This window comes from Musca vetustissima, unplaced genomic scaffold (genome assembly GCF_032173495.1).
Source record: "Musca vetustissima isolate MV318-11 ecotype Yass unplaced genomic scaffold, APGP_CSIRO_Mvet_v1 utg15496, whole genome shotgun sequence".
Lineage (NCBI taxonomy): Eukaryota > Metazoa > Arthropoda > Insecta > Diptera > Muscidae > Musca > Musca vetustissima.
In genome coordinates this window covers 1-143,609 of record NW_026873374.1, presented here as the reverse complement: position 1 = coordinate 143,609, position 143,609 = coordinate 1, and the positions used below count along the sequence as shown (strand labels likewise).

The 143,609-nt window shown below is 34.2% G+C and overlaps 1 protein-coding gene and 2 non-coding genes across 3 annotated transcripts; 1 reads left to right on the top strand and 2 right to left on the bottom strand.

Moving 5' to 3' along the window:
- Positions 1-3,297: 3,297 nt before the first annotated feature.
- On the bottom strand, positions 3,298-3,511 carry LOC133324885 (small nucleolar RNA U3). Its single transcript, XR_009754140.1, has one exon. It is a non-coding gene; the product is annotated as a small nucleolar RNA U3 (small nucleolar RNA).
- A 2,252-nt stretch (positions 3,512-5,763) lies between these two features.
- LOC133324893 (small nucleolar RNA U3) lies at positions 5,764-5,980 on the top strand. Its single transcript, XR_009754141.1, has one exon. It is a non-coding gene; the product is annotated as a small nucleolar RNA U3 (small nucleolar RNA).
- A 26,988-nt stretch (positions 5,981-32,968) lies between these two features.
- LOC133324874 (uncharacterized) lies at positions 32,969-99,838 on the bottom strand. Its single transcript, XM_061533704.1, has 9 exons — positions 99,823-99,838; positions 99,243-99,592; positions 89,968-90,844; positions 86,321-86,461; positions 73,584-73,708; positions 50,786-50,914; positions 40,626-41,344; positions 39,257-39,422; positions 32,969-35,375 (listed from the first exon to the last, which is right to left on the bottom strand). Exons 1-9 carry the CDS (start codon positions 99,836-99,838, stop codon positions 33,042-33,044), a joined length of 4,857 nt encoding a protein of 1,618 aa, XP_061389688.1. The 3' UTR covers positions 32,969-33,041.
- Between the last annotated feature and the right edge of the window lie 43,771 nt (positions 99,839-143,609).

Sequence of the window (143,609 nt, the reverse complement as noted above, 5' to 3'; positions counted from 1 at the left end):
CATTGAAAAAATCTATTTAAAAATCCACGCCTTATGGGCCAGATCGACATTGAAAAAATCTATTTAAAAAATCCACGCCTTATGGGCCAGATCGACATTGAAAAAATCTATTTAAAAAATCCACGCCTTATGGGCCAGATCGACATTGAAAAAATCTATTTAAAAAATCCACGCCTTATGGGCCAGATCGACATTGAAAAAATCTATTTAAAAAATCCACGCCTTATGGGCCATGATCGACATTGAAAAAATCTATTTAAAAAATCCACGCCTTATGGGCCAGATCGACATTGAAAAAATCTATTTAAAAAATCCACGCCTTATGGGCCAGATCGACATTGAAAAAATCTATTTAAAAAATCCACGCCTATTGCCCTAAGGGGTCATTGAAAAAATCTATTTAAAAAATCCACGCCTTATGGGCCAGATCGACATTGAAAAAATCTATTTAAAAAATCCACGCCTTATGGGCCAGATCGACATTGAAAAAATCTATTTAAAAAATCCACGCCTTATGGGCCAGATCGACATTGAAAAAATCTATTTAAAAAATCCACGCCTTATGGGCCAGATCGACATTGAAAAAATCTATTTAAAAAATCCACGCCTATGGGCCAGTTCTAAAAAAAATCTATTTAAAAAATCCACGCCTTATGGGCCAGATCGACATTGAAAAAATCTATTTAAAAAATCCACGCCTTATGGGCCAGATCGACATTGAAAAAATCTATTAAAAAAATCCACGCCTTATGGGCCAGATCGACATTGAAAAAATCTATTTAAAAAATCCACGCCTTATGGGCCAGATCGACATTGAAAAAATCTATTTAAAAAATCCACGCCTTATGGGCCAGATCGACATTGAAAAAATCTATTTAAAAAATCCACGCCTTATGGGCCAGATCGACATTGAAAAAATCTATTTAAAAAATCCACGCCTTATGGGCCAGATCGACATTGAAAAAATCTATTTAAAAAATCCACGCCTTATGGGCCAGATCGACATTGAAAAAATCTATTTAAAAAATCCACGCCTTATGGGCCAGATCGACATTGAAAAAATCTATTTAAAAAATCCACGCCTTATGGGCCAGATCGATATTGAAAAAATCTATTTAAAAAATCCACGCCTTATGGGCCAGATCGACATTGAAAAAATCTATTTAAAAAATCCACGCCTTATGGGCCAGATCGACATTGAAAAAAATCTATTTAAAAAATCCAAGCCTTATGGGCCAGATCGACATTGAAAAAATCTATTTAAAAAATCCACGCCTTATGGGCCAGATCGACATTGAAAAAATCTATTTAAAAAATCCACGCCTTATGGGCCAGATCGACATTGAAATAATCTATTTAAAAAATCCACGCCTTATGGGCCAGATCGACATTGAAAAAATCTATTTAAAAAATCCACGCCTTATGGGCCAGATCGACATTGAAAAAATCTATTTAAAAAATCCACGCCTTATGGGCCAGATCGACATTGAAAAAATCTATTTAAAAAATCCACGCCTTATGGGCCAGATCGACATTGAAAAAATCTATTTAAAAAATCCACGCCTTATGGGCCAGATCGACATTGAAAAAAACTATTTTCTATTGTGATATATGGACATGGTAAATTTACTCTGATTGGACAATTGGAAAATTACCGATACTTTCATAAACAAATCTCATGTTAGGCATTTTGCCTTAAAATTATGTTTGATATCGTCAACATTGGTAGTAGTGATCCATTATGAACTACTTTGTCCAATTTTCTCTACATTTATATCCATAGTCCATATCATCGATGCACAAAATACACCCGCAAAGCGAAATCAATAAATAGCTCACAACATTATTAACAGAAACAAACTATTGCGTAAAATTGTTTCCATTACACAGCAGTTGGTTGATGTGTGGAACTCGGAACTTTGGTTATTCAAACGATTTTGTAAAGCAAACTCTGGCATAGAATTTGAGCTCAGTGCAAAATGTTGCCGTTGATGATATTTCATTTCGACTATTTGCCAACCAACGAGTCAGGCCGCCTTGCCTGACTGCCACTTTGTCTGGTTGGGATACCAATTTAAGCTTATCAACTCAATTGTGGTTTTAGCACATGAAAGCTCATCTGTTCGACTATTGAAGAGAGGGTGGGGGTGAAGTATAACACCAACATACATAACATAAATAGCCACGTGGGCAGAAGCATTTCCGTTTTTATATTGAATACCAATACCGAGTGGATATATATTTCCACAAGCCATGTAAATGAGGAAGTAGTAAAAAAACAACAACATTGAAAACATCAGCAGCAACAACACCATGTTGGAAACTGCAATCTCAGCCATATGTTGTGTGTCCATATTTTATATTGGGGTCATTGGGTTCCGAACATATGTGGGCAATTTTAATGAAATTTAATTTCCCTACCACATTTTGATAAATTGTCAGATTTATTATTATTAAAATTGGATAGGTCTGGACTGAAATGAAATCAACTCAACACATCTGCTGCTGGTTGGCTGTCTGTCTGTCTCCCTCTCGTATAACCAACCGAGAATGCACCATAATTGTGCGTGTGTGTGTGTATGTATGTGGTACATACATATTATATACTTGCACCTGTGTTCCGAATGTGGTAATTGTAATTATCCACAATTGCTGTATTAAATTTTTATTAACTGTGTGTTTTTGTTGATGTTGTTGCTGTTGTGTTATTGCTCCATAATCGTATAAAATAAATAGGATATAGTCGTATCTCTTCCTAGAGCAGGAAATATGATTAATATTTAATTATTAATCTACCATTAATAAATGCAAAGTATAATGACTTTAATTGTTATTAATTTTTAGGGCAAACAAACAGCTCGTCATCACTTGGATTAAAGTTTTACTCTGATGAAAGATAAATAAAATTTTAATTTAATATCTTTTTCGAAACAGAGAAAATGAATTTCGAAGTTTTGATTTCTAGAAAAAGAAGTTATTTTTTTTTCAAGTCTAGTTTAAAGCGTGGATTTTTTAAAAATAATTTCTTGAAGTCTAATTTTAGGACCGGAGTTTTATAAAATAATTTTTAAAATTCAGGTCTCATATCAGGTTTTGATTTTTTCAGCTTCAGGTCTCTTATCAGGCGTGGATTTTTTTTAATATTTTTTTCAGCTTATGATGTCTCACATCAGGCGTGGATTTTTTTTTTTAAATAAGGTCGACTTTTTAGTCAAAGGCAAAAATCGAAAAGTCGACTACGTGTTCCCTCCAATCTGTTTTTTTTTTATTTCAAATTTATTAATTCAAATAAGTAACACCACTCAGAAGTCGTTCTATCCGTTTAATCGAGCGATCATCGAAGAAACAATGCCACCAATGGAATCCGAAAATCCCAAAAGAATGGCAAAGTTCAAAACCTCACGCTACAGATAGAACGATGTACCTCCTCATCGCGGGTGTGTGATTTTTCATTTTGCAATGAAAGTAATTGAAGACTGACTACAGAAATGATCCTGTGAAGTATAGTCTTAACTTTTCAACACCAATGGTGAATGTTATTAGTATACAGCGATATAAAGTGAATGAGAATTCTAAACAATGTGTTGAAAACGAGATTTCAGTTTTGAACAATGAATATTGAAATGTTTTTTTTGTGAAATATTTTCAGACGACTACCTGAGGGCTCTCAAACACAATGTATGTTGTTGTTGCTATTTTTGTTGGTCCCTAACACACAATATTTAGGTAGCCATGTGTATGTCGTAGATAAGTGTAAACGAACTAAACAATGTGATGAAGAAACAAGTTTTTTTGATACAGTGAGTGTAGAATGTAAGTAAATAGTTTTAATGGTAAACTTCTTAGTATTATTACATACAAATAGACAAAAATAACTAAATCGCCTATTACCATAAAAATATATCGTAGCCGAATGGTATATAGTGTTTGTTTCGATCAGTTACAAATGGACGGTAAATGTACTTTTTTTACAATGGAGAGTATAAAATGTCTTATTAATCTGGACACTCTCTTCTGACACTCATAGTATACATAGTTTAGTGTCTAGTATTTTTTTCACTTTGATATACGATCAATTCCGTATAATTGCAACAAGGTTTATTAAAAAATATCAGATAATTGGTATAAATAAGGAATAAGATTTTGTAAGAATATATACAAAGCGTTCTAAGGAGTAACTACCAGTAAATACTAGTAACTACTTTACTACCACTGAACTTTGAATTACTGATTCTAGTGAAATTTCGCGATATAGTACAGTGAGGGCGTGTTTGCATCACTTGTGGACAATTATACAACATCCATTCTCGAACGATCTGGTACATGTGTTTCGGCTCATTATCTTGATAAAATTGACATTTCAAATTTTCTTTTAAAATGTCTCAATAATTAATCTTATATCAATAATTAATCTTGTAGCCCTCATACAGGTCCATACCATTACAGAGTCTCCTCCATGCTTTACGGTCGGAATTGTGTGCTTAGGGCCCAAGGATTTATTCGCCCTGCGCCATAACATACTTGGTCCATCCGACCCAAACAAGTTGAAGGAATAATAAAAGATTTCCAATCTTTTTTCGTGTTCCTGAACGAACTCCAATCGTATTTTCCGGTTTTTGGAGTTTATGAATGGCTTTTTCAGTGCAACTCAATCATGAAAACCATGATTACGCAAAATTCTTCGAATTGTTTCTGGGTTACATTTCGTGGCAACCACTTTTCGTTTCATATATTGAATATTTTTTTCTCGCTGATTTTCGGCTTGTTGCAAATTCGATTCTAGATTTTGTGCATCGATATAATTGTTGGTCAGCAGATCTAGTTATATTGAGTATTTCTGTTATTTCCCGTCGATATTTTCCTAGTTAAGCATGGCGAAGAACTAATTTTCTCTTGGCAATCGTTGTGTGGCGTCCCAGGGTCTCAAATTCTCTTCCAAATAAGCAAACTCACGCGTAAAGTATAAACAATTTGTGAGGCAATATTTAACTTGATATCACATGAGAAGATTGACTTTTATCGGTTATTAAGTTGTAAATAATACCGGTGGTTACTTTTCACTGTGAGGTTGCAATTGCTTTTGTTTGAGAATAATTATTTTTTTATTATGTCATTTATAAATATTTTGACTATTTTATTAATTTTAAGATAGGGTGTTCATGTTCACATATAAAAAAGAAAAATATTTTATTCATAAATTAATACGCATTTTTATAATGAAAGAATCAAGTGGATACTTTTTACTGTGACGCATCTCTTTATAAGTGAGAAAGTGTATTAGGAAACTAAACATAAATCCTTCGCCCTAAAAAGGCATAAAAACAAAACTCATAAATGATTCTGCTTCTATTTTCTATAACGAAGAACCGACTGTTTAATGGTTTTCATTTCAAGAGTCTTTCAATATCTGAATTCACCGTGCTGAATGGTTTTTTGTTTTGCTTTGAAGACATCACACAGCACTTAAAATACTCATAGCCCATAATTAATGATATCGCTGAACGAACAACAACAACTAAACGGAGGTAGTTTATTTTTGAGGGTAGCGGCAAATGATCTCACTAATCTATAGAAATACCAATGACAACAACAACATAACCCAAACAATAGAGAATTTGTATTTATGTGATCATAATGCGTTACCTTGTATTTTGTGTATTCAATGTTTTGCTTCTATATACACTTTTGTATATTTTCTATAGAATTCTCATTCACTTTATATCACTGTATACTAATAAGATTCACGCTTGGCGTTGAAAAGTTAAGACTATACTTCACAGGATCATTTCTGTAGTCAGTCTTCAATTACTTTCATTGCAAAATGAAAAATCACACACCCGCGATGAGGAGGTACATCGTTCTATCTGTAGCGTGAGGTTTTGAACTTTGCCATTCTTTTGGGATTTCTTTGGAATTCCATTGGTGGCATTGTTTCTTCGATGATCGCTCGATTAAACGGATAGAACGACTTCTGAGTGGTGTTACTTATTTGAGTTAATCAATTTGAAAATCTTATATTAGATTGAAAGGGGAATTGTTTATGAATCCCCACAATCGTTTATGTGTGATTGTAATGCAATGGGGGGTAAAATTTCTCTTAAAAATGTTTAAGGGAAAATAAAAACATTAATTATTCTTCGGAATTTATTAAATTCAATATTTTTAAAGCATAAATAATATCCAAAGGAAGTTCAAAAAATAAATTCATTAAAAAAATTTCGGAAAAAATTCTATTAATGTTTATTTTTGTTTTAACATCAAAAATAACATTTTGCAAGTATATGTTGTAATGGGTACAATTAAATTTTTATTGTAAATATTTTTTTTATATTGTAAAATAAATTGTTAATATTTCGTATACCATTATTTTTCATATACAAACAATAAATATAAATTCCAACACAAACCGTTGTCTAAAACTTTTATTTGCATTTTCGCAAAAGTTTTACAGCTATAAACACGCAGCAATAAAATGTTGGTTAAAAACAGTCATTCATTAGTTGAAAAGATTGCAAATTGCAGCTAATATTTGTTCATTTGGTTGCTATTTAATATTCTCGAATGACTAATAGCCGCAGAAAATTTCTTTAATGTTTAGCTTCAAGTTTTTGTGGTGCGTAAATATAGCATATGTGTGTAGTTTTAACTAAGATAAATCGTTGCACAGTATATCGTAAACGTTTCAAAATATTTTATTTTAATAATAGATACATGTTTTGAAGTTTTGTTAAAACAGCCTGCGTTTGCAAAACCTCTGCGCCTATGGTTATTTCTAACAATTCCACACCTGACTTGAGAGCTAAAAAAATATTTTTAAAAAATCCACTCTTGATATGAGACCTGAAAAAAAAATTTTTAAACCAGTGAGCGGAGCAGTATAGTCGGAAGGGGCCGACCATACGATACCCTACACAAATACCACGGAATTATAACTTTCTGCGTATCTATATTCCGAGCCTGGACAATGTTTCGTGATATTTGCACCTTCTTGCCCGATTTGAGGTCAATAGCACCTCTTCTTTATATTGACATATTTTCCGAATGGTACTAATTTTCAGTACAGTCCTTCTACTTAATTGTCCAGATTCCTTTACCGTGGATTGTGTTTTGATGTTCGGTTTATAATTTTGACCTATAGGCCGACTCAAAACAACACAAAAAAAAAAAAATAAAGTTTCGGTCCACTTCATCCTAAAATTATTATCTAATCATCACCAAAAATTATAGGCGTTGTCCTTGGCCATAACTGGAACCTCATGGGAAATTTAAGGGCTATATGTCCGCTCTATAGTGTGGTAATGAGTTACTAAATAATATCTGAGTACGTAAGCATCTGAAAATATATTTAAATATTATAATTGGTATTAATTTAAAGATTAACAACTCCTCTTGGAAATGCTATCAACTTCTCGGGAGTGAATATATACTCCATAGGATACAATTTTGACCCGCTAAATATTGGCCGATCTTTATCAAACAGGCATGCTTATTATTTGGCCCGATCTCCTTCTCCATGTAAAAATTCGCAATGTATGGACCATAATTGCTGCTTCTGTAGCGACCAGAAAATCAGACAAAAATAAAGTTTTTGGTCCATTTCATCCCCTAAATATCAAAAATATCTTTTCCAAAAGCAATAGGGGTCTTCATTGGCCAGAACTCAACCTACATGGAAAATTTCCGGAAGATAGATCCATAACTGTGGCCTTATTGAGTTTACAATTTATAATGGACAGACGGACACACATGTCTAGATCGATTCAGCTAGTCGAGATATGACGATCGGTATACATAAAGGTGGGTCTAGGACCAATATTTCGCGGCGTTACAAACTCTTGGGGCTGCACAAAGCTATAATACCCTGACAACATAGTGAGACCTAAAAAATATATATTGTTATAAAATCCACGCCAGACCTGAGACCTGTAAAAACGATCTGTGAAATAAATTCTGAATGTTCTTCTATAATTTCTATTCACTGTGGATTGTGAACATATCAACACAAAGAAATCATTTATGTGGCTTTGGTGTATATATGTGTTTTAATATAACTACTTGACTTGATTTCTCGATTTTCAACATCGTTGGGTGGCGGTGGGTGGAATGGTATTCCATTGGAGAGGCATAAATCAAGGCAAACGGCGGCGGCGGGTATGAGTTTTGTTGTTAACAAATAAATAAAAATTTCTCTTTGGTTTTTGTTCGAATTGTTGGATTTGCGTATACAAGTATCTCCACACACATATAGACAGACCCACATACATATATGAGAAATGTGGCGATGTGCTGCTGGTTTATGCGTTAGCGTGTAATGAGGCAACAACTTCTTATGAGCCAAGCCATTGAATGAACGAATGAAGAGGAACTGTTGCCGCTACTCTGTATGGTGGTGGCTTCATTTCACAATATCAAAGGGACCACAATTGCAAATATGCAAATAAATTCGAGCTTATAAACAAAACTATGTGCACGCACACAAACACACACACATCTACATATATATGCATGCAAATCTTTATTTGTTCATGAGTTAGTAGGGAGATTTCTGTGGCATTGCAACAGAAAAAAAGAAGTTGCATGTTACTGAACTTATATTTTTTTAATATAAATAAATGAAGTTCTGTGGTCATGAAGTTCCAGTTCTTTTTGTTGTTGTTTTGAATATTGTAAATATTTAAAATTCTCACAGCTTTTGTATAAATATGTTTCAAAGAAGATTTTATTATAAAAAATGTAAATTTTGCAAAAACTGTGGGGAATGCATCCCCGGATATAGTCCCTAGAACCTGAAGACACATTATGGGGGAGATAACAGAAGGATATGACTAATGGGACACATCTTCGGACATAATTTTAGTTTCCATTAAATCTTACATTCCATTACAAAGTTTTATAATTTTCATTGGCATTTTGGATAATATTTGATTTTGTAACAAATTAGGTGTCCAAACCTTTACGTCATGATTATTTACTATTTTGGCAGGATAGCTACTGCATTCTTGTTAACATAAACAACCCTTTTTCGCCTTTAAATTATCATAAATTATTTTCCGTAGGTGTTACAAACAAATTACCCTTTTTAATATAAGTGCAAATATTTGCTGGACATTTCATCGAACACAACTATCGAGGTTGAATTGCATTAACATTCGGCGCGTCGCCGTTTCCGGCTTTGTTAATCGGATGATGTTGTGGTTAGCCATCACAGACAGAATGGCGACGACTACCGACCTTTATTTGAAGTGATACTTTAAAGTGGGTGTGTGGAGTCCAGTGTCTCTGAGGTACTACTATAACATGTTGTTCATCAGACAGTAGAGTGTTATGTTGCGAACATGTACGCATCAGAATTTACTACTATGATATACCAATGAAATTTTTTATGTTATTTTGTGTATTTCAGATGCAATATGGTGTTTTTACGCCAAATTGGAGGTTTCGGTGATACTCAAGAACCAGTAGTAAAAACAAAAAACCAAAATCCATCGTACAAGCCAGCTATGACAATGGTAAGTTTGATGTATTCCCAAACATGCTTTAAGAAACTTTAAGACGATGGTATTCAAATTTCGAGTCACTTGTATAATCTTAGCATCGTAATCAGTAAATTAGAAAGTAAGAAGCTAAACACAAGATAATCTTTTGGAGGACATATTAATATAAGCAGCATAACGAGCTCAAATTACAGGCAAATTCATGGCCTCATATATTCAGAACTCTCACCAGTACAGGAGAGAGTTCCCTTCGTAGCCTCGTTGATGTTGTAACTACTGACTTACAACACGATTTTAATATTGAAATAGTGACCTAAAATATAATGAGAATTATATTTGACTGTTTGTGGTACAAAATTATTAACACAAAAATAAAAGAGTATATCGCTGTCCTAATATATAAAGGCAATAAGTCCATGTGATTAATTGGACTTAGCGCCTTTACCCATCACTGCAAAACAAAAGCAAATATAAGTTTACGAAGGTATTTTTTACTTATTGAACACGTCCTCAATTTGCACCATACAAGGGAGCCAGCAACGTACACAGGATTTCATTTCGGGGGCCCCGGTAGTACAAAATGGAAAAATTCGTTGTTGCAAACATAAATTTACTGTACTTCCCTGAAGGGAGCTATATCTACATCTGTACCGATTTCAACAACAAAATATCGTGCAAATAGAACAGGATCTATGGTTCACCAATTACATAAAATGTGAATAAAGTATATATGTGAGCGATATTTATATCTGAACCGATTTCAAACATAACCAAGCATTCTAGACCAAATTCCATACCCGTTGCAAAATTTGGTGAATGTAGAACAAAAATAGACTCCTCGGTGCGCCATTTACATAAAATCATACGAAAATATATATGGGAGCTATATCTAAATCTGAACCGATTCCAACAAACCTTCGCATACATCAATCTGGGCCTAATGCAGTAAGCTGTGCAAAATTTTGTCTTAATCGAACAAATATTGGAAGTATAGTGCTCCATTTGCTTAAAATCGGACGAAAATATATATCGGAGCTATATCCAAACCGATTTTCTCTAATTTCAATAGGATTGGTCCTTGGGCCAAATAAGTGACATGTGCCAAATTTCACCCAAATCTTATCATAAATGCGACCTTTACTTTGTTCACAAAAATACATGGACGGACGGAGGGACAGACGGGCATGCGTCGACTCAGAAAGTGATTTTATGCATATTCTTAAAAGGAACCATGGCTTTATCTCTATTCCTTTTGCCTGTTACAAGTATATGCACAAAGACCCGAAATGACGCAGCACTTCTAGGGTAGAATGCGACGAAACCCTTCAATATTAAATGAGGCAGTACTTTTATATGGAGTCCAAACCTTGACCTAAATTGAAAATTTCCTAAATGTATGTTTGTCAGACTCTAAAACCCCGCAATGAGAAATTACAATTATTTGGTGAGGTACACCAAATGTGGACCGGAATTCATATATTTTGTGAGAATATTTGAGAACCCAAAATATTTAATCACAGTCAAGTCTACGCCGAAAATTGACGAATATTTATAATTTAGTATCGCTGGAGATTATCTACCTAATGCGAATCCACAATATCAAATTGGAGTCAGTTCTACAATTCGGGTAGAAAACGTGCCTAAACTCACCAAAATGCTGAATAATTGGGGGAACTGTTATGTTATACAAGGTCATCCTAAAAAGTGAACCAATATTGAAATATTCCAGTAGCCAATATTAATAATAAATTTGAACTCAAAATACCAAATTAAAGCTAATTCGCAACGTTCGCCATCAACTTTTTGGTTGGTGCGCCCAAAAGATATGGAGAATTTAAAATTAATTTTATAATATCATGCGAACTATTCGATTTGAACCAAATTTAGTACAACTTATCTTTACCAAAATGGGACATATTGGTCCACTCTTTCTGGTACCTCCTCCACAATGAGTCAATATTTCATATACTTGAATACCAGATTTGATAAATTCCAAAGACCTCCGCAAACCATAAGATGAGGGTATATATCTGTCTGCAATACCTACTGACACTTTTCATAAAAAGTTTATAGATCAATTAATCCAAAACTATTGTCTCATATATTTTAATAATTCCCTATGTCAAAAAATTGGCAATATTGCCCAACAACAAAATGAAAAAATTCGCTGTGACAAACAAAAATTTACTATGAAAAAACTTTATTTCGGGCCGGGGCCGCCCCCCTTCGTACGTCCCTGATATTGCTCGTGTACTTAATTGGGTGTCCAACTAATGTTTCGATCTTCCTCCAAAATATGGTAAATGATCAATCTTTATTTTTTTGGAAAGTCGCTTTTTCAATTGCAAATTATGTTTAAAACCCATAATCGAAACAGTATAGTGGGATGGTGGCGATCATAAAGCTTCTGGGGAACTAAATAGATTTTTGCTGACTATAGTTTGGAAAGAGTAATATTAAACAATATTAGAATATATAACGCATTTATATATATTAGTATATCTCCCATACCCAATGTTGCCAATTTAGCACTTTTAGTGCTAGATTTAGCAGTTTTGAAACTCGTTTAGCACCAAAAATTGAATTGATCTAGCATCTAACATCTTTTTAGCATTTTTATTTTTTTTTTCTGGAATTAGTTAAAATTTTGGGTATTATTTCCATTTTACATTGACTCATTAAAATGTCCCTATATTTCACGTTGTGATTTGAATTTTCCAATGTTAAAAAAGTGCCAGTACATTCGTAAATAAGTATTAAAGTTCGGACGGTCAGAACTGTTTGTACCCTGCACCTTGTGGAGTGTATTAAAATTTTCTCAAAAAATGTCCACAAAATGGTAGCATCGCCTGCTAGGTAAAATGAAAACCAAATAAGGACCGATCTAAAAATCATGAAACTAAATCGGAAAGGAGTTCTTTATTCATCGGGAATCCCGAATGCCAAATTGTAGCCATTTCAGAGTACCGAAAATGGGTCGCGTCCCATTTTATAATGGGGTTATGTCAAAAGATGGACCTATACTTCGTCGGGAAAAGGTTCTAATCCTTTAATTACACAAATAGGATAGAACCTTTATTTGGGGGATATGTCCAAACTTAGATCTATGTAGAAAATTGTCCGCATAAATATATCCTACACTATGAGAACACAGATAATGCGTCTAAAACTTTCCAAATAAAGAAGTTAGAGCAGTACTTTAATGTGAGTACTATGTGCCTTGACAATTTTCTGCATATATGCCATTGTCCGAAACCCCACAAAAAGCGATATTAATACTTTTTAGTGGGAAAATTTGACACACCATTAAAATCAAAAGTTTCAAATTATAGTCAGTTTGATGAAAAACTTGCTCGAAGACCCCAAAATGCCGTTCTCTAGGGCCTACCTCGAAACATAATGAGAATGCAAAATAACAAATTAAGGGGACCCCCTATTCTCGATTTCAAAAATTTTAAATTTGTAATTCGATTTAATTCGAATCTACACAAATTCAAGAATATCCCTATGAAATTTCAAGTGAAAATATCAACAACTCTTGAAGATATAGCCGATTTATTGTGCTAGCATCAAGTGACGGCAAGAGGGCTTCTCAAACTTTTAACGCATTTTTCACCAAACAGCGTTTTTGTGAATGGCGGGCATGATAACTCAAAAACTAATAATTCGATCGATTCCAAATTTTGAGACGTTTCTCTGTGAGTGCATAGTTATTGTGTAAACAGGGTTAAATCCAATCTGTCAAGATTTTCCTTATTTTTATACCATACACACCTATGTTGTGTGGGTATTATAGCTTTGTGCAGCCCCAAGAGTTTGTAACGCAGCGAAATATTGGTTCTGACCAATGAAGACCCCTATTGTTTTTGATAAAGATCGGTTAATATTTAGGGGATGAAATGGACCAAATACTTAATTTTTGTCCGTTTTTCCGGTCGCTCCAGAGGCCACAAACATGGCCTGAACATCGCGAAATTTTACATGGAGAAGGGGATCGGGCCAAAGAATAAACATGCCTGCTTTGATAAGGATTGTTCGATATTTAGCGGGTCAAATGGACCCTGACTTTTGTGTGAAAAATTAAAAAAAAAATATTCTATGGCGTATATATTTGCCCCTGAAGGACTTAGACCCAAGAGGTTGAACGTATGTTGAAGAGGAGTGGTTGACCGTATGTATTCAGATGTGGGAGTTGCACGTAAATTTTTACAGGTACTTACGTATTCAGATATTATTTAGTAACCCATTACCACACTAGAGCGCTGATCGCTTAGATTCCAATCCAAGAGTGGAGTGATATTTTTGTACAATTAAATATTGCTCAATCGATTTGACTGTAGACAAATCAAAATATGTTTTAAAGTTGTGTCTTTCTTTTATAAAAGAAACAAAGGCGTACAAATATTTCTCCATGAACCATAAGACCAAAAGCAAAACACTTGAAATATGGCTAATTTGCACTTCTGGATTTTTAATGTACTTCTAGGCCTTGCATAGAGATATTTATTTCAAGTTAGCAAATATATTGTCAGTGGTAATGTTTAATGTAATGTTTACTGGGTTATGCCGCATACTAGTATGTGTAAATATCTAGGTGATGTTGTCTCTATTGTTAGTCAGTCACCCAATCAGTTCGTCAGGGCAATGGTGTTGTTTTGTGGTTTATGTCTACATTTAACATTGATAATGAAAACGATGGTGTTGTCGGGCGGTTGGTTTGTTGGCCGATTGCGTTGGTGGTGTTGCAGATGATGGCGGTGATCTTTCGTTCTATCGCCATTATTGTAGGCATCCTGAAATAAAAATTCCAACAGCAATGCTATTGTATATGTTGGTTGTATTCTTCCTTCATTCGCCCGTCCCTTGGTTGGTTCACACTCTCTTTTATGATATCCTTCCTTGTGTTGCGTTTGTTGCTGTTCAATGGTTTAATGTGGCTGCGTAAGTGGAAGTTTCCCTTTGTCAATCTGGCGGCAGGCTATGGCTGTGTACGTGTACGCAATGGTGCAACGGTAAATATGCTAATGAAACTGTAGTATCCTTTTGATGGAATTAGGTACGCAATTGTACCGACATGTGTATAAGAATATGTCTGTGTGTGCCTTTGGATTCTCTGTTTTAAAGAGAATTCAGAGTGTTATGCGTGCAATAACATCCATAGGTAGCCGTCATTCCAACCTAACGACAACACTTGCAAATAATGTGAAAACTTACGCGAAGTGGAATTGTAGTTTAGTTCCTTGTATTTGGGAATATTTGCAAGTTTTTAATTTGAAAACTTTAAAATCTGTTGCAATTATTTGTTTTTATTAAAAAAAGTTCAGTTTATTTTCGGTGTTTCTAATATTTTTAATTTAAAACAACATTGACCATTACCATCTGTTTTTTTTGGTCTCCGCCACATACATTTTAATATAATTTTAGTTAATTAAAGTTGCATTCGGGGAAAAACAAGTGTTGGGTTTTAGGTCATTTATCATTTGGAAATCTAATAAATATTGAACAATAATTAAAAATAATCGATTCTAAAGCCTATTAATGACAATATTCATATAATTATTTATCGCAATCGAATTTGCATAAATAAGTTATTTCCCAATGGTTATTAGAGGGGGTAATTCGATTTATTTATAAAGTTGGAGGTTTGCAAAAATGAGAAATAAGAGAAGTTTGCTACAAGAATCGGTTTTGACTTTTCAGCTTTTTTCCTATGCAAAACAATAAACCCGTGAGAGGAGAAGTATAGGCCTACAACAAAGACTGAGCGGGTCTTCGTTATGCCTCATGACAATGCGAGCTGTTATACAACGGGTCAAACCAGCACCCATACTTGGCACCCAATTACTTTTTTCAATTCTCGCTCATAAAGAATGTATTGTCAAAGATTTCCGTTGCCAGAACAATAATATTTTGGACGTGTCTCAATCGAAGAGAAAAAAAGTTCTTTGAAAAATGGTTTTGTTTCTGTTGCTCAACATTTTGAAAAAAAACAGATTTGTCCTTTTCATTTTCGTTCATTGGAAATGGGCTAAAGGGAGCCTTTATAGATGAGCTGAAGGAAGTCTTAGTAGACGCGCTGAAATGAGTCTTTATAGATGAACTGAAGCAGTGAATCTTTGCTGAAGCGGGAGGACTTTATGGATGATATGAAGGGCGTCGTAGCGAGGATATATAATGCATTCAGACCGCAAATCACAGCTATGCGATAACACGAATAGCCGAGTTCAAAAAATTAGTAATTTGTGCGTAGCAAAAATGTACAACTGTAATGTAAAAACGTCACGGCTTACTCCTTGAGAATACTGAAAATATTCCTGATGTTGCTGAAAGTGTGCAGGAAAACTTACCATTGTCTATTCTTTGTTGTTGTTCGGAATTGGGTACTCCACATCGTTGTAATATATTTTACATAAAGACGTGGGCCTTTAGGTTCAGAAATCCAGAATCCCAACAAAAGAACATTTTGACTGATGAAATGCATTTCCTCCACCGTGCGTACGTCAAGGAGCAAAGTCGCATATGAGGCTCGGAAAGCTCTAGAGCTATTGTTGAAAATTTCAGTTCCAGAACATATGTAGACGATTTACAAGTATCCACCTAATTTGTACCAAATTTTGCATGGCCTATTATCCTTACCAATGATCCATTGGTCCACTTCTTCTGGTACCTCAACAACATTGCGCAAACAAATTAATTTTATAATAACATGCGAACGGACTATCCGATTTGAACCAAGCCTAGATCTAGTTCAAAGATGAGACTCGTTGTTTCACTTCTTCTGGTGGGACCCGTCAGCCCTTTATATAGTCGGCAATACCGACTGACACTTTTTTACTTGTCACATCTTCTGTGCCTACGACAATCTGAGGCTGGGAAAGCCCAAGAGCTATTGTTAACAATTTCTTTATCCTATATATGTTTGAATGTTTGATGAGCGGGGAATTGGACCTTGATTTAAAAAGAGGTCGCATTAACACTGTAACTGGATTCCGCTATTGAGAGATGATTGATATGTTTTTATGGTCGGAGCTGAGTAGTTGTGATCTGGGGAAAAATTGAATTTTGTTTATTGATTTAACTCGAACCTACACTAATTTGGGAATGTCCCTGTAAAATTTTAAGTGAAAATCTCAACAATTCTTGTAGATATAGCCGATTTATTGTGTTAGTATCAAGTGAAGGCAAGAGTGATTCTCAAACTTTAAATGTATTTTTTTTTTTAAAACAGTGTTTTACAACTGGCAGACTCGATTACTCAAAAACTACTAATATAATCCTATCCCAATTTTGACACGTTTCTCAGTGAGTATACGATAGTTATGTATGAACCAATCGGTGAAGATCTTCATTATTTTTTAACTTCGATTTTGATCAAAAATAAATGATTTTCGAAACGAATAAAGGGACGGCCATTTTGTTAATTTTTGTGGAAACCCCTCTTATTGGAAACCCCTGCTAATGTGCCGCTAATTTATATCGTCCAATGGAAGAGAAAATGTTTGTATATGGATTTTATCGTGGACATATTTGGTACTAGCATATACACACTACTTCGTTAGCGAATGTGGGAAGTATTTAAAGCCCAATACCGACCATTATTAAAATCAGTGAGCAGAGCAGTATAGTCGGACGGGGCCGACCATATGATACCCTACACAACTACCACGGAACTCTAACTTTCTGCTGATGTTTATTTCGAGCCTGGACAACATTCTGTGATCTCTAATCGGCCAAGAGTTGCACCCTCTTCAACAGCACCTTTTCCTTACACTGACATATTTTCCGAATATTACTAATATTCAGTACAGTCCTTCTAATTACTTGTCCATATTCCCTTCTCCGCGGGTTGTGTTGTGACGTTCGGCTTATATTTGTGGCCTATAGATCGACTAAAAAAAAAAAAAACAACAAAACAACACATACGACAACATAATTGGTATCAATTTTAAGGCCAACCACTCCTCTTGGATATACTATCAACTAATCGGGTCTATGTCCTTCAGGGGTAAATTTATACGCCATAGAATACAAATTTTGTCATTTTCCACACAAAAGTCAGGGTCCATTTGACCCGCTAAATATTAACCGATCTTTTTCAAAACGGGCATGATTATTATTTGACCCGATCCCCTTCTCCATGCAAAAAATCGCGATGTTCGGACCATAATAGCGGCCTCTGGAGCTACAAAAAAAAAAAAAACCGACAAAAATAAAGTATTTGGTCCATTTCATCCCCTAAATATTAACCGATCTTTTCCAATAACAATAGGGGTCTTCATTGGCCAAAACCCATCCCATCCTACATGCAAAATTTCGGGAAGATTGGTCCATAACTGTGGTCTATATCGTGTTTACAAATTATAATGGACAGACGGACGGACACGCATGTTTAGATCGACTCAGATAGTCAAAATATGACACTTAAAGGTGGGTCTAGGACCAATATTTCGCGGCGTTACAAACTCTTGGGGCTGCACAAAGCTATAATACCCTGACAACATATTTGTGTAGGGTATAATTATCAAATTTCAGGATTCAATCGGTTCACCTAAATACAATTTGTATCACATTTAGTACCATTACTACTAAGTACAAAGTACAAAAGTACAAATTTCTATTACTACATACATCCAGCAATCTAATGGAAATCTTTTTACTCAATTTCAAAATTTCAGCTCTCTCGGTTCACTTTTAATCCAAATTATGCCAAATTTGTTCCTAACCACAATCTGGTATCATTTAGTACACATTAGTACGAATTTTCCAACACTTCCTATATACCCAAATTCTACAAAATCAGTAGGATCTATCAGTTCGGCGGTAAAGTTGTCCTTAAGCTGATTTTCGACTATTGTCTTATGGTAAAACTTTATGACGAATGACGTATATTTTTAGATAGTCGACCCACCTTAGTGTACATTATATCAATTATTCATTTATTATTGTAATAAGCATAAACTCATACAAACACTGGTGTTTATCGATTTTTAGCCTACATTTGGGAAAATTATGTACTTGATCCACTCATTTCTATAAAGAGGATAAAAAAATACTGTTTTTTTCAGTTATAAAGTTGGAGTAAAAAAAATACGACGACAAGAGCTATAGAAGTCTTTTTTAAATATTATTTTTCAATTGCTATTAAAGCTACAGGCCTGGATTTTTTTATAAATATTTGTTTTCAAGGACCATCAGAGCTGTTGTCGTGAATTTTTAAAAAATAGATTTTAAGGACTATCTCAGATATAAGTGTGGATATTTTAAAGAATATTTGTATGGCTTTTTAAAAAAATATTTTTCAAGACTCGGAGATTTGTTTATGAACATTTTTAAAATTTATTTTATTATATTTTAATTTCCGACTTCAGAATTCCACATCCCAAATTGCATCTTCAGTAATATCCGCTTTAATTGGCCATTGAAAATAATATGTTATTTACTTCTGCATTGTTGTTATTAATGTTAACTGCGTTGTACTTCCTAGAATAATTTATTTTCATTTTTCTGTTCTTAATTCATTATAAATGATTTTTACAGAAAAATCGGAATTGGGATTAAGGCTCCGCAGTAATTGGATGTATTGCTTTTTTTTGCTGAAATACGCCAATATATTTTAAATCCATTCGGTTGGTATTTCCATGTTCACACACACACTCGCTTTTACACACATACTACAACACAATAAAATCCATAAATGATTAATGTGTTTTTTATTGTTAATTACGAAAACGGACACAACACACACAAACCGAGTAGTAAAAACAAAAACAATGGACAGAATGGATTTATTTCATTCGCTCCGAAAAACGAAATGCAAAAGGGGACTTCTGTCAAAAAATACCCAGTAAATATTTTTAGGTTAAGATGGGTTGAAAATAGAAGGTTAATAAATAAAAAAAAGTATGTAGGGTTTGTCAAATTGAAAATGGACGAGTTATTTATATGGGACCTCCATCGAATATTTTCTGCAAAGAATTGTACCCTCCCGGAATGCAAAATCACAGCCACTTTGGTTGAAAATTTGAGTTAAGACCTTAAAAATTCCGAACATTTGACTGGTCCATTATATGGGGGCTACTTAGAAACATGGACTAATATTTAAAATTAAGGCCATATCGAGTATGCCCACAGGACCATAGCCTTTTAATAAACAAAATGCAAAGTGATTCTCAAGAGTCCTATCTTAAGGATATTGTTGAAAGTTAACATTTTTAGACTCCAACCATCATTGAAGCATCAATGTAAAATTGTTCACTTGGCAATACAACTCCCCCATTGAACAATGCATTATCCAACATAAACCCTTTTGTATATTTAAATACAGTACTTGTTGTTGTCATTGTTGTTTTGTTTATGTTTTTGTTATGAATCCATAAAGTAGAGCTGACCATCCTCACTTTGTGTGTGTGTGTGCGGAATGCAATGCAACAACAACAATTAAATACAAATAATGGCCAATCCCCAAAAAAACAGCTTGAAACAACTGTTGAATATTCGTTATTGAATAAAAATAAAAACAAAAAGAGACACACCATAATGTTATTGAAACATTTATCCATTCCGCCATTTGTCCATCCATACATTAATTATAACAATTGTAAATGAATGGTTGGCCAATATTTAGTTGGGATTAAAAGGATACAAAGGACTAACAGTTTTATTGATTATAAAATCCTAATAATAAATTATCCAAAGTTGTTGCAATTGTTTAAAAATTACAAACACAATTATTAGAAAAAGTTATTTTTATTTAATTTTTAAAACTTTTTGGTATTGTTAGAGAGTCATTGAATTTCGGTAAATTAATAATAAATATTAGAGTAAATAAAAGGTAGATTTAGTTTTTTGCCTACTTTGACCTTTTGAGGGTAACTCTTATTTTTAAAGCTATATTTTTTCCGCATTCCACGTTTAACTATCCAGTATGTTTCTGAAGTAAAAAGTGACTGGCTTTATCGACATATTGGTAAGACTCGAAAATAGCTACGTAGAAGGATAAAGTCCGGTGTTAGTTGTATAAGGTGTCAACTTGATATGTGTATGAAATTGTATCTCAAAGATACTTCACTTTTCTAGAAAATTAGTAATTCCAGCTTATACAAGAGTAAGATGTTGTTCAGATGTTGAAATCGGGAGTGGTGTCTATTCTACATACTGATACAACACGTGAAGTATATTTGTATTTTAATGAAAATATAAATTAAATAATTAATTAGAGACAATATTAAAAATTAAAGGAGTAAAGTGATTGATTGCCTTACTGACTGACGATTCATAAACGCCCAGACGGAACAGCTGAAGCTAGAATCATTAAATTTGGGGTGAGGGTCAGTCTTGGTCCAAAGGTGGCACATAACGCTGGGTTTTTGGAAATTCATACTAAAACGGAACAAAAATACTAAATGTGGTAACATTTGTATTTGGCGAACCGTTAAAGGTAGAACTCTTAAATTTGGAATGAGGGTTATTGATTGAATGTAGAATAGATGCACCAAATGCTTTTTAGAAATTCGAATTAGAAGTATCCGAAAAGTACTTACGTACTTAGCTGGCTTATGACAGAACCGTTGTCCCATAAGCCGAGCTTAAAAAGATTTTCAAGCGCGTCGGTCTTGTGTGCATCTCATCCAATTTCAAATACCATTTTCCGATATGTTGCCTTCTACTTGATCTTTCCATCGGATTCGTGGCCTTTCCCTTCTACGTGAACCATCATCTGGCTCGCTTTTATATTCCTTTTGAGTTGGGACATCTTCGCTGGCGATATCCACAGTCGACGCAGATCGGCCCATAGATCTTTCGGAGAAATTTTCTCTCAAACACTCTAAGAGAAGTCTCATCTGCTTAGCAAGTACCCATTCTTCTGATCTATACAACAGCCCGGGTAATATCAGCGTCTTGTGAGTTTGGTCTGGCGTGAGGTGGCCTTGTTTTTGATTTGTTTACTGAGACCTTAGTAGCATGTGTTGGCCAACACTATTCTCCTCCGTATTTCAAAGCTAATGTCATTAGTTTTATTTATGGCGGTACCGAGGTATATAAAATCATATCAGTTGACCCGAGTCTATTGCACGTCCTTGCGCGTTCATACCATCAGCTTGGTATTATCGCCTTTTACTTCCAGATCCACTTTGGTAGACTCCTTCTCAATTCGTTCAAAGATGGCTTTTAACGCTCGCAATTTTCGAGCCATTATAACGATGTCGTTGGCGTAGGCGAATAACATTTCTGTTCACATTTGCATATCGTCTGACTTTTTCCACCAGGATGTTAAAAAGATCACACGACAAACTGTCACCTTGTCTGAATCCTCGTTTGGTATTAAAGACCTACGATGGGTCTTTAACGGCTGACCTAGTTCCAGTTAAAGTTATTTTTGTGCACGGAACACAGGATGCTAAGGTTCCAATCATTGGGCATGCATTCCTCTAGCCAAATTGTACCAATCAGTTGGTGCAATCAACTGATCAGCATTTGACGACCGAAAAGTACTAAAATGACTGAATTTGGTACAATTTCGTAGCATGTAACTCAAGGCTGAAAGTAGGATCTATATAATATATATTTGGTACAATTTCAATATTACTTTAAGGGAACCCCACCCATTCTCGATTTTAATTTTTCAAGATTTTCAATGGGCTGGTAAATCAATACCAATGCTTGTTAAGGTTTGTAACTTTGCACATATATAATTGACGAATTAAAAGAGAAGAAAAATAATTAAAAAAAAAATTGTTATTGTTTTGTTGTTGTTTTTTGTAATTAAAGAAAAGTGCTTATTTTTGATGGCGGGCATGATAACTCCTCACTGGAACATCGGAATCCGAAAATTCCAACTGTGTAAGAAAGAGTACATGTCTGGCTCTCGTATGAACTAGGATTATTGACTTCGCTCTAAAATCAACAAAATGGTGGACCTTTGAAAAAATATTTTTGGAAAATCGCCGATTTTTTTCAAGTTAAAAAATAAGGAAGATCTTCACCGATTGGCTTTATCCTAGTTCATACGAGAGCTATGCACTCCCAGAGAAGCGTTGCAAAATTTGGAACCGATTGGATTATTAGTTTTTGAGTTATAGTGCGTTTAGAGAAAAACGCGTTTAAAGTTTGAGAAGCCCTTCAGCCGTCACTTGATGCTGATACAATAAATCGGCTATATCTTCAAGAGTTCTTGAGATTTTCACTTGAAATTTTGTAGAGACATTCTTTAATCAGTGCAGATTCGAATTATATCAAAAAAAATTTTGACCCCGAGAATGGGGGGGGGGTCCCCTTAACTTAACCTTAACGTCGGAGGGTATGATTCGGATATGTAGTTACTTTTGGACTGTACTTATGTGTACGAAAATTATTAAATGGTAACTATAGTGCTGGAATTCTGAAGTTTGGAATTAGGTTCACTGTTGGATCTTTGATTGGCTACATATGCCAACTTTGGAAAATCATACTTATGTGTAATAATTTGTACTAAATTTGGTAAAATTTGGGTTTGGGAGAATCGATCGGGTTGGAATCCTGGAATTGGAAAATAAGATTTCTATTGGATTGTTGAGGTGGACACCTATGGAAATTTATATCAATGTGTGCTAAATGGTACTAAAAATTTTGGTAAAATTTTGGTTTTATGTGAACCTATAGAATTGGAATCATGACATTTGGATTTAGGTAAACCGGTTGGGCTGGTATTAAAGGGAAATTGGGAAACATGATTTCTATTGGTTTGTTGTGGTGGGTAATGAAGTAAAGGGTATATTCTAGTATGTAAATATTGATACCTCGTTATATAAAAATCATTTTAGATATTTCTTTAGATTTAATTCTTGAGTCAGCTACATCTTATAAGGATGTAAATTGAAATCTTTATACAAATTTCGCCATAAAGTGGTATGGACAATGCTGAGCTCTTGACAACCACGAGTTGACTGATAGTTAGGTTCGAAAAAATCCGGATTTTAGAGTCAATAGTGTACAGGATTATAGGATATGCAATGTATGTTGAAATGCAGTCTGGATTATCGCATAATCCGAATTAGCCAGATTTTCGAGATTTTACCTTTATATTAATAAAAACGTTTTGGCATCGATTTTGTTGTATACACAGAAAAAATTGCATTCCATTCTGCCTGTAAATGTATAATCTCCGCACATTTTGAGTCTAGAAGTGTACATACATTTTCCATCATGTTTTGATCGAGGGACTGTGGCAATTATTTAACAGTCATTCTGGTACATCTCGAGATTTGTGTTTGGGATTAATGACCTGATAAAACTCCCTTTAAATGTCTTAGATTTTCGTAAAAAATTAAACTTAAAATTTCGTTCTCCTATGCAACCTGAATTTGCTTAAAATCGGACAATTTTTTGGCAAAAATTAGAATAGTGGATTTATGAAATAAATAAATTTTGAAATAATACAATTATTTTTTGGTACATTTTTAGAGCTATGATCACTGATTATAAATGTAAAATCAGATTTTGAAAATTAAATTGGATCCAAAATGGCGGATCGAACATAAGAAAAAAATTAAATATTTAATTTCTTTTATAGCACGAAATAGTTGGTTTATGTATTATGACCATAGAATTATGACACACCTTCATTAAATTTGAAATATATCCGATTGGATAAATAAATTGCTCAAAAGACCGAAAAATGCCAGTCCGTTTATATGAGGCCTAAATCTGAAACATAAATGGGAACAATATCTAAATCTGAAACGATATATTCCAATTTAAATTGGGTTCGTCATTCCTTCCTTTCTACGCTACATAAAAATGCACAAATATATAATACTGTGTAAAAATTGGCAATACACAAGAACTGATGGCTATTGTCCATATTAATCTTAGTCGTTGGGTGGTATAAAGCCACAATGTCGAAAATTGTCATTATCGGTATGAACAGCTTTCTGAAAATTCTAGTCACTCTGAATATTAATCCAGTGGTATCGAACATATAGCGAACACAAACGTAAGAGTTTCCAGTGTTCATATATGGGCAAAATTGCCAATTTTTTAATATTCCATTTTCAAAAAATCAGTCTTTTGTTTTTGTGGCACATCAATGATTTTTGGTACACATATAGAGAAAAATGTTCTGACTCCGGAACCGTTCGCAATCAAATTTTTGGTTGATGCGCGCAAAAGTTATCGAGGTTTTAATTTTGGGCATAAGAAAAAATCTTAAAATTACGCCGTTTATTATATTGACCAAAAACGTTGATATATATTTTAAGAATATGAATATAATATAATAATCACGATAAAGTTGCACATATTCGCGAAATATGAGAAAAATAAAAAATATATAGCAGATTACATCACTATTTATATTAATGACATACACACACCTAAAAATTAATTTAAAAATATGTACATAATCTAAACACCATGATGAATCAAATGATATCAAAATCACACAAGTCCGTGTAGCGGTTTCTAAATCAAAGCGACAACAAAACAAGATATTGAGGAAAAATATTTATTTTTGCTTCGAAAAAATAATGTCATCATATTTATTTTTTTAATTGTATACAAGAAATTTCAGAAAAAAATGTTGGGGTTATTCTGCTATTTTACCCGAATTTCGCCGAAAAATTGACATATATAATAATCACTTTTTATGTATAAGTATACGCTTTGCGGATTATATCAAGACCCTTCCGATAAATCTTAGAATTCTATAAATAGGAATAAATCTTAAAATAAAATAATATTATGGAATATACATTTTAAATTGCGTGTAAATCGCGTAATTCTCAAAATCATTTGATGCGCATGCGGTTTCCAGGAAGTACTGAAGTTTATCTTCCAATTCATATATATTTTGCGAAATTTCATTTGACGGCTAAGATGTGCCGCACGTTACATTGAAGTACCCAAAAAATCGTAAAACGCGAATAATTTCCGAAAACGCTAAATGCCATTAACGCGCATACGATTTCGGTGTGCACCCTAACCACCGTCGATCTATACCATTTCAATGTGGTCCATTAAGAACCATGGATGTGCCAGCACAATCTATTTTTGAGATAAATTGCGTACATCTCTCTTTCGGCTGAAGTTTTTAAAGTTCTCTTTTCGAAAAAGATCAAAATCCGTATGAGGTCATTTATTGAAGCGGAAATGATACACAGAAAACGCAAGTAAATCAGCGATATTTTCAAAAACATTTTTTGCCAAATTTCGTGTTTGTGGATGGCCGGTTCCCGCCGTTCTAGTAGATGAATTTTCACGAAGAAGATTTTATACCATCCGAAACGTAAAAAACCTTATTGATCGCGGGTACCCATATCATTCAGTTGACAGATCTAAAAATTTGGCCCGAAAAATAGGTTTTCTAGAAATTTGATCGCACAAAATTCGCACCTTCGGATGAGTATTACTCTGAAGCTGTGCATACTACATACACAAAATACATATCAAATTACGCAGATTCGCGACTACAATAATCTTATAATCGATTTTTATAAATTCCTGTTTGCGTATTAATGCTAGAAGTAAAATTAAAAAAAAACACTCAAAATCGAGCTTCAAAATGTCAGCATCATTTAAAGGTAGATGCAGTTAAAATGTTGAAAAATGATACATAAGGGGCGTAGTCCCCATTTTGTTGGCTTCTAGTTTTATTTTGACACGAAGACCGTGCAATGAGTGGCTTAGTCACAAATCGATAGGGAACATAAAAAAACTGGTTCGCCTCAACCTGTTTTTACACATTTTTTTACATTAAAGTAGACACAGCTTCCACCAAAATAAAGTTTGGAGGCCAATATCATGAGCAGTTTGCAACGACAGACCAATTAACCCAAAACTATTCACTTTTTTTCATATACTTAAGTAATTTCCGAGTTATAAAGGGGTGAACCTCCGCTTCAGCTTTGTTAAAAAATTGGCAATATTGCCCATATATATTTTTTTTTTTTTGGTGTAAATGGTTTAAATCAGTTTTATGGTATATTTTTAGCTCCTGGGCTATGTTACGACTGCTAACATGCCGGTCATCTTTAACATCAACAATTCATGAACAAAATTGCACATAATTGGCTGTTACAGTATCGGAACCTTAAACACCATTAACAATTTAAGCCGCATGGCTTGCATTTTTGCCTTTGTCAAAGAAAAACTTTAACATCTGCCGAAAAAATAGTGAATTTCTTTTCCCCAGCCTAATATTAATGCACTGACACTGAATGTCCCAAATAATAATTACACATACATATAAAAGTTAATTTAATTAACTAAATACCTTATTTGCCCTTTGAAACATTTTCTGACATATTGACACCACCACTTAGAATATTAAACCCCCTCTTGAAATGAAACCACAATTAATTATCAGATTTTTTGTGTTTTATTTATTCATTCATGTTTTTTTATTATTATTTATTTATATGATTATCATTTACTGTTTTTGTTTTGTTGTTGTTATCATTATTTTACTTTACACAATTTATACATTAATTGACACATAAGACATTTTAAAACGATTTATTTTCATATTTCATTATTCATAGTGTTGTTGTTGTAGTTTTTATTATTCATTTATTTTTGCATTTATTTCATTATTCTGTTTTTAGGGGTGTTATTAAATTTAAGCTTACATTTGATAGTTTATTAGTTAATTACTTAACTATTTATTATTGGTATTAATACAATTAAAAAAAAATATTTAAAAAAAAAATATTAAAAAAAATTAAGAAATTAAAAAAAAGCAAAAGTGAGGAAAAACATACTTTACACATAATTATTCGAGATGGGGTTGTTTTTTTTTTTATTTAACTACCAATATTTATGCTGACAAAGTTATTTCGTTTTTTTTTTGTTATTTTGCACATTCTTCATCAATTGCCTTTGCTTTGCTTTATGTTTGTTTTTTTTCTGTTTCGGTTGTCGTTTATTTATATAGTATAGTATAAGTACTTTATGGTTAGTTTATACACAATTATTAGTTAGTATTATATAGTTGTTGTTTTTTTATTTTCTATCATAAAATTATATCATTTGTTTTGTTTTTTTTATTACAATTGCATTTTATATATTTATAACATAAAAATGTACACAGTTTTTTACAATAGTTTTTTTTGCTTGTTTTTATTGGTTTCCAAATTTATTTTGTTGTTGTTTGCTTAAAGTTTTTTTATTATATATAAGACTTTTTTAATATATTTATTGTTCCATTTGTTTTTTGTTTATTTGCTTGCTTTAAAAAATAATTTATTTATAAATAAACTACGATCACAAAATAGTTATGAAGACTTTTTTTAATTTGTATTTTGTTGTTCGAAATGTTTAGGAGTTTGGTGCTGAGTTTCAGGATATATAATTTAATTTTGTTGGTTTGTTACTGTTGTATTGACATTTTCAGCAATTGTTGAAATACAATTATGTTCCTTAAATTATAGAAATAATCCAAAATAACCGAAAATTGTGTATTTTCTCTTACAAATTTAAGGCAAGATTTGTTTTTAAATTTTTGAATTGCCGTGGAAGATGATGGTGTAACTGCATCGTTGGGTATAATCATATTTTAAAGCATACTTTTAGGCGTTAAAATCTAAGATGAAATGAAAACATCTTTATTAAAATTGTTACTTAAAGTTCATTATGAAGATAAATACAATATTAAGAATTAAAATAGGTCCCAATCGCGGATATTCCCAATACTCTCCCGCTCTCAACTTGGGTCGTTCCTGAACGAATATGCTCAAAGGAGCTATTCTGTCAAAGGAACGATCGGTAATAGCGCCATCTATTTGTTTTATCTAGTTCCTTTGGCTCCAGTATTTCATGTTTTCTTCCATTAGAGGTGAGCTATTTAGACCTCCTATTCTAATACATGAAAAATATATATATATTATATATAGAAAAAAGGTCCAAATTATGCCTATACACTGCAGCACTCCACTTATGGGGTAAGACTTGGGTCATTCGGGAACAAATTAGATCAAAAGAGCTATTCCGTGAAAGGAACAGTCGGTAATAGCTTCGGTTATTTCGTTCATCTAGGTCCTTTGGTTCCAGTCTTTCACATTTGCTCCCACCCGGTTCCTTTGGATACAATCGTTTGCAGTGAGAGTACCGACTATAATCGAAACGAACCTAGTTTACACCTCAACTATTAATCTTATATCGCCTATTACGAATACACTCCACACCCCACTTATGTGGTTAAACATGGGTCGTTCATGAACGAATTACTTCAAGGTGGAGGTATTCCGTAAAAGAAACGATCTGTGCTTCGATTATTTCGTTTATTTACTTCCTTTGGCTCTCATTCATCCAGTTCCTTTGGATACAATCGTCCATACACATCTCCCCTTGCATTGGCCGAACGCTTGAACTAAGTAAAATTAAATGAAATGAATGAACTAGTTCGTTTTCGCGGAGGGATTCGAAAAAGATGAACTATTGATGTTGTGCTATCAGGATTAAAATTTTGCCTGAATACTATAAGGCGCGTCCACAGGTTTCGAATCTTTGGACTGATCACTGATATTTGCGCTCCATAAATTACGCAGTAATTCCAAGATTACTGCGTAATTCATAGTCTCATAGTCTTCTTAAGTGTTTAATCGTTCGGCAGTGAGAGTACCGACTATAATCGAAACGAACCTAGTTTACACCTGGGCACCTCAACTATTATTAGGGTTATTTACAAAGACCTTGTATTTTTGACTATACCTCTGTCGACATTATATCCTCCACTTCTGAATATTTTAAACAAAAAGTCCAAAAAACAAAGAAACATGTTGTCTTGGTACCCGAAACCGATGCAAAAACTTTTCCATTTGTGCCAAAATTTTAAACTCACGTTCAACACAAAGGACCGATTTCATATAAATGGTACACCAATGGCCCAAAAACAGCCACGAAATTTTACATAGATTGCTGAGTCCACATGATTGATGGATTGATTGAATTTGGTTCATATATAAATATAGATCGCTTAGTTGATACTACTGATGTCCGTTTGAGTGGATATTGCACACATGCAATAAAAATGATTAAATGGGAACATTTATGAAGCATGGTTTACAAACATAATCTTACTAGTATCTCTTCTACATACCCAATGTGGTTGAGGATATTATATAGTCCGCGCCATCCGAATTTTTATTTTTTGGCATACTGGTTTTTAGTTCAATTTGGCGTTGGAAATCAATGCAATGCTTAAACTGTTGAAACTATACTAATTCGCTTTTTAGTTCACGGATGAACCAGTTTCATTTAACGATTCACTGAAATGAGCATGTGAACTAGTTCAGCCAGTACAGTTTATTTAAGTTCAGTTATTCAACTGATCGTCAAAATTCTCATGAACAACACGAAGGGAAGCAAACGATTATTTGTCTGTGAATTACTTTCTTACACTGAAATGTTATTGATTGTTAACTAAATGTTGCACTAGATGAATGAACTAGTTCAACCAAAAACTAGCTAAAGTGTAAGGAGTGCTCTTATAAATGAAGTAAACTGCACAACTTAATAAAGTTAGGCGGTCCGAAACGTAGTTCATATAGTTTCTTTATTTCATCTAGTTCCTTTATTTTATGTCATTTCATAATCTTCTTAAATAACACTGTGATACAAAACAAAACTAAAATTTTTTTCAGGAGTTCTAATGTACCAATACTGTTTAGTTGGAGTCCCTGGACCACGAATATACCTTTGGTTTTTCTGGGTCACTTCGAAAATTTGTTTTATAACGGTAAATGTAGGAAAAAACGTGGTTCCATAGATTTTCACTTTGAAACTCGTATAACTTCTTTTCTTTCTAACGGATTTATATTATTCTTTTTTTTTCTTTCGAAGAGTAGAATTTTATCTTTCAAACAAGATATATGGGTCGATTATGGAAAGCAACCAAACTCCAGTTGCGAGTTCAACTGACAACGCAATTGAAATAAAACTTAACATTATGAATATCAACTTTTCTCAGTTGCTGTCGATAATACTGTTTTGACATTTCTACAACAAATATTGTCAACAAACAAAAAATGAATAAAATATTTCAGAAAAACTAATTATATGTGATGATAAGCTCAGTGGAACTATTTTTTGATGATGAAAATTATGTTCAAGGTGTGTCATTTATTAGAAGGCATTTAAGAGATAAATCTATTAGAACTACCATCAGTTCTGTGAGTAGATGCTGACGTTTAGAGAAATGTTCAATCAACTGCTCATATTAGCTTGAAGGCGTATTTTCGACTACCAAAATATGCCGTTGTGTACATAGATGAAGCCTTAAACCCTGATTTCCGAAAAGCCTGGAGGCCAACAGCAATTCCTCCACTCTTAAAAATGTGTGCAGCTCTGATGTTTTTTTGTGGAGGGAAGTTTTCAAAAGTCCAATAGCAATGACTTCAACCTTGGCATGGCTCAACCGACAATGTCAGTGGTTTTCGCCGAAGTTATCTGGCAAATAGAGGAAAAACTGTGTAAAATTTTGTTTGTATCCAAATTTACGGAGGAGGAAAAAGGGGAGAATAAAATTTTTTTATTCGAAAAATAAGTTCCAGGGTGTTGTCGGATGTATTGATTATACACACGTACATATCATGGACCCAAAAGAAGATGTTCGCCACTTTCTGCCATTCATTTGGAATGCGTGTTGGTGGGCCATAGCAGTTAAGGTCTTCTGAAATGGCCTTCCACACATCATCGATAGTGGTTTTGGTTTGACCAAAATTCCGCACGCCGCGTGCTACATTTGGGTGAGCTTCCATCCGGGCAATAAGGATCTCAAATTGTTCTTTTGTAGTAATATTAACCATTATGGGAAGCCTACAAAGTTCAGTTATTATAAACAGCAACCAGAAATAAATGGTTGCCGAAAAATTCTATTTGAAGCAACTGAAGTTGACAATAGTTCCCATCCATAATGCAAATTTGGCAACTGGCAACGCAACTAAACTATGGTTGCCGTCCGTAATCGACCAAATATATTTGGTAAATCGGTTGAGGATTGGCTGAGTTACAGCGGTTGAGATGTGAAAAATACGCATAAAATGGCAAAATTTATTTTTCTTCGGACTGTACGATGAAATTATGATATCAAACCATATAAGTTTTATTATATTATGGGGAAGAAAATTAAATTAGCTTTCGAAAATGATAAAAATCAAAAAAATCGGTTAAAAAATGGATGACTTATACACATTTTTGTATTGATTCTATGCATATTCTCTAAAGGAAATATGGGTCTGTATCGTTTCCTTTTACAAACCGTTATGTTTGTAACAGGCAAAAGGAAATGAGATAGACCCGTATTTCCTTTAGAGAATATGCATAGAATAAATACAAAAATGTGTATAAGTCATCCATTTTTTAACCGATTTTTTTGATTTTTATCATTTTCGAAAGCTAATTTAATTTTCTTCCCCATAATATAATAAAACTTATATGGTTTGATATCATAATTTCATCGTACAGTCCGAAGAAAAATAAATTTTGCCATTTTATGCGTATTTTTCACATCTCAACCGCTGTAACTCAGTCAATACTCAACCGATTTACCAAATATATATCTTGTTTGAAAGGAAAAATTGTACTCTTCGAAAGAAAAAAAGAATAATATAAATCCGTTATAAAGAAAATAAGTTATTCAAGTTTCAAATGGAAAGTCCATGAAACCACGATTTTCTCTATATTTACCGTTATAAAATTAATTTTCGAAGTGACCCAGAAAAACCAAAGGTATTTTCGTGATCCAGGGACTCCAACTAAACAGAATTGGTACATTAGAACCCCTGAAAAATTTTCTTGTCGCACAGTGTAATTAGAACTATTCCAAGAAAGGAATGATCGGAACCAGTTCCAGCTCATTAGTTCATATCGCTACTTTATTTCATCTAGTTCCTTTATTTGATGGCGTTTCTTAATCTCCTGATATTCAAAATTCCGTAACATTCACAACACCATATTGCTGATTGTGAAAATTGCGGAATATTAAATTTTGTAGGACTTTTTGGATTTTCCCGTTAATTTTTTGGAAATTTATGATTTTCTTTACACGAACCTACACCATCTTTCCACGGCAAGACATTTAAAATTTCCGAAATTAATACAATAATTGAACAGATATGTATGTTAATGGATGGATTGTGGGAGGGGAAGTCTTCCATATGTTATTTTTTTTATTCATTTTTTTAAAAAAGATCCACAGATATTCAAAACGTAACTGTAGATTGTTATGTATTACCTTTTTGTTGTTTTTTTTTTTTTAATTTTAATATCATTTTTAATTAATACCATTTGATTTTCAGTTGACGGCCTTAAAAAATTAAAAAAACAGCTGTTCCCAATGTAAAATATTAAAGAAACAGAAGAAATGTGTAAAACAAAAAGAGGGCAGTGAGGCGGCATTTTGTTTTCTTCTGAGTTTCTTCTTAAGAGAAAAATATCGAAAAGAAGACCGTATCAATGTTAGGCATTACACCTCGTATTCCTCAAATATAAACTCGTTTAGTGTCCGTCTTGTATGTAGGCATTCATGCGTTCCTTTAACGAACGCATCTTTTGACGAACTCCATACATTTTTGACTAACTAACCAAATTCTCGATGTCGGAGACCATAACCTCCAAATCTGAAGTCAATTCTGTGGCATGCGTTTTCGCATTATGGTGGCTGGTTATATTCGCAGAACTTGAATTGGATGAGGAGGACGCAGAGTTGGAAGCGGACGTCAAGGCCGCAGCAGGCAGTGGCGGTGGATGATAGTTGTGGGTGTGTTGTCTCACAGAATTGGAACGTTGATGCCCGGGCGGTAGCGGGGCATTGACTACCGGTGGTGGTGGCAAGCTTGTGCGGCTGCGCCTATGTTCGGCTTGTGTTATTATGGCTGGATTAAAATTAAAACTATTGTTTAGATTGGCCGGAGAATGACTGCTGCCCGCACTCGCGGAGGAGCAGGTCGAGGAGGAGGCTATTGAGGCCGTATTGCCACCAGCTGCTGCTGCCGCCGACGTATTAAGCAAACTAAGACTAGCTCTTGGTATATTACTAAAACTAGCTCGCGACGAACGTTGAGCATTATATGATGGCAGTTGCTGGGATGTGGTGGTGGCGGTGCCAGCTATGCAGGCAGCTGGAGTCGACGAGGAGGAAGATGATTTGGCCAAGACATTGCCCGGTGGCTGCAGCATTTGATTAGTGTGGGCAGGTGTGGAGCTTATGCTGCGCCTCAGTGGCACTGGACCAGCGCCGTGACTCTGCTGTTGTTGGACACTCACTACACTCTTACTGCCGACCTGTGTCAGCTTGGGGTTGTCCATGGACTCTCTTCTCAGATTCATATTTGAATTGCTACGTTTGGCCGGCTGTAGGCCAGCAGGTGGATCTTTGCCATTCTTGGCCACACTAGACTTGAGGTTAAGACTACTGCGTTTCTTGGTTTTGCTTAAATTATTTTGACTATTATTTATAAGATTTTGAGTGCTGCCGAAGTTGCGACTCAAATTATCAGCATTGCTATCACTGAGTTTGCGCGATGAACGCTGGTTGTCCACAGCAAAGGGATTACTGGAGCTGGATGATCTCTGAAAATGTTGTTGTTGCTGTTGATTGTGTGAAGAAGTGGAGGGTTGGCTATCTAAGTTGGATTTGCTAGTCGAACGCTTGACCATGCTGGAGGAGGCGCTGTTGCTGTTGGATGAACGTTCCGCCGAATTTACGGCCGGGTCACTGAGACGTTTCTCGTTGGTTTGTATGAATTTCAGATTCTCATAGAAGGGATTCTCTACACGGGAGGGGGCTGTTTTGGGGTTAAGGGTTTCATAGTTGGGTTCATTCAGGGTTAAAATTTGATTGTCCTCATCATTGTTGGAGCGTAGCAACAAAGCGGCCCGCTTAGTTTTCTCTCCCAAAGATCTAGCAGCACCACCACCGCTGCCTCCACTACCTCCAGCCGTTGTGCCACCATCCATTTGATGGGTACCACTGGCTCTCTTATTATCCGTACGAGAGTGGCGCTTGAATTTCGTATTTGCCGGATTACCAATGACATGGGTCTTAACCTTGGTGTTCTTCGAAAGACGCAAAGCAAATTTGAACGGAGGCTTGTAGACCACCTGCAATTTAACCTTTTCATTGGACAGGTTACCCATACTCTTACTCTTGGTGGGGGTTTTCTGGACCAATCTCTCGGGTGTACTTTGAGATTTGCTCATGACATTCTTGACCTTGGATGAGTGTTCAATGTGAGAGAGGGGCTGGGCCACAATCGGTGATTCAAGTAGCCATTTTTGTACCTTACCAAAGGTGTTTGTGTGATTATTTACCGAACCCAGACCACTTGTGGTGCGTGTGGAATAATCTATGATCTCCTTGCTGTGCTTCTTCTTTTTCGATTTCTTTAGATTTTCAGCAGCAGTGGCTGCCTTCTCGGCGCTGACCACAGCATTGATGACATTTTGTGCAGTTTTACTTTGACTACTACCAGAAATACGATTCTTTTTGCCACGCGGTGGTTTCTTGGCATCAGCCGTTGTAGCCACCGTTGTTGTTACCCCTGCAGCAGCCGCAGAGCTGGTAGTTGCTGCTGCCGCCGCCACTTTTGTAATCCGTCCATGACCATGTGATATTTTTGTAATTGCCTTACTTGCCTTTGTAACACCTCCTCCGCCGCCTGCTGCCGCCGCTCCTGTTGTTGCTGCGGCCGCTGATGTTTTGTTCGTCTTACCCCCACTACCATTGGCTGCTGTTCGCTCGCCTCTGACTTTCTTTTTGAATGGAACTTTTGTTCGTACGGCCGTGTGAACGATTACGCCGTTGTTGTCGTCCGGCAGCCGTACGGTTTCGGTGGTGGCGCTGTGTATTATTGTTACCGATTTTAGTTTTAGATTTGATCGTTTCGTTAGCAGTTTCGTGCTCAGGATCTGGAAAGTAGTTAAAAATGGGAGAAAAGGAATAAATAAATATGGATTAGTATTGGTTTGAAGCAACTATAAAAATTGGATATGAAAAACTGGCAATAAATATGAGATTTAAAGAACTTTTGTTGAGATAAAATATCGCTAAATACCTTCTATAGAATTTGAATATTTCGAATGGTAAGCTAGATGACCATTAGTTCAAAAAATACTTTCTTCGAAAGACCTTTATGTCTTCTATAAAAATAGAAGTCCTCTTGAAGTCTTCTACAGGAAGATTCCTTAATCGTATGTGTGATAGTGAAAGTCGAGGCTGGTTTCCGGTCACACATACGATCAATGTACTCATAGGCATATTTTATTTCCGTCCAATTTATTGGATATAATTTTGTGGCAATTCAATGAATTTTTCGTGTAATATATAGGTTTGAATTCCCACAACCAATGAATTAGTTTCAAATATTGTTGAATTTTCGTAGATTTGTAAACAATTAGCAACACCACGCACGTCAAGGGTCTCGTGCTTCGTTGGTGATAAACAATAAGCAACAACGCGCGTCCCTATGGTATTGTAATGCATCGGTTAAACTACGGATAGGTTCTTGCGATTACAATGCATTGCTGGGGTTTAAGAAAGATATAATCCGTAGACCGAACGACCATCGCAAGATCCAAAGGGAATTTCATCGCTGAATTACCACTAAAACCTCACCAGGTGAGTAAATTAACCTTATCAACACCGACGTCTACATTCTGAATACGCGAAGTGAAGGAGGACGGATTTTTTAGTGAGCTTCCCGTGACAACTGAGAACACCGACCCTCACCCGAAACAATAGGTGAGTTTCGATTGCCACCTTGCACGACCGCACAGAAGGGAGTTGGAAAAAGCTCCTTTTAGTAATGAATTTTCTCAAGCCACTGCAGTTTCCCCTGGCGAGATCTCTACCTCCACCCTTACGTGAACCGTTTCCTTTTTTGGCCCTAGTACCAACGGCGCCGATACACATTTCCCTGTGTCCGTTCATCGAAAACCGTTGCTGACAGAAATAAGATGTCCTCTTTGCTTATAGGAACCCATTAGAGTTCTGCTATTTGTTCACATGTTTTGTATAGGTGACATGTTCTGTATAGGTGTAGAAGATATTTAAAGGTCTATACATACGTATATTTTCATTTCTATACAAACCTCCATTTTCTATAAAATATCCTTAATATGATTTTTATATCCTATCTCTATTTCTACAGTTAGAGGACTTAAATTTCCATCGAAGAGCTTCAGAGGTTTCCTACTTTTGTAAAATATCTGTAGAGGCCTTCATTCTCTGTAGAAGAATTCTTTATCTTTTTCTTTAAACGACCTATGAAGACTTTAAGAGGTCTTGTATTTTCATCGATGATCTTCAGAGGTCTTTTAGAGACGTGTAGAGTTATTCTATATATATTGGTCCTGTATGTCTATAGAAGACTTGAAGAGATCTTATGGTTCTTTAAAAGACCGGTAGAGATATTTGATCTATATAGAATAACTGTAGAGGTTTTCTTTATATAAAAATCTGTTAGAGGTTTTGTATTTCTAAAGAAGGTCTGCAGAGGTCTTATATTTCTATTGAAGAAGATCAGATGTATTTTAGAGACCTATTGTTCAAAAAGCTTCGAATAGAGATTTAAATTGTCAGCTCTTTTTGCCAGTCGTCAGCATGCTCAAAATACTTTGAACAGAATTTCGTATTTCACGAGCTGCAACTGCCTGGTAAAGTTTAATTATAGATGCTGAAGGCATATTTTCCTATATTTTATACCTGTAGAGATTGTTCGTATAGAAGGTTTGTAGAAATCCTACATTTCTATAGAACATCTGTAGAAGTCTTTGATCTCAATAGAGGACATGTAGAGGTCTTCTATATTTATTGTTTTAGAAGACATGTGAAGGCTTTCTATTCCCTTAGAAGACCTATAGTGGTGTTATATGGAGGAGATCCAGAGATCTCTTTTTTCTTTGGAGGTATTTTAATTTATTTATTTAGAGACCTTGTGGAGAACTTTAAATGTCTATATGAGACCTTTAGAGGTGTTCCAAGTCTGCAAAAGACATATATCTATAGAAGACTTTTAGGCGTACTTTGTATATATAGAAGACCTTCGTATATGTCTATAGTCATGCTATGTCTATAAGATAATTTGAGGGGACTGCTATGACTATAGGAGACCTTATATAGATTTATAGATATATATGTTTTAAGAACATATGTTCGATCATCTATAAAATATTTTTTTTACATCCGAATGTAAGCTTATTAGCAGTTTTGTTTTATGGACTATCAGTCTAAATTCCAAGCCGTTTTACTTCTAGCCTTGAATAAAATGAAAATGAATGAATGTTCTCTAGCAAATTTAAGTGAACTGAGATATGTGAAATATTGAAAGCCCAACAAATACAATTTAGCAAAAATACTATTGTTGTTGTTAATTGTCATGTCATGACAACTTACTACCTCCATTTGCGCCTGCAGGATTCTTTTTAGCTAATTGTTTTTCATATTCTTCCTGTAGCAAGATTGTGGCAAGTTTCATAAACTTTTTGGCGGCAACATTTTTTTTTGAGTTAGAAATTAAAATTTTTCGAATTAGAAATTAATAGCTTATACAAAGTGTAGTAATAGGTAATATGCAATCTACATAATCCGTATCGGCAAATGTAAGAAACTCTTCCTTAGGTTCTAATTTTCAAAATCAAATTAATGTGAAATAATTAAAAGTACTATAAATGACAGATTTTCAATGTAATAATTTTCAAACTTCTTATACATGCCCCTATCTTCTAGGTAATCCACCAAAATCTTTAATTTTTTACCATGAAATAAATATCGGTTTCCCTTAAAATCACTTCTCTACTAGACACCCATTATCAGCATTAAATTCACAATCGAAATCTACTCCATAAAAATTATAACAAAAATATTTTTCTTTTATCCAACTTAGATCCTTCATTGCAATTTTTCATTGCATTCTCTATATCTCCGAAACAAAAAAACATTTCCATACCATGTACTTGTCCTTCATCTTCAACTTGTTTGAGTGATAACGTTCGCTGATGGTGCTCTTGTGATGGCATTGCATTAAAGTGATGACCACTTGAACTTTTTGGCTATCCGCCGCCTGGCTACATCTATCTATGTTAGTAACCATGACAGGAGGACAAAAAAAATATTATCCGGCTACTAGGAAAATCGATATATACCAAAATCGTTCTTGTTGCATACTTTTTTTGTAAACAGAGATGGTTTGGTAAAAAATGTGCCACAATGTACACAACGTTTAGATTTTTACATCAACGGCGTATAATTTGTGTACTCCTATTTCCTTGGTTTTTGCTGGAATGCAGGAAGAGTAGTGGTCCCTTAAAATAAAATATGTTTTTAATAACCCATATGGAGAGGTCTATAGAGTGTAATTAATAAATTCTGACTGCCTTTTTTGACTTAAAAAGTACCTTTATTAAACGTAACCCTTAGCACTAAATCGAATATCTAGCATACCATTTCGATTTCATCCCCTGAGAGGATGATTTTGGTTTTTAGTTGGTTGTGAGAAAAATTGCTAAAAACTCGAAATAAGATCGGTGTTAACCCTAAAATGAGTTTTCATATTTTAAGATTTTCTTGACGTTTAGGCTGATATGCTACCAGCTTCTTTCATACAAACCATCCCTGTTTGCAATCCCATAACAAGAAAAAAGTCGTCGTATTGTGTTTTCATTGCTCCATTCACAATCGTACAAATAAATCAGTTTGCCAACAGATTTGCTTGGCTTAAGATTTTAGATTTGTTCAAGTTTTTCATCTCCTCTCGTTCTCCATCTTTCTCTCTCTTATAGTCTGTACTTACCAGCAGCACAAATACACCGACAACGGCCAGGGCCACGGTATACCAATTTTGTTGTATCCATTTTTTGAATGTGGCAATGCTTTCCTCGGACAGCAACAATTTTCGTAATGTTGCCAAAGGACCAGATGGATCAACTTCACGACATTTTTGGAAGACATCACAGTAACTGTTGACACGAAGACAATGATGATGATATTGTTGTTGATGTGGGCGTTGTTGTTGCATGATGAGTGGCATATACAAACGAGAACATGGAATTATAGAAAAGGAATAGAACAAAATATTTTTTAGATTATTTTTATAATTTAAATTATTTTTTTATTATTAAAATTAATTTCCAAACTTAAATGGGGTACCAAAAACCTAAGTTTGTCCGAATGTCACAAGTTTTTCAATAATGTTCCGAGTAGGGTATATAATGATGCCTGTGAAGTATTATTAAAATCGATATTTAGGAATACGATATAGTAAAATGATTTGATAATTAGTTAGGAAAATTTGACCGCCCATTAGAATATAAAATAGCAAACTAGAGCTAATTCGTTTCAAAAAAGATTTGATAATTTAGTAAGGACATTTTATATATGGAGCCAATTCGGTTGAAAAAAATTGTCCAAAGTCGCTAAATATCGGTCTATCCCGAAACGTAGGCCAATATTGATAGTTTTTGTGGGGAGATTTTCTACCCAATGAGAGATATAGCTGCTGACTAATTATTTGTTATTGATCTGACGTGAAGTTCACACATCTTACAACCCATCTAGTAAATATGTATGGAGGTGTAGTTTAGGACCCGTCTGACTTTGGTTCTCTTCTTTATGGTATATTTTTTTCCTAGACTCCATTTTTTTCTCTTTATTAATTTCTGTAGACAGACTATTTTCATTACATATCCAACCATAATTGTCTTGGTTGGCTAGCCTCTACAATTCATTGTATCTCTCACTCATTTGAAGGACATTTTTCATTTCGTCATCCTTTCAAGTTGTTCCGTCCATTGTTCTACTTTCAGCAAATTTCAGAGATGCACTACAAAGAAGTGCACATGTGTGTATGTGCGAATTAGGCTGGTGTGAGGGGTAAGAGAGAGGAAGTATACATCTCACTATTGTTTGGTGAACAATTTGGTAATGGATGTGGTCATTTTAAAAGATTTGACACTTGACATAGACACACAGTGGTCAAGTTGATGTGTGTGAATACACATACCTATATACATATAGCACACATACATCCTTGTGCATTATATTGAAACCACTATCATGAAACACAAAAACCGCAAACTGTGACATTTTTACCATTACACCATCCCAATACCCTCCCGTTTTCTCTCCTTCTCTCTCGTATTCAGCTAGACCGTAAAACTTACCCATTATAATCATTACAGGGTGTTCCAGGTTTGGCATACATATCTGGTACATCAAATGGTGGTTCATTCCATTCAAACGAACTGCGACATGGATTATCTTCCCCGGGAAGCTTACAGCACAGCTCACACGATTTAATTTTATCATCTTTCGGACCAGGTATACATTGACACGATTCCAAGCCGTAGGCCAAACAAATACTACCCGTACATTCACCCATATAGCAAACGAATTCCTTATTACAAATAGTCTTATTCGGCTTATTAACCGACGGCGGACACTGTGGCATATGACCATCACAGAAACTGGGATCCCGACAACCATTATCATCGCGACACTTATCACCATATTTCAGTTTACAATCACCCGTACAGCAGGGACCTTGTGAGGGGCTGCACATTGCCTTCGGTGTCAGCGTGCAGGGTTTCTCATCGTTACGCGGATGGCGTGACATGGGAAAGCAACAAGAATCTTTACAATCCTCTTCCCAACCACAGTCGCATTGTTCACCTGGTTCTACAACGCCATTGCCACAAATCGACGACTGCGGTTCGGTAAAGCAGCCTTTGGTACTACGAGCTTTGGCATTTAGAACCGGTTCAATGGACTTCAGTGAGCAGGGAGAGAATTTGTTGTTATTCTTCTTGTCTCCCGATGTGGCACGGGCGAACATAATAAAATTGCCATCCTCACCGCCCGGGGTGCACTGTTCGGGATCGTGCTGAAAGGAAATAAAAAGGATTACGATTAAAAATGTTGATATAGTTTTAACTCTGAAATAGAAAGGTATAATTTGAATATAACGTCTTCAATATAAAATTTAATTAGGGAAATTAAAAAAAAAGTAAATAATTCTGGATGACGTAGGGGATGATACGGCTCAAGTAACGGCTCTGATTGACTTTAACATGGCAAAGCCCGGGCTTGTCTTGGTCTCTCTTTCATCTCATTTGTGGACGGAACCCTAGTGACAGATATATATATATGGGCAATATTGCCAATTTTTTAATATTCCATTTTCAAAAAATCAGCTTTTTTGTTTTTGTGGCACATCAATGAATTTTGGTACACATATAGAGAAAAATGTTCTGACTCCGAAACCGTTCGCGATCAAATTTTTGGTTGATGCGCGCAAAAGTTATCGAGGTTTTAATTTTGGGCATAAGAAAAAAATCTTAAAATGACGCCGTTTATTATATTGACCAGAAACGTTGATATATATCTTCCTCCGTAAAATAAGAATTTGAATATATTAAAATAATCGCGAAAAAGTTGAACATATTCGCGAAATATGAGAAAAATAAAAAATATATAGCAGATTACATCAATATTTTCAATATATTAATGACATACACACACCTAAAAAATAATTTAAAAATATCTACATAATCTAAACACCATGATGAATCAAATGATATCAAAATCACACAAGTCCGTGTAGCGGTTTCTAAATCACAGCGGCAACAAAACAAGATATTGAAGAAAAATATTTGTTTTTGGTTCGAAAAAATAATGCCATCATATTTATTTTTTTAATTGTATACAAGAAATTTCAGAAAAAAATGTTGGGGATATTCTGCTATTTTACCCGAATTTCGCCGAAAAATTGACATATATAATAATAATCACTTTTTGTGTATAAGTATACGCCTTGCGGATTATAGCAAGACCCTTCCGATAAATCTTAGAATACTATAAATAGGAATAAATCTTAAAATAAAATAATATTATGAAATATACATTTTAAATTGCGTCTAAATCGCGTAATTCTCAAAATCATTTGATGCGCATGCGATTTCCAGGAAGTACTGAAGTTTATCTTCCAATCCATATATACTTTGCGAAATTTCATTTGACGGCTAAGATGTGCCACACGTTACATTGAAGTACCCAAAAAATCGTAAAACGCGAATAATTTCCGAAAACTCCATATGCCATTAACGCGCATCCGATTTCGGTGTGCACCCTAAAAAAATACATCGATCTATACCGATTTCAATGTGGTCCATTAAGAACCATGGATGTGCCAGCTCACACTATTTTTGAGATAAATTGCGTCTAAAGCGCGTAATTCTGAAAATCATTTGATGCGCATGCGGTTTCCAGAAAGTACTGAAGTTTATCTTCCAATCCATATATATTTTGCGAAATTTCATTTGACGGCTAAGATGTGCCGCACGTTACATTGAAGTACCCAAAAAATCGTAAAACGCGAATAATTTCCGAAAACTCCATATGCCATTAACGCGCATCCGATTTCGGTGTGCAACCTAAAAAAATACATCGATGTATACCGATTTCAATGTGGTCCATTAAGAACCATGGATGTGCCAGCACAATCTATTTTTGAGATAAATTGCGTACATCTCTCTTTCGGCTGAAGTTTTTAAAGTTCTCTTTTCGAAAAAGATCAAAATCCGTATGAGGTCTTTTATTGAAGCGGAAATGATACACAGAAAACGCAAGTAAATCCGCGATATTTTCAAAAATATTGTTTGCCAAATTTCGTGTTTTTGGAAGGCCAGTTCCCGCCGTTCTAGTAGATGGATTTTCACGAAGGAGATTTTATATCATCCGAAACGTAAAAAACCTTATTGATCGCGGGTACCCATATCATTCAGTTGACAGATCTAAAAATTTGGCCCGAAAAATAGGTTTTTTAGAAATTTGATCGCACAAAATTCGCACCTTCGGATGAGTATTACTCTGAAGCTGTGCATACAACGTACACAAAATACATATCAAATTACGCAGATTCGCGATTACAATAATCTTATAATCGATTTTTATAAATTCCTGTTTGAGTATTAAAGCTAGAAGTAAAATTAAAAAAACACTCAAAATCGAGCTTCAAAATGTCAGCATCAGTTAAAGGTAGATGGAGTTAAAATTTTGAAAAATGATACATAAGGGGCGTAGTCCCCATTTTGTTGGCTTTTAGTTTTACTTTGACACGAAGACCGTGAAATGAGTGGCTTAGTCACAAATCGATAGAGAACATAAAAAAACTGGTTCGCCTCAACCTGTTTTTACACATTTTTTTACATTAAAGTAGACACAGCTTCCACCAAAATAAAGTTTGGAGATCAATATCACGAACTGTTTGCAACGACAGATCAATTAACCCAAAACTATTCACTTTCTTTCATATACTTAAGTAGTTCCCGAGTTATAAAGGGGTGAACCTCCGCTTCAGCTATGTTAAAAAATTGGCAATATTGCCCATATATATATATATATCATGTTGAGGATATGGAAGGAGCATTTGGCCAAGATGATGTCAGAATAGCAATTAATCGGCTGAAGAATAATAAAGCAGCATGTGCTGAAGGGTTACCAGCCGAACTATTCAAGACCGGAGGTCAGGTGCTGATCATGAGCATGTACCAGCTGATTCGTACAATTTGGCTTGAGGATTGGATGTCCAATGCAAGGAAACAAGACGATATAGAGAAATTGGTTTCCTTCCATCGCATATAAAGTGCTATTCAGCGTGCTGTGTGAACAACTGAAGCCAATGATCAATGATATTATTGGATCTTATTAATGCGGCTTCAGACCTGGCAAATCTACCATATACCAGATTTTTACCCTGCACCAAATCCTGAAAATGACACACGAAAAACACATCGACACATTTCATCTATTATAAAGCCGCATTCGACAGACCTTTCCTTTCAGAGGTGTTTATGCTGCGTTCGTCATAATCAGTAGGCCTATTCTGTAATTTTTCGACATTGTTTATTTTACAACAATTTCATATGTTTGTTTTGTTGTTTTTACAATAACAAAAGGAAATTAAACACTATTTAACTGGAACTCTGAGCCATTCAATATCGAAAGAGGGTTCAGACAACGTGAAAGTCTATCCTGTGACGTTGAAAAGGTCATACGAGAGCAAAGGCGAACAGAAATGACATGTCGATGAAATCGTAACAGCTACCTTAAACGGAGTGTGCCAAAGTGGGACTGGTAGTAAATGGCGAAAATACCAACGTACAAGATGTTCAGTAGACTCGGGCCAACTGTGGAACTTGAAAGCTGCAGCTGTGAGGCAGTGAAAGATTTTATATACCTTGGTGCCGCCATAAACAAAACTAATAACATCAGCTTTTAAATACCGAGAATAATAGTCTTAGCCAACAGAGTAAGCAACTTCAGAGCAAGACTACTGATACTACCCGTGCTGTTGTATGGATCTGAAGCATGGGAGGCATGTTGGAGTGTGTGAGAGAAAAATCTCCGAAATATCTACGTTTGATCTGCGTCGATGGTAAATATCGCCGGCGAATGAACCACGAGTTGTACCATATATTCTCAAACATTGACATTGTGAGAAGTATCGAGCTGCAGCGACTACAGTGGATAGGTTGTGTTGTGCGAATGGATGAGGATGCCCCAGCTCAAAAGGCATATAAAAGCGAGCTAACAGATGGTTCACGCAGAAGGAGAAGACTATGAATTCAATTGAAAGACCATAAGGTCATTCGTAGAGATCTTAGTTCAAAATTTGTCTCTATATATTTTTTTTAGAATCGTTCCATATATGTGTATTCACTTGCTGTAACGTATTTATCCTTTCTTAATGAACTCATTTCATGTGCAATATTTCCGAATCCCATACTTTCGTCCTCTTTAAGCTATCGTGCTGTAAAACGATGTCGTATCTTTGCTTAAGTACTTATGAAGATATCCTAGCCCTTAGCATGAAGTAGGGGAAATCTTTTTAGGAAGCGCAAATCATTATTCCTACATACTTTGTAATTAAACGGAGATTATAATTGTTTCGGGTTTTGAGAAAGACCACAGTTATGGACCAATCACACGAAATTTTGCATGTAGCACGGATTCTGACCAAAGAAGACCACTATTGTGTTTGGTAATGATCGGTTAATATTTGAGGGTTGAAATGGACCAACAACTTTATTTTTGCCTGCTTTTCTGGACGCTCTAGAAGCCATAATTATGACCCGAACACCACAAAATTTTACACCAGGAAGTGAATCTGACCCAAGAATAGGCATTTGTCTTGAAGAAGATCGCTCAATATTTAGCGGGTCAAATGAAAAATTACAAAATTTGTATTCTGGGGCGTATATATTTGACCAAACAGTAGGCATGTCTGTCTTGAAGAAGATCGGTCAATATTTAGCGGGTCAAATTACAAAATTTGTATTCTGGGGCGTATATATTTATTCCTCAGGGAAATGGGCCCGATATGTTGATATTATATCAAAGAGGAATTGTTGACCTTTAAATTGATATATTGATATATTTTCCTGGTGTAGGGAAATTGTAATACTCAGCCTTTGTGCAACTAAATATTGCTCATACGTCCTCTTGCCAAATTATTAAAATGAATCATACGCATCAGTGGTCGTCGCATTTACAAATAATACAGTAAAAAAAAATAAAATGTGGTTTTAAACTTAAAAACGACAAATTTAACCACGTTCTAATTCAATCTAAAATCCATTTAAAATATCATTCAAGTATAAATATTCCAATCAATATCTCTCATTTACAAGTCAGGCGTGTAATTAAATCAGCAAACATTAATTTGATAATTACCAAAAATTGTTTGTGTAGTTAAAAATCTCACGAAATCTACACTACACATTAAGACACATTAAGAACTATCAGTTTTATTTTTAACTATAAACATGTCTGTTTGTGTGTGTGTGTGTGCATGTGCACTGGAAATGCAATAACTTGAAAATGTAATTTGTCCTTGTTACAGTTTAATCGATGATTAAAAGGAAATTTCAAGTACCGCAGCCATACGCAGCAGCGTAATGATGATTATATCATTGAAACGTTGTGGAATGGAATGGTATACCCTGCTTAAGAAACTAAAGTTCTTGATATGCTCTATGAAAATAACAACAATCTCTTAAGATGTGAAAGCACACCGCACGCACACCAGCAACGACGACGTATCTACTTTGCGAAATGAAGTTTATAACGAATAGATTTCTTGATAAAAACAAGCAGAAGCAATCGATATTAATAGGGTGTATGATTTTGAAACAAATTGAGGGTAGATTTACAAAAAAGAAGCATATAACGATTTAAAGCTATTTTAAAACTCAATTAAGCACATTTAATCACCGTTGCCTTATCGAAAATCTTGTTCTTAATTGAGACGCCCTAATATTAATTTAGTATCCTTCAAAACAAAAACAAAAAAACCAACAGAAAGCGTTGCGGTATCTTTTAGAGTCTATTGTTATAAACGAGTGCATGAAAGTGTATCCGACTGTATAATCTGTGTATATGAGTATGGCTTCCTTTCTTATTTTTTTTTTACTTTTTCCCCCTACGAGCTAGAGAATGAGAGTGAAAAAACAGCAACAACAACAACACATGCCAGCAGTATGTGTATTGGTGTCATGAGTATACTAAACACCCTCACTTTAACAGACTTTCACACAACGTGTGGGAAAACTATGAAAAACGTATGCTAGCGCTAACTTACTACACTTTTGTGCACAGACACAAACACATGCACACACTCCCTCGTTTGCTCATTCGCTTTTAAAAGGAATACATATATCATATACACAGGAAAATCAAGTTCCTCTCGACGCCATAGTTATAAAGTTCAACGGCAAAAAAAGAAGAACAAGAAGAAGCGAATTTCATGCTAACGCGACGAACTGTAACTAATTGCATTAAGTGCATTCCATTCATTGTACCGAAATTGCAGACACTCGTACACACATACACATGCAAACACAGACTCGTATACATATAACGAATAGAGGAAAACCTTATTTCCAGACACCTATACAAACGTTATCGCGGCGCATTGGATCGCAACGTTCGTTGTCTGCTTGTAATTTCCCACTTCCCCTCTGCCAGCATTACAAATGCATTGTTGCCACTTAAATACGATGTGTTGCATTGTTACATTTGTAGACTTTGGGTTTTTGGGTCCATTTGTGTACGAGGTTATAATATTGAAAGTGCATCGTTTTTTTTTGGTTAGAATTTAAAGAATGTCTGAAATTTTGGCACTAAACATTGATAGGGAAGTATTTAAAGAGTGTTAATCGGTGTTGCCGATAGGTATATTCCCTCAGCCTATAGTCTGCGAAGGTCTTCGGAATTACACCCAATTTTTATTTATTCGCTTGTAAAAGGTATATGATTTTATCAAAGAGTTTTCGGCATTAATGTTGATCGAATAGGTTATTAAATTAAATTTACAAGTTTATAAAATGTTGAACCATGGTACCAGAAGGTTTTGATCAATGGGTCCCACATTCGGACTTAATCTACACATGGAAAAGATAATAGCTTGCTTAAAATTTGGTTCGAATTATATTGAAAACTTTGACCATCTTTGGGGAGGTTCCAGGTTCCAGTGGTTGATTGACTTCGCGACTGCAAAAAACATGGTAGTTAGCAGCACCAGATTCAAGCATCTCGATATACACAAGGCCATCTGGATTTTTCCTGATCAAGCAAGGCATTCATTCAGTGTTTTAGGTGTTCAATCGATCTGAGGAGCGAATATCAATTCGGACCATTACCTTGTAGCAGGCAAGGTTCGCACCCGTCTTAATTTAGCAGCAAAGGTGCGATCTTAAATAACACGGAAACACGACGTCGAAAAGCTGCAAACTCAGCAGGTAACATAGACCTACTCCGCTCAAATTACCCAGCTGATTGACGAACACACTTTTTGTCCCGATAATATTATAGAGGCACAATGGCAAAGAATTGTCCACTCCCTACAAACTGCTTCAAAAGCAACACTTGTGTACCAAAAACCACCATCAAGAAACCCATGGTATGACCAGGAGTGTTGTAATGGTACTGATGTGAAAAACGCAGCGCATACTTGTAGGGCAGCCCTGCACACAGTAGTAACATGTAATGCGGTGGAGAATTTTCGGGAGAAAGGGAGTGAGGAAAATCGGAGAGAGGAGAAACGTATTTTCAGAAAAAATTAATAAAAACAGGAAAAACGTGAGCGTGACAAATCGAGATGTACAGGAGCCAGATGTACAAGAGTCCGGAAATTTTACCAAGGAGAAAAATGTCAAACAGAAGGCTTTGGCGCAGGCACATCCTCCTGTAGAGATGAAGAAGGAAACGTGGTGACAGATACAGACAGCATGTTGAGGATCTGGAAGGAGTATTTTTAAGAGCTTCTGGTATCAAATAGAGGCGATGAAGAAGATACCCCAGACCCAATGAGAGATGACGGTATAGAGGGTATACCACCTAATCAAGATGAGTTCAGAATATCAATTAATCGGCTGAAGAACAATGAAGCAGTAGGTGCTGATGGATTATCAGCCGAACTATTCAAGACCGGTGGTCAGTTGCTGATCATGAGCATGCACCAACTGATAAGAACAATTTGGCTAGATGAATTCATGCCCAAATGAATGGAACCACGTACGATATGTGCCAATAATGATTGCATGTAAAGTGCTATACATCGTGCACTGTGAACGACTGAAGCCAATGATCAATAATATTATTGGATATTATTAATGCAGCTTCAGACCTGGCAAATCCACAATATACCAGATTTTCACATTGTCACAAATCCTGGAAATACCCACGAAAAACACATCGACACATTCCAACTATTCGTCGACTATAGAGACGCTTTGGAAAGCCCAATCCGCTTAGAGGTGTTAATTGTTATGTCTGTATTCGGCAGTACTGCAAAACTAATACGACTATGACGGATAACTTTAAATGGCACAAGGTCAGCAGTTAAAGTCGGAAAGGAGCTCTCGGAGCCGTTCATTATCAAAGTAGGGTTCAGACAAGGTGACAGTTTGTCGTGAGGCCTTTTAAATATCCTGGTATCAACGCGCAAGCCGTCCAGTACACTCGGAACAACTGTGGGACTTCAAAACTACAGCCTCGAGGTAGTGTACGATTGTATATACCTCAGTACCGCCATAAACATAACAAATGACATCCGGAGAACAGATGCTACTATGGTCTGAGTAAGCAATTCATAAGCAAGGCAACCTGGGGTCTACTTCGAAAAAATATATGGGAGCTATATCTGAACCAATTTTCACGAAACTTAACACACATCGTTCTAAACTTAATTCAGTACGCTATGCCAAATTTCGTGCAAATCGAAAGATATATAGGGTGCAGCAAACACCATATACATTAAATCGGACATTAATATATATATATGGGAGCTATATCTAAATCTGAACCAATTTTCACGAAACTTAGCGCACATCATTCTAGACTCAATTTAGGGGCTTTGGGAGCTATTTAAATCTGAACCGATTTCAACAAAACTTTGCGTACATATTTCAATACTCTGTGCAAAACGTTATCTCAATCAGACAAATATTGAGTGTTTGTGCCTCATTTACATAAAATATGACGAAACTATAAATGGGAACCGATCTAACTCTGAATCAATTTTCTCCAATTTCTATTGGGTTCGTGCAAATTAGTGACATATGCGAAATTTCTTTCAAATCGGATCATAAATGCTTTGTTCACAAAAATACATGGACGGACAGACGGACATGAATAAATCGACTCAGAACGATATTCTATGCATATTCTCAAAGTAAACTATGGTATATCTCGATGTCTTTTGCCTGTTACAAACATATTTACAAATACATAATACCCTGTACCACAGTGTGGTGAAGGGTATAAAAACGTAAAAGCTTACTGTTTTCTTTGTCTACAATGACATGAATTCTTGCCACGATGTGGTGCAGGCAATGCAGAATAATGTCCTGACTATAACCCAAACAAAGAGTATGCGCTGAATGGGTAATAATTTATAGATACAGGGGTAAGATGAGTCGAGCCATCGAAAATTAAAGTATTTTTTTATCCTATTAAAAATTGGACCTTTGTGTCCTCAAAAGATTGGACCAAATCTGTTCGGTAATTTGTTTTTTACTTACATGAAGCGATAACATCCACAAATTGTGCTACCACACAATTTAGGTTACTTTCGAAGGTTTTTGATTTAACCATTTCAAAGAATATGCCCTAATGGGATATTTTCATAATGTTGGAGTTTTTAATAATAATGCTTTTAAATTCTCCGAATATTTGTTGTATATAATGTTTTATTTTAATTTTATATCCCTTTATTTATATTTTTAAAGAATAAATTAAATCACATAATTGTCCTTTTACTTACCGGTGAACCAAAATTATGACCAATTTCATGGGCCAGTGTTACGTGGGAAACGGCAGGTGGAACATGTTTACCATAATTCAGTAGAGTAACAATACCCGTATTCAGAGATTTTAAGGAACCACGATAATGCTGAAAAAAAAAACAAATAAAAAACAATTAGAAAGGAAATATTAAAAATTGCAACCTAAGATATGGAGGCGTATAATTATTGTTGACTACAAATGATGATCATACGCAACAATGAACAACTAATTAAAAACAATCATACGCCTACGGTGTCTATTTGATATAACTTAAAATGAAGCATTTCGTTAGAATAAGCCTGAGGAACTTGTTATTAAAAATTTTTCTGCCCATCAATGAATGAAAAATCTATAATTTCTTCCAATATTATTTCAAATATTTCTCATAACGAAATTTAATAAAACAAACTTTCTTTCGTTACAAGTACAAGTTAAACACCATTAACATCTCTTTATGACATGCTCCAGAAAATTTTCTCAACCAGACTCCTTGAATTTTCTAAAAAAACAAAAATGATTTTTTAATGTATTTGATTTTTGAAATGGACGCTGGTGAAAAACTTTTGAACTTTCCACGAAATTAGCAAAATTTCAATTAATGAATCTGTTTGAAATTAAAAAATATGAAAAACCAACAAAAAGTTCGACAGAACAACCACCATACACACATTTAACAATGCCGAACCGGAAAGAAATTGTTTTTTGTTTTTGTAATTACAACTTTTGTTGTTTTGGAAAAGCAAAAAAAAAAAAAAAAAAAAAACAAACGGAAAAATACAAAAACCAATCCCACCAACAACAAGTGGGCAAGGAAACCATCAACGAACAATTTTTGTTTTTCCTTGGCAATGAACACTACAACAAAAGTTTTCAATTATAAATTTTGTGGTTAATTGGAAATTGTTGTAGCTAAGTGGGTGGAACAGCATTTTCTTTTTGGAAAATTGTTCGTTTCTGTGTATGTGTGTGCTTAGAACTGGCAACAACTTGTTCACAGTTTATAAACTCTGAGAATTGTAGCGAGAAAAAAAACAAGAACACAATTTCAATATCCTTCCATTTTAGAGTTTGGTTCACTATATATCCGTGGGTCAAATTTCACTGTTTTACATTGTTGTCGTCGTACATTTCGAAGGGCGAATGCCAAGCCAAGCCGTTTGTAATTTTTTTTCCAAATGATGCCATTGTCCCTATATTAGGCCTGATGTTGGCTAAATAAATGCCATGCCGAGCCGATCCAACCGCCGAGTGAGCCAACCATCCAACATGTTACCCACTCCGTTTTTCCGCATTCCACCAGCCAGCTGCAACTTTCACAGGCTACCATTAATTGAATGAAGCTAATAATGATGGTGACCGAACGTGATTAGCGGTTACGCTTAAGGCTAAACATATTTGCCTTCGGGGGTAAATCATTAAGCAATAAGAAAATTAAAATGTTCATAATGGTTATGAGTTATTATTCAATTATAGGCTTTAATGACTGTATGTGTGTGTGTATGTATATATGTATATGTGTGTGCGTGAGGTTGGGTAAGTGGTTTGAATTTAAAATGGGGAATTCTAATGAAATTGAATTTTAATTTAAAGAATTTTATGAAAAAACATAAGACATAGACATAAAAAACTGCACATGCTTCGGGGGTATTAGAAGAAGCATTTCTGAAATACTTTTCAATGACAATGACGTTGTGGATGTAATAAAATTGGGGAAGAAGGGTTTTTTGTTTAGTGGAGTGATACCTGACTCCCTGGGACAATATCCCAAGCAAGAAACTAAGAGAATTGATGAGGATTTGTGGCGAAATCCGAAACTATATCGAGCCATATTCGCCAAAAAAACGTAACCCCCAATTTGAAATTTTACAAGACAAGGTTTTGTTTTAATAAATTCAGATTTAATAAAGCTATTATTTTGAAATATAGAACTATCGTTTTGTTTTAAACTATAATTCTAAATTCGATAGCTTTATTAAATCTGAATTTATTAAAACAAAACCTTCCCCTGTAAAATTTCAAATTGAGGGTTACGTTTTTTTGACGAATATGGCTCGATATAGTCTTCTCGGCCTTTCCCGAAAGCAATCACTTTAAAAATAAACATCTTGTTGTTTTTATTTTTAAAACAACCAGAAAGGGATCAAGCTGACTTACCTAAAAAAGTATTCAAGAATACATATTTTTAATGACTATCTAAACTAAAATCATGGCTATTTTAAGAAGATTTTGTCCACAGCTATCGAATCAGATCCACAGTTGTGGATTTTTAAAAACTTGACATCTTTATGTATATCTCTTTTAAGAACGTTCGGAGCTATAAGCTTGGATTTCTAAATAATATCAGAGTTAATTTTTTACGAATATTTTTTCAAGGACTATCGGAGCTTTCAGTGTGAATGTTTTAAGAACACTTTTTATATCCTTTACCACACTGTGGTACAGGGTATTATGTCTTTGTGCATATATTTATAACATGCATAAGGAAATGATATAGACCAATGGTCCCTTTTGAGCATATGCATATATTCACTCTCTGAATCGATTTATGCACGTCCGTCCGTCTGTTGATGTTAAATTGTAAACAAAGGAGGTCACATTTATGGTCCGATTTGGATGAAATTTGCTACAGCTCATATATATGGTCCAAGGACAAACCCTATTGGAATAGGTGAAAATCGGTTCAGATTCCGATTTTATGTAAATGATGCACCAAAGACCCTATATTACTTTCGATTTCCACGAAATTTTGCATGGCCCACTAAATAGAGTCTGGAACGATGTATGTTAAGATTCGTGAAAATCGGTTCAGATTTAGATGTAGCTCCCATATATATTTTCGTCCGATCTTATAAAAGTGGTGTACCAGAGTCCCTATATATATTTCAATTTGCACGAAATTTGGCATAGCGTACTGAATTAGGTCTAGAATGATATATGCAAATTTTCGTGAATATCGATTCAGACTTAGCTCCCATATATGTATATATATATATATATATATATATAAATGGTATATATATTTAGATATAGCTCCCATATATTTTCTTCCGATTTTATATAAATGGTGTCCCTTATATATTTTCGTCCGATTTTATACAAATGGTGTACCAAACCCCCTAAATTTCTTTCGATTTGCACGAAATTTTGCATAGCGTACTGAATTACGTCTAGACTGATGTGTACTAAGTTTCGTAAAAATCGGTTGAGATTTAGATATAGCGCCAAATATATATTTTCGTCCGATATTCTGTAAATGGTACACGAAACCCCCTAAATGTCTTTTGATTAAGTCTAAGTCTGTGTGCTAAGATTTGTGAGAATAGGTTCAGATTTAGATATAGCTCCCATATATATTTTCGTCCGATTTTATGTAAATGATGCACCAAACCCACGAAATTTAGCATAGCGTACTGAATTGAGACTGGAATGATGTATGCTAAGATTCGTGAAAATCGGTGCAGATTTAGATATAGCTCCCAAATATATTTTCATCGGTGCACCAACGACCCTATATTACTTTCGATTTGCACGAAATTTAGCATGGTGAATATCAGTCTATATTTAGATATAGCTCCCATATATTTTCGATCGATTGGTTGAAAATGGTGTACCAAAGCCTCTAAATTTCTTTCGATTGTAACAAAATTTTGCATAGCGTTCTGAATTAAGTCTAGAATGATGTGTGCTAAGATTCGTGAAATTCGGTTCAAATTTAGATATAGCTCCCATATATATTTGCGAACGATTTTATGTAAATGGCCCGACATTTCTTTCAATTTGCACGAAATTTGGCATAGCGAACTAAATTGAGTCTGGAATGATGTATGCTAAGATTCGTGAAAATCGCTTAAAATTTAGATATAGCTCCCATATATATTTTTGTCCCATTTTATGTAAATGGTACACAAAAGCCCCTAAATTTTTTTTTGCACGAAATTTTGAATAGCGTACTGAATTAAGTCTAGAATAATGTGTGCTAAGTTTCGTGAAAATCGGATCAGATTTAGATATAGCTCTCATAAATATTTTCGTCCGAATTTATGTAAGTCGTGCACAAAAGCCCCTATATTTCTTTCGATTGTCAGTATTGTGTACTGAATTGTGTCTCTAATAATGTGTGTTAAATTTCGTAAAAATCGGTTCAGATTTAGATATAGGTCCCATATATATTTTCGTCCGATTTTAGGTAAATGGTTAATCATGTTAATTGTGCACCAAATTATCAACGGGTGTCCGATTGAGATTTTGCAGACAGATCTGTCTGAATGACCTGAAATTTAGCAAAGGTTGCAGAATGCCATGTGTGTTGCTTGATGTTAATCGGTTCGCATATAAATAAAAATTACTATTTAAGTTCGTCCAATTTCATGTTAATGTTCCTTCGAAAGGCGGCATCTGTTGAATATACCCAAAGTGGTTTCACTTGTCATAGGACCCATAAGTGTGGATTATTTAAACGATATTTTTCTAGGCAATCCAGAGCCATAACTTCTTAATTGGCCTAATAATGTTAGGTCTCCTCGACTTTGCCCAATTGTACTTCAACTTTCAATAATGTCAAATGTTTCCCTTACATTTATTTAAATATTTAATAATCCTAAATCTATTAAGCAATTATAATTTTGTTGTACAATCCATGCAGTATCCCCCTGTCCGATACATTAACAAATATTCACTAATAGCTATCCTTGTTACCTGGACACACAAGCTAATAGCATTATCCTCATTATTTGTTTTGTTTGTAAAATGGAAATCCTGCAAAATCAAACATTTTCTTAATTTCCTGGTTAGAAGCTTTTAGTTAATCAGCACATTTAATGGTAATGGTTTACAAAAGAGGTAATAGGAAAATTGTTGTTATGGGAGGTCAATGACATGGCAACAGAACTTATATACTCCTCACATGGCACATACATATGTCTGAAACACTTACACAAACTATTCTTTAAGTAGTTTCCCATTTCCTCTTTATTCAATTGTAGATCATCACCTATGCATATCCTGGCCTGCTACTAAATTGAAAGTTTAGTTCATATATCATTACCATCACCATTGTATGGTGGTTAGAATGATGCATGTGTGTTTGTATGAGTAAATCTATATTTAAGTATGTACTCGGGGTTATTTTCTATAACCACTTAGTCCTTTGTCATTATTGTTAATGGCTTGGATAAATAAACTATTGGCTGGCTAACTGTACACATATGTGTATGTGAGTGTAGTCTAGAAGTATTTGTGGGAGAAAAGGAATTTTTCGTATATCTATGTTATGTTGTGGTTTGAATTTAATTGTTGAAAGAAACGAAAATTTAAAGAATGCTGATTCTGATTAAATCGAAAAATAAACCCATTAGAATTTGGACTTTAATGGACAGGTGAATAGGGAGTTTGTTATTCTTCTTGTAGGATATATGTATGTGCTATTGATGTGTAAATGAAATGTATTTATGTAAATGCAACATGTTTCATTTCTAAAATTTCTTCCTGTTACTAATTTCTTAGTGAAAATTAACAATGAAATTTGAAAAATTTAAAGATTTTCAATGCAAATAAATTTTGAATTGAATTTAAATACTTTAAAAATGTTAGTAAAATATTTTGTGTAAATTATAAGTTATTGTGTTAGTTGGCAGAATATCGCAATTGAGATTCCCAAAGGAGGCATAATTTGTTAGCTATAGCATTACAAAAACGTAGATATTATTTTGAGTGAGTGTGCGATGGATTGTATTCTTATTTTGCATCTCGTATTTTAAGGAAAATACTTTATGTTGAAATTATTATACATTATATACATTGTAAATGGGAAAAATAAGGGTTTATTTTCACAGCTTCGTGGGATGTAAAACGCCCATAAAAATTAGAGAAATGTAAAATTAATAATAAGGCATTTCGGAGAAAAATAAAGCATTACTGGTTTGTAAATACTACTTAAGTATATGAAAAAAAGTGAATAGTTTTGGCTTAATTGATCTGTCGTTGCAAACTGTTCATGATATTGATTTCGAAACTTTATTTTGGTGGAAGCTGTGTCTACTTTAATGTAAAAAAATGTGTAAAAACAGGTTGAGGCGAACCAGTTTTTTATGTTCTCTATCGATTTGTGACTAAGCCACTCATTGCACGGTCTTCGTGTCAAAATAAAACTAGAAGCCAACAAAATGGGGATTACGCCCCTTATGTATCATTTTTCAAAATTTTAACTGCATCTACCTTTAAATGATGCTAACATTTTGAAGCTAGATTTTGAGTGTTTTTTGAATTTTACTTCTAGCTTTAATACGCAAACAGGAATATCCAAAAATCGATTATAAGATTATTGTAGTCGCGAATCTGCGTAATTTGGTATGTATTTTGAGTATGTAGTATGTACAGCTTCAGAGTAATACTCATCCGAAGGTGCGAATTTTGTGCGATCAAATTTCTAAAAAACCTATTTTTCGGGCCAAATTTTTAGATCTGTCAACTGAATGATATGGGTACCCGCGATCAATAAGGTTTTTTACGTTTCGGATGATATAAAATCTTTTTCGTGAAAATCCATCTACTAGAACGGCGGGAACTGGCCTTCCAAAAACACGAAATTTGGCAAAAAATGGTTTTGAAAATATCGCGGATTTATTTGCGTTTTCTGTGTATCATTTCCGCTTCAATAAAACACATCATACGGATTTTGATCTTTTTCGAAAAGAGAACTTTAAAAACTTCAGCCGAAAGAGAGATGTACGCAATTTATCTCAAAAATAGATTGTGCTGGCACATCCATGGTTTTTAATGGAGCGCATTGAAATGGTATAAATCGATGTATTTTTTTAGGGTGCACACCGAAATCGGATGCGCGTTAATAGCATATGGAGTTTTCGGAAATTATTCGCGTTTTACGATTTTTTGGGTACTTCAGTGTTACGTGCGGCACATCTTAGCCGACAAATGAAATTTCGCAAAATATATATGGATTGGAAGATAAACTTCAGTACTTCCTGAAAACCGCATGCGCATCAAATGATTTTGAGAATTACGCGATATAGACGCAATTTAAAATGTATATTTCATAATATTATTTTATTTTAAGATTTATTCCTATTTATAAAACCCTAAGATTTATCGGAAGGGCCTTGCTATAATGCGCTAGGTGTATACTTGTACAAAAAAATGGGATTATTTTTATATATGTCAATTTTTCGGCGAAATTCGGGTAAAATAGCAGAATAACCCCAACATTTTTTTCTGAAATTTCATGTATACAATTAAAAAAATAAATATGATGACATTATTTTTTCGAACCAAAAACAAATATTTTCCCTCAATATCTTGTTTTATTGTCGCTGTGATTTACAAAACGCTACACGGACTTGTGTGATTTTGATATCATTTGATTCATCGTGGTGTTTAGATTATGTAGATATTTTTAAATTATTTTTTAGGTGTGTGTATGTCATTAATATAATGAAAATATTGACGTAATCCCCTGCATTTTTATTATTTTTCTCATATTTCGCGACTTTATCGCGATTATTATAATGTATTCATATTCTTATTTTACGGAGGAAGATATATATCAACGTTTTTGGTCAATATAATAAACGGCGTAATTTTAAGATTTTTTTCTTATGCCCAAAATTAAAACCTCGATAAGTTTTGCGCGCATCAACCAAAAATTTGATCGCGAACGGTTTCGGAGTCAGAACATTTTTCTCTATATGTGTACCAAAAATCACTGATGTGCCACAAAAACAAAAAAGCTGATTTTTTGAAAACGGAATATTAAAAAATTGGCAATATTGCCCATATATATTTTTTTAATTTTCTACAAAAATTACACTTTTTACAAAAACTAAATTTTGTAAACTTTCTGAAAATTTGGTTCCATTATTCTTGACTAATTAAAAATAGGAAATAATGTTTAAGTATTTCGGAATGAATATTATACATCATAAAGGAGTCACGTTATTCAGCACTAACTTCGGTCAACTCTGCACATTTTTTCGTAGATCACACATATACAATAAAATACATATTAGATTTAAAAATCTCCTTTCCAAAAGAACAGAACGAATCAAAAGAAAACATTACATAAATGTTCTTCATTAAGTACCGCTTATGGGTACAAACAGAATGATATCGAAAAATTCTTATAACTACTGTGGAACTTGAAATCTACAACTTAAAGGTAGTCAAAGATTTTATATACCTAGGTACCGTCATAAATAAAAGTATTGAGATCAATTTTGATTGTGATGGTCAACCGATGCTACTATGGTCTGAGTAAGCAATTCAAAAACAAGGCAACCTCTCGTCAGACAGAACTCAGACTCTACAAGAAGCTGATACTACCCCTGATGTTATATGGAACTGAAGCGCAAACAGCTTTTGGAGTGTTCGAAAGAATAATTCTACGAAAGATCTATGAACCGATCTGCGTTGACGGCGAATATCGCCTGCGAATGAACCATAAGTTGTACCATCTATTCTTGGACATCGACATAGACGTATCGAGTTGTAGAGTGATTACGGTGAGTAGGTCATGGTGTGGGAATGGATGAGGATGCCCAGCACAAAAGGCATATAAAGCCTACTGATGGTACATGCAGAAGGAAAAGGCCTCGAATTCGATGAAAAGATTAAGTGGAAGGCAACATTGCCGAACAGGATCTTTCAAATTGGAAGAACTGCACAAAAGACCGACGCTCCTGGAAATCTATTTTATGCTCGGTTTATGGACCAAATGTTCTGTCACAAGTCTGCGAAGTAAGATATGATACCCAATTTGGTTAAAAAGGTGTGTAAAAAATGGTCAAGATGAGAACTAATATACCCCATTTTCAATACTAAACATTATATGTGCCAAATTTCAAAGGTTTGTCTCAAATATTGCGAGCTCTATCGTGGTTTCAACCCCCTGTCGCTCGAAATACGACAGGTATTTATATCGTCGGCATTTTAAAATATTTTCTGTCAAGATTTATTTCATCCTCTTAAACACCGAAATGGGACCGGGTCTATATACAGACAATTTTAGGTATTCCATATTCCGTAATCTGAGTAATATAGAAAATAATTACAATGATTTGTTTTATCTTTATATGAGACCTATATCAATAAAGGGACCTATATTGAACAGTTTCCGCAAATAGGTTTTACATTCTTCTCGAACCTCGTTTGGAAATGGGCGGTACGGCAATGTATATGCAAAATTTCAAAGTTCTATTTTAAATAATTTTTATTTTCAAAAATTTGATTTCGATAGAGAGACTTGGCAAAAATGTTTAAATCGATATAGTATTTTAATCAAAACATATGTACTTTATGAGGTCTTCAGCAAACATTTGGGTGGTGGGTAAAAAACATATCAATTCAGGCTTCGGAGAGAGTATGGAAAATTTGACTCAAAGGAAAGGTCATCTGATATGCAGCTACGGTTGACATTTTATAAATATAACCTTCGATGTATGTTCTTTAATAATTAACATTCCCCATTTAGTTTGAATTTTCTGCATTTTTCTCTTAAGAGGACAGTCGAAAATAAGGTATTTTCTTTAATTACTAAAAACAACAATAACATTTTGTCAATTGATTTTCTTCTTCTTTAAGTCCTCCAATACATGTATGCCAAATTACAAGTCTATAAGTATGTTCATTCGCCAGGCGGTTGAAACTCGTCCAAAGTTGAAATCGAGAATGCGTTGGGTACCTTTAAATAAGCAAGGAATTGTGAAATAACTCTTGTTTTACTTTATATGGAGTTTTGAATATTAGCATTTTTTAAACTGTGTGTTATTTAAAATTATCATATTGCTGAATTTTCCATCGCAGTGCCTTATCCATTACTCACAACATATAGACAACACCAACAACTACCACATACCCTTTTTGTTTATCGTATTTAACTCTCTTGTTTATCGTATCGTAACTGTCTACATTTTGTATGACATTACTCGACTATCAATATCGTGTATGCACGTAGCATGCATTCTATGTATGTCCATGTATGTTTGTGTTTGTGTACCATTATTTGTGTCTGATGTCAGTTTTGTATGCCATTTATGTCACTGAATTGGAAAATTACATTGAAACATTTGTTGACAAAACTCCAGTAGTTTACCCCCAAACATTTGCGCTTTCATTAACAACACATACACTCACACATGTGGATTGACAATGTACTCTAGTAGTGGACATTTGGGTGACATGACCTCCATCCCCCTCTTCCTTCTATGCCACATACAAATATGTATGTTTGTTTTAAGAGTGTGCCGGTATGTGTGTGTGTAAGTTAGAGTGTGTGACAGGGGCAGTGTTGCCAAAACTTTGTCATTAAAAAATGCTAGATTTTGTTTAAAAAAATGCTAGAAAGTGCTAAAAAATTTAAAAAAGTGCTGAATAAAAGTGCTAAAAAGTTTATAGAAGGAATTTCGCTTAAAGCTAATAATGAAACCTGGAAATATTCATCTGATATCCTACTTATTCATAGTCAGAATAAATTTCTAAGTCGATATAGCCATGTATATATAGCTCGCAATATTGATGACAGATCTTTGAAATTCTGAAAATGGAAAATGAAAATGGGATTTATCTGTTCTTTTTAGGGTAGCCCCAACCGAATTAGCTATAATTTGATAGTTTCGATTTTCATTGGAAACAAGTAAAAGAGTGTCAGTCGGTGTTACCGACAGAGATATACCCCCAGCTTATGGTTTGCGGAGGTCTTCGGAATTAAACACAGATGTTATTATTAGCTGTATATAAGAAATATGTTTTTATCAATGAGGTTTCGGATTTAATATTGATAAAATTGTATAAACTATTGGGTCCAATCTTCGGAATTGGTATAGATAATATACCAATGCAATAATCGCCTGATATTGCATTTATAAATATTTTGACCCTCTGTGGGTAAAGATAATAGGTTGTACAAAGTTTCGTTAAAATCGAATGTTCCGTTTGCATGTTATTATGAAATTAGTTTTTAGCATAATTTTGACCATTTTGTGGGGGAGGTACCAGAAGGAGTGCCGATATTCAGCATCTTCGAACTTAAACTATGTTTGGAAGAACTATTAAATGCAAATGGATGAAATTGATTATTCCCTTCGAGAGTTATCGTGCGCACCAGCCAGCCAGCCAGACGGACGGACATGTGTAAATCGACCCTATATTTTCTGAAACGGATTTGGTCCAAAGAAACATGTAATCTAAAACCAATATCTCGATGAGGCACATTTTCACCGGATCAAAGTGTATATACCCTCATTAGCCATAAGGCTGAGGGTATAAAAAATCTGCCTAACAAACATTATCAATATGGGTTTTAGTATATAGCGGTACCTTCATAATTCGGTGGCTTGGTGACTTTAGGCACATTATTCAACCGAAGTGGTTCCAATTTTATATTTTGGATTCCCATTAGGCAGAAAATCTCCATACCAACAATTATCAATATTGGGCCCTCTCAGGGTAGCCTCAGAGAGCGGTCGGGGACGTTTTTTAATAGAATTGATTGTAATATCACATTGCGCGTATGGTTCGGAGGCCTATTTTCGGCATTTTGAGGGATTTAGCGGTATTCTATGGGTTTTGTTAGGGTAGAAAATATTTATGTGGACAATTTCTAGATTTGTTCATATACTCCATATAAAATGTCCGTCCTATTCGCATCATTTTAAAGTTTTAAAACCCTTTTCCCACCGAAGTGGTTGTATAAAATTGGCGAAATTTTTCGATGTATGTCCATTTTTGACATAACTTCCATATAAGGTGGGACGTGACCCTATAAGTGGCTATAATTTGACATTCCAGATAGTTTATAATATAAAATATAATCAGCATTGTTTTTTCCAAATAAACAACCTAATACCAGCCAATGTTTTAAGAAAATTTTAATAAACACCACGTGGTGCAGGTGTTTAACATGGTGTTTATAACAAGTTCGGCCGGGTCGGGTTTTTTTACTTGTTCACAGATATACTGACACTTCTTTAACATTAAAAATAAATAAAGATCATAGCGTGAAACATAAAAAAATTCTATGTGGAATCGAAAAACGGCAATTTTTTTGGTATAAAATCAAATAGACGGAATATTTTGAAAATATCCAGAAAAAAAATAAAAAGTGCTAAAAAAGATGATAGGTGCTAGATCAATTTTTTTGGTGCTAAACGATTTTGAAAAGTGCTAAATCTAGCACTAAAAGTGCTAAATTGGCAACACTGGACAGGGGCGGTGTGGACTTGAATGGAATTAACATGGTATTGATATACAATGTCAGTCAATGGATGTTGCATACATGTCAGGACAATCTAAAGTGAAATGCATGTGGATGGAGGAAAAAAAAACAGAAAGTCAACGGTGTCTCAAAATAAAAATTCAGCAAAAAATAAAATAGAAATATTAGATTGTAAAAAACCAACACTGTTCTCCTAGCATAGAAAATAAATTCAAACAATACTCCAGTACAATTAGTGTGTTATACTTTTTCGTTTTCTTCTGGTTTTTTGATATGCATATGAATGTATAGTTTTTTTTTCTTCTACTGTCCATTGTTGTAACTGATATATTCAGTTACCTCTTTTCCTAAGGGAAATTAACTATTGTTAACAACAAAGTTGTTATATTTATTGTTTTGTGTAGTCGTATGTAGGAGACATTCATGTTTGTTATATATTTTTGTACTGAAATTGTACAATTTCGAAATACTATGGCAACTGAGTGGCAAAAGTGTTATAAATATTCAAAAATATATAGGTTTATAGTCCAATTGGATATTATGCTTTAGTATATGGTATTAGACTCCGGAGACCTATTATTTGTAGAAAAAAGGAAAATATTTGGGGAAGAGTTATTGATTTCTTTAAAGTGGATAACATTTGGAAACATTTTAAAATTTGATATTTTCAATTGAATAATAACATTTATCATATTAAAAACCAGTGAGCGGAGCAGTATAGTCGGACGGGGCCGACCATATGATACCCTATGATACTTACACGAAAATCTAACTTTCTGTGGTACTACATTTTGAGCTTGGGCAATATTTCATGATATTTGCACACTCATGACCGACTAAAGGTCAACAAATATTATTAATATTCAGTACAGCCCTTCTAAGTACTTGTCCAGATTCCCTTCGCCGTGGGTCGTGTTGTGATGTTCGGCTTTCAATTGTGGCCTATAGGTCGACTCCAAAAAATACAAAAAAATAAGTTTTCGGTCCACTTTATCCCAAAATTTGTATCTGATTATCACCGAAAATTATAGGCGTTGTCCTTGACCATACCTGGATCCTCATGGAAAATTTCAAAGCGATCAGCGCTATATTTCCGCCCTCTAGTGTGGTAATGGGTTACTAAATAATATATTAATACGTAGGCACCTGAAAGTATTTAAGTGTAATTCCCACATCCGAGTCATACTACAATGTAATTGGTATCAATTTAAAGGTCAACAACTCCTCTTGGATGTACTATGAACTTCTCGGATGTATGTCCTTCAGGGGCAAATATATAAAAATATATAAAATTTGTAATTTTTCACACAAAAGTCAGGGTACATTTAACCAGCTAAATAATGGCCGATCTTTATCAAAACAGGCATGCTTATTCTTTGGCCCGAATAGGGGTCTTCATTGGCCAAAACCCATCCTACATGCAAAATTTCATGAAGATTGGTCCATAACTGTGGCCTGTATCGTGTTTACAAATTATAATGGACAGAAGGACGGACACACATGTCTATATCTATATCAGCTAGTCGAGATATGACGACCGGTATACTTAAAAATCGGTCTGGGACCAATAACGTCTTAAAAAAACAAATTTAAATAAATCCACATTTGTTGGAAAATATGTTTTGAAAAATCCACGTCTTAAAATTTCTAAGAACAAAATTAAAAAAAAAAACCCTCTCCTTATTATTTCTTAGAAACATATTTCTTTTAAAAAATCCACGTCTTAAAATTTCTTAGAACAATATTTCTTTTAAAAATCCACTCCTTATTATTTCTTAGAAAAATATTTCTTTTAAAAAATCCGCGCCTTACACTTATTTCCATTTATCTCTTGGCGGACCACAGTGCGTATGATTATTGAATATTCAATTAAATATTACCCATACGCTACCATGTTCATAACAATGATGAAGTTGATGGTGTTCCACACACAAAAAGCTATTATCCCACAATACATATACAATGTTTACAATTTACCTGTTTTGGGTAAAGGTGGAGAGGTGCATCCTCCTCATCCTATCTACAGGCTTGTTAAAAATTTCATTTTAATTGTGTTCTCCAGCCAAGCTACTCTCGGTGTATTTATTTGCCCATTTTTTCTATATCAATCTGTTTATGGTATTTCATTTACATCACCAGAGAGGTCTGATGCCTGAGCGTGTATGAAAAGAGACTAAAGAAGGCGGAGAAGGAGGGGGCTAGAATACATTGCCCAAATGCATATGAATGGACTGACTGACTGACTAGCTGCTGCTCCTGCTTGAATGAATAAAAATGCATTTGGGATGAAAAATGCCAGCAGAGTTCTCTTCAATCCTTTGAATACATGTGTGTGGATTGTAGTTATTATATGTTGGTCCATTCGTCGTTGTAGTCGTCGGTCGTTTGGTTATTATTGTGTAAACAAAAACGTAAAGTCAACAATATGAAAATGTAATTAAGCCCTGATATCAATGAGGTAAGCTAACGTTATGGAGATTGTATTCGGATACTGTGTGTATTTGTGTATATATAAAACAAATACACACACGTACACACACAGAGATATACACCTATGTGTACTGATGGTTGAGTGCATTATATTTATGCAAAAATTGTATATGAATGTGTGTGTGTGTGTTTGTGCACATGTAACTGTGCTGCACTGATGTCATTGTCGTTGTTGATATTGACGCTGATTATGGTCATCGTTAAAGATACTGATGGCATATATAGGTATATGTGTATGTAAATATATATGTTTCATATTTACATACCCAACTTGCCCATCACCAGCCAACAAAAAGATCAATTTCAATTTTATGAAAATTTATACACAAAATAATAAAACCCCAGAAATTCCCAATCTGCATCCTTGTACATAATTGCAAATAAAACCACATCCCACATAAGCTACTACGCATATGAATTGAAGAATTATTTCCAAATAGAAAAATAACAAAATAAATATCTTAAATCAAGTATTGCTTTCATAAGAGAAAGTGCACTGTAGCAGTGGTAGTAGTACTTGCCCTGCAAACCGAAGACATATAAATCCAATTTATTTTTTATAAAATCAAAATATTGTGTGAATATTTAATTGGAAAATCAGATTTCTTTGCAAAAAGTTATTTTCCAATATAAAATATAACATTCTCTTCTTGTTGTGGGGTAGATAGAAATAGATGAAGAATATCAAAATGAAATTTGAGGTTTTTCCTAGTATAGGAAAAATGCATGTAAGTAAATCAAAATTATTCAATAAAGATTTGTATCGGAAAAATAACAACAAATAGCAAATTGCTTATAGTTTTATTTTGTTTATATGAATATTATTATGGAGTTTTTATTTTTTGTAAAATATTTTATATTTATAAATGTGGCAAGGAGTAAAGAAAATGTGCATGATTGTATATAATACGTAAAATGGAGAAGTATAATCAGATTGTGATAAGATGATATTTAAGAAAATATGACTGCGTCTATTTTTACAAAAGCAGAAACAATTATTTTTATTCCTGTCCTGGAAGGGCTTTTGATATCCATTCAAACCGCCATAAACTGATAACGGCGAAACAATAACGCAATTCAGCAGATTTCGAGTTCATAAAGTGTTACTATTATTTATTTAGGTATATATCTTTCACAAACGTCTTGACAAAGAGCCCATAGCCTTATTGGACCGTTCATATATTGATGTTTTGAAGAAAAATCAATAGATATATGAAATACCAGTAGGTTTGCACTGTTACGGATCCTTTCGTTCATTGACTACATCACAAATTCTTTCTGGAGTATACTAGTCCCATGTAGATTTCTGTTCCTATTTATGTTAGTTTTTATTATTAAATTGTATCAGTCAATATAATTGTCATTGGGTAGCAGTTAAAAACACCGCGAGAAGATATCAGTAGGCAAAATCCGGTATGAGCTTCAAAAACTACAGTCGTAAAAAGGAGCAACTTCTTCGCAAGTTTGGTGCTGCAAACCCCCTCATCATCAAAAAGTTCAAAAATGGATCCAAACTTGATTTCAAGGCCTTTTCTTTTCCCATACCTTTTTCCGTATCGGAAATTTACGCAATATTGTAAAAGATGAAAATTTATACAAACATATTGGTCCCCGTACTAGAAATGGCTTGTCATATTCTTCTTCAAGCAGAAACTCATCATTCAGAAACTCTTTTCGAACATCTGCATTTTCACTGGTATACTCAACAGCCGAATAGGGTACACATGTGTGGTACAACATCGAACGAACGAATTAACACTCAGAGATTACCATGAAACTGATAATATCAACACGGACAGCATGGCTTCCAATGTCATCGAATCTTCGATGACTTCCAAAGTTATGAAGAAACTATACTCTTTCCAGGAGTATAATAAATCCCCGAAAATAGCAGTATCCTCAACAAATTAGATGTATAAGTTGCATATGAATCCAGACTGATATCCCGAATGCCGCCTTTAATTCTTGTTGAACAATTACAAAATGTCAATACCCAGACTGCTTGGATATAGCAGTGGAACTCCTTGAGTCATAGAATTATTTTTTCAGCCCAAAACAGAACTGAATTCGATATACCACGTAAATCAGATAATGAAAAACGTCCACAGTTCGGATATCGCCGACGACGCATGTAGTGTGTGGCGCCCAAGCCGACTGCCCGATGCTACTTATTTCCAGAGACTATTGAGAAGTACCTTTTCTTTTCAAGATACCTATTAAATACATTGAACCTGCAGTTGTATAAAATAAAAATTACCCCTGTATTTCTGTTTATGAAATCTGTTCAATTCCGAATGGGTCACACCTTAAACATGTCCGGCGAAAAATGTTGACCTTTTTTATGTGCGAAAAAAACAGGATATTGATTGCTGGTAAAAAATGCACCGATGATCTCAGTGACATTGCTCAAGGTCCCACGGCCTTATTTAACGGCCAGATGTTCCTGAAATATAGAAATATGCTGGTAGAAGAAGGAAAACTTATGGATAGCTCTATCTCAAGGCATTCGTTATTAAGGTTTGTGCACGTTTTTGGACGACCTTCTGAACTGTTTTTGAGCGACTTTTTCGACTTTCATCTTTGAGCGAACATCGATCACAATTGAATTCATTAAACCAGATCTTATAGTTCTATAAGATTTAAGTTAAGCCCTAAATTATGTAAAAGGATTGTGTGTAAATGTTTACGAGCCAATTGGAGCTTGTTCGTGATGTGCAGTAGGGTTGGGTCTCCGTCATATGGCGTATAAAACATAAAGTTGGGATACATTTTTATGTATATAATAATAATGTTTGTTGGAAATACAATTATTTTCCAATTCAAGTTAATGTCAACATTGTTCAAGCAGATATTATACACACCTGGCATCCGGAATACTGAAATGTAAATTTAAAAATCAGTGATACGCTATACAACTACCATGGGACACTAACATTCTGCGGATCTGTATTCCGTTGCCTGGGCAATAATTTGAGATATTTTTACCCTCTTGACCGATTAGAAATCAATAGATACTCTTTCTTACCATGGCTTATTTTTTGATTTTTTTGCTCGGTGTGGAAAATGCAATATTTTAATTTCACAAAGAAATGTCTTGGATGATTTTGCCCGCTGAATATTTACTGATCAAAACAGCCATTCAATTAATTTTCTTTTGTTATTGTAAAAACAACAAAACAAACAAACGAATGTTGTTAAAAAGTTACATAATAGGCCTACAGATTCCCTTTGCCATTTGACGTGTTGTGATTTTCGGTATATTATTGTAGTCTATAAAGTGACTTAAAAACACACACAAAAAATATTTTGGTCTATTTGAACCCCTAAATATCATCTGATCATCTCCGAAAATTATATTCGTCGTACTTGACCAGAATTTAGTGTAAAATTTCTGATCGATCAGGGCGAAATATATGCTAGAGGGTAATGGTAATCAGAATTACGAGTAATAGATCTCTGTAAATATTTACATGTAACTCCAACATCCGAGTACATACAACAACATAATTTGTATGAATTAAAGGTCAACTTCTTGGGTCTATATCCTTCAGCTGTAAATATATTTTCATTTGACCGATCTGCATCAAAATTGACCGATCTGCATCAAATTTGCCATGCTTGTTCTATGAACAGAACCCTCTCTCTCTATGTAAAATTTCATGACGTTTGGGTCATAAAGGTGGTTTCTACAGCATACAGAATGTGCAGGAGGCCACCCAAAGTCATAATACCTTGACAACATAGCTGTTTAGGGTATAAAAAAAGGCAATTTGGTTACAAAACGTATATAAAATTATTTAAATACGTAAATTTAGAATCAATAATTATTTTTAGGGGATTTTTTCCGCTAATCAAATCCAAACATTTCAAACTAGAATTAATCGTGCTTAAAATCTTTAAAATACCGAATATTTTAAGACATCGTACCAATTCGTTTAAAAAATCTGGCCAATACTTTATAAATACCCAAAATCTGAAGTGCCCCAACATGATCTGGCTGTAATCAACATTCGCAAGATACAAAACTGTAGCTTTATACCGCGATATCGAAAATGATTATTTGAAGAAATTTGAAAATTTTATATTGGGGAATTTTCAATTTATTTGTTATGACATCAATTGCCATTGGGGTTACATAACAAAGGACTTCAAATTATTTTATACACCATTTTTAACGTGGGAAATCGAATATTTAATATTAATATTTAAAATTTTTTTAATAGTTTTCCATTCCCGGAAATTTAAAGTTCCATTTTAATGGGGGTTAACAATTTCCGCTGAACAATGCATTCCTTTTGGGATTGACATAAAAACCAGCATAAATTTCCCGAACTAACCAAGGAGGACTTTCAATTTTTTCACAGACTTTTGAGTTCGGTAGCTGTGAATATTATGTTAAAACACGATAATAAATGTAATTCAACAATGCTTTAGATTCGAAAAAGGGGGTTTTTATGGTTTTGTTTGTAGTTCTCCAAAATATATACATATATTGGAAGTGGAGAGAGTATGGACTTTTGTTGTGGAAATGAATACAACAAAAAAGGCGAATAACTTTTTTCCTTTCCTTTTGTGTTCAATGGTGGGTTCCATTACCGGTCAATTTTTCTTTTTTTGCCAGTCTGTGATCCTTAACAAAATGCACAACAACGTTGCGATGGTGTGTGTGTGTTTGTGTGAATATATTCTTAACGAATGGTGTGGATGAATGAATGCTTGAATGTTTGGGTTTTCGTTTGTTTGACTATAAATGCTGACTACTGGATCCTTTTCATTGCGACCAACAAACACAAAAACAGCTCACACACTCAAATATTTTATATGTGTGAGTGTATATATAAAAAAAAGAAATTGTGTGAAACAACACCATCCCACAGAGTATGGAATTTTCATACGCGAACATGTCGGAAATGAATAAAATGAAGACATGTATTGTTGCTGCCGTGCTGTTTCAAAACTGCAAACGACCGAGGTGGTTGTATGTGCATATATATGTATGTACACATTTTTTTGTTTGGGTGATTTTTTGGGTTTTATGTCACTTCATTTTGTTCGCTCTTTCTGAGTATGGGTGTTTGTGTGTCTGTTTGTTCGTTTTGGAACATTTTGTCCATTTCGCCTCGTTTTCATTGTTATGGCCACGGCTTGCTGCTGTGTTAACTCTGTGTTATATAGCCATTTTGTTATGCCCATTTTGTTCGTTGTAGGATTTTGTTTTTTTTTTGTTGCTGCTGTTGTTGTTGTTATGGTTTAATCTCACACCCGCCTTTTTAATGGTGTCACAACATCGTCCGCATTCGAATGTGTTAGCAAACACACACACAAACACAAAAAGGTCATAATGAATTTTCAAGTTCATAATAAAATTTGTTGAAGTTTTTCATATGCAGTTTTATGGGCTTCTCTTGCCAGTTGGGGTTTTTACGACGAGCGGGTCACGAACGAACAATAATGAAAAATAATTTTTAAACTGTAGGGGTAATTTAAATGTCGATATGATGGGAATGAATGTATGATATTGAATGGCAGCGTTTTTGTAACAGAACAAGGTCGTGCAACAGAGGTTTATCTATGAACTATCGATCATTGTCATGTGGAAAAGGACATTATGAGAAAAAGGTAGTTATTTTACATTAATTTTTTGGACTTGGAAATGGAAGCAGATATCGTTGGTCGATTGAAAAGTCGCAACCTGGACACATAGATGGCGCTAGTAAAATGAAAAGCAAACATTCTGTATGTGAACATTTTTATACACTCATGGCTAATGAGAGTTATAAGTTTGATACGCTTTCAACTTTTCGAGCCCATTCGATCACGAATGTCAACGATCCTATGCGATCGCTAAGATTCTCTGCGATCCACGTGAACATCTGCGTTCATTTGCCTACAAACTCTTGTCTGGCAGCTATCGAAGAGTCAACTTGGACTACTGTCGCATAACGCCTACGCTTTAGATAATCATGCCTCTGTCTGTCTTTGGGCAGTTTTCTTCGTTATCCCGCACTCCATCCATACAACCACGGCGAGGAGTGCAGCAATATCCTCGCTTAAACAGAGGTTATATATACTTTACTATGGCAAATATGTGCCAAAATACTGATTGTGGGCCAGGTGTTCCTTTTGACTAAATAATTTGCCGACAATTAGAATATTTATGAATGTCTGCCCGTTCGTGCGTCTGACTGGTTCACAGGATAACTCTTGAAGGGAGTAACCTATTTCATTCAAACTTTGCATATCATAATATTTCTTCCAAACTTTAATCAGGCTCGAAGATGGATCGGTCTACTCCTTTTGGTACCTCCCACCTCTCCCTCTCCTTCCCACCAAAATTGTAAAAACATGTTGTTTAAAATTTATTACACAGTGTCTGCGAACGGGCTATCCGATTTGAACTGGTCCTTGCACTAAGTAATATTTAGCCATGCCATTATAATGTTAATCGGCCCACTCTTTCAATACCTCCCACATAAAGGGTCACCATCTCTAGGGAATGAAGGTTTTTATAATGAAACCAGTAAGCGGATCAGAATAGCCTTACGGGGCCGACCATTTGATATCCTGCACAGCTATCAAGCCTGGGTAATATTTCGCCATATTTTAATTTCTTTGGCCACTTAGAGGGTCAATAGTTCCTCAGCGGCTCTTTTCCGGGAGTAAAAAGAGTACTCCATAAGATTTCGCACAAGAAAGTTTTGACCATAACCGGAAACTCATGCAAAATTTCCTAGCCATCAGCGCTACATTTCCGCCATCTAGTGCGGGATATTGGTAATACCAAACAATCTCTCTCTTGGTCGATTTGCCCTGCTAAATATTGACCGATTATCATGGAAAAAGCCATGATATTTCTTGGACAGATTCCTTCCTCTGTTTAAAATCTCGTGATGTTTGGTCTAGAGCAACTAGAAAAACCCGACAAAAATGTATCGAATATGATCGATACATAAAATCATTTTAGCATTTTCGTCCTCTGACATTAAAAGAATTGTTATCTGATTGAAGATCAACCATCCCTCTTTCATATGTTGGTAAACTATCCAGAATATAGAGAATTGAAGAAGGAAAGTGATACCTTGGCTCACTCCATTCAAAGGCAGGATCCGTAATATGAAGAATTGGAACAGGAGTATAATATTATACTTTGCATTCGCTTTGCAGGATGTTTGGCTCACTCTATTCGATGACAGAATTTGAAATACCAAGAATTGGAGTAGGCGTGTAATACTTTGGAATTCGGACACAGGCTTACCCTATTCGACGATAGGGTCCGAAATACGAGAATCGAAACAGGAGCTCAATACAATGGCACAATCGACTCGCAGGAAGGTCGCATTCCTATTTTTGGTCCTAGTTCGTTTTCAATGTAAAAAATAGGTTTTTCCATAAGCCGAGCTTAAAAAAGATTTTCAAGCACGTCGGTCTTTGAAAGACCATGTTCCGACATGTTGTCTTCTACTTGATTTTTCCATTGGATTTGTGGCCTTTCCCTTCTGCGTGAACCATCACTTGGCTAGCTTTTATATGCCTTCTAAGTGGGGGAATCCTCATCCATTCTCACAACATGACGTAACCAACGTAGTCGCTGCAGCTCGATCCATCTGACTATGTCGATGTCCGAGAATAGATGGTGTAGATCGCGATCCATTCGTCGACGATATTCACCGTCGATGCAGATCGTTATTACCAAAAATATGGTGTTTTTTTTTTGCCTGAACCCGTCGTACATGAAAAATTTCGTGACGGTTGGACCTTAACTGTGGCCTGTATCGTGTTTAAAAATTACACTGTACAGACGGAGACACATGTCTAGATCAACTCAGTTAGTCGAAATAAGACAATCGCTATACTAAAAGGAGTTACACAAAGAGTATAAAAAGTGCCCGGACGCTTTCTGGTTCTCATTAAAAGAGGATCACACCCTGCTTATTTAGTATTTTCTTTCGATCAGTTTTATAACAGTCGCATTTTCCAACTAGTCTCATCATGATCACCATTTGTTTTCAACATATTTAAATTAATAAATTAAAAAAAAAAATAAATAAAGTTCTTTACTCACCCCATTCTTTTCACACACACCGCCGGCATTCTTCAAATCGCCCGTCCAGGCTAAACCCAGTGTGCCCATTTCAAAATCCCGATAGGTGAACATATAAGCCAAACAGAAAGCATCGTAATCCTCCTCTGAAAAAGAAAATGGCAAACAAACAAAAATACAAACATTGAGATATTTAGACACAATTACTCTAAGAGTATTAGGAATCAGAAGAGAATCGAAGATAAAAAAGGAAAGCTTCGACTAGAAAAGAAAACAAAAAAAAATAAACAAAAGAAGACGAGACGAACTGATAGCATTACAGCAGACGTCATTTAAGGGAACCCCACCCATTCTCGATTTTAATTTTTCAAGATTTTCAATGGGCTGGTAAATCAATACCAATGCTTGTTAAGGTTTGTAACTTTGCACATATATATTTGAAGATTTAAAAGAGAAGAAAAATAATTTACAAAAAAATTTTGTTATTGTTTTGTTGTTGTTTTTTGTAATTAAAGAAAAGTCCTTATTTTTGATGGCGGGCATGATAACTCCTCACTGGAACATCGGAATCCGAAAATTCCAACGGTGTTAGAAAGAGTACATGTCTGGCTCTCGTATGAACTAGGATTATTGACTTCGCTCTAAAATTAACAAAATGGTGGACCATTGGAAAAATATTTTTGGAAAATCGCCGATTTTTTACCAAAAACCAAGTTAAAATTAAGGAAGATCTTCACCGATTGGCTTTATCCTAGTTCATACGAGAGCTATACACTCCCAGAGAAACCTTGCAAAATTTGGAACCGATTGGATTATTAGTTTTTGAGTTATCGTGCCCGCCATTCGCAAAAAAATGTTTAGAGAAAAACGCGTTTAAAGTTTGAGAAGCCCTTCAGCCGTCACTTGATGCTGACACAATAAATCGGCTATATCTTCAAGAGTTCTTGAGTAGTGTTGGCGGTTTATTTGGGATACCATTTGTATTTTGTTTTTGCAAAATAGTCAGGCTGAATCCCAGTTTGTTGTTTTTATAAAAAACAACTATTTATTAGTGGGGAATGTATGGCATTGTTTGCCGAGGGGTAAGGCAGGGAAGACTATAGTTTCGGATCACGCCACTGATCCTCATCAGTTCCCTTAGTTTTTTGTTGGGATATTCTCCCCAGAAGCTATTGCTTCTATACAAAAAACCTTTCATACCCAAATGTCTCTTGTAACAAAGCGAAGTACTTAGCTGACCAACGACATAAACTGCATGAGAATTTCGCTGGAGCCTCAATTCGAGGCGGTTTATTTGGTATCCCAAATAAACCGCCAACACTACTGAAGTTGTAGACGCAGGCACGGTTGAACTGTTTGGTTTGTTGCTGTATACTAGCAACACCAACAAAGTCGTTGTGTGCATTTGTCGCGATGTGACAACACACAACAGTGGGAAAGGTGTGGTATTGTTTGTAAATGCCTTGTTAACCTCGAAGTGAGGCTCCAGCGAAATTCTCATGCAGTTTATGTCGTTGGTCAGCTAAGTACTTCGCTTTGTTACAAGAGACATTTGGGTATGAAAGGTTTTTTGTATAGAAGCAATAGCTTCTGGGGAGAATATCCCAACAAAAAACTAAGGGAACTGATGAGGATCAGTGGCGTGATCCGAAACTATAGTCTTCCCTGCCTTACCCCTCGGCAAACAATGCCATACATTCCCCACTAATAAATAGTTGTTTTTTATAAAAACAACAAACTGGGATTCAGCCTGACTATTTTGCAAAAACAAAAGTTCTTGAGATTTTCACTTGAAATTTTGTAGAGACATTATTTAATCAGTGTAGATTCGAATTATATCAACAAAAATTTTGACCCCGAGAATGGGGGGGGGGTCCCCTTAATGCCGAAAAACAAAATAAAACATAGCAAAACAGTACGGGGATTATTTTATTTTGAGAAACAATTCTTACAGTTCAGCACAGTTTATTGCAATTTATTACGACTACATACACATTTCAACTCCATGTGTGTCTTTAACATTAATAAATTGCTACAATTGTAGATTTCACTTAGGCAGTATAGTCTATGTTTAGGCCCTAAATATATAATGATTTTTGGGTACTACACAGAAATATTTGATTCTGTGTGTTGGTAAACATTTATGATAGCATTTAACATACAAGGTATATATGCATCCATGTATGTGTGTAATATTAACCTTCTCTCAGTGGATTTTCATTTCGACTGACTTTCTAACTGAATACACAACAATACCCATTGGACAGACAAAAAGACCGACTCTGTGCATCGCATAAATATTTAAAACTACATTATTGTTATTATTTTGTGTGTGTTTGTGCTTCGTTTTCATATTGTGTAAAATGTCACTCAAAGGATACTGTAACCTAAAATACGAAATGTACTAACGTGTACAAAATTCTTATTTGGGGAATATGTCAGATAATTATAAGAATGGCAAAATAACTCGATTACAATCATTTTTAAAATTGTAAAATCTTTTTGCTAATTATGCCTTTTTTAAATTAAACCAGTACACTATGACTGAAATCGCCAATACAAAAAACGACAAAAAGAAAACTTTTCAACTATAAATTTTTAACAGATTTTTGATGGCATTCAATTCACAACATATTGATAAGAAAAATCACAATAGTTTTTACTGTTGGTAACCCTTTGTATGTAAAGGTTTACCAATATCGATAGCCAATTAGATATCGATAACCAATTAGAATCGTTGCGGAAAATGTTAAATTCCGAATAAACCAAAAATACCAACGGGATATTACACGGTAAGTGTGATAAATAAAATCCTATTAGCATATGTAGATCCCTTAACAAATTTCGGGATTCATATTAGTACTCCTACATTAATACAATTGATATCAGATTAACGATCATCCATTCCTCCTTCATACGCTGGTAAACTTTCCCGAGTGAACGAAGTGTTGAACTAGGTAAACTGTTGAACCAGTTAAATATAGACCTGATCCAGAATATAGAGATATGAAGAAGTATTGAAGATTAAAACAGGAGCGTAATACTTTGCATACTCGATTCGCAGTTTGGAAGCCGAATGCAGGTAGTTGGAGAATGAGGTTATCCCTATTCGAATACGGGACTGAAAATAGCAATAATCGAAGCAGGAGCGTAATACTTTGATGGTGTAGTCAGAATAGTGGTATTTAAAGCGACTAAAAATACTGAAAAATAAAGTGTTTAAAGTGTTTGATCAGAATCGGACCTACAAGCAACGCTTCATTAATTGGACAACGGACAAAACTAACGAAATATCTGGATATGGATCCTCTTGTAATTACCTATAGAAAACGCCCGTCTCAACGTGTCTTTATCTTCAAGATTTACTTTAAACAAACCGACATCGCTGGGCGCCATCTGACTTTTGAAATGTTTGAAAGTTTTTAGAATAAAAGTGATTAATACTATTTAGCGTTCCAGCACGTGTTGTGTAGTTTATAGTGACATGCATAACCAATTTGCCAAGAAATGGAATTAACTCGTGAACATTTTTGATCGTACGAAAAAAGTGCTTCGGTGAACATAAAATTTTAAATGGCAATGGAGCACCATCTTATAACAACAAGAAAAATTGTATTAATATTCGATATTGCATGCACGCCTCTTGGCAACAAAAAGGTTTTTATAATTAGATGCCGAATAAAAAATGATCGTTAAGATTGATTATAAGAATATCAAGGGGCTCCCGATGCATTTCATCTGTAGGAGTATGTAAGCCTTTTTATAGTCGAAAACCACTTTCAAAAATGTATTTCTCCTTCGGGAGATTTGAACCCAGGAACCATCGGTTTGTTGTCTGGCATACTATCCACTACACCCTGTAACGTGGTTTCCTCGTCGGCTGAGGTTATCCCAGTTGTGTCCAGTAGGTCTATTCTGTAACTTTTAAGAACATTCTATATTGTTTAAATTTCTTTTGTTATTGTAAAAACAATAAAACAAACAAATGAAATTGTTGTAAAATAAACAATATCGAATGTTGTTAAAAAGTTACAGAATAGGCCTACAGGTCTAATGTCTCACTTTTTGTGCTTAAATTTACTGTTCGGGAGTCGGCACAATGATCGTTTACGATAATTGGGAAGGGATGTTGTCGGTAATGGGCAACGATGGTTTATTGATGATAGTGAACGATGGTTGTCGGCAATCGGCATCGACGATTTAGTTATGGCTGGGAACTGTTGGCCTCGTGTTTTGGCACGATGATGGACTAAGACGTAGAAACTACTATATCTAACTACGAACAGTAAACCGAAGTCTTTGTGTGGACCATTAAGCGAAAGTCTCTGTGTGGAACCGATTGGTTTCTAGATTCCGTTCAGGAATATTTGATTTAAGAAGATGCACTTCGTATACAGGTAGGCCGGTCGTCGAAAATGTTGATAAAAAAGGAAAAATGATCGAAGTTGACCAGGATGTTAGCAGTCGTATAATCGCCCAGGAGCTAAAAAGCGACCATAAAACTTTGTTAAACCATTTACAATTGACCAGAAACGGTCAGAATTGGCCAACAGGAGGGGTGTCGTGTTCCACCAGGACAACGCTAGGCAAAACATATCTACAGTGACTCGCCAGAAACTTCGGGAGCTTGGTTAGGAAGTTTTAATGCAAACAATTATCAGATTTTTCTGGCATTGCAAAATTTCTTTAATGATACAAAATTGGTATCTAGGGAGGATTATTAAAGTCGACTAATAGAGTTTTTTTTTCAAATTGAGAGCAGGACTTCTATGAGACGGCATTATGAAGTTACCTTTAAAATGGCAACAAATCATACAACAAAACGGAATATATTTAGCCCAAATCGGACATTCCGAAACATTCTCAATTTTGAAATATATATATGGGCAATATTGCCAATTTTTTAACATAGCTAAAGCGGAGGATCACACCTTTATAACTCGGGAACTACTTAAGTATATGAAAAAAGTGAATAGTTTTGGGTTAATTGATCTGTCGTTGCAAACTGCTCATGGTTGAGGCGAACCAGTTTTTTTATGTTCTTTATCGATTTGTGACTAAGCCACTCATTGCACGGCCTTCGTGTCAAAATAAAACTAGAAGCCAACAAAATGGGGACTACGCCCCTTATGTATCATTTTTCAAAATTTTAACTGCATCTACCTTTAAATGATGCTGACATTTTGAAGCTCGATTTTGAGTGTTTTTTGAATTTTAGTTCTAGCATTAATACGCGAACAGGAATTTCTAAAAATCGATTATAAGATTATTGTAGTCGCGAATCTGCGTAATTTGATATGTATTTTGTGTATGTAGTATGCGCAGCTTCAGAGTAATACTCATCCGAAGGTGCGAATTTTGTGCGATGAAATTTCTAAAAAACCTATTTTTCGGGCCAAATTTTTAGATCTGTCAACTGAATGATATGGGTACCCGCGATCAATAAGGTTTTCTACGTTTCGGATGATATAAAATCTTCTTCGTGAAAATCCATCTACTAGAACGGTGGGAACTGGCCTTCCAAAAACACGAAATTTGGCAAAAAATGTTTTTGAAGATATCGCGGATTTAATTGCGTTTTCTGTGTATTATTTCCGCTTCAATAAATGACCTCATACGGATTTTGATCTTTTTCGAAAAGAGAACTTTAAAAACTTCAGCTGAAAGAGTGATGTACGCAATTTATCTCAAAAATAGATTGTGATGGCACATCCATGATTCTTAATGGACCACATTGAAATCGGTATAGATCGATGTATTTTTTTTAGGGTGCACACCGAAATCGGATGCGCGTTAATGACATATGGAGTTTTCGGAAATTATTCGCGTTTTACGATTTTTTGGGTACTTCAATGTAACGTGCGGCACATCTTAGCCGTCAAATGAAATTTCGCAAAATATATATGGATTGGAGGATAAACTTCAGTACTTCCTGGAAACCGCATGCGCATCAAATGATTTTGAGAATTACGCGACTTAGACGCAATTTAAAATGTATATTTCATAATATTATTTTATTTTAAGATTTATTCCTATTTATAGAACCCTAAGATTTATCGGAAGGGTCTTGATATAATCGGCAAGGCGTATACTTATACACAAAAAGTGATTATTATTATATATGTCAATTTTTCGGCGAAATTCGGGTAAAAGAGCAGAATAACCCCAACATTTTTTTCTGAAATTTCTTGTATACAATTAAAAAAATAAATATGATGACATTATTTTTTCGAACCAAAAACAAATATTTTTCCTCAATATCTTGTTTTGTTGACGCTGTGATTTACAAACCGCTACACGGACTTGTGTGATTTTGATATCATTTGATTCACCATGGTGTTTAGATTATGTAGATATTTTTAAATTAATTTTTAGGTGTGTGTATGTCATTAATATAAAGAAAATATTTACGTAATCTCCTATATTTTCATTATTTTTCTCATATTTCGCGAAGATGTGCACCTTTTTCGCGATTGTTATAATATATTCATATTCTTATTTTACGAAGGAAGATATATATTTAAAGATTAGTTTCTTATGCCCAAAATTAAAACCTCGATAACTTTTGCGCGCATCAACCAAAAAAGTGATCGAGAACAGTTTTGGAGTCAGAACATTTTTCTCTATATGTGTTCCAAAAATCATTGATGTGCCACAAAAACAAAAAAGCTGATTTTTTGAAAATGCAATATTAAAAAATTGGCAATATTGCCCATATATATATATATATATATATATATATATTTGGTTTTATACACAGGTTTACTGTTTTAATTTTCATTAAATTACATTTTATAATTTTTATTGAATACTAATACTTGATATTAAATTCCGTTAACGCCATCTGCATCAATGTCAGTGTCCTTGAATGAATAAAATTCAATTTACTTTACATGAAGTGCAGAGAACAGCGTGTTGGTCGTAATAGAGAGAGAGCTAATTTGTTTCTAGCATTAACTGTAACAACATTTTACGCACGAAAGCGTTTTAATAAAAAACAACACACACACCAAACTCTAGTAACGACTACCCAGTTAATGGGTGAGTTCAGTGAGTGGAGGTGCTAAAGAAGAATATTCATTAACATCATCATCGTCACAAACGCCATCATCGTAGTTCACCTTGAATTTAGTTTTGAGTAACATGTTTTTTTCTGGTTCTTCAGGTTAATTGATTTTCAAAACATTTTTGCATATATCGTACATATATTTTATTTCAGAATACCCAACTGTTTGGGTATGTGTTTTTCATTACCATTCAATGTTTTACCGTGAAATGTTGAACAAAAATATCCTTCAACTTAATATTTTCAATGGGGAAATTAAGTAAAAGTAAGTCATACAACAATTCAATGTGAATAGGTGTATACATATACATATTCCCAACTGCACTTACACACAAAATATGCATATTGAATGCATATGCATAAGATAACATATATTAAATGTAAACCCCGACCACATACAATATTTAATCAGCTTTTCATGGAAATTAGGTTGAAACGAGTGCAGGCACTTGTTGTTGCTAGTGAATAAGATGAAGAATAACAGCGACATTGGTAAAATTCTGTATATATATCTGTACTATTTTCATATCAGAATCATTATATGATACATAAAATTAAGATGCATGTGTCCTGATAAATCTTGCATCATTTAGGCCAACAAGTCCATATTGATTTTAAATATATTGAAAATTTCATGTTAAATTTTTGAATTTTCTTGCCTTTTTATTAAAAAAATATATAATTTTTTTAAAAAAGTGTATCCACCCCAATATCTACACAACATAAATAAATCCATGTCGTCGAACAAACAAAAAAGTAATGCAATTTTATAAAACCACACGCTTGTTACTACTAACGTACGTAATATCTGCGGCGGATATCATCATCATCTGGATATGTATACGAGAGTATAGGCGCGCCTTTATTAACTTTATTGCATTTTGACTGCGGTTATTGTTGAATATTTTGCAAATTTTGCAATTATAAATTATTTCGAGCAGTCAGAAAAGTTGTCATGCTAACATTTGACATATATTTACGTATTTTCATCATGCGAAGTAATATGGAAGGTGAAGTTTTGTAGTGGATAATATAAGTTCATGATAGTAGTTAGGTAATAAAGTTTACGATATATATTATAAGGGATTTACATTGTTCAGAGAGCTCGGAAGTTATTGGTTGTAAGAAAGTGGACCTGCTATATGACTATAATTCGAAGTACCACGTGAGTATAAATAAGTAATTATTTTATATTTATATAAAGACTTTTTATGTATATATACTGATGTATTACATTCAGCGATTTTACTATTAAAACATATGTAACGTACTAAAAATATCAGTGGCCAATTTAACATAGGCAATACTAAGTAAGCAAGGACAACAACCCCTGAACACAATTCGAGAAGTCGTTGTTTCTAGACAACGATAGATGGCGGCCCACTACATACGTTTAAATAGATGAATACTTAACTCGAATACAGAAATACAATAATTAAGAAAATTGACACAAGGACTAATCGCGCAAGATAGTGCAAATTTGTGGTAGTGAAAAGAACATAGTAAAAAGCATGAAAATAACTTTTCGGCTGTAATTTTCAGTTTTGTGTTCCCTATAGATAAGATACCATATACTTACATAAGTTTTATCGTACAATCATTGCTTTTTTTCAGCTAAGCAGATGATTGTTCTGCTATAGTCTGCCCTAGGTGATGGGACTGCCACCTATCGTTGCCTGTAAGCAATGCCTCCTTGATTATTTTCATTGCTCGGTCAAGTTTGACTTAAATTTTATTTAAAAAAAATTGGAATGTGATAGAATATCCTAATTTTATATGGCTCTTACAGAGTCTTAGCCGAAATTTATGACCAATTAATTCACCCTCACAACTCTTTAAAGTATATATTTTTGATCAGCGAATTCTATGAAACATGTCCGTCTGTCTATTGTAATCACTCTAACCTCTAAACGAATTGAGATAGATTGCCAATGTTTAGCATAGAGTTGTCTTTTGTCTACATGTAGGTATATCGGTCCAGTAGGTCTATTCTGTAACTTTTAACAATATTCGATATTGTTTAAATTTCTTTTGTTATTGTAAAAACAATAAAACAAACAAATGAAATTGTTGTAAAATAGACAATATCGAATGTTGTTAAAAAGTTACAGAATACAGGGGTAGGTTTAGATATAGCTCCCATATAAAGTTACCCCCTAAGTATTTTGTAGTCGTATTTGCTAACTTATCTCCCTCCCAAAAAATTTAAACATTCGCTCTATTTTGGGTGAAGTCCCCATATAACCCCTATTAATAGTATGTTCCGCTTTTTTGGGTAGTCCCCATACTATATGCATTTCACCATACAATATTCTATACTTGAAATTGTTAGTTTAACCTACATGGAATTCTTAGACGATTTAACCATTCGTTTGTAATGATTCTACGTTCGAGGATATCCATTTTTAATATTTAGCGTTAGGGAAGACATTGTGATACAAAACAAAAATGTTAGGTTCGAAATTGAGATACATCGGTCCTTCATTAGGCATATTTTCTACACGATGTAATCAATGTTGGCCACCCTTTTGATATAGCCCCACACATAACTTTGCCCTTTAAATTACAGTATTTTTAGGATTTTATACATATGCGTTTATACCATGCGTTATCAATATCGAACCACAATCAGGGGTTTTGATATTTTATGAACATTTCCCATTAAAAATTGGTGGAATTTGCAAAAAAACCCCTAATGTAGGGTCAGATATATCGGATTGAAAATCGGTCGAGACTCTATGATACTTAAAATGGATCTGGCACTCTATATGATGGTTATACCAAAGCAGGAACCAACAGGAACCTCCTCTGTCTTTTATACTCAAAGCGCTCAAAATAACAGAAATTGGATTTTTGCCACCACCATAAGTCATTCAGAGAGTATTTTCTTTATTCACATTCCTTCCAAACCGTTTAACCTTGTAAAAATATTCGTAAAATATATTATCTTATTAATTTGTCGGTTTTTTTTTTAAATATTCTTAACAAAACTATGGGTATTAGTCCGTTGGGCATTCTAAAAATATTTCCAACTCATTAGCTTCTTCTTTTTTAATTCCTTTTTTCATTTTTTTCAATTTATTTTTTTTTTTTTAATTTAAATTTGGACTATTCCATACCATTCTAAAACTATTCATAAAAATTTAAGGTTTAAAAAATCCAAGCTAATTAGACAGTTCGTCGTTCTAAAAAAAATTAAACCAGTAATGAAAATAGTAAAGTCGCACTGGGCCGAATATATGATACCCTTCACCACTTGGGGTATATTGTACATATGTATCCTTACAACTGCATGTCAATGTGCCCTCGAGGGAACATGTTAATGTCTTTCTACAATGCTAAATTTATTTTTATTTGAGCAGATGTATGTAAAATCGGACGAATATATATGTATATGTTCGAACTATATCGAAATCTGAACCTATTTTCCCGAAACTTACCACACATCATTCTATACTCAATTCAGTAAGCTATGCCAAATTTTGTGCAAACCGAAGGGTATAAAGCGACTTTGGTGCCCCAATTACCTTAAATCGAATGAAAATATATTTAGGAGCTATATCTAAATCTGAACCGATTTTCTCGAAACTTGACACACAAAGTTTCGTGCAAGGCTATAAAGGGACTTTGGTGCACTATTTACCTACTTCAACTTTAATAGGGTTCGTCGTTGGGCCAAATAAATGAGCTGTGCCAAATTTCATCCAAATCGGATCATAAATGCGACCTGTACTTTGTTTACAATTTAACATCTTCAGACGGACATACATAAATCGACTCAGAAAGTAATTCTATGCATATTCTCAAAAGGAACCCTGTGTCTACCTCGTTTCCTGTTACAATCATATGCACATAGACATAATACCATGTACCACAGTGCGGTGAAGGGTATAGAAACTAATAAAGCGTTGGCCCTTTAACATTAGAAAAATATTAGTCATTTGGTCAAAAAAATTTGAAAAAACAAATCCTTGGTCCTTTTGAAAATTTAAGACAATTCTTAAAAATCTACGCTTGATAAACTAGTTACTTTAGGTTCATCTGAAACCCCTTTAGATTCTTCTAAAAATATTTCATTGATTTTTGTAAACATTTTGTTCAAAATAAAATGTCCTTTTTTAAAGCCTATTAGGCAGTTTCAAATTGTTCTAAAATTATTCAAAAAATATATTTTAACGTGTTTGCTATTTTAAAAAGATTCTTAAAAAATCCTTTGTCCCTTTTGAAAATATTCTTCAAACATCCACTCTTGCAATATCATCCATTTCGGCAGTTAGAATATTTATAAAAAAACTACGCTTCATATCCCCATTTGACCTTCTAAATTTTCTTATTCTTTAGATCCTTCAAAAATATTCTTTAAACATTCAGACTCTTAAAAAATCCACTTTTTTGATATAACTCGAATCTACACTAATTAATGAATGTCCCTACAAAATTTCAAGTGAAAATCTCAAGAACTCTTGAAGATATAGGTGAAGGGCTTCTCAAACTTTAAACGCGTTTTTCTATAAACATTTTTTGCGAATGGCGGGCACGATAACTCAAAAACTAACAACCCAATCGATTCCAAATTTTTACACGTTTCTCTGTAAGTGTATAGCTATCGTATGAACTAGGATAAAGCCAATCGGTAAAGATCTTTCCTATTTTTTAACTTCGTTTTTGGTAAAAAAAACCAATATTTTTGCTAAAAATATTTTTTCAAAGGTCCACCATTTTGTTGATTTTAGAGCGAAGTCAATAATCCCGTTATATGATCTTAAATACAAAATTTTAGATTTTTATTCCGACAAAAATTTTTTGACACTGGAAGGGTTAATTTATATTAACCCTTCCATAGCATAGCATAGAAAACAGCAATTGTGTGGGTCTTCAAAGATGAACCAAACCCAACGAAATTTGTTCGTAAAAGAAACACCTCGAAGCAAAACACACATCGACTCAAATCAGCGTTTTTTTAATCGCCCAAAATGTGGAATTAATCATCAATGTTCCGAAGACAGTGTAGCGAGGTTCGACCTTAAAAAATCATTAATTAGCTCTCGAAAGTGCAATCTAAGGCGTCACGATACCTTCATCAGATTTCGCAGATTCCGCCCATTTTCTCTGCTCAGTTTTGTCGATTTTAGAGCGAAGTCAATAATCCTAGTTCATACGAGAGCCAGACATGTACTCTTTCTAACACCGTTGGAATTTTCGGATTCCGATGTTCCAGTGAGGAGTTATCATGCCCGCCATCAAAAATAAGGATTTTTCTTTAATTACAAAAAACAACAACAAAACAATAACAAAATTTTTTTTGTAAATGATTTTTCTTCTCTTTTAAATCTTCAATTATATGTGTGCAAAGGTACAAACCTTAACAAGCATTGGTATTGATTTACCAGCCCATTGAAAATCTTGAAAAATTAAAATCGAGAATGGGGGGTTCCCTTAATTAGCCCATTAATCCTTATGCTGGTGATTATATATTTTTTATTTAATGGAGTATTCTGATGAACCCCATCATTTCGTAATGAAAGTTATCTATATTTGTTTGTATTATTTCTTATTTCCAAGAATAAATGCTTCAAATTATTTTCATCTCACATTTTCCATTATCTTTCAAACTTATATCAACCTTTAACACAACTCTTAACTTTATTCCCTCCCAAAATAAAAAAAAAATCGTCACGAAAAAAAAACTTACCTGAAAACAATTCCAAAAATTTCTCAACGCCATAATTTCCAGGAAATCGATATGATGGATCCTTGATGGCATTCATGTTGTGGACTTTAATGCGTTTTATCATGAATGTGATGTTATCGGGTTTACCGTCATTGTTAAAGTCTGCAATAAAAAAAGTGGACAAACAAAAAATATGAAATAAACGAAAAGAATGCGAAAGGACAGCAATATATACACCCAATAAAAAAGCAAAAAAATAAAAACAATGATAACAACAATATGGACGTAGAGTTGAAAGTGGAAAAATCAATCTACGTTTGGTCAATTTAAATGTAGTGTTGTTCTTGTCGTTGTACCCATGTAGAACTCTGTGTTTGGGTGTGTGTGAGTTTTCCAGATTGTTATGAGCGAGTAGTATAACACACAATACACAATAAATTTCAGTTTGTGACAAAACAAATCCGATTTAAATCTCAACAACATTTTTCGTTGTTATTTTATATGGGTGAGTGTGTGTGTGTTTTTGTGTGCACAAACTTTATTCATTTCCGCTTTCCGTTGGCATTGCATTGCACTTTACTACACCACCTACCGCAATGAAAAAAATATGTCCAAACAAAAACGAAATACCCAGAATAGCGAACCGAAAAAATCACAATTTTCCACGGCTAAATAGAAATATGTGCAACAAAAATGTTTCGTAGGTCGAATGGAAAACAAAATTGCTGCTCAGCCCCATGGTTTTCATTATTTTTATGTTGGCTGTTGTGTGTGTTGAACACCATTTTGCATATTGCATTGTCAATATGCAATGTAGAGCCGAGCAGAGAGAGGGGGAGAGAGACAGAGAGCAGAAAAAGCAAACTTAACAAAAAAACAAACCTGACTAGAAAATTGAGTTTCTAAAAATTGTTTTCTTTTTTTGTCCTAGCTTTTGTTTTGTAGTGGTTTATTTTTTTCGGGGCTTTCTCTCGCTCTGACGCTGACGACCACTACACAACATGTAAAACAAATATTATCCTTGGTGTGGTCTATTTCGGTATTTGTCATCATCATTTCTCATGTTGTAATACACACAGACAAACATTAACAACAGAAAACCTGGGTAGTTTTCGAACAAAGTAATTTGTTGTTGTTTTCCGAGGTTTTTTGCGAGTATCTGCAATTTTTTGCGGCTTTTTCTATGTAAATTGTCGCCGAAAAAACACACACACACTCACCCAAAATGCTCAGCCAGCTATGCATAACAATATTTGCACTCATTGTCAAAAATTTAGAATTGTTTTAGAGGATTTTGAGAGACGAAATAAAAATAAATAATTGAAAAAAATACATTTTTTTCTACATTCAATGTTTATATTGAAAACATACGCTAAGTGTTTGGAATGTCTAAATGGAGAAAATAAATTTCGAAATAGGTTCTAAGAATATATTTGTCATCTCTCATCAATTCTACCCCCGTATTTTTCTAGTAAATTTTGGTAATAACGGAGTCATTAAATTCCATGATAAGGGGAACACGGTACCTACAGAATCGTTCTATTGGTTACGTCAGCAACGAGAAGTGAAGAAGAGTACAAATGCATATCCGGTGGATTGTCCCGCACAAATTACCCAAAACTTGTAATTATTGACCGTAGGAGCATTTCGTAAGGACTCGTGATGACCGACGCGCCAGTCTATCAACAAATTATGTTTTCATAGACTGAATCCAAAATCTTTCGTCATTGAGAGAAGGTCTATTCCATGCATACGAGGGATACTATGAAAGGCATACATAGGAATTTCTTAAAAAGCCTTGTTCTCCTTGGACCAGCACAATTTCACAGACGGTATATATAAGATCGTCACAGCTTCCGAACTATTAACCCTTTCTGTGTTTTTGTCGAATATATTCGACATTTAAAAGTTCTCTCTTTCTTTGCGATTCTTCGGTTATCCTATGTACAGTTACTATTGATGTTTTTGTTTTTGCTGAAAGACAGACGAAACTGGCCGACGGTTAAAATGAAGATTGCTATTTTTCTAAACTGTATGGCAGTTATACAATCTATGATCTTAAATACAAATTTTAGATTTTTATTCCGACATTTTTTTTTTACACTGCAAGGGTTAATATACATGCATAGAAAACAGCAATCGTGTGGGTCTTCAAAGATGAGCCAAACCCAACGAAATTTGTTTGAAGAAGAAACACCTCGAAGCAAATGGTCGCCAGTTTCTTTGGCAAAACTGACCATGTGGCGACTTGAAGGGGTGGTATACCCTTCAATTTGTGTGTCTGAAGAAATCCGAAAGATTCGAAAAAATGGGAGATCTCACACATCGACTAAAATCGGCGTTTTTTTAATCGCCCAAAATGTGGAATTAATGGGTCATACGCCGAATGGCACCCTACGTCTTCATTTCATTTAAGAAATAAGTGGTTCAAAATCGATATTTTGATAGTGTATCAATCGGGGTGGAAAATGTGTTTCAATTATCGATGTCCACTTTCCACTTCCACTCATACGCCGAATGGCACCCTACGTCTTCATTTCATTTAAGAAATAGGTGGTTCAAAATCGATATTTTGATGGTGTACCAATCGGGGTGGAAAATTTGTTTCGATTATCGATGGGCAGTTGGTGTAGACCTAATCATTAATCAAGGAAGTCGCATGATTTTAAATTATCGGTGACCAATTGCGATCTCCTCTTCGAGAGAAAGAGGTGATAAAAAATTTTCCGTCAATGTTCCGAAGACAGTGTAGCGGGGTCCGATCTTAAAAAATCATTAATTAGCTCTCAAAAGTGCAATCTAAGGGGTCACGATACCTTCATCAGATATCGCAGATTCCGCCCATTTTTTCTGCTCGGTTTTTAAATGTCTGAACCGGTTTATCAATATCAAGTAGACTATGAAGTCCACTTTCCACTCCATAATTCAGACTCGGTACTACTGGTAGTCTATGAAAGACTCCTTTCAGTCTACGACAGACCCCTTTAAGCTCGTCTATAAAAACTCCCAATAGAGCGACTATAATGAATCAGTCTAAGAAGGACTCCTTTCAGCTCTTTTAAGAAATACTACTATAAATAAATGACTCCCTTCAGCTCGTCAATAACAGACTCCCTTCAGCTCTTCTATGAAAGATCCCCTTCAGCTTGTCTACGAAAGACTCCCTTCAGCTCGTTTTCATCTATGAAAGACTCCCTTCAGTTCGTATATTAAATACTCTCTACAGCTCCTCTATAAAGACTCCCTACAGCTCTTCTATGAAAAGTCTTCCTTCAGCTTTTCTATAAAAAAGGCTCCCTTCCAATCCAATGATGCGTTGTTTCTATGCAACGATAGATGACAACGCCTTTACCTAGGACAGGTTACAGGAGACCAATCATAATACCTGATTAACGAAATTAATACAGGAATTACTCGAGTAAGATGGCGATGCTTTGTGGAAAAGTGATATGCTCCTAAGAGGAGTAGCAGGGGGAAAACAGAGCAAAACTCTGTCTATAATGTCTACCGACTGAACAGTTTAAAGATTTGGAGTGTCTATGAAATACATTCTACCTTAGCTTGATTATGAAAGTATTTTCTACCTCAGCTGGCATTTAAAAACTTCTTTATTTCATAATTTTATAAACAAATATTTTCTTTTAATAATTTTAAAAAATCGTACTTACCCGTATTTTTATAAATCGAATTGGCACGCTGAACATGTCGCGTTATCGCCTCTATACTCGCTTCATCGGAACCCATTTTCTGGAAAAATGTATGATCGGCTTGCAGATACAACATACATGTTATTTTCCGATCATACAATGACTTCACACTACTCGGCGAATCACCATAATCTCCACCACGATTGCTTAGCAGGCTGGTCATCAGCATGCTATTGAAATTCGGATTGTGAGGGTTAGGTGCCATCATTATTTCCGGATTATAATTATTAACAATGATATTGGGTTTTTTGGTGGCACCATTTTTCGTTATTATCTCAACATGGGTCTTGTGTATGGGCCGATCATTACCCATAACAATTGTGGTCCAATTGTTGTTAAAGAATCCTCCGCCGCCATTGTTGTCATTGAAATCGTCATACGCTGATGATGAACGATTGTTGTAGGTGCTGACAATGATATTTTTATGTTTGGTATAGGTTTTCCTGACATTATTGTTGTTGTATGAAATGTCTCCATTGTTGTTGTTGTTATTATTGTTAGGATTATAATTACTAACAATTATGTTGCGGTTGCGATTATATTTCGTCGACGATGATGAGGCCGAGGAGGAGGGTGTAAATGGTGGCGGTGGAGTGTTGGCTGACGTATCTGACACCTTTGTCTGTTGCTGCTGGCCAGCATTACGCCACGTTATCACAGATGCTTGTTGCGTTTTACGCTGTTGTTCTCTATTGGTATTCGCTAATGTAGCGCCGGTTGAAGTGGATTCGGAATTTGTATCCGCATTATGGTAAATACTGTAGTCATCATTGTAGGGAACATCTAAATCCAAAGGCAACGGTGGGTCGTTTTTATGGCCATCACCAGATGAAGCCAGCTGCAAGGAAAGAAAAAAAAAAACAACAAAATGATGAGGAGATGTAAACAAAACAATGAGAAAATAAATTAAAAACAAAGATACCAAAATTGTAGGACAAAATGATTAATGACAGGGGGAAACAATTGGCAAAAGGATTTTCATTCAATGTTCAAAGTAAAATCTCCCAAAAAGATGATTGGTACTTTTATACCGATCCTTGCCAAAACACATGTGCTTATTTCCAGAGGCTTTTGTTTTTGTTATTTTTGTTTCAGTTGAGCCTAAAAATGATGGGCGTACAAAGGAGAAAACAATAAATTGAAAGGTTTGTCTTCATTACCATATAATCCTGATTGCAGGATGTGCACAATGCTAACAATTTAAAGAATAACAAAAGCCTCTTTGCCTTATAAATGGATATACACATAAATAACAATTTTTTTCAATGGAAAAAGACTTCTTCAGGTAGAATTCCTGACGAATGTTTTTCTATAGAAGAAGGGACTTCCCCAAGGAAAATTCCTGACGATTGTTTTCTATATAAAAAAAGGCCTTCCTCAGGAAGCATTCCTGACGATTTTTTTCTATAGAAAAAAAGCCTTCCTCAGGAAGCATTCCTGACGATTTTTTTCTATAGACAAATGGCCTTCCTCAGGAAGAATTCCTTACGAATTTTTTCTATAGAAAAATGACCTTCCTCAGGAAGAATTCCTTACGAATTTTTTCTATAGAAAAAAAGGCCTTCCTCAGAAGAATTCCTGACGAATTTTTTCTATAGAAAAAAGGCCTTCCTCAGGAAGCATTCCTGACGAATTTTTTTCTATAGAAAAAGGGCCTTCCTTAGGAAGCATGCCTGACGAATTGTTTCTATAGAAAAAGGGCCTTCCTCAGGAAGAATTCCTGACGAATTTTTTTATGGAAAAAGGCCTTTCCTCAGGAAGATTTCCTGACGAATTGTTTTCTATAGAAAAAAACAGACTTCCTCAGGAAGAATTTCTAACGATTGTTTTTTCTATAGTAAAATCATACTTCCTCAGGAAGAATTCCTGACGAAATTTTTTCTATAGAAAAAATTCTTCCTCATTTTCTGCCAAATGTTTTTGTATAGAAAAAGTCTCCATCAGTTCCTGCCAAATTTTTTTCTATAGAAAAAAGTCTTACTCAGTTCCTGACGATTTTTTTTTCTATAGAAAAAAAGTCTTACTCATTGCTGACTTATTTTCTTCTACAAAAATTTCTGATTTTTTTCTATAGAAAAAACTCAGTATATGAGGATTTCTTTGTCAATGTCTTCATCAGTTCCTCTTAAATGTATCTATTTTTGTATCCAATTTTTGGTTATTAAATCCCTCACCCTCTGGGATTTTTATATGGTTTTAATTAAATCCGCGGGTTTTTTGCAAAGTCCTTTTTCTTTTTTCAGGAATTAAATTTAAAACCGTGGATTTAATTTCCTATCCACACATATTTTCCTTCTCCCGCCCCAGAAGCAAATATCACAAACCTTCCCTGCCAGTGGTGGGCATAAAGCCACTTCAGGCCATATTGTATTTGTGTTCATCTTCAGCTAGAGTTGTTTTCTTCTTTGTCGTTTTTTTTCCTCTTGGTTCAGTTACTATTTCATTTTCAGTTCCGGTGAATGTAAATTGAAGGTAGGGTTTTCATTTGCTGTGTGTGTGTTTTTTGTCTTTTTTCTCTTTAATTCACGTTTCTATTCCCGTTTGAAGTGGTTAGGCGGCCCCAGGGGTCTACTAGCTTAAATAAAAGAGGGGACTTTAGGGCCGTAAGCACTCTTAACAGCAGCAGAAGCAGAAGCAGCAGCACCAGCAACAACAACGATGGCAACAAAACATAAATGACGTTTTAATTGGATTTATTTGGCCAAAAGAAAAATTACCCTTTCATATCGTCTTTCTTTTGGTTTTTGTTTCTGTTGTTGTTGTCGTTGCCAAGTATTTTTTTCTATTCTTCATGTTTTGTGTGAATGTGTTTGGTTTCATTGCTTGCATGCATTCATTTCATTCTCATTCACTTGAGTTTTCTTCTCGTCTCTTCATTTTATTTGTATTCTTTGTTGTTATCCTTACTAACAGTTGTTGCTGCTGGTGTTGTTGTTGCTGTTGTCTAGTTTCTCATCACATTGTGTGGTGTTGCATTTTCCGAAAAGTTAGAAATTGCAACCGCAACCACTAATGTTAGAACAGAGAAAAATGAATGAAGCAGCAAAGTTTGCTGTGCAGTGCCGACCGAAGCAACGGACAGACCACCACCGGCAGCAAAATATGTTGGCCACCATTACCCCTAAGCATGCAGGCAGTCAGGCAAGTAGTACCCATATTCTGTTGTTGTTTCTGGCCATTTCTCTCTTTGGTCTTCTTCTATATTATTTGATATCAACAAAAAGTTTTGTTAAGCCCGCTTAGTCATTTTTAGTGTCCCCCTTTGTATTTGGCTTGTGAGGATGGCATACACGGCCAACTTTTGCAATTTAAAGTGAACATTAAAATGTCCTTTTTGGGTAGCCAGAAAAATGTCAGACATTCTTCTAGTTTTTCTATAGAAAAAATCATCGGGAAGTTGAGGATGTCAATTTTTTAAAGAATGCTTCCTGATGAAGGCTTTTTCCTATAAAAAATGTCAGGAGTGCCTCATGTTGAATAAAAAATCCTCAATTGTTGATGATTTTTCTATAGAGAAAATCCCCAGCTGCTGAGGAAGGTTTTTTTCTACAGAAAAAAATCCTTAGGTTGTTGAAGAAGACTTTTTTCTATAGAAAAAAATTCCTCAGTTGCTGAGGAAGACTTTTTTGTATAGGAGATTCCTCAGTAGCTAGGGAAAAATAAAAAAAACTTCGTCAGGAACTCTTCAATACGTCAGACGAAGACTTTTTTCTATAGAAAACAAATCGTCAGGACCAGTGGAAGTCTTTTTTCTATAAAAAACAAATCGTCAGGACCTGAGAAAGGCTTACTTTCGATAGAAAAAAATCGTCAGGAACTCTTCCTGAGGAAGGCTCTTTTTCTATAGAAAAAAATTCGTCAGGAACTCTTCCTGAGGAAGGCTCTTTTTCTATAGAAAAAAATTCGTCAGGAACTCTTCCTGAGGAAGGCTCTTTTTCTATAGAAAAAAATCGTCAGGAACTCTTCCTGAGGAAGGCTCTTTTTCTATAGAAAAAAATTCGTCAGGAACTCTTCCTGAGGAAGGCTCTTTTTCTATAGAAAAAATTCGTCAGGAACTCTTCCTGAGGAAGGCTCTTTTTCTATAGAAAAAAAATCGTCAGGAACTCTTCCTGAGGAAGGCTCTTTTTCTATAGAAAAAAATTCGTCAGGAACTCTTCCTGAGGAAGGCTCTTTTTCTATAAAAAAAAGTCGGAATCCTGACTGATGTAGACTTTTTCTGAGAAAGTCATTTTTTTCTATAGAAAAAATTCGTCAGAAACTCTTTCTGATGAAGACTGTTTTTTTCTATAGAAAAAAAACGTCAAATATCTTCCTGAGGAAGTCTGTAGAAAAAATACCGTGAATTCGTCAGGAATTTCCCTGTTGTAGTATTTTTTTATTGAAAATCCTTCCTGAGGACTTTTTTTGCATATAAAACACAATTCATCAGGTCTGTCTTAGAAAGACTTTTCTGTAGAAAAAATCCTTGAGGCATATTTTTTTCATGTAGGAGAAATTCTTCAACCTTTTACTATAGGAACAAAATCGTGAGGAATTATTTCTGAGGAACCCCCTTTTCTATAAAAAAGTCAGAATCCTGACTGATGTAGTATGATTTTTATAGTTAATCCTTCTAAGGAAGTCTTTCCTGAGGTAGTAAGTTTTTTTTTATAAGCCTGACTGAGAGAGACCATTTTCCTATAAAAAAAAAATTCTCAGATATTGGGGACATGTTTGTTCCTATAGCAAAAAATTCCCATAGTTACTGAGGACAATTTTTTTTCTTGGGGACACATTTTTCCTATTGAAAAAAGTCTCTTAGATATTGGGGTAAGCTCTTTCCTATAACACAAATCTCTTAGTTACTAAAAATAATATAAATATGAAGCAGTGAGGCTACGTGTTCCATGTGTCCCTTTTCATTGACCTAATACTGTATACCCTGTGTGGCAGGAACATTATTTTACCACTCGTTCATGTTGAAGGCTTATAATGAAGTACTTGCCGAGTAATAAATAGAGAGAAAATGTGAAAAACGAAAAGGATGAGTGTACCTGCCTCTCCCTCTATTTACACAACGAAGTAAAGACACAAAAAATCACAACATACATACATATAAATATATGCGTATTTGTCTCTCTCGCTCTGTTGTATGAGTATGTATATATGCAATTTTGTAACAACTGACCTCGTTTTCTAACCAAATGAATTTACATATTTGTTGCTATTGTATCTTTGTGTGTGTGCGGTACTGAGGGTATCCAAAGTAAAGTTAAATATGTTCATGTAATCGATGAGGACATCAATACATGAATAAGTAGCTGACAATTTAATTCCTTGGGTTAAAGTGGAAAGGAAGGGGGGCTTTGGGGAGAATGATTTCTTACAAGACCACATCAAAGTTTAGTTGTTGTGTTTTGTATTTAGCATGGCTATTTAATCGATTCGACTTTAATTTATTGTTTAATATATCTTTACATAACGATTTATTCAATTAAAGCATATGTGGGATTTAGAATGGAGATTTGAACTGATTAAAATCCTTAGTTAAAAAATTTGGATATATAGCAAAGGAAATATTTTTAAGAGCAATTGTTATCGAATACATTTCCACTCTATTTATTTTTGTACTGAAAATCAAAATTAGTTATACGAAAAATAATAATAATAAAATGTAAACTAAAATTAAATTATCCACACCTGATGCCAACCAGTACTTTAATAAAGTGTGGAAGAAGAAGGAAAAAAACTGAATAAAATCAACTCTATTCAATTGTGTGTGTGTTTTTTTTTCTTGGTTTCCTTGCTTTGCATTCATTTACATTGCATTCGATAGAAAAAAATCGAATTTAAATTTTAATAATAAAATTTTATTCATTTATTTTTTGTTCTGTTTCGGTTTTTTGGTGGGGCACAAGTGTTGCCGTTGCTGCTCAAATGGATTGACATCCTCTGGAGTTCGTGTAACATCACCACCAGGGACAAAATGAAGAGAGCGAAAAAACGAAACACATGAAAATTGTATTTGACTCTATTATGTAAATTTTTGTAAATTAACTGTCAATCAAAACAACTACACACGTACATGTGGGGCGCGACAATGGTGTTCGGTGTTCTAGGGGGAGAACATTGAAGAGTGTTGGAAACAAATACGAAATATACACGGGAATATTGAAGGTACAATGCACTCGAAAACATACTGCCATAAAAAATCAGAAACCCCATTTCAGAGGAAAGAAAACCAATAAGTCAGAAACTTGAAGATTTTTTTTCGGAATGCCTAAGAGAACAGAATTGCCTGGTGAATTTAGTTTTTCTATAGAAAACCTAAAACCCCTTTTTTCTGCAGAAAAAAACTTCGACAGGAACCTGACGAAGCCCCTTTTTATAGAAAAATCTTCAGGAATGACTCCTGAGGATGAGATTTTCTATGGAAAAAATTCGTAAGGACGGCTCTTCCTGAGGATGATTTTTTCTAAAGGAATGCTTCATTTTTTCTTTTTTTCTGTGGAAAACTGAAGAAGCCTTTTTTTCTAAAAAAACGTTAATAATGCTTGCTGATGAAGTCCATTTTTCTAAAAAAGGAAGACGTTCCTCTATAAAAAATAGTTAAAAAATAGTTCTATAGAAAAAGAAATTTTCAGGACTACTTCATGATGAAGTCCTTTTTTCTATAGAAAAAATCTTCAGGATGCTTTCTGAGGAAGTCCGCTTTTCTAAAGAAAAATTCATCGGAAATGCTTCCAGAGAAAGCCTATATTTCTAAAGAAATAATTCGTTAGGAATTCTGCTTGAGGAAGTTTCTTTTTCTATAGAGAAGTTCTTCAAAAAATCGTCGTCAGGAATGCCTGAGGAATAATTCTTTTATAAAAAGACTTATATTGCCTCATTGAACTGCCCTTCAAGATTTGTTTCTAAAAGAAAATAGTCAGGAAAGCTTCTTTTTTTCTGTGGACAAGAATGTCAGGAACTTTCTATAGAAAAAAAATCGTAAGGACTGCCTGAGGAAGTTTAAATAAAAAAGAAATCAGGCATTCCTGAGGAAGTATATTTTTTAATAGAAGTAAATTCTTCAGTAACTGAGCTACCTCTTTTCCTATTTTTCTCATATTGGAAATGGTGTAAAATACCCAAAGTTGATTATACATGTACACCAGGGACAATTGACGTTTAAAATGTATATTTAAAAACGAATTGACAAATAGTACCACTTAAAGCCAGTAAATGGCTATGTGGCTGACTGCTCTTCTGTCAGAAAAAAACAAAAACGAACACCTGCACTCAATAATACGGCCTTTTAAGGATATTTAATATTTGGGCAAGAAGTGTTGTTCCAACGTCAACAGCATCAATGCCTCTGTTCTATTGGATGGTGACAAACTCACAAAAAAGTGGAAGTAATAAAAAAAATGCAAAAACCAAGAATTTCAGAAACGTGTGTGTGTCACCCACACACTCTCTATACATAAGTCACGAAAATATGCAAATTTTCATAACACAACAGACAATATATTATCGAATATGTCTCGAAGAATTATTTGACTTTGAGTACGGATATCGTACAGACAGACATATGTACCTAAAATCCTGTCAGCTGGAAACAACAAAAACAAAGCAAAAGGTAATGATGTTCTTTTTTCTGTGTCTGCTGAATAATAACATAGTCTGATGAGTGTTGTACGTGAGAATATTTTGAAGAAGATGATGATATGCGAAATGCTAAAGAAGTCAATTTGATATGCAATTATTTGTATTTTTGAGTCTTAATAAGGATAATGACTTTAGGAGAAAATCCTTAGATCAAATGCAAATCAAATTTCAAAATTTATAAGACCAATATAATGATAAAGAAAATTATTTTTCAGGTATTCCTGACGACGAGCTTTTGAAGAACTCAGGAAGAATTCTGACGATTTTTTCTATAAAAAACTGACTTCCTCAGGAAGAATTCCTAAAGAATTATTTCTATAGAATATGAAGCATTTCTGACGAATTTTTCTATAGAAAAAGAGACTTTCTCGGGAAGCATGCCTGAAGTCTATAGAACAAGAGACTTCGTCAGAAAGCATTCCTGACGATTTTTTTCTCTAAAAAAAGAGACTCCCTCAGGAAGCATTCGTGATGCATTTTTTCGATAGAAAAATAGACTTCCTCAGAAAGCATTCCCGACGATTTTTAAAGAGACTTTCTCGAGAAGCCTGACGATTTTTGTTGTATAGGAAAACAGAGTTCCCCAGGTAGCTTTCCTGACGATTTTTTTTCTTCTGTAGAAAAATAAACTTCCTCAGGAACCTTTCCTGACGAATTTTTTCCTATAGAAAAACGGGGTTCCTCAGGGAGCTTCATGGCGATTTTTTTATATAGGAAAATATAATTCCTTAGAAAGCATTCCTGACGAATTTTTCGAATAGAAAAATAGATTTCCTCAGGAAGCATCCCTAAAAATATGGGGTTCCCTCAGGAAGTAGTACTGACAATTTTTCTTTAAAAAATGTTTCCTTAGGATCCTGGTGATTTATATATTCTTCCTCAGGACCCTGATTTTTTTGTTCAATAGAAAAATCTCTTCCTCAGGTTTCTGAAGATTTTTTTTCCTAAGAAAAAAGGTCTTCCTCATGAAGTAGTCCTGACGATTATTTTTTCTACATAAAAAGGTCTTCCTTAGGAAGAAGTTCTGACTATTTTTTATAGACAAAAAGTTATCCTCAGAAAAAGTTCCTGACGAATTTTTCTTCAGACAAGCCTGACTCAGAAATTGAGGATATAGAAAAAACAGTTTTCCTAAGTAACCGACGAATTGTTTTTCTGTAGAAAAAATCTCCCTTATTCCTGAACGATTTTCTATAGAAAAAGTCGACAATGTAACTGTGAATATTCTTTTATTGAGAAGAAATCTCCTCACGAAATGAGAATTTATTTCTATAGAAAAGAGTCTCCTCAGTAACTGAGAATGTTTTTCTATAGAAGAAAACTATTCTGAGTAATTGAGACTTTTTATAGAAAAAATTGTGCTCAGTAACTGATTTTTTTCTATACAAAAGTCTTCTTCCGTAACTGAGGATTTTTTTTCTAAAGAAAAAATGTTTCCTCAGTAACAGAGAAATTTTTTCAATTGAAACATTTTTTCTATAGAGAAAAGTCTTCCTCAGTTACAGACGAAAAGTCTCCCATAGTGGAAAAAGTATCCTTTATTGGATGAGCAATTTTTTTCTTTGTCCTATAAAAATATTATTTTTAGAGTTTTTGTGATAACTTACCTCTTCTGGCAGCCATCTTTTGACACGTTCTTTTGTTTGTGAATTCAAATTACCACCAAAGCCTCCTCTCAACTCTTCATCTCCATTTTCATTGATCTTTCTTCGTTTCAGGTCATCCATTAACATACTACGTTTGAGTCGCTCACTGGCACAGTGTTCGGCCTTTGATGATTTTGATGGCTGATCTACATCGCTTAACTTATAGATAATCGTGTGCACACCCGATTCATGCAGATCCGATGAATAGCGGTGTGATGGTTCTATATAATATTGTTCAGTGGGTGTTTCAATGGTGCCATCGATTAGGTTGTCATTGGTAAGTATGGCATGTATGTGGGAGTTTTCATCATCTGCAAAAAGAAAAGAGAAATTATTTTTACTTTAATGTGGGTTTTTTTAAAAAATATTATTTTTATTATTCTTAGATTAATTGTTGAAATTAAACTTAGAGAAATAATTATTTTTTTCATTCCCATTTTCAAACAAAAGATATTTTTCATAATTGAATTTGTAAACATTCTAAAACTTATGACAGCTGTCAACAACAGATTAGTAACTTGGTATTACGTACAAGACTTACCAAGGAAGGAAATCATTTTTAACTACAAAAACAAGAAAGAACAAAAAACCAAACCCAGAACGCAAAGTGAAATTCCCTTTAACCTGATCCAACCCTAGAGTCATCCATGGCTTAGCGTTAAAACTACTCAAAACTAACTTCTTTCTCTCGCTCTTCATAAATAAGAAGAAAATTCTTTGCAAGCTTAAAAAATATTGACAAAAATGTTCATGTTTATCTTGGCAAAGCAACAACAACAACTACAAAAAAAGAAAATGCATATAAGAGGAGGAAAAACTTCCTTCAACTTGAAACTAAAACCAAATAAAAAAGTTTCAGGGAAATAGCATAAAAACCCCCAATGGAGGTGGGCGGCCGTTCGGTCGCTCTGCTCTGTGTGTAAAGTGTGTGCGGTTCGGTTAAACAAAAATAAATTGTCAATGACATAAAAACTTAAACCCCAACGAATAGCTGCAGCAGCAGCAACATACCATACCAGCCATAAAATTCCATAAAATAATTCTTCGAAAAAAATCTTTTTTAAAAAAGTAAAACAACTAAAGAAAATAACCACACACACACCGCTGTTATTACTTCAAAGGATTTGCAAGAAGGAAAACTCAAAAAAAAGGGAAGGAAAGGTGGAAGGAAACAACTATCAGACTGTGCTTCTCACACCAACCTGCCCGCCCGTATATGACCCCCACCTTGCAACTTTATTGAAGCCATAAGGCGAAGGAGTAAAGAATATTAAAAGCAAAGTTTATGCATTAAATCAATTTGCCATAGCAACAACAACAATAAACATCAGAAGAAGGACCAGACCACTACAGCGTGGTCGAAGGATAAGATGACGAAGAAAAAAACTTAATACCATTGTTTTTTCTTGTGATTTTATATTCATTTTTTTTTCTTTGTTCTACTTCGTCTTGTAATCGTGTTGGTATGTGAAAGGAAAACAATTGTGTTTTGTTGCTTTTGTTTTTTTTCCGTTGATCTCCTTTTGGGTTACACAGGGTATCAGCGGAATACAGTGAGTGTAGAAGGATAACGAACAAATTCCTGCCATTTTTTCCAGGTTATTATGGTCATGTGGAATTTTTATGAAAGTAGGAGTCATGGGATATTATTATTATAAGATTATTGGTAGGAATCTTTGGATTATTAGATCTAAATTAAGAATATATTTTATGGAGAACACTTATAAATTCACATAAAAAATACTTTTTATATGTAGTATAAAATTACCTTCGATATATTCTTAGATATCTTTTAAGAAAACACTAAGAACATTTTCCTACCGAAATATAGTAATTGTACATACGTAAAAATATCGCATAAAAATGATGCCGTTATAGTTGTGATTAGTAAATGAAAAATAAAAGATATTTCGTTAGACATAACATCGAGCACACAAATATATTCCTTGAAAATTCGATAAAAGAAAAATTGCAAAGTTTTGCAGAATCCAAGAGGTCCTTTAAAATGACACCCTTGTTCAATAAATAGCGAGTAATAGCGTCGTTAAGATTAATCTCGCCGAACGTATTATAAATCTATAATGAGGTTGACATTCAAAATACTCAAGAGTGGGTAGGGACCCTCATATATCATATCATCAAAATATAAATTTATACTTTAAATTCTCTGTTAGGAGCTTTTTATACTCTGAACAAATTAAATTCCATATTAAAACCACTTATATTCCAAATTAGGTTAGGATTTTTAAGATAAATTAAGTTTGACCTTTGAAAGTGGGCTTTGAAATAAAAAAATCATCAGTAACTCAAAATGCTAAGGCTAGACCTGAGGACATGCGACTAAAATCTTCAAAATACCAAAAAATTGGGCGGGACCTACACAACCATGTAATGAAAAAAAACCTTTAAGGTCTGGCTGCTGAAAATTAAGGCCAGGCTGCTAAAAATTACGATTAGTTCGGATGGATCAAACGCTTTTATATCTTCAATGAAACATTTTTCCAAAGAAAATATTTTCTGCCAAAATTCCGGTTCTAGACCTTCAAAATTCCTGAGATCAAATAAATGAAAAAGTGCTTAAACTGTATGGCGGTTATGTGTAAGATTGGAATTATATCAAATTACGAAAAGTTTTTATGTCCTTTTGGATATCCTTCACATGTCAACTATTTCTATATGACAAATCGATTTCTACTCTTAAAGTACTTCAAACTTCCACTCAATATTGCAATATTTCGATAGTAAACCTCACAACGCTTCCCAGTTACGACAATCACTGGCTACGCATTTTTGCTTTATATGCCCGAATAAAACGAATTCATTGATTAACAAGTCAAAATGGCACTGAAATGAGCAGATGGGTGAGAAAAGCTCTCAATGTCGTGGTGAACAATGATTCGATTTTCTCCTTCCTTTTTCGAGCTTCTCCCAAGACTTCAGGCAAAAAAAATTGTGGGATACCTTCAGGAGTGTAGGCGGGTTATTTGGGATACCATTTGTATTTTCTTTTTGCAAAATAATCAGGCTGAATCCCAGTTTGTTTATAAAAAACATACATTTATTAGTGGGGAATGTATGGCAATGTTCGTATGGCAGGGAAGACTATAGTTCCCGATCTCGCCATTTTGTGTACGAACTCGCAAAATCTAATACTTTTCGGATCCTTTCAAAAACCTCAAAGATTCCAACATCAAAAGCATATCATATTCTCCACCATAAGTACAGCTAAAAATATATGCTGATTTATGCATGTCCTCTTGTCTGTCCATCTGTTGAAATCACGATAGGACCCGCAATATGTATGATAAAGTAGCATTGACATTTTACACATACATAGTTACTACTCCTAGTATGTTTGGTATTGAAAATGCTATATATCGGTCCACGCAGAGTATAGCTCACATTGGGTACCAAATCTCCCTACCAAAAATTATTGATATCGGCCCACTTTTATGATAGTTCCCATAAAACGATACTCCTCATTGTTCTGTATTTTTGGGAGTTTGGACAACTTCTTCAAGCAAAAAGGCTGTTCATTTAGTATTTGGAATTCTCATTGAAAATAAAATCTCCCTACTAAAAATCGGCCCACTTTTTATGATAGATCCCATTTTTCGGTATTTTTGAGAGTTTGGGCAAAATTTTCAACCGAATTGACTCATTTGGTACCAAATCTTTCTATTAAAATTATGAACATTGATTTACTTGTACGTCCCACATGTAACGCCACGCCCCATTATTTTGGGCACATTTTTGAATCGAATTGACTGTAATTTGGTGCTTGAGTTCCAATGAATACCGAATCTCCCTACAAAAAATATCGACTTCGGTCTACTTTTCAGGATAACGTATTCAGCTGTCTCATATCTTCGTACCAAAAATTGGACTGTCATAACCCGCAATTAATGACGATTAATGATGTTTTAAATATCCACCTCATTGTAGATGGTATAAATAGTTCGGTCCAGCCGAACTTAATTAGTTGGATTTTGTTTTATGATTTTTTATGTCGTCCAATATTTTCTTTAAAAAATAAAGTTAAAATAACTGGGATTTTTGAAAACCATGATTTTTTACCATTTATGTGGACTGAAGAATGTCCTGCCATTCTGTATATTTGTAACGTAATTTTACACACCACCTATCATTGCCCCAAGGACGAATACTATTACTATTGGCAAACATCGGTTCTGATTCAGCTATAACTCACATAGTCGCAACGACAATATGATTGTCAGTAAATATTGGATCAAGTTAGGTAATTGTAATTGTAGCACAAATAACATTATACTTCTTGATTTAAAGTTGACACACCCTAGAGCGAGGCGTGCCAAATTTGGTTAAAATCGCCAAATATAATCCTTAAGTTCTTATATATTCTCTCTCTCATATATAAGGTTGGAGAAAAAGAAATTTATTGTTTTTATACGGACTATAGGACTTTATTTAACATGCTTCGGTATGTCCGATTTGGTACAAATATGCACCGTTTTGTTGTATGATTTGTTTCCATATTAAAGGTAAGTTCATAATGTCCCTCTCATAGAAGTCCTGCAAGAAAATGATGATAATCGCTTGATGCCAAGTCCGGACTGTATGGCGGATTCATTAAAACCTCCCAATCAAGCTCCAGCTGTTTCTATCGAGTCACTGCATATGTGTGTGGCCCAGCGTTGTCCTTGTGGAACACGACACTTCTCCTGTTGGCTAATTCTGGCCGTTTCTGATCAATTGTAAATGGTTTAAAATAGTTTTAAGGGAGATTTTTAGCACCTGAGTGATGTTACGACAGCTAACATGCCGGTCATCTTCGATTATTTCTCTGATTTTATCGACATTTTCGACGACCGGCCTACTTGCGCGAGGTTCGTTTTTATCATTAAAAATTCCTGAACGAAATCTACGAAACCAAAATTGCATTCCCAATTTTAACCACTTGACTTGCATTTTCGCCTTTCTCAAATAAAAACTGAAAAATGTACCGAATTGTTTTTTTGTTCATTTAAATTTTTAACACCCTGTAACTCACAACAGAATGAACAAAAAAAAGCAAAATAATTTTTTATTGCGAAATGTCAAATGTTAGATCGATACTTTACAATAAATCTATCAGTACAGCCATCTGCCGAAAACATAATGGATTTATTTTTCCCCAACCTAATATAAGGCAATATGTATTGGAGGGCGAGTATCAGATCTGATTGAATGCTGTTAAAATATAGTTCCCATATATAGTTTCAGCCGATTTAATTTAAATAGTGCACCAAAGGCCGTTTAATTGTTCGATCACCATCAAATTATGTTCAGGCCACAGACCTGACGAGAGCCAATTGCTTATTTTTGATATCTTAATTTATAGTGTAGTTGTGTGAGATTAGGAAAAATCCTCTCAATATACGTCTCTAGAAAAAATATTTCTGTTTAGGAATATTCCAATATAGGGTAAAAAGGACATCATCAATATGCTTCAATTATGTATCCTAACCACTGTATTCAAAATAATATTCGCACTTCTTAATAACATTTTCCAATAATAAATTTTCCTTAAACCGTCTAAAATATTTTTTTTTAATTGCAAAGTCTCCTCCTTAGTTGCGTATTTAGTTGTTGTTTTCATTTATTTTCAAGATCATGACTACGCTTTGAGGACATTTCAGAAACCAATATTATTGCACAAATAAATCATTATGACTTTTTGTTTTCATTTTCTTGTTGCATGTTTTGTCATAAATTGTTGACAATGGTTTTCCGTTTTTATTTTTGCTATTCATTTCAAGGCAAGGATACTTAAATGCATACACATGTAGACTTCTTCTTCCTTCCATTATACTTGAAGAGTCCTTTCGAGCAGCACTTTTTTCCTCATTTCTCACACAATGAGAGAATTTCTTTTTTTTTTTGCATTGTTGACTTCTTCTGCTTCGACGTTGTTTTCTTTCATCTTACCAACAAGGACATTATTTTTCTTAGTATTTATTTCGATTATTTTTACTTTTGCTCGATAGTTGTTTTTGTTGTTGTGGGAAATCGATAAGGATTTATGTGTTCTACAAAAGCAACAATATTGTGAAGTATTCTTGGGAGACTATATATATTATGCTGCTTGTAGTTTCGTTGCTGCGTGTCCTCCTTTGCCATTGGAGACGACCACCATGGCAAAACCAAATCTAATGTCTAGTGAATTATAGTGTCTTGGTTTATAGTTTCAATACGTTTAGTGTCCTTTGGTAAATGCAACGGCAGTAAGTTAAGCGTTAAGGGGATAGGCACCGGCAACGATAGTGAGGTGTCGGTGTGGTGGTGTGGTAAGAGGTGCCTTTCAAATATCATAATGTTAACATTGATAAAGTATCTCAAATCAAAAAGCTTAACTTCGCTTCCAGGACAGCAATGGGACTAGGGATAAGGCCATATTTTACGCTTTTAAGCTTACTAAAGTTACAACAATGTAACTATGTGTGTGTGCGAGAGTGTAACCGATATTTTTTTTTTGTTTTTACATCTGGCCCCATTCAAAATTTATTATTTCACATTTTCGTGCATATTTATTCAAAAGTGTGCAAACGATTCCGCAAATACTGGTCAAAAGAAAAAAATAAAGTTTTTCATGGTTTGTTTTAAGAATTATGGAGCCGCCTAGGGAGGAAGGGGGAAGGTACGGAAAGCTACAAAACCAAAAAGGTATTGCAGCTGTTACTTGATTTATTTGAAAAGTTTAATTGAACCCCAATGTATAAAACCCAAACGTTCGGTCGACGAACAACAAAACAAATAACCTTCTGTTTTTTGTTGTTGGATTTTGTTTGCTGCAACAGTATAACCTACCCAATGTGAGAATATTGATAGTCAAGTTTTGAAGTATGACATGGTGTCCTGACATGCCATGGCCTGAATTGAGTTGAAATTTTCGTTCAAATTGACATTTGGAAAAGTTCATAAATGCCAAGAGGAATGCTGAATGATGGCCAGCCAATCAGTTCAGGGTAGTTTGATATTTTCTTTTCGATATGAGAAACAAATGCATGCGTTCATTTATCAGTGTTTGTGTGTGTGCCTTTTATTATCAAGGTGCGATGTTACTTAAGAATGAAATGAAAATGGTGTCTAAATTTTTAATACCTCTACCATGGGATAGATCTAAATTTGTGGATATACTTCAGCTTCAAGAGAATTAATGAATATTTTTTTCTTTAGAATCAGTAAATAAAAACTGATAGGTAGGTAAATGCTTCTACGGAAATGTAACAGAATAGATATCCTGAAAAATCATCACTGATTTCAGACAGAGTGTACAAACACAAGAAAAATATTACAAGTATAAAGGCCACTAAATTGGACCAGGCCAAACTTTTTACGGTCTTCGTTATAAACACTTAAAATGGGTCCTGCATTAAATTTTTTTGCCAGTATGTTTTTTCCTCAGAGAAAACAAAATTCCTAATAACAGACAAGTAGGATAGACAATTTCCGATAGTAAATTACACATGTTGAATATGGACCTTGGGATATGCTGAAGAGCTCTTTTGCAAAACAAGAGTCCGAAAACCAAATTTAAATAACTACCTGTGGACCATCAAAATATCTAAAATGGAACTGGACCTTTATTTGGATGCTATGTCAAAACCTGGATCTATATTGATCTGTTCCTTATAACAGGTATTTTATTCTGAAAGTGCTGTTTATATCGCTTGTAAAATGTACATAGGTCGGACATCTATATAGAAACTACGTCAAAATATCCGTATTTGTAAAATTGGAGAAAACGCCTAGGGTCATCAAATGCCCTAATTGAGGTGGGTCCTTGACATGGAGACTATGAACATGAATCTACATTGAAAAGTTTCTGAGGATATATTTTTAACCCACCAAGAACTCCAAATGTCCATTAACAGCCACTTCGATTGGAAAATGTGCATTGGACTATTACAATACCTAATATGGAGGCTATGCCTAAATGTGGTATGGCAAATTGCAGTCAGTTTGGTTTGAAGATTGAAACGTTTAAAATACTGGAAATAGTGCGGATCATCCAAGGTGGGTATACCTTGAATGGGCCTAAATTAAAAAAAAAAACTCAAAATGTCAAATTAGCAATAGGACGGTTCCTGCACCATGTGATGTAGTTACCAAAAAAGAAAAAAAAAACACACACAAAAAATTTACCCTAGTATCAAAATGAACCTTCACAGGCAGATTATGTCATAATTTTTACACTCCAAAACCCCGGAATGTCAATAGATAAACTTTCAATTTGTAGTTACGACGAGAGAGAAATGCAGGTAAGGAGCGGATCCTGCATGTGAAATCGAAATTTCATACATTTCTGTTGGGAATTGTGACAAGGACTATTATAAAGCCTTAAGCGAGGTCAGGATCTTCAAAGATAAGACATGGACTATATCGAAAATTTTTGAAAAAAAAAAAATGTTTGCCTACCCAGAACCAGAACACGGAGTGGCAAATATATTTACTTCGGTTCGAAACTTAAAAATACCTACAATTTGTCGGAACTATGTAAAAGAATAAACAATTTCTGAGAACGAGTTTTTTGGCTTCCAGGGTTGGAAGGAAATGCGCCTAAGACCTTAAAAATTCCTTAATTGGGTATTGGGTCTTTAAAATGAAGGCGATGACGAAAATGGATTAATTTGTATGAAGGTTTTGTCAAATTGGGTACCAATTTGAAAAAAATTCTTCATCGTCCGAAAATCAAGATTTTAAATTACAGTTAATTCGAAAATGTGGTTTGGACTTTCACAATATTTAAAGGTCGGTAGCCTTATAGTGGAGCGATATATGGAAGTATATTGAGCAAATAAGGACCGTGTCCAATACAAAATATTCTATAATCTAAAACTTATTTTATATTTTTAGTTCTGTCGTGATTTCAGCAGACTTTGAGTACGAATATATGCTTAAGGGGTCTCCGAAGAATATTACAGCGTATTGCAATGGGAATGATAGACTTTATATGAGGGTGAGTGTGTTGCCATTAAACCAAGAACTCCATAATACTTCAGATCTTTTTTTTTTTTTGAATTTAAATGTTGCAAAATACACAGTATGTTACGAATATTAAACCTGCTGTTCATTGACACATACTAACTGTTTCTTTTGATATCGTATCTTGTTTTTTTCCCGAAATACAGTTGCAACAACTTAAAGCCTCCATGTCAAAAATGAAAAAAGACGAGAGACAATGTTATTCTTTTCTAATTTCAAGTATTTCCAATAAATCCATTCAAGCCCTAAACCTTCACATCATAAACACGGACACACTCACATATACATTGTCTTCCTCTATATAACGACATTGTACTTGATCCCCTTTTCAGGAATAAAGGACACGTACTTTAACCGACCCACAAAATAACTTAACTTTGATGCCTGGAATAATGTCGAGGTGTGTGTGTGTGATCCACACACGGTGTATGTTGTTAAATAAGGATGATTTGGTGTATGTGTGTGATATTGTTTATGAATGTTTATCTCAGTAGACATACGTACACACACCGTGGTACACTGTTTTCTGTTCTGTTTATATATTTATTTTAGTGTACATTTATCCTCTTTATATTTGTGTTAGCACTCGAGGGATTTATGAGTTTGAACGCACAATCAACTACCACTCTACAGAGTGGTAGAGATATCAGCGAATACAGAATAATGTATAGCTAAAAGTATGTTTTATGTACCGTATGGTATGGTATGTATTGTGAATTTTCGATGGAACATACGGTTGTGATGGGTGAATTGAGAGGTAAAATTTTTCTTTGAAACACAGATTTTTGAGATTGTGACAAATATTTTTTATATGTAGAACAAGTAACTTTCTGAATAAATATGTTTGTTTAAGAAAAATACCTCCACCTGAACATATATTGGTGGATATAATAGCGGTAAAATATAAATCTACATAGAAACAATGTTAAACCCGGAATATAGAATTATCTACATTTCGGTTGGAAATGAAAATAGGCTTTTAGAGGTTAGAAATTTCATTATGCCAAAAAAATGGGGCCAAATATGGGGACTATGCGAATGCATGTACCTATGTTAATTACTTCGCAATCCCGTATGAAAAATCATCATGTAGTATTTCCATTGACCGAGAACATTTATTAGTAAATATCCGTATTGCCTGAGGAAAAATTATTTTTAATGGCAAGTTAAAAATTTTTTAATTCCGTCCAACTTTTGTGTCGTTAATGGAGGACATTCCAAATACCTAACCTTGCATGTGAGGACTGTGGCATGTTAAAGTTTTGGTGGTAGAATTTGACAACCAATGAGAACCCAACATATCCAATCAAAATATAGAACAAAATCCCTATCCAGTCAATGATTGTAATTTTTGGAATGGATATTATCTACAAAATGAAGATCCGAATTAGAGTCAATTTGTTACGAACTTCCCAAAATATCAATAATTTTGACGTACCGTAATATGACAGAGAGACGGATCGCCAAAGAATTCTATTTTGATCAAGAGTATATATTCCTTATGGTATTTCCGCTGAATTTTGCGAGGTGTTGGTGCAGGTTATTAAATCTTCTCTGCGGATTTGTTCCTATAGAAAAATGTCCTATCGAATGTAAATTTTTTATCCCTCCACCATAGTATGGAGGGTATATTAATTTTGTCATTACGTCCTTATAAAGTATCTATCCATGTCCGTCCATCTTCTGGAGGATTAATGACAGATAGCTGCAATTTTGCAGCTATCCATGTCCGTTCATCTTCTGAAGGAATTATGATAGATAGCTGCAATTTTGCTTAGAGTTGTCTTTTGTCTGCAGACAGGTCAAGTTCGAAGATGGGCTTTGTCGATCCACGTTTTGGGATAGCCCCCATAAAATAGTATCTTCAAATTTGGAGTAATTTGGAGATTTTAGACAAGTTTTTGAAACTGGAAATTTGTATGTTGTGTTCTCCTTGGGTACCAGATCCCCCTGGGAAGCCTATCCACATTTTTTAACCGAGATGGTTTTAATTTTGTATTTTCGATTCCCATTTGATACGAAATCTCCCTACTAAAAATGATCAGTATCAGTTCACTTTTTCGGGTATCACCCACATTACTGTACTCTCCAAATATTCGGAACTTAAGGGATTGGTCCAATTTTTGGGGTAGGCCCCATATAAAGGTACCTCCAAATTTTCAATTGAATTGTATGTAAATCGGTATTTTAGATTCCAATTTGGTAGCAAATCTCCGTACTAAAAATTATTAATATACGCCCCCCCCTTTTGGGGATAGTCTCCATATAAGGGTTGTTATTGAAAGGGAGATTACCTCCCTCTCCATTACCTCCCTCTTCCATTCCTCGGAACAATTCTGAAACGATGTTTTTGGTATATATAACAGCTTTTCTTATGAACGTTTCCATTGGGTAATGAAGACATTTCTCTGATGCTAAGGCCAAGTTTGTTTTTACCTCACAATTCCCTAGGACCTAAAGAAGGATATAGGGACATTTTGTGTAGTACCAAAATCCGGAATTTACCGGAAAAGTATTTTTTTCTCCAAAGAACCCTTATTTTGGAATACATTTTTCATACATTTAATGCCACATTTCCTCTTTCATTCCATGACAACCCATTATATTGCGTAATAAAATTTAACACAAAGCAGAACATCAGCAGCTAAATCGAAAATGTGAGAAAACGAATAAATCGTTCATTTCTGTGTTGTGTGTGTGAGTAAATACTACACTGACAAGGATACCTCGCGGGTTTTGTTAGGAAAAATAATCCAACTCCATCCAGTTAACATTTGATATTGTTGATGTTGCTGTTGGCTGGTCTTCCTGCCCTCCATCAAACAAATATTGGTTTTACCTTGACGTTGATGAAGAAAATTCCAATGACTATGATGATGAGAACGATGACGACGGTGTTGATAATTTGTTATCCGTTAGCGTAGTTTAGTGTCTTCATGTGCATTTTTATGTTATAGCCAATGAAAGTTCTTCTTTGTTTGGCAGCAATATCCGATATTCCAAGCTGGTGAAGACTTTTGTTGCTGTTATTCCGCATGGGCACAAAATGTGTTGGGATTTTGTTTATTTATTTTGTTTTTCGTTCGTTTGTTCGTTCATCCATTTGTTCAACATAAGCCAAGTTAATAAAGTTTATTTGTATTAAGTATGTTTTGCTTTGCTTCCGCTATAAGACTCCAGCAGCATTGTGTTTTTGGCCAGTTGGAATTTATCGTATACAACATTGCTATTAGCATGGATGCCCTAACGCTGTTTATTACCGTCTTGCACCAGCAAGGTTATACATTTTTATAAGCTTTAGTGTATTTTCAACGAACTAAGTTGAATTTATATACGTATGTAGTAGTATTTTAATAAACTAAATTGAAAAACATAATAATTAAAAAGGATTACGGAGCTAGGGAATTAGGGGCAAACATTTCCATTACGAATATTTATTTTAAAATGTTTACAGGAATAGTTTTTAAGCTTACTTTGAATTAAAAGGCAACAGATTTTTTGGCTCACTTATTTTAAACAAACTAAAACGGAATTGCTTGAAAATTCTCAAAAGAAGAACAAGTATGTAATAGTAACGGAGAGTCCATCATATGAGATGACTTACAAACACGAAAACGCAGAAAACGGGTATATAAGCGGGGACACTGGTTTATGCACCCTGGTTGACTCCCATCATCTAGGAAGTCTATGAAGACTCCCTTTAGCTCGCCTATTAGGACTCCCTTCAACTTGTCTATAAAGACCATAAAGCTCGTCTATAGAGACTCGCCTCAGCTCGTCTATAAAGAATCTCCTCAGCTCGTCTATAAAAACTCCCCGTAGCTCGTCTTTAGGTCGTTTATAAGGACTCCCTTCAACTCGTATGCAAAGACTCTCTTCAGCTCGTATATAAGGACTCCCTTCAGTTCGTCTAAAAATACTCCCATCAGCTCGTCTGTAAAGACTCCCTTCAGCTCGCCTGTAAAGACTCCATTTAAATCTATTCAACAAAAACTTTCTTCAGCTTCTTCAGTCTAAAGAGACTCCCCTCAGCTCGCCTGTAAAGGCTCCCTTCAGCTCGTATATAGAGACACCCCTCAGCTCGTCTATAGTGACTCCACTCAGCTCGTCTATAAAGACTCCCCTCAGCTCGTCTATGGAGACTCCCTTCAGCTCGTATATAGAGACACCCCTCAGCTCGTCTATAGTGACTCCACTCAGCTCGTCCATAAATCCCTTCAGATCTTCTATTGAGACTCCTTCAGATCATCTATGGAGGCTCCATTCAGATGGTCTATACCCATTTTTTCATTAGCTCGTCTGCGAAGACGAGACTATAAACCTTCGCATTTTGTTTCCGCTGAACATAAAGTCCATTCAAGCGAACTCTCATTTGAATTTATTTGAAAGCAAATTAACAAATTGGTCCCTAGATGCCCTCCATCTTTTTCATACACTACCCTACTATTCGATATTTACTCTTGCACTCCTTTCTGTGAGGTCCATAAGGATACCTTGCAAACTACATACATTATATGTTTGCTATTTGGTTTACTCTATATATTTAAAGCTAACATTCCCGCCCTTGGGTTATTGCCATACCTAGTTACTACCATTTAGTGCGCACACACACGCCCAAACATGCCTTTAATCTATTCTATTTCATGCCAACCATGCTATGCTATTTTACTAACCGTTAAAATAATGTTATTTTGGAGCGAAATAAAAAGCTGGAATTTTTCGTATAAAAATTAACAACAGATTTTATGTTAAATACCGACAACTATGCGCTGCCGTAGTGAATGGTGGAAAGGTGGAGGGAAACCTAACAACACCAAACATTAAAGCTCCAAACAGAGGAATCTGGTTTTTCCTTTGCTAAAGGTATTTGTTTGCGTAACAAAAAAATTCTTTTTAGTTTCGTTACGTTTCGCCTCAGTTTATCTGTAGCTTTCCCTGTGAGTAGAAACAAATTTCAGCAAATAACCTGAAAATTGTATACGCTTAATGTTTTGGTAGTCTTTTTTTCTTTCACTTTTTTGAATTTTTTAGTCTTTAAAGAGGATTTTTTACCTGTTTTGGCTTACATTCACCCAACAATTATCCACCACCTGTTTTTCGAACTAAAAAGCATTCATTCTTCCCGCTTCAATTCCCACAATGTTGGGGCCAAAAAAGGAATGCCTTTTAAACAGGAGTCAGAATATGTCGATTGTGTATAAAATAGATATGTGTATGCAAGCTCTGTTGTGTATTTTTATAATAAAAGGGATTGTGAAAAAGGAGTGATGGGTAGAATTTTTGAATTATCTGCATGTATAAAAGACATAGCATCGAAGACCTATAAAGGTCGCCATTAGATGGAAGACACTTTAAAGATATTCTATAGACGTTATAAAAATACCATCAATGGATTTTTATAGATAGACGACCTTCAACAATTGCTTTATAAATAGAATACCTGCTACTTCCCTTTTGTATGTATACTGCCTACAGGACGGAATTCCTTGTTAAATGCCTTCATAAGTTCATCTATAAAGACTAAATTTCACTCGTCTATAGAGATTGCCTAACCTTCAGCTCGTCTATAAAGATTCGCTGACCCTCAGCTCGTCTATATAGATTCCCTGACCTTCAACTCACCCTAGAGACTCCCTTCAGCTTGTCTTTCAATGACTTGTCCTCTATGAAAGACTCCCTTCAACTTGTCTATAGAGACTTCCTTCAGCAGAGACTCCTTGCATCAGCACGTCTATGAAAGAGATTGCCCAACCTTAAGCTCTGTATAAAGATTCGCTGAGCCTCAGTTTGCCTGTTAAGGCCCATTGATCTTCAGTTCATTTATACAGATTCTCTGACTTTCAACTCACCCTAAAGACTCCCCTCAGCTTGTCTTTGTATGACTCGTCCTCTATGAAAGACAACTGGTTTATAGAGACTCCCTTCATCAGAGACTTCCTACATCAGATCGTCTATCAAAGACTGCCTTCAGCTCATCTATAGAGACTCCCTTCAGCTTGTTTATAGAGAGTGTTTCTGTGTGTAGGCTATGGCATATCAGAAGGCAGATTTTTTTGCATTAGAAACATTTTCTATAGAAAGAACATACTTTTGCATCAGAACAATTTCTTCAGATTTGTTTTCTATATCAGAAGTCCTCAGCTATTGAGAGCAACAGGAACAAAATTGTATTTTCATGCTAGCTTCTGCCGGGTTTTGTTAATGAAAAAATTCTTCAGGGTCTGAAGACAGATTTCTTTAGGGAAGACCATATATTTATAATTTTCGGCAGTTCAGTCAGTTCAATAGGAAAGTGTGCCTTTAACACTCTTCAGAAGCCCAGAATACCAAATTCCAGGTAATTCGATTAGAAAATGAGCATAAAACATTCATATATGCCGAAAATTTGTCAAAACATTAAACCACATTGAACATTTTCTACGTGTATGACAGACAGGAAATATATTTATCTATCTAAAGTCTAACCTAATTTCATAACATTTCTCCTTTCTCGGTAAACCAACCTCGCTAACCCTTTTCCTATTAACACAGAATATCTTCCTTACAAATAGCAAAGTTTTAACAGCTCTATTTGATGAGCACACAAATAGACAGATGATAATATCATGAAGGAGTAGTTGTAGTGGTAGAATAAAGCTTCCTGCGGTTATTTAGAAGAATTTCCTTTTTAACAAAACAAACGCATCCTAAGCTAAACATTTTTCTCCCTACCTATCTCTCTGTTTTTGTGTAAGTGTTCGGATGCAAGGAATTTCTAAATACCATATGAATGCGTATATGAAACGTGCCTGAATGTCTGGCTGACTAACTCACGATATGGATAATTGTGTGTGTGGTGGCATGATTTTGCTTTCAAACTCTCCTGGCTATGTTGAGATGAGAGAGAGCAAATTTGTGAACAATTAGATTTTTGTTAAGAATATTAATTACGTACATAATTAAGCACAAGCAATTTTATTCCAACAGCCGCAAAATGATATACCACACACACACAGAGACATACTTTCATACATATGCATATAGGCTGGCAAACATGTGTTGGATCAGCTCTTCTTTTTTGCTGTCATGTCCCTGTATTTAATAGAATATTCAATTGATGTAGAAGTTGTAGGCGGCTTATGGACTTAAATGAAATTCACAACCACTGAATGAACGAATAGTCTAGTCAAGTAGACTGTGGAGTAGTGTTGCGGTTAAAGATGTTTTTGACAAAGAGCAGTGCGTGCTCCATGTTGATGTGTGTGTATTGGGGTTGGATATTGAAGGCATTTTGTAACAAAATAAGGCAATCAATCAAACGGTTTCCAAAGTTCCCAAATTATGTAAATTGTTTGGTTTTTCATCGTAGTCTTAATAAGATTAATGTCTTAACCAACTTCAAATGAGTTGAAGGTGGCATGGCAATTGGTGGTTGCTGTTGATATTCGCCGTCAACACAATTTCTTTAGTTAGGGCATATACATATGTCTTAAATTACGAATTCATTTGTTTAAAATGTTAAGTGTTAGGGAATTCGATTTTAAAGTTTCATATTTTTTAATGTACTTGTCTTTGAATAACTGGAGAGATATCAATTACTTAGTTAGATGAGAGAAAAATGTCTTTAAAAGGGTTCTTCTTCTACCAAAAACCTTGTGGAAGGTGATAGAAATTGCATATTCATACCTTTGGTACTGATATGACGTATTACCTTCATTAGAAGAACAAAATACGGAATTAGATTTAAAATATCATCTCTGAAGATTTCATCCACAATTTAAACACCCAAAATTATATCCGATGCATTATATAGGAACTTGAAGTAGGAATGGCTGCGGCAGCGATTAATGGTAATTTTTCTGGATGTGAATATCATCCAGAAAACACACCCTACACTATAAAGGCTCCCTGAGCTTCAACTCAGGAGATGAGGAGTAATATGTACTCTATAGCAATAAAGTACTCTATAGATAAAATAAAAACTCAACAAGTGAGGTCAGATATTTATTTACTGCAGAGTGTAGATTTTTGAGAGAAAAAATATTACATAACAGAAGTCAGATTTTTTGGTATTAGAAACATTTTTATTTGGTAAAGGACAGTTTTTTTTCAAGAAAAACCCTATTTATGTTATCAACAAAATTTTTGCTGCGGGACTGATTAGATTGGATTTATATAGAATAAATCCAGTATATTTATCCCTATAGAAAAAAATCATATTTTCTGATTCTGATTTTTTGTTAATGACAACATTCTTCAAGGTCTGAGAATTGGTAAGGATTTGAAATATTATCTCCATTAGAAGAATATAATTTATATAACATTTTTTGAGAAATAATTTGTTACATTTTAAATTTGTTAAATTTTTTTCTACAGAACAATATTTGACTGTGGTTCTGAAAATATTGATGTCTGTAAAAAAAAAACAATTTGGAGCCTAGAACAGCTGAGACAAAATTTTCTTGGGGGATGCGATTACATTTTCTCTACAAAAATACTTTACCTTTATTATAGGTAGGGTTCTATTCCGGAATAATTGCGGAAAATCAGATTCAGGTCATTCGGAATCAGGTTGAGAGTATCAGATTTGGTTCATATTTTTAATGGAACCTAAAAAATTGTTATGTCTGAGTCTCTATAGAAAAGAAATCGGCAGTTATTTAGAATAAAACTTCTATGAAAAAATCGTTGTTATTGAGGGCAATTTTTTCAACAGGAAACTCATTAGAAACTGAGAATAACATTCTTTTCCCATAGGATAAATAAGTAACTGCTAAGATCATTATTAAAATGTCCTCAGATACTGACATGATATTTACCCAATAGAAAAATATTATTTTATCTATAGTTATGATTGCTGAAATACAGGATATTCGGAATCGAATTGTCGGGTGTATAGCATATCATATTTGGTCCATATTTTTATGAAACCTTCCACATGAAAATAATAACGTATTCGGTTCGTTGGTTATATCGTCATTATTTGACAAACTTCCATTTCAAATCTCAGCAATTGATAACTTATGAACAGTGGATTACCATAGAACCTGAGGGACGTAGTGTCAATAACATGGATTACGAAGACGGTTAATGTGGTTATTTGCCACAAAGCTAGTCCTCAATTGGTTTTGGGTTCGTTGCACTTCATCTTGACATGGTCCCAACATTTATCAGCTACGGACCTATTGCTGTTAAGTCATAAGTGTCTGCAATGATTTTTCTGGAAAGTCGCCTATTTTTTCTTCTGCTCGTCTATAAATACTCCCTTCCGCTGGTCTATAAAGTTTCCATTCAGCTCGTCTATAAAGTCTCCAATCCGCTCGTCTAAAAATACTCCATTCCTCTCGTCTTTAGAGGCTCCCTTCTGCTCGTCTATGAAGAAACCATAATCTTCAGCTCGTTTATAAAGGATATATGTTTGTATCAAAAATTCTTCTGAGTTTTTCTTTGGATTGGAAGTCCTCAGCTAATGGGAAATATATATTTCTATAGAGAGCAATTTGTAATTGCTTATGTTCATTTACGTGAGATTTTATGTGATTATTTTATTTAATGAAAAAATTTTTCCAGGTCTGAGGACAGATTTTTTTCTGTAGAAAAGGCGTATTGTACCTATATATTTTGCTTTACGGGACCACGGTTGGAAAATGTAGCCGAAACCGTCAAAATACGTGAAATAGGGGTAGCTTTCGCTGGTGCTGAAATGGGTCACACATAATAAATATGCAATGCAGACAGGTTTAAAGGAATACGAATTTATATGGATATGACAACTTCGCCGCCATTTTTAAGATCACCGGGTTGTCTTTATAGTGAGGTCTCAACACGTACCGATTTCTACTAAATAACCAATATCCTCAGCAATGATTTCTTGAAGAATAGCTTAACTTCGAGGGATCGCTGATATTTCTATGGTCCTTCGGTTAAAACGTCTATACATTTGATGAAATTTAAACTACAATGGATCTCGCTGGAGCTGAAATGGTTCATAACCAACAGAGAGCAATAAGAAAGCTTTCTTGACATTTAAGTATCAGTGTAATGATTTCGACATGACCGTATATCTGTCTCTTCGGATCACAATATAGATTGCAATATTTATAACCTCGGCCTTATGACTAATGAGGGTATAAACACTTTTCTATGTCCGATTTGAACCAAACCTTGCACAATCTATTTTCTTTACAAAGCCTATATCAAATCCGAAAGTTGAACCAGTAGGCCTGCTCCTTCTGGTGCCTCCCCCACAAAGGGTAAACATTTTCAATGTTTATATTTGTTTGGTGTAATTTGTCATTTTAGGTTTATGTTTAGACATAGCACCCACATCAAGGTCCCGACGAATTTTAAAAAATTTCATAGAAGCATTTACCAAACGAAGTTGTGGCATTATATATTTTTGGAAAGTGTAGACCTATTTTACCAAAAATATTCTGTATAGGTTCGTGTTTTGACAATCCTTATAAAGATTCTGCCTCTTTTTATGTATTTCCATGGTCCCAGATAAATTTTCAAATGGAAGTGGCTGTAGTTTTGTATTCCGATAAAGGCCCGCTTCATTGTTGAAGGTGCTGTCCCAATTTTGCAACCTACAAATCAGTAATTTGACATTTAGGGTTTTCCGTAGTTTTGCATTTTATTTCCTCTACTTTTAATTGACGAAATTAATTTTATTTTAATTTTTTTAATAGTGAGGCTCAATCACGGTTTGGTGTTTTTGAAGTTATTGAATTTTGAAGATAATGTGGTAAATGGTAGGGCAAGGACTTTGGATCCTGAACCTCATCGGTTATATAATTTTTAGAGATATTCTCCTTAGAAGCTATTTTTAATAACATATTTAACATTAAACACATTGACATTGAAATGTCATGTAACATTGAAATGTCATCCTTGCAAAGATATGGTGAACCTAGTTTTCAATATTGGCAGACCAACATTTTTATTTTCTCATTCCCTTATTCCATTATATTAGGGTATAAAAAAGACTTATTCTCAAATCTATCCATATTTCATTATTATTTCAATTTAATATTTCTTCTATTTAATGTTAAAGACGTTTTGAGCATAAATATCTCCGTTTTGTCACTAATACCACAATAATCAAAAACTATGTCAGCATTTTTATATAAAAAAAAGAACAAAATTTTCGCCAGAACTCTATAAACTTCCTTAAATGCTTAGTAAACTGTCAAACTGCCAATGTCCATTTACGCTTTGAAATTTTATGGCCAGCAATAACTTTCCCTGTGTACATAATAAGTATATATGTGTTTGTCGTGTGATATGTTTCATCTCTTTAAGCCTTAGAATTTACGGTAATACATATAAATATGTGTGTGTGAGTCTGTGTATTTAGCTTGCCTGGTAGTTATTAGGGATATAACAAATAAAGAGCTAAATTAAGAGTTGTACGTTTTTATTTACTTCAATGTGTTGTTGTTGTTGCTGCAGTTGTTGTGCGTAATATACATTTTTGTTATAATTTCCTTTTTTCTCTCTCTCTCTGTTTATTTCTCTCTTACCATTATGGCAAAATGTGTGTGGTCCTTGTTATGGTATGGATGCTTTAGGCGGTTTAAGCTTACTTTATTTTTGTTTATTTATTATTTTTTTGTTTTTTGCCTTCGTTATGAAACATTCATGCACAAAACATCAACAAAATGAACATCAGTTATTAAATGTGTATATATGTGTGTGTGTTTTTATTTTTCTACTTTACCCGGTATAATGGTGTCTTTAATGCCTATGTATGTGTCAATTAATTTGGCACATGTACTCTCTCTTTCTCTCTATAGACCTTACGCACACACATACATAAACATTTTCCATATCTGTAAGCTATGTTCACAACATTTTGTGTTGGTTTCTTATAAACGTGATTTTTTATATTGGCCCATCACCAACAGCCATAAAGGCATCATAATTAGCATGAATGTGTACGTAGATGTATGTGTGTTGGTGTGACTTGGTGTTGTAAGGATAAGGGATTTTAGATGTTTTGGCTTGTTCTGTTTTTATTTTCATGCACCAGTTGCTGTTGGCATTGTGGTTTCTCTTGTTGTTGTTATGTTTTTGCCTACATGTTTATATATTTAGTAGCAAATTACATTTTTAACAAGATCAAGTCCATTTTATTTTTTTTTTTTGTATGCTAACGTTGGCGCAGTACATCTTTACATATTTTAGATGTCTGAAAGTTTGCAAGAGTTTATGTGTGTAGAAAATGAAAACAACACAGAGGAAAATTTGTCCTTGAGAAATGATTTATCAAAGGATAAATTGTATACGTCAGAAAAAATTTGAAAATTCTTCTCGCCCACAACATGTTGTATTGTATATCCTCAGCTTTATTTCAGAATCATATTAGTATTTAAAAAAGTGGCAAAATGGGTTATTTAAAAATGACAAACTGTCATTATCCTCTGAGAAACTGAAATATAAATTCCGGATACTTCTGCAATAAAAATAAGCTTACGGCCTTCATATCAAAGTCTGTCGCCGAAAGTTTGGGTCAAGACATTTTTATCTTACGAGGAACCAAAATTTCATAATTACAGAAATTTTTAGTGGAACAAGGAAAGCGTCGTAAACTATGATCGGGCAGAATTTGTTATACTCTCCACCATGTACTGCATTCAAAATATTTAAAAAGGTCGGGTACATATGGATACTACCTCAATTTATTATCTAAGATAATGTTCAGGGAAGAAGTTTTTTATTCACCAGGAATATGTAATGGGAGAAACTGCCGATAAAACTCTTCTAAATACCGAAAATGATGCAGGTCCTTCATTATAAAAGGGCCAAAACATGAGTCTACATCGAAAATAAATTTACAGCCACATTGGTGGGAATATACTATTAAAACCTTCAAGAAACTAAAAAAAAGCGGGAGATATGTCAAAAAATAAGCCTATAACGACAATTTTGTGGACAAATGTCAGATAACAGCCATTTTAATCGAGGAATTCGGGAAAGTACCGAAAAAAAGGCATGGTTCTGTATATATAGGAAGTATATCAAAATGAGGATCTATATTAAAATAGTTTAACATTTCCTGAACCTCCCAGAAAGCGGAATGCAAAATGCGATTTAATCGTCAAAAAATGAGATGGAACCTCATAATAAATTTAAATCCTGCATTTAAATTATCGGTAACCGTAAATTGTCTACTAGGAGTTTTATTCAGTGAGCAAACACAGTACTAAGTTACTGGCAACGAAATTGGAATTTTCCGTCAATTTTCATCAATATATCGAAATTGCATAGGGACTTTTATATAGGATATATCAAAACATGGACCTACATTCAAAATTGTCTTCTTGTGACCAAACAATAACCCTATGATTACAACCACATGGTATCAAAAATGCGCCTAGGGATCATCGAAAAAAGGTATTTTTGACTAATGAGGTCAACACTATTATACGTGTCGACATAGCCGCCCACTTGAAAGAGGGTCGGATATCAAATTTAGAAAACCTGAAAGTTATTTTTAAAAATAAAATTTATCCTTAATATGTGACTGCTTGGTTCGGTTTATCGAATTGTCGAGATCATTGGGATAACAAATTACGTTACTAAGATGGATAATGTTTTTTATGGTCGGAGTTAAATGTATTCATCTGAACATAGTTCATACTGTTATTCATTATTAACCTTCTTACTTGGCATGAAATTAAACCTCAGATTATATATGTCAAAAATGTTCTATTAGAATGCCAACGAATAAAACATTTATCGTAAAACACCTCATCTAACGTTGGTCATCAGGTTAGCACAAATATGCTATATTTAGTTATTGTTGGTCATCAGGATAGCACAGAAAAATACAATCATTCGATTATTTATCTGTAAAACCGAAATTTCTCATTGAAGCGGATCAACTCTATTTTATTAAAATATTATTTGCTATAGTATAAACGTATACATATCATTAATCATTTAAGGGGACCCCTCCCCATTCTCGGGGTCAAATTATTTTTTATTTAATTCGAATCTACACTAATTCAAGAATATCCCTACAACATTTCAAGAGAAAATCTCAAGAACTCTTGAAGATATAGCCGATTTATTGTGTCAGAATCAAGTGACGGCTAAAGGGCTTCTCAAACTTTAAACACGTTTTTCTCTTTTGCGATTGGCGGGCACGATAACTCTAAAACTAATAACCCAATCGATTCCAAATTTTTACACGTTTCTCTGTGAGTGTATAGCTATCGTATAAACTAGGATAAAGCCAATCGGTGAAGATCTTCTTTATTTTTTAACTTGGTTTTTGGTCAAATTTCGTCGATTTTTCAAAAATATTTTTTCAATGGTCCGCCATTTTGTTAATTTTAGAGCGAAGTCAATAATCCTAGTTCATACGAGAGCCAGACATGTACTCTTTCTAACACCGTTGGAATTTTTGGATTCCGATGATCCACTGAGGAGTTATCATGCCCGCCATCAAAAATAAGGACTATTTTTAAATTACAAAAAACAACAACAAAGCAGTAACAAAAATTTTTTGTAAAATATTTTTCTTCTTTTTTAAATCTTCAAATATATATGTGCAAAGTTATAAACCTTAACAAGCATTGGTATTGATTTACCAGCCCATTGAAAATCTTGAAAAATTAAAATCGAGAATGGGTGGGGTTCCCTTAAATGAAACTCGTATTTAAATATTTGAAATTAACGGTTAACTATGTAAATATTTTGTAAATAGTACTAAAAACTACATCTCTGAATCTACTAATTATTACACAACCAATACTAGACGAGGATCTTGTTTCTCATAAGTAATATGGCTCAATCAAATTTCAATAAAATCGCCATACTCCGAATCCGTACCCCCGTCTCTAATTCGTTTAATCGAACACTGAAAGCTTAAGATCGTTACCCACGCTTGCCCAAGTTGATGGACTAGATCATAAGCTGGAAGTAGTTCCTAAACAAGGAGTAGCCAAAATTATTGTAAATCTTGTTGTTTCGATGTTCTTCATATTTGAATATCGCAAAATAAACAATACTGCATCTACTGTTGGTCATCAGGTTAGCACAAACAATTTTGGGATCAGTTTCTTTTTCATCTAATGGTGGTCATTAGGTTGGGATTATAATAATAGGGCACAACTGTAAAAAAACTTAAATAAAACAATAGTATTTGTTATTGCTCTAACTGCAATATCCCAACAAATTTGGGATTAGAATAACATTCTGTGTAGAACTTGAAACGTTTTTTGATAATAGCATTTTCATAATTGTTCTTTGAATACAATAGAATAAATTTCCTACTGGAAAACACAGCTTCTAGTTAGCAATGATCAAGTTAACCATGTCCATATTAATACCGTACTACTGCATGTACCTCCTTCGTTATTAACACAAATGCAAACTGATTTGTTTCTTATATTTGTTGCTGTTGTTGTCGATACCTACCTTATCTTTAACTACAAATTTCAATAGTTTTAGCCTTAACATTATGTGGCTACAAATCTTCTAGATTTAAGTATTTAAGGCTACTCCAAAAAATACTCAACAAATTTTTAATTACTATAAAGTTATACTTTATATACGGATACTTTCATCTAACCAAAAATCCAAAAATTTAGAAAAAAAACTATTTTCTATTTTTGAACTGCATCATCATCAAGTGGATGAGAGATATTTGTAAACTGTTATTCATGTTTGGTTTATGGTTAGAAAATGAAAAAATTCAAATTATTGTAACAAAGATTATGGAAAATGCTCTTCCTCTCCCTACACAACACTCAAAAATTGTGCTCTGGTTTTAATAAATCTACAAAACAACTATGGACCTCTTGACATACATAGATATCACAAAAAACAATTTTATATGCAGACAAATTCTATTAGAACTAACAATGGTTATTATAAACAAATTTAGTACAGACTCAAACACGTTTTTGGTTGGTATACCAAATTTTTACAAAACACAAAAATAAAAAAATATTAAAAAAATTGATTTGAATGAGTTCATTACAAATATGTATGTCGACTTTATTTATTAAAAAAAAAAACAAGCTTTTGTATACTATTTTTTTTAATATTTATATACATCTAAATATCTACTGTTGGTCATCAGGTTAGCAAAAACAATTTTGGCATCAGTTTCTTTTTCATCTAATGGTGGTCATTAGGTTGGGATTATAATAATAGGGCACAACTGTAAAAAACTTAAATAAAACAATAGTATTTGTTATTGCTCTAACTGCAATATCCCAACAAATTTGGGATTAGAATAACATTCTGTGTAGAACTTGAAACGTTTTTTGATAATAGCATTTTCATAATTGTTCTTTGAATACAATAGAATAAATTTCCTACTGGAAAACACAGCTTCTAATTAGCAATGATCAAGTTAACCATGTCCATATTAATACCGTACTACTGCATGTACCTCCTTCGTTATTAACACAAATGCAAACTGATTTGTTTCTTATATTTGTTGCTGTTGTTGTCGATACCTACCTTATCTTTAACTACAAATTTCAATAGTTTTAGCCTTAACATTATGTGGCTACAAATCTTCTAGATTTAAGTATTTAAGGCTACTCCAAAAAATACTCAACAAATTTTTAATTACTATAAAGTTATACTTTATATACGGATACTTTCATCTAACCAAAAATCCAAAAATTTAGAAAAAAAACTATTTTCTATTTTTGAACTGCATCATCATCAAGTGGATGAGAGATATTTGTAAACTGTTATTCATGTTTGGTTTATGGTTAGAAAATGAAAAATTTCAAATTATTGTAACAAAGATTATGGAAAATGCTCTTCCTCTCCCTACACAACACTCAAAAATTGTGCTCTGGTTTTAATAAATCTACAAAACAACTATGGACCTCTTGACATACATAGATAGCACAAAAAACAATTTTATATGCTACTAAATGCAGTTAGAGCTAACAATGGTTATTATAAACAAATTTAGTACAGACTCAAACACGTTTTTGGTTGGTATACCAAATTTTTACAAAACACAAAAATAAAAAAAGATTAAAAAAAATTGATTTGAACCCAGTAGTTCGAGTAACTGGTTATAAACTGGTTATTTTACTAATTACCTGTAACTACCACTAGTTACCTCTTCATGCCCTAGACTGGTGAATTTAACATGGGTATGTCATTGGGGAAGTCAATTGTCCCCTGCCTGCGTTACCAGTATACAGTCATTTCGGTAGTAAAAAATGATTGTATATTTGACTAGTTACTTATGTATAGAAAATTAGATTATAAAAAAATTAGATGTATAACAGTTTGAAAAATTACAATTTATTCTATACAAAAATATTTGTTATAACAGAGTATTGTATACATATATATTGTTTGATTCATCTGAAAGTCCCTAGTTCACGATTCTTTTGTTGGCTAAGTGTTTTTCAAATATGTTTCCCCGGCTAAATAGATTTATCTGAAATAGACGATTTAGAAACAGTTTAAGTTAGAAGTCCTACTTAAAGCTTTTTTTGTTATAGAAAACTTACATATACAAAATCGGCAGTATACCCCTTGAGCATTTACTGATGCGTTGAGCACCTCTATGGAGCGACACCTCTTCGTGTATCGCTATTAAATATTCTCAGAAGGCATGTCAATACTCCTTTAGGAATACATTTAATTTGAAGAATCTGTCAATCTGCGGGGACTTCTGAAATCTGGAAATGGAGCCTGTATAAGGATTACATTGGTCTATATTGTGTTACAAAAAACTTACCTCCGATTTATCATCTGTATTTTATTTGAATATTGAAATTATATTTTTTTTTATATCGATTTTGCTTTAAAATTCCGAAAATTTCTAAAATGTCTAAACGGAATGACAAAACAATTGTTCTGTTTTGTTTTGTATTCATACTCGATTCATTACCCTTTGCCTTACCAGTAACTACTGAATTAGAATGATATACATAGACAACATTTTCAATCGACAAATAAATCCAACAGTCAATTTTGTGTCCCTTTTTGGGGTATAAAGTAACTAGATCTCCAAGTAACTAGTTATATAACTATATATCAGCAGACAATTGATATTTTTTGAACAACTGGGAATGAGTTCATTACAAATATGTATGTCGACTTTATTTATTAAAAAAAAAAAACAAAAAGCTTTTGTATACTATTTTTTTAATATTTATTTACACCTAAATATTCCCTTTTTGAAACTTTTATGTATGTTAAGAGGTATCCTATGTAGTTTTGTGTTTATCTGTGCACCTCAAACAGTAAATATAGAGAATTCTAAAATAGAGTATACACATACACACAAAAAACATTTCAAAATTATTTATATTTTGCATACAAAACAAATGCAACCACAAAGTGTTTGTTAGCTACAGAGTCAAAGGAATTGGGACAAGAAGACCTATTAAAAATGTGTTACATTACATAGTATGAATTAGAGACGCAGTTAACTTGGTAGACATTTTGAACTCCATAATTTTGAATTGTTTTTTAGAGGTGTACAGTTTGGGCAATATCTAATAAAGTAGGATTTTATGTAATGGTAATAATTATATGTTATCTGGTATTTAATTAACTTGATGCGCCTTTTTATATTTAAAAATATCTCTCCTTTACAAGAGCCACTGTATAATTCTGAACATGCGAATAGTCATCATTAAAATGGAGTTATTTTTCTGATAAAATATATTCGTTATTATCCAATTAGGTGAGTTTCGTGATAAAATAACCTAGTTTTTTCGATATTTTGGCGAGTTTCGAACACATTTTTCGGCAGCTTGACTGTAGTTTGGTATTTTGCGTTTACAATGGGAAGAAAAACTTCTATGAGATCTTATTAACATTAGATTGAAGAAAAAGACATCTATTAGGACCGGCATCGGCCAGGAGCTAAAAATCGACCATAAAACTGTTTTAAACAATTTGCACAAAGCTGGATTTAAAAAGAATCTCGATGTCTGGGTGGCACACAAATTAACAGAAAAATAGGATGGATGTCATTTTCATCTGCGAAGCCTTAGCCAAACGGAATGAGATAGACCCATTTCTTAAACGGATGGTGACTAGAAATAAGAAATGGATCACATACGATAACCCTGTGCAAAAACGATCGTGGTCAAAGAGTGGTGAATCACCTCAAACGGTGGCCAAATTAGGACTAACGGCCAGGAAGGTTCTGCTATGCATTTGGTGGGACTGGAAGGGGATTATTTATTATGAGTTGTTTCCATATGGTCAAACGCTAAATTCTGATCTCTATGTTGACCGTTTGACCAGTAACGGCCATAATTGGTCAATAGGAGAGATGTCGTGTTCCACCAGGACAACACATCTACAGAGATTCGCCAGAAACTTCGGGGGCTTGATTGGTAAGTTTTAATGCATCCGACATACAGTACATCGCCTTTTTTGCATTGCAAAATTGCAATTGTATTGCAACAATTCATACAATAAAACGGTGCATATTATAGCCCTATAGTTCATATTAAAATAATGGATTTCCTTATTAGATCGAGAAAATGATCAATATTTATCCACTCTTTAAAGTATCCCTTATACAGCAGTGCCTCCTAAATATCAATATTTTGGGGATATCGGGCACGGATTTCCACTGAATTGGTTGAAATTTTTAATTTGGGATTATCATTAGGTATAAAATCGTCTTACAAAGTCCTGTCCTCATTTTCCAACCTGTAACTACGCACTTCGTTTTCTCCTGATAGAAATTTGTCCATATAAAAGACCCGACAGATTTAAATATGCAAATGTGTATGGTATAAAAAGATCCGTTAAAATCTTGGACTGTGCGCTTGCTGCAGCATACCAAATACCGTATGTCACATTTGCTTCAAATCGATACAGATTTACATACGGCTCTTAGGCCCCAAATCAGTTCATCTATCATACATTTCAGAATGCCATATTTATGGGTTGATTTAAATTAATATCTATGTAGATCACATATTTATTTTAGTCCGATTCAATGTTAGTCATCCTCTAAAGATTATGTATATGTTCTATCGACAGGATAATGTACTCTGTATGTATCTAAAATGATGATGAGTATTATATAGACGCACTTGTCACTTTTGAATTTTCATTACTGCTTTTTCATTATTTTACATTATTTACATCGAGGGTTTTGAATAAAATTGGCTTTAATTAAGAGATTCGTATTTGTATAGAATCCAACAATGTCATCCGATTCGTCTGAAGAGTCAGACTCCTCCCAAAATATTTGTACACAAGTATGAGATTAGGTGTATCCTGAATATAAAGATGCCTACATATTTCTGGTATTTTGTAAAATCTAGCCGCATATTCCGAATTTGTTGTGGGTTTTAATGTACCTACATGTATATAAGGAGACAGAGATCTAGTAGTCCCTATATATCGTTGAAATTAAATTATTAGGGTCTTGGGTCTTCTCCAACTATCTTTTCTATTCTATTCTATTTTACTATTTAAATTTTACTAATTTGAACCCATTTTGTACTTTTTATTAGAAAAAATGTTTCATATCCTTGCGTTTTATTACGGCTTCTTCAACCAATGAAAAAGGTTGAGACAGATTGTAATTTTTCTTATATATATGATCACACAAATGTGTCTAATCGTAAAGAAGATATAGAAATAAAAAAGTATTCGTGTCTGGGTGTATCCCCATTCTAATTCAAATAATAATAGTTTCCAACAATTAGTCCTTTATGATTTGAAGATACGAACTCTTAAGAGACAAAACAATAATTATATAATAATTATATCACAAATCGATTAGGCTTGGCCAAAAATGGGATGTGTTCTTAATTAAAAAAAAAAAAATCTTAAGAAGGGATTTGAGTCTAAATGGTCCAATCATAGGTCTACAAAACATCCTCATAAATATGAATCATCGTCAAAATCATATTTTACTATCTTACTTGTAGGCCTTTACCTGCTCCTCTTCAATTCCAATTTAAATATACAAAAAGTGTATTAAATAAGTATAAAATAGAAAATCGATTCACGTTTCGAAAACGAAACTTTTGATTGGACACAGTTGATGCTGCCAGCCAGCTTACGCAAAACTTATACACACCACTACCCTTAATTTGAAATCTTGTTGACAATGCATCACGACGGTAGGAAAAATTCCTTGACATCACCATCATCATCGCCGACATAAGAAGATTGACAATTCTTGACACGTACAAATATAACATGCATCATAATATGCAATAAAGGTAGATTTCCAAGAACAAAATTGAAATGCGAAATATAAATGCCATTGGAACAGTAAAAACGGGGTATGCATGACAAATACTTTATAATGAGTACTACACTCTGAGACATTATTTTTTAGGGTCCAAACCAAAAATATATATTTTTCAATATTTATGTATATTTCTATGTTCCACTGTATATGTAAAAAATTTTATGCTAAATATTACCAGTAAATATATTCCATACCGTAATGAAATCGCAAATACACATTTCAAAATAATCACAAGAATATGATGAAATACCATAAGGAAATTGTAGAATTTCCAATAAATCCGTAATTGGATTTTCTATTTTTTTTCTCGGGAAAACTTAAAGTTTTTTCCATAAAGTTCACAAGTCTACGGATAATATTTTAAAGCTTGAATTCTTTAACTTCATGCCATGCCTGTGATGATAATGATTCTGCTGCTCTATGCTATACATTTTGCCCTTCATCCAGAACTCATTTGCATTTTTCTTTTAATTTCTACACTTCAAAAGATTTCAAGGCTGTGTTATCTACTTTTTTGCACTTGTCTGTAGTGTAGGCGCCACTCTGGTTCGATATTCATGTTGTCGAGGCGATGACAGTCAGAGCAGCAGCACCAGCAGCAATAAAAAAGACAAACGTCCTTGACCCTTAAATCTTCTCTATTCATATTTATGGAGGAGATTTTATGGGAGGATAGCCCTAGTTTCCATGTTGTATATTGTTTGGCTTTGTGCCTAGATATTGGGGTGGAACGACAAGAAATGTGAACAACAAAATAAAATTATGGATATTTTTATATATAGCTTTTATGGTCGTAATATTTTCACATTTCCCCCCTATTAAACTATCAAATGACACCTAACAGTTTAAGTAGGCTTTATAACTTAATAACGTTGATGTTCACATTGCCATTGTTGTTGCTGCTGTTGTTACCCGATGATGTGATACTGTTGCTGCTGTCGTTATTGTGACACATTCAACCTATACATTGTAAATTCAAGTACGACACCACAAAATGACACACTCTCCCAGCGAGCCATACACACACTTTGTTGTTGTCCCTTGTTTGGCCGTTGTTGTAATTCTAAACACGAAGAAAGTTGAGTTGAGACAAGAAAGTGAACTAAACTGAACAGCCAGTCAGCTAGCTAGCCTTGCACTAAAAGAGGACTCTATGCACTAAGGACATAGAAAACGACCTCTCATAGAAGAAGAAAATACAGAAAAGAATGAAAAATAAAAAAAATGAAAGCAAAAATATGTTAGGGAGGAGACCTTTTACATGCTGTTGCATAAAATTAATTACTCACAATTTTCCAGAATATGTAATCCTTTGAGCATACATGGCCTGGGCATATGTATGTATTCACGCAAAATATACTTTCTTCTTTTTTGCTCTCTGATGTCCTTTAACATTGTGCAGTAGAATAAGATGATAATGACGATGAGGAAGAAAATGGTGGGGCATAAAGTATGTTTGTCACTTTTGCTTAGTAAACCTAAAAAACGTTGCAAAATTGTTGCAATATCATCTTAGTTGTAGACCTTTAGGTACTTATATACGAAGTTGACGTAGAGGATGACGATGACTATGATGGTGACGCATTTTAGGGATTTATTCCGTGTGTACAGCCTCTGAATACTGTAATACGCACTGAACTGCTTTCCATCAAAAATACTAGCGCCATTTCCATTTTGATACAAAAAATCAAGGTATGAACCTTGATTATATTGCTAGAAAAATTTTAAACATTATTATCAATTTTTGAAATCTTAACACGACCTATATATCAAAATTGAAATGTTCGACTTTTTGTACCCCACACAACTATGTAGTCAAGGTATTACAGTTATGTGTGATCACAACGCATTGAAAAATTGGCCCTTATGTCTGTCTATTATAATTTGTAAACAAGATACAGGTCAGAGTGAAGGACCAATCGTCACGAAATTGTGCATGTAGGACGGGTTCTGACCAATTGTTAATATTTAGGGAAGAAATGGACTAAAAACTTTATTTTTGTCTGTTTTCTGGTAGCTCTAAAGGCTACAATTACGGCCCGAACACTATTAAATTTTACACGAGGAAGGGAATTTGACCAAAGAATTAGCATGCAAAATTTCTATTATACGGCATATATAAGGTTGGAGAAAAAAAATCTTTTATTTTTGTATAAACTACGTCGATAAAACCGGAGAAATTATCGAAGTTGACCGGTATGTTGGCAGTCGTAACATCGCCAAGGAGCTAAAACTATTTTAAACCATTTGCACAAAGCTGGATTCAAAAAGAAGATCGATATTTGGGTGCCACACCAATTTACAGAAAAAAACCAGAAAAAATGGTTTTTCCATTTTCAGTCACCATCTTAAATGGATGGTGACTGGAGATGAGAAATCGATAACATACGATAACCCTGTGCGAAAACGATCGTGGTCAAAGAGCGGTGAAGCACCTCAAAGAGTGGCAAAACCAGGACTAATGGCCAGGAAGGTCCTGCTATGCATTTCATGGGACTGGAAGAGAATTATTTATTATGAGTTGCTTCCATATGACCAAACTCTAAATTCTGATCTCTACTGTCAACAAATGGACCGTTTGAAGATAGCAATTGACCAGAAACGGCCAGAATTGGCCAAAAGTGTCGTGTTCCACCAGGACAACGCTAGTCGTGTTCCACCAGGACAACGTTAGGCCACACACATCTGCAGTGACTCGCCAGAAACTTCGGGAGCTTGGTTGGTAAGTTTTAATGCATCCGCCATATATTCCGGACTTGGCACCAAGCGATTAACATATTTTTCTTCAATTGCAAAATTTCTTTAATGATACCAAACTAGAGAGCGGAAATATAGCGCTGATCGCTGTGGAATTTTACATGAAGTTCTGGTTGGAGTCAGGAACAACACCTATTGTCTTCGGTGTTGATCAAATGATGTGGGGGATAAAAGGGACCGGAAAATGTATTTTTGTAAGGTATTCTAACCTTTCTTGAGGACATTATTATAAGTCAAACATCGCAAATTTAACACGGAGAGAGGATCTGGTCAACTATTGAAAATGGCAGTTTTCAAAATGATCGATCAAATAAACCAAGATTTGTGTGTAAAATAAGAAAATTTGAATCTTATGATTTAAATGTTCAGGCTAGTGCTTGTTGTGTAGTGTGTCATATGGTTGAACACGTCCTGTTTGGCTCGAATTTTATTTTTCAGGTTTTCATAGGGTGTCAAATGTTGGATCAGAGGTTGACATACAAATATGAAGGAAGTTTAAAATATAGGTTCATGTTTTCACATAGCCCCATATATTGGTAGTATCCCATTGTCAGTGTTTTGAAGGTTATCAGATACATTTCTCCATGGATACTTAAAAAAATGCTTCGGCCGATGTCGAAGATACATGTTTTGTGTCTTAAGTTTTTGTCTGGATAAATAAATAAATCGATATATAATTTAAATATATCTGAGAGGACCCACAATTCTTATTCTTATATAAACTGAAGCCTAGTACCTTTAAAATACCTAAACTCTATTCTCCTACAAATGCAATAATCTTCAACATATTCCAAAACAGGGGCAAAATAGAAAATTTTCCGCAATGAGGTATTTTATCCTCTGTATCCGTATATCCTCTATTGTCTTCTGAGAACTCCCAATGTAAACTCAGAGCCACTTTCAACGTAAAATATGGCTAGGATTGAGGATATTAAGAACTTAGAAAGGAAATTCGCTATAGGACAAGTATTTGAGTTGTGGTGTGATGGTTATTGGCCGAAAAAATGAACATCATGTAAAATGTCGTGACGAACATTTGGTCTTGTAGTTTAATTGCAATGTATAAATCAGCAAGCAAAGCTATACACTTTTACCCCCGAATTCTCAGTGGAGCTGATTCTGGACAATATATCCCGGCAATATTTTCTTCCATGTCTTTTCGATGTAAAAAAGGGACGTATACTATGTAAATTTTTTCATAGTTCTCACAAAAGATTCACAAACAAAATTAATTTAGTTTGGGGATTTAGACCCAAATTTTTAAGGTAAATTATCTCAGACTAAAATATATTGAATCAGATCCAGATCATGAATATATATATGTGGGACAATACATGTACCCAGTTCTTTCCGTATGAAAACATTAGAAAAAATGTGTCTTGCTATTTTTGGAATCATTGTAAATCACTATTACCACATCCAGTGACTGTATTTAAAAAATATGCTACATATACATAAGTGCAGGCATCACGCACAAATGTATATACATGCATGCTCCGCACACGTGTAAATGTATGACAGTTTGTATTTATCTTTTAAGTCGTTACTCTTTTCACATACATTTGTATATAAGGACGAGCAGTCATGCACTTCTAAGACTCAGTTTTTTATTTCACGTGCATACATACAGCTAAGGTATAGCTAGTGAGTCCTGTTGAACACATTTACCTGTATGTATGCATGTATGTATGGGTTTTTGTGAATTTGATGTAAAGAGATGATGATGGCGATGGTCTTTGTTATGCCTTAAGCCAAACTACATGCTGCAGCAGTTTCTGCCAAAAAATGACAAGAAAAAAACTATATGTGGATCTCAAATACTTGCATTCACTCACGTACGGTTAACTAAACTTTACATAGTATTTTGTTTGTTCACTCACCTCTTTTTTGTACATATGTACTTTTATCCTTACAGATAGTATGTATGTACATATGTATGTAAGCATTTGCTATGTCATTGTCGTAACTGGTATGGTATTGTTGGTCGTGGTCTTGGCTTGTCATACTTGAAGTATTTGCATTTTTGGTCTTTGTATAAAATACAAACCGACCCACACACACATACAGACTCTCGTTCATTCACTTACTCACTAACATGCACTTGAAATGGTTTTTGATTATTGGCTAAGTCAAGTTCTTTAGCCAAGGCGTAACAAATCCTCTACAATCTTTTCTCTTGATTCTTTTATTCTTCTTCGTTGTCTATCATCTCTTCAAGGCTTCTACAACTACTTGCAGCTATCATCATCTGCAAACGATGAGGAAGGGCAAAAAGATTTTGCAAAGGGAAACTATTGGAAATTGTTATAGAGTTCAATTGAGTCATTAGTAGAAAGATTTTAGGGCATCTGTGTTTTTTTTTCTGTAAGAATTTTCAATAGGGTCATATGCAATCTCTAATCGATTTGAGTATTTCAATGTGATTGGATGTATATCTGTGTACGTGTGAGTGTGTCTAGGAGAGATCAAGTACTGTAAGTAATTGAAAATAATTTTATGACAGAGAATAAAATAGAAAAGGAAGGAAAATTGTTACACTTTCTATAAGAGTGGGCAAACAATTTGGTAAATTAGAATTTCGTATAAACATTTTTATGTAAAGGGATAAAATTGGCATTTGAATTTAGAGGAATTGGGAGGGGCATTGGAATACATTTTCAATAATTTGTACAATTTTGCAGGTTATAATTATTTTGAAATGTATGTCCACCCCGTAGAGATATACTACAATAATTGTTGTATAAATTAGGCTTTTTGGAAAGGGAACTCTTAAATCTCGATGTCAAATATCGACTTTCAACCGGCTGTCCAATGAGCATACATTATATTAAAGTTTTGTAAATTTGCATACATTTATTTAAAGATTTAATAAAGAAGAAAATAAATTTACAAAATGTTGTTGTATTTGTAGTCTTGCTTTTTTTGTTCTAATAAAAAAATTCATTATTTTCAATGGTCAGCAACCATGCCGCTGGCTGGAGAATACGAGTCTCAAAATTATAATGGCACTCTACAGACTACATGTCTGGGATTATTGATTGAAATAGGGAAGACCTGTTGGAAATTAGAGAAGATCTTCGCCGATTGGATTTACCGTAGTTCATACTATAGATAAATAGGTCCAGAATAATGTGTTAAAATTTGGAACCGATTGGATGAATAGTTTTTGAGTTATCATGCCCGTCAATCTTTCTCTTTCGAGAAAAATGCGTATTTTGTGTCAATCATATTGGTGGCATGGCGATCCACTTTCATAAAATCGGACCGAATCTGAACCGAATCCAATAAAACTTCACGTACGTCAATCTGGACCTAATTCAGTACGCTGTTCAAAATTTTTTTTTTTTTTGAATCGGACATAAAATTGGACGAAACTATATATGGGAGCTATATCTAAACCTAAACCGATTCCAACAAAACTTCGCGTACATCAATCTGGACCTAATTCACTACGCTGAGCAAAATTGTGTCTCAATCGGATAATATTTGCAGTATGGTGCACCTTTTACATAAAATCGTAGGAAACTATATATGGGAGCTATATCTAAATCTGAACCGATTTCAAAAAACTTCGCATACATAAATTTGGATCTAATTAAGTACTCTGATATGGTCAAACATGTCAAATTGTTATATTAGAAACCTCTGGTAATTAGTGAAACCCGGAGTTTGCCAATGAGGAGTTATTTTTTGAGAGCTGCACAACCTCAACCTTTCTGATATTCCACAATATACGGACTGCATCGTGGATCATATATTTAGGATGATAAACATCTGCACAGTTGATCTTTTAAGTTTTTTACCATCTAAGGAATATGAAAATTTTCGCTACTAAGTACACAGCCACACTGTCCTATTAAGTTCCAATTGAACATAACGATTCGTGGTTGCATCCCATAGTATTGTATATAGAGTCCGAATGCCTATGTATAAGCAAGCCACTGTTATTTGCTATAAGATGAGAAGTGGGTACAAGATCCTCAAGTCGACAGCAGCTTGAGAGACATTCTATGTCCTTGTTAACATCTTATAATTCAAGAGATCGGCCACTGATAAGCTATGCGGCTCCAATGTGGTTTCCGAATGTAGTTGATACGCTGTGAATGTACATTCAGAACTAACCTCATAACATCGGAAGACTTTTCATGATGATACGAAATGATACCTGTTTAGATGTAATCTATGACTCTAGGGACATAATAGATGATGTAGAGACAGATATTCAAAAGTACAAGTGTGGATCTTCAGATTAACAGTCCTATCAGACAGGTCTTAACAGCATTCATATATATGTAGCCACCCATATAGAAGAAACATAATTTATTAAGGCAATATTCAGAGATCATTACTCATTCAAACATCAGAGTAAGAAAATTGTACGATAATGGTGTCGGGCCCTATCATAGGTAATATTATACTTGTTTCATGATGATCTTGTAGAAATCTACCGTCGGAGAAATATGAAAATATGCCTAACTAAGCCCATAGTCCAACTGTTCACCAACTGATAGTCTGAAAGGAAGCTCCCTGCGAACATAAAGGTTGATGGAGGGCACATTCCGACCACTAATTACCCAAATATATTTTGAATATGATGAGAAGTACGAAGAATTATCTCATGTCGCTGATGGACAGCACACTGAGAGAAATCTTGTATCCTTGTTGACATCCTATAAAGCAATAAGTCTGTCAGTGGTAAGTCATGCTGTGTCATTGCAGTTTGCGAATTCAAGTGATGGACAGGGGAAGAACATTAAATACTGTCATATCACCTCCGAACAGCGAACAGCCCCAGGATTCCTACTCATGGCATTAGCAGACGATGACCACATTCGTCGAGACCACCAATCAATGACTACAGATTGTTATGGTCGAGAATACCCCTGCCATAACCTTATGTACAAGAGAGTTCTTCAGATCTCCAAATGTACAAACATAAATCACTAGATCGGGAGCGCTATTAGTTATATAGAAAAAATACAGTATTAATGCTATACTTGGTGACCATGACTCTTATTCATAGCAGCAAAGGGAGAAAAATGCCTATGCGACATGATGACTATTGGACGTACCTAAAAAACGTCCAGTATATGGACTAGGACCACAAGAGACGTTGCACTTATTCACCTTCTCTGCTTACACAGCCGGAAAGGGTGCGACGTTCTCGAATTTAGTTAAAGAGGATTCAGAACCAGACAAAGGATAACAATGCCGACATTTTGTATATCAGTTGTATTTCAGCATTAGGACATATTTTAGTATATATCCCACAACCGACAGTATGTTTTTAAAAATACAGATGCCAGTGCAAAAGTATCAATCTTTGCCGAGCAATTTAGGCATAGTAAACACCAATTATTCACTAATAAGGCTTTGACAATTTTCCATGTTAAATTTCTAAATGTCATCAAACCATATATCATATATGGGCAATATTGCCAATTTTTTAATATTCCATTTTCAAAAAATCTGATTTTTTGTTTTTGTGGCACATCAATGATTTATGGTACACATATAGAGAAAAATGAGAAAATTAAAAAAGTATAGCAGATTACATCAACATTTTCATTATATTAATGACATACACACGCCTAAAAATTAATTTAAAAATATCATAATCGAAAAAATAATGTCATCATATTTATTTTATTAATTTTATACAAGAAATTTCAGAAAAAAAATGTTGGGGTTATTCTGCTATTTTACCCGAATTTCGCCCAAAAATTGACGTATATAAAAATAAACACTTTTTGTGTATAAGTATACGCCTTACGGATTATATCAAGACCCTTCCGATAAACCTTGGGGTTCTATAAATAGGAATAAATCTCAAAATAAAATAATATTATGAAATATACATTTTAAATTGCGTCTAAATCGCGTAATTCTCAAAATCATTTGATGCGCATGCGGTTTCCAGGAAGTACTGAAGTTTATCTTCCAATCCATATATATTTTGCGAAATTTCATTTGACGGCTAAGATGTGCCACACGTTGCATTGAAGTACCCAAAAAATCGTAAAACGCGAATAATTTCATCGATCTATATCGATTTCAATGTAGTCCATTAAGAACCACATCCAGCTCACACTATTTTTGAGATATATTAGGTACATCTCTCTTTCGGCTGAAGTTTTTAATCTTCTGTTGTCGCAAAAGTTCAAAATCCACATCAGGTCATTTATTGAAACGGAAATGATCCACAGAAAACGCAAATAAATCCGCGATATTTTCAAAAACATTTTTTGCCAAATTTCGAAGAAGATTTTATATCATCCGAAACGTAAAAAACCTTATTGATCGTGGGTACCCATATCATTCAGTTGACAGATCTAAAAATTTGGCCCGAAAAATAGGTTTTTTAGAAATTTGATCGCACAAAATTTTAACCATCGGATGAGTATTCTCTGAAGCTTTGCATACTACATACACAAAATTCATATCAAATTACTCAGATTCGCGACTACAATAATCTTATAATCGATTTTTAGAAATTTCTGTTTGCGTATTAAAGCTAGAAGTATAATTAAAAAAACACTCAAAATCGAGCTTTAAAATGTCAGCATCATTTAAAGGTAGATGCAGTTAAAATGTTGAAAAATGATACATAAGGGGCGTAGTCCCCATTTTGTTGGCTTCTAGTTTTATTTTGACACGAAGACCGTGCAATGAGTGGCTTAGTCACAAATCGATAGAGAACATAAAAAAACTGGTTCGCCTCAACCTGTTTTTACACATTTTTTTACATTAAAGTAGACACAGCTTCCTCCAAAATAAAGTTTGGATATCAATATCATGAGCAGTTTGCCACGACAGACCAATTAACCCAAAACTATTCACCTTTTTTCATATACTTAGGTATTTCCCGAGTTATAAAGGGGTGAACCTCCGCTTCAACTATGTTAAAAAATTGGCAATATTGCCCATATATATTTCTAGTGCATACCCCTTTCCCTAATACCCCCACAAAGCTGTTGGTAGGGTCAAAATGATGCATATAATTTTTATTATTATAAACATTATATTATATACATCAGAGCGTATGATTATCACTAATTGTGAAGTGTATTTGAGGGGGTTGCGTATTAGTAACACCCTCTGATGCACTGCACACTTAGTAATAATCATACGCTTCAATGTACAAATTCATTATTCTTTAATTAAAGACAAATTAAAGTTTTGTCTTATATATGTGATCAGTAAAATTTCCCCTTCTCCTTTTTTACTATGGTGTAAATGTATGAAGAAGAATCATAAGAAGAAAACCCAACAATACACGTTCCTTGTTTAACATTTCCTTTATTTCGTGTTTCTTTATTTTTCATTTTGTATTACATTAACGTCGGAATCCCCAAATCCTTTACACATTGTAAGTAGAAATGTAGAGATTTGATTTTCGTGTTGTTGTAGTTGTTGTTCGTGTTATTGTAACTAACTTCGTTACAACTTTTTTTGAAAGGGGAACAAAGAATGTAATACAAAACGTGTAAAAAGTTCAAAGAAGTTGTATTGTGTTGCTCCTAGTTTAGTTGTTGCAATATCAGTCGGGCATTTTCTTATTTATTTCGTGGTATTTGTAAGGATAGTTTTTGTTTATTTTTTGTTTGACATAAGACAAATGAAACAAGAGAAAAAATCGAAAAATATTAATAACAACTAAAGTTATGGAATTATTTTGTAAAGCTAAATTTAAAAATAGGAGGGAGTATAGGGAGTCTACTGAACGGATACGACAAAACAATATAATAATATAATAATTTCACAAAGTATAATTTGCAATCAAATTACATGCTGCAATTATATACCGATGATCGCGAAATTTTGCATGAAAATTACCTGCAACAACCGTAATCAAAGATTTTTTGAGTTACAAATAAAATTGTATTTATGAAAATTTTGTACTATCCAACATTTCCTTCTTTAAAAAAAGCTGAAATGCGAATGAGACTCTTAGAATTTCAAAACAGAACCCCATTTTGGGTATTAAAATAGAAGATTTATATTATCTTCCGAAATATCATAGATTTTGTCTGAACATATCAAAATATGGGACTATGTGGAGATTATATGGGGCCTATATCAAAACATGGACCTATTAGACAATTTTCTGTAAACTGGGTTTTGATTGTTTGAAAATGCCGCTAGGACCTTTCAATTTTATATATGTGTTTTATCAAACCATAGTCCTATGTTGAAAATACTTAGCCAGGAAGTACTTCAGTCTAACCACCCTTTGGTGGAGGGTATACACCTTATCTGAAAATATTTGCTTCTCATTTTTTAGAGTTCCAATAAAGATATGGAAAATTACAAACATTCAATGACACAAATATGAGTCATTGTTTTTTGTTTCCAGTAACAACTTATAAATTCTAGAGGGGTTTAAGATTCAGATAGGTGATCAAAACCTTTGAATATACCAATTTTCCAACTTATATGAACACTTGATGGCATAAATTTCCTCTATAGATTTGGCTCCACTCCCTCATGACTACACAGATTCGACTGGAGACTTATCTTTAAATTCCTTTCAAGCTGTAACTATGCGAATTAAAACACATTGAACATAGAATTGCATACAATGAGTTTTTCAGACCATGAAAGTGAACCGAAAAAAGAATTGAAAGTTTTCATCGACATTCGATTGTAAAAGCAACAAAAAAGAAATGTTGAAAGCCGAACATTAGTAGTAAAGAACTGTAAGAATATAAAACCCAAAAGAAAGCTTAACAAATGAAGTGGAAATCACTTGAGAATATCAGCATTACTACACATATCCGACTTTGTAGATTTGTAATACACATAGAGAGGGACAAACACACACAAAAGGACGCACGCACATAACTGCACAATTTATCCTTCTCTTATACACACACAAGTACATAATCAGCCATAATAGCATTCACAACGCATATGTTGAACATCCGTGCAGCAACGCTGCATATAATTCCTTATACACAAACGGACACACACACACTCATGCACACATTAAAACCAACAAATATTCTTAGTATTATTTAAGCCAGGTCACACAGAAATTGTGTATGTGTGAGTGTGTGTGTATTCGTATAAGAGGATGAATAATAGCTGTAAAGCACTGCATACATATGGTCTGGTCTTCTTGTATTATTTGCTTTGAGGCTCTTCATATTTGCCACTCTTCTATTTGGCTCACTCCCCTTTTCTCCCTCTCTCATCTGGTCTAGTGTGAATCTCCTCTCCTCTTTCAATAACTATTGATTCCTGTTCGGTTACATTTTCAACTTTAATATTTTATTATGTTAAAAAGTCATCATTGGGAGTTAGGTGCTTTTAGAGAAAATAAAGAAAATCGAACACAAAGATGGGGACAAAAAGAAAACTAGAAAGCAAAGGAGAGCAAAAGTACGAAAGAAAAAACTATTATGTAATACTTTTAGTTTAACACCAATAAATGACATTTATTAGAGTGCTTACAACACCAGCGGCAACCCCAATAGCTTGCACTGGTTTCTTGGCATTCCCCCTGCCCCCTATATTCGTTATTTGTTGGACCCTCATAAATAGCCAGACGATGACTCTGACTCTAGATAGCTAACACGTCATCAATATTTTATTTCATTCCTTAGCTTCATTTAGCATATTTATTCAATGCTTTATGGCTATGCCCTTCAATAGCTGGGTAATCCCAGCATTTTTCGTTTGGTCACATCATAAATTGTGCTGATGATGTACCACCATCAGCATGCCATATCCCCAGCACCATCATAAAGCCTGTAAATTTGTTACCAATGAATTGCAAAAGGATGTAACCATTTACAAATTGTTGCAATATGATAAATGCGGTAAAAATCGGAGAGATAGTTTGGAAATGCTGGCTAATATGAACTTTTTGTTCAAATGTATAACATTTTGGATGGTATAATGTATATATATATATATATATATATAGATTTTTCGATTATCTACAAATAACAATATGAAAAATAATCATGGTCTGGCGGTGAAAATTACATATTGAGTTGAAAGACCTTTGACGAGTCCCAGAAGGACCCATTGACCATAGGTCAAGTTTTTGAGTTATGACGTGATGAATCTGTTGTTGTTTTTAAAGGTTCGGCATTTGCAGATTATGGTTTTGTGATAACAATGGTTTTATCCACGGAAATAGTAGACACTTGATCAGAAAATAATTCCATGTCATTAGCAATGTTGTGCAATTTATTCGAAATTTATGAGAGCTAGTAGATATAGGGTTATCTGAGCAAGGATCATGTAAAAGTGACAAATGACGATGAGAACTTTATCTGAAATTATTGGGCGACATTTTTGTAGACTATTTGATGCCCAAAAAATTTCGTCTTGTGACATTTATTTTATATTTTAAAATAATTAAGGCAAAAGTGAATCAAAAGGATGCGAGATAGAAGGAGATAATGCATTACAAAAATATTCCTCATTCGATTTGACGGACGATATGTCATCTCAAAACTACCCTGTAATAGCCGAAAACAAATAATGCATATCCATTTATATGGATATCATTATGGCGATTTTATTGTTATTAGGATCTTTCGACAATGTTGAATATGCATCAACATCTGTACATTATATTCTTAAATACTATTATTGATTTCTTATTGGATAGGCGTACAGCCATGTGTTGTCTTGCTAACAATGAGTAAAATTGGTACCATAATTTTTCAATAATTTTAGATGTGTGTTGTCACGACAATAATGTATTTATTATCTAAAATATTTGTATAGCGATAAAGCACCATCCTTTAACACTGTGAAAATCGTGGCGGGTGATCGCACAAAGACAAGGATCTTCCACAGACAGGGTTGTACTCCGGAACATTGATGCCATGCGTGAGCTGTGATATGTGGCATACCGTGAAATGGTGTCATCCTTGGTGAGATTTTATGCCAGTATACATTCGATATTGCATGAACACCTGGTCGTAAAAAGAGATTTTTCTTGTTAGATCTCACACAATTTAACAGTTGCTCAAAACAGGCACGTAACGATTAATGAAATTTGTTTTGAAAAATTCACAGAGCAAGAAAGCTCTGTTAAAAATTGTCTCATAGATCTATGAGACAATTTTCGCTACTTCGTTAGCGAATGTGAAAATGACTTCAACATGCCTTAATATATTATTTTATTTTCCCTGAAAACTACAAATGCCAATATCAATCACAATTAAAATGTTAGTACCTTTGACTTCTTAAGTTACGTGTTACAAAGCTACTACCATACCTCTTCACCACACTCCAATTCGTATTTCTCTTTCAATATTTATTTTCAAAACTAATTCCAAATTAGATGATTCTAGTTCTATAGGTTCACTCAACCCAAATTTAGTAGTTCC

What these genes read in the sequence shown, in the direction of transcription:
- LOC133324874 (XM_061533704.1), bottom strand. An exon ending in ATTTTTGGAATTGTTTTCAG is followed by an intron (nt 73,709 to 86,320) that starts GTAAGTTTTTTT and finishes TTTCTTTTTCAG; the next exon opens with AGGAGGATTACGATGCTTTC. An exon ending in GTCATAATTTTGGTTCACCG is followed by an intron (nt 41,345 to 50,785) that starts GTAAGTAAAAGG and finishes ATTTCCTTTCAG; the next exon opens with CACGATCCCGAACAGTGCAC.